Source organism: Microcaecilia unicolor, chromosome 12 (genome assembly GCF_901765095.1).
Source record: "Microcaecilia unicolor chromosome 12, aMicUni1.1, whole genome shotgun sequence".
NCBI classification, from domain to species: domain Eukaryota; kingdom Metazoa; phylum Chordata; class Amphibia; order Gymnophiona; family Siphonopidae; genus Microcaecilia; species Microcaecilia unicolor.
In genome coordinates, this window is record NC_044042.1 from 27,633,151 (window position 1) to 27,746,895 (window position 113,745).

Here is a 113,745-nt window from a genome sequence, read left to right on the forward strand (position 1 = left end):
CGTCAAACGTCATGACATTGGGGGCGGAGCAATGGCAGAACAACGAAGGGTTGGCCAGGGAGGGAGGGGGGGTGTTGGCGACGAAAACCTTACTAGCGCCCGTTTCATTTGCTCTGAAATGGGCTTCTTTTACTAGTATATATATATAATTCTCATTCTTATATTTAGCCATACACTTGCAAGGAAACTTCAAAAGAAAATGAGCCCCCAAGGCCAACACCCTAGGTCTAAAAACTAGGAATTGTTTGCGACGTCTCTGAGTAATTTTGGCCACATCTGGAAAGCACAAAACATAGTGTCTCTGTGTCAGAAATAAAGACTCAGTATCATAATCCAAAGCCAATCTCTGTCATAATCCAAAGCCATAGTAGCAAGTAGAGCGGCTGGAATTACACGTTCCTCTTTAGATGATTCAAGAAAATCAGTTAAATTCAAACTATCTTCTGAAATAGAAGACAAATGATCCATCTCTTCTTCTACTACTTTTTTCTTAAATGGGGGAAGATAGAATACCCTAGAGACAGAAGGCAATGACTCTTTAGGAACACAAACAGGTGAATTTTTGAAAGAGAAGGGCGCCCATCTTCCGACACAAATCAGGAGATGGGCGTCCTTCTTGCAAGGTCGCCCAAATCGGCATAATCGAAAGCCGATTTTGGGCGCCCTCAACTGCTTTCCGTCGTGGGGACGACCAAAGTTCACGGGGGCGTGTCGGCAGTGTAGCAAAGGCGGGACTGGGGCGTGCTTAGGAGATGGGCGTCCTTGGCCGATAATGGAAAAAAAAGGGCATCCCTGACGAACACTTGACTGACTTTACTTGGTCCATTTTTTTCACGACCAAGCATCAAAAAGGTGCCCGAACTGACCAGATGACCACCGGAGGGAATCAGGGATGACCTCCCCTTACTCCCCAAGTGGTCACTAACCCCCTCCCACCCTCAAAAAAATCTTTAAAAATACTGTTTTGCCAGCCTCTATGCCAGCCTCAAATGCCATACTCAGGTCCATCGCAGCAGTATGCAGGTACCTGGAGCAGTTGTAGTGGGTGCAGTGTACTTCAGGCAGACGTACCTAGGCCCATCCCCCAGACCTGTTACACCTGTGGTGGTAAATGTGAGCCCTCCAAAACCCACCAGAAACCCACTGTACCCACATGTAGGTGCCCCCCTTCATCCCTAAGGGCTATGGTAGTGGTGTACTGTTGTGGGGCGTGGGTTTTGGGGGAGGGGTTGGGGGGCTCAGCACCAAAGGTAAGGGAGCTATGCACCTGGGACCTTTTTCTGAAGTCCACTGCAGTGCCCCCTAGGGTGCCCGGTTGGTGTTCTGGCATGTCAGGGGGACCAGTGCACCATGAATGCTGGCTCCTCCCACGACCAAATGGATTGAATTTGGTTATTCTTAAGATGGGCTTCCTCGGTTTCCATTATCGCCGAAAACCAGGGATGACCATCTCAGAAACAACCTAAGGACAACCATCTCTAAGGTTGACCTAAATTTCATGATTTGGGCGTCCCCAACCGTATTATCGAAACGAAAGATGGACGCCCATCTTGTTTCAATAATACGGGTTGCCCTGCCCCTTTACGGGGCCGTCCTGTGAGGACGCCGTCATGAAAACTTGGGTGCCCCATTCGATTATGCCCCTCAAAGTATCTCAAGCAAATATTTCTTAAATATTTCCTGAGCAGAGACTCCAGGTATCCTGGGAAAATTTATTTAATCAAAGATTCCTCCTGCGTACTTGGTTCTCCAAATTTTCACATTTAAGTTCCAAACTTGACTGTCCTTTAATCAAAGTGGAAACTGCTGAATCAACTTGCTGAACAGAAGTAATTTGCTTTTCCACTAATTTTTTAACACCCTCACTTGAGACTCAATAACCTCCACTTTATGTCACTACTGTTTGCTCCATGTGCAGTTATTGTCTGACCAAGGGACACCACATTTCCAAATCTCCTCTAAGGTAAACGATGCAGATCTTACCGGCTCAAATCCAGTGGACTGGGGCACCTCAGGCCGCTTCTACAACTCAGAGAGGTCGGGCTTCTCCGTCTGAACTTCTTGAATGATGGTTCCATTGCTGCCATTCTCATCTGCTGGCACCAGCAGAGATGCATTTCGCAATTCAATCGCCATAACCTCCAGCGACTCTTGCCCCTGAGAAACCCCAGTATAGCTCCTGTTGGACGGAAGCTCAGCGCCCTCAAGGCTTTCCGCACGTTGCAGCGCTGGATTGAATGGTGGCACTCTCTCTTCGGGGGTGAGCGAATTGCTACTGCCCAAGGATGAGGAAGGTTGAGCCCTGCCCTGCAACAATCCAAACGAGCTTACCCCGGTAGCTGTCAAATGCCCAGCGAACTGAGCAATTTTGCATTGGGTGAGTATTGGAGTACTACTACTACTATTTAACATTTCTAAAGCGCTACTAGGGTTATGCAGCCCTGTACAATTTACATAGAAAGACAGTCCCTGCTCAAAGAGCTTACAATCTAAAGGACAAATGTACAGTTAGTCAAGTAGGGGTCATCAAATTGGGGCATTCTAGATTTCCTGAAAGGTATAAAGGTTAGATGCCGAAAGCAACATTGAAGAGGTGAGCTTTGAGTAAGGATTTGAAGATGGGTAGGGAGGGGGCTTGGCGTAAGGGCTCAGGAAGTTTATTCCAACTATAGGGTGAGGCGAGGCAGAATGGGCAGATGGGAGTACTAGTTCCCATCCCAGAACGTACAGGGCAATTTTCCTCTGTCTCTTGATAGGCATTTCAAAGTAGGACACAGAGAGTTTTGAGCAAGATGTCTGCTCTCTAGGACACCATCTTCCCCCCAGGCCTGCCTATCTTAATGCTAAACGTAGCCAGCTAAGTCACATGGCATATTCAGTTAGTGGCTAGCTGCTAATCTCTAATATTTAGCGGACAAAACCAGCTATGTCATGCAGTTAGCCAGCTAAGCACTATTTAACCGGCCATGGCTGGTTAAATAGTGCTGAATATCAGGCCCAAAGTGTTTTATTTTGAATTTATTAGGTGGAATGTGTTAGCTTTAGGAAATGTGCCGTTTGTAATTTGTTCAGTTGAAGAGCAAATGCATTTCTGTTTTTATTTTTCCTATGTTGTGGTGCATGCCTAGTTTGACTTTTTGGGGTTCCCAGTTCAATTTTTGTCTTTCTATTTCTATTTTGTGATCCCTTGTTCTGTATTTGATGAAGGTTTGTCTGTGTTTTGTGTGTCTGAGGTCTGGTATTCTGTTTGCATGTAGTTTATGTGTAGAACTCTGTAGCAATCCCATTTATTCTGTTTTACTTGTAGTAAGTGTACTGGTGTTCTAGAGCCCCATATAACATTTGTAGTGCTGCCTGTTCTTAGGTAAGGTTCATGTTGTTTCAATCATAGGAATTAGTGCTACTGTTGTATGGTAGATTTGCTACATGTATTTTGAGTTAGAAGTTTTGAACTTTACAGCGTGCCTGGAAGAGGAGAGATTTATGCTGCTATTATACTCCAATGACACGAGAATCATAATTTTATGTATTTGTTTATTTTTGTATGGTAACTTCATGGAGAAAATGTGCTAGTTAAGAATACACATGAAATTACACATGGAGAGTTTAAGGGGGGGGACGGGACACATTTTTAGTTTAAATCTTTTTATTGAATTTTAGCAGACAATGCAAACACCACAGCAGACACTAAACTTCAAATGTAAGAATCACATATACAACAAAGTCGTATAACTGCATATAATTAAAGGATCCCTGACAAATTAAGGCAATTCTGGAGCCCTTTTTTGTGCTGTTTTCACACAAGTTTATCCACAGAAATCCCTTTGTGCCCTCAAATAATACATACAAGAAAGATCCACAAACCTCTGCTCCAGCTTCCCTTTCCCCATGAACACCTGTTGTTAAATTACCGCCACGTCTCACAGGTCAACCGGTATCACAGAGCAGGAGTGTATAGCAGAGCTGCTACAGTTGACATAAGATGTTCAACAATCTTTGGAATGGGTCCTGCTTGATAAGATAACATTGCTATGTTTTTGAAAGCTACAATTACTACCTGCAATGTGCGATACCACGGTGGCTTTGGAGAGCTTTCGAAACTTTAATGCATATTTAAGATTCAATTTTTCTTAGCAAAACATGTTTCAATTGTGTGCTTATCTCCCTGGATATCCTTAAAGACCTTTCAATTATTTCTAGGGAAAAAGGGGCTAATGGAAAGAGGGTGATGACCCCATCACCTGAAGGATTCCAGCTATGCTGTTGCAGCTGGGATGCTGGATACGTTGGCATGACGGACTGGAACTGACGACTCTGCTGCTGATATTTGGTTACTGGTGTCCATCAGCTTCATTACAGCTACCTACGAAAAAGACTTTTCATTCTTACTACTACTACTACTTAACATTTCTAGAGCGCTACTAGGGTTACGCAGCGCAGATTAACAAAAAGGACAGTCCCTGCTCCAAGGAGCTTACAATCTAATGGGCAAAATGTCAAGTTGGGGCAGTCTAGGTTTCCTGAATAGAGTTATGGTGGTTAGGTGCCGAAGGTGTGCTTAGTCTAGAAATGCACAGGGTAGATAGTAAACCCTCCGGGTGTGGCTTAATTGTAACTCGCCTTGAGTTTAGGTTTGAAAAAAAATTAGCAATAAGGGCCTTATTCTTTAAAGGTTATGCTCCTACTTTATGAACATAATTTACACTCCTAAATTTATACTCCTAAATTACGAGCATAATCTATTTTGGAGCATAGACAGTGGTGTGCTGGAGCAGGCTCTAACAGGCTCGCAAGAGCCGGTTGTTAAGTTTTTAAGAATTTTGGGAGCCGGTTGTAAAAGTAGGGCCCTCCATGGCTACTTTAACAATTGGCTCCCAAAATGTGGGCTTGGGCCCCCTGCTGAATTCTCTTTTACTTTGCTGGTGGGGACGCTGAGCCCTGCCAGCCAAGTAAATAGACTACTGCTGCTCCCCGCTCCTTGTTTCCAGCTCTGGGCAGCAGGCTGGGACTTTTCCAGCATGAGAGAGAAGTTCTAGCATGCTGCTCAGAGCAAGACGTTGGGAGTGGTAGCAGTCCATTTATTGGCTGCCAGCAAAGGTATGCTTAGCGTGCCCGCACGAAGGGAGGAAGGAGAGAGAGGCAAGTGTTGCTCCCCCTCCCCACCCCTGGCCCTTCCAACTGCAGAGCTGGCTACGTCCAGAGAAAGAGCCTGTTGTTAAAAATTTACCAGCACACACCTGAGCATAGAGTATGCTCATTATTTAGGAGCATAAATTTAGAAGCATAAATTTTAGGAGCATAACCTTTATAGAATAAGGCCCTAAATCCAAAATACAATTTAATTCAAATCAACAAAAACTATGATCAAAGCACCTGATTTCACGCTAGAAGAAATAGGCAGGATGAGACCTGGGTTACTGTAGGATAAACTGCCTAGGAAGGTACAAGTCTCTGAATCTGAGTTAGATCTACCAAAATTCACTACTGCACACTAACACGCATTAATACACATTATTATTGCATTTGTACCCCACATTTTCCCACCTATTTGCAGGCTCAATGTGGCTTACATAGTACCGTCAAGGCGTTTGCCCAGTCGGTTAATAGCAGATGCAAGGTTGTATATTGATCGTATGAGTTATAAGTGGAGGGTCGCAAGGGATGAAGAATGCTTGTTGTCCATTATGATTATAGTCATGTTGTGTTGCTTGGGTGAAGAGGTTTACGTGGGGTCATTGTGGTAGGCCGTTTTGAACAGGTTGCTTTTTAGTGGTTTCCTGAAGTTCAGGTGGTCATGTATTGTTTTCACAGCTTTTGGGAGGCCATTCCATAGTTTTGCGCTTATGTAGGAGAAGCTGGAATGCGTAAGTTACTTTGTATTTCAGTCCTTTACAATTTGGGTAGTGTAGGTTTAGGTAGGATCTTAACGTTTTGACTATGTTTCTTATTGGCAGGTCTATAAGGTCTGTCATGTATCCTGGGACTATGCTGTTTATGATTTTGTGAATTAAGATGCAGATTTTGAAGGTGATCCGTTCTTTGATTGGGAGCCAGTGCAACTTTTCTCGAAGAGGTTTGGCACTTTCGAAGCGTGTTATGTTGAATATCAGCCTGGTTGCTGTATTATGGGCGGTCTGGAGTTTTTTAATGAGTTGTTCTTTGCAACCCGCATAGATTCCGTTGCAATAATCTGCATGGCTTAGGACCATTGATTGTATTAGATATCGAAAGGTTGCTCTTGGGAAGAAAGGTTTTAGTTGTTTGAGCTTCCACATTGAATAGAACATTTTCTTTGTTATTTATTTATTTCGCACATTTATACCCCACTTTATCCCACAGTTTTGCAGGCACAAAGTGGCTTACAATGTACTGATGAGGCTAACGTCAGACCAGTTGTTATACAATTACAATCAAATTAGATAGGATAGAAGGAACAGGGTAAACAAAGAAAAAGGGAAAGGTTAAAGAGTCTAAAATGGTCCACGGATATGTTATTAGGAAGGACTTTAGGTTATATGTTGAATCCTTAAAGAAGGCTTTCCGAGATAGGCTGGTCCTAGGTAGATTCCCAATGCTGGCTGCAAAGAACAAACTATCAAAAAACTCCAAACAGCCCAGAACACTGCCGCCAGACTCATATTTGGTAAATCTAAATATGAAAGTGCAAAACCCCTAAGAGAGAAACTTCACTGGCTCCCACTCAAGGAATGCATTACGTTCAAGATCTGCACTCTTGTTCACAAAATCATTCACGCAGACGCCCCAATCTACATGCTAAACCTCGTGGACTTGCCTCCCAGAAACGCCAGAAGATCATCCCGCAAAGCTGATGCACGCCACCACCTTCTCGTACATAAGCACCCAGTTGTGGAGTGCACTACCTACAACCTTGAAAACTATTGACGAAACAACTAATTTTCGCAAATCTTTGAAGACACACCTCTTCAACAAGGCATACAAAGAGAACACATAGCCGTACAAAACTACCTCACCAACCCACCCAGTTATTAAAGTCCACCTTCTATACTATCCTGCTTAACACCTTCCTTCTCTCTTCCCTCACTTAATCTTTTTACATTATTAATTGTATTTGACATCCTGGAATGACTATCCACCTTATAATTGAAAGAGAAAAACGCCTAGATTTCGACCCAAATCGGGAGATAGACGTTTATCTCACAAAAACGAATAAATCTGTATAATGGAAAGGCGATTTTGGACGTTTTCAACTGCACTCCATCATGGAAGCGTACAAAGTTGACGGGGCGTGTCGGAGGCGTGGTGAAGGCGGGACTGGGGCGCGGTTATCACCCGAACAAAGATGGGCGCCTTTCGCCGATAATGGAAAAAAAGTATGCGTTTGTAGCTAGAATTTAGGGCACTTTTCCTGGACCCTGTTTTTTCACGAATAAGGCCCCAAAAAGTGCCCTAAATGACCAGATTACCCCCAGAGGGAATCGGGGATGACCTCCCCTGACTCCCCCAGTGGTCACTAACCCCCTCCCACCACAAAAAATGATGTTTCACAACTTTTTATTTTCACCCTCAAATGTCATACCCACCTCCCTGGCAGCAGTATGCAGGTCCCTGGAGCAGTTGTTAGGGGGTGCAGTGGACTTCAGGCAGGTGGACCCAGGCCCATCCCCCCCTACCTGTTACAATTGTGCTGCTTAATGCTTAGTCGTCCAACCCCCCCAAACCCACTGTACCCACATGTAGGTGCCCCCCTTCACCCCTTAGGGCTATAGTAATGGTGTAGACTTGTGGGCAGTGGGTTTTGAGGGGGATTTGGGGGGGCTCAACACACAAGGGAAGGGTGCTATGCACCTGAGAGCTCTTTTACCTTTTTTTTTTTTTTTGTAAAAGTGCCCCCTAGGGTGCCCGGTTGGTGTCCTGGCATGTGAGGGGGACCAGTGCACTACGACTCCTGGCCCCTCCCATAAACAAATGCCTTGGATTTATTCGTTTTTGAGCTGGGCGCTTTCATTTTCCATTATCACTGAAAAACAAAAACGCCCAGCTCACAAATTGTCGAGTAAAACATGGACGTCTATTTTTTCGAAAATACGGTTCGGTCCGCCCCTTCACGGACTCGTTCTCGGAGATAAACGCTCATGGAGATAGACGTTTTCGTTCAGTTATGCCCCTCCATGTCATAACTACACTCTGTAAGCCACATTGAGCCTGCAAATAGGTGGGAAAATGTGGGATACAAATGCAATAAATAAATAAATAAATAATGTCAGTATGTGTGTGTTTGATACCAGTCACTAGCGCAGGACTGCCAGCAGGTTTCATGTCTTACAGGACTGGCTCAAACAGTCCTATTGCTGCCCTCAATTAGAGGCTGATTGAATTTCAGTTTTGGTTTTGGTTATGGTGCTGAAACTGGCCCAAAATCCTTTTTCTGTCCGGTTTTGACCAAAGGCTACGGCAGGGGCGTAGCCAGACACCCAACTTTGGGTGGGCCTGGGCCCAAGATGGGTGGGCAGATGAACCCCACCCCATCCCATAGGTGATTTGGTCTCTCCTCTCGCCTGCATGCCTTATGGTCTCTCAAATATCCCTCCTCTCCTGCACACCTTTTAAATTTCAGATTTTCAGTGAGGAGCAACCAATACACACTATTCATGTAGGCCCCACGTCCTTCCCACTGATGCAGCTTCCTGTTTCCGCATAGGCGGGAATACATCAGAGGGAAGGCTGTGGGGCCGGTGTAAGCAGTATGTATCAGTCGCTGCTTCCTGCAGGCGAAGATCTGCTATTTATAAGGTATGCAGGAGGGACAGTTGTTGGGAGTTTTCAGCTTGGGAATCTCTGCAGGCCACATCATAGGTGTGCTGCTACTGGTGGGCCTGGGCCCACCCAAGCCCATCCTTGGCTACGCCACTGGGCTACGGCCATGGTTTTGGTTTCAGCTGAAACTGACTGTGTGTTTTCAGTGGAAGCTGAAAATTTGTTCTTTGCCCTGTTTGTTTCCCTCCTCCCCCTCCCCTCTGAGCAGGAGTTGCCTTTCCCCCCTTGCTCACCTGTAGGTGCCCCCTTTGGGCCTATCTTACAATCCATGTAATCAGGGCAGGAGTGATCCCCAGGCACTCCTGCCCGTGATGGCTCTGCTCTTAAAATAGCAGCCATTACTTCTAGTGTCAATCTCGCAGGAGGTCACAGCAGCCATTTTGAGACTAGAGCTGACATGGGCAAGAGTGACTGGGGATCACTCCTGCCCTGACTACACCACTACACCACAAGGGATTGTAAAGTAATCTGGGGGGAGGGGAGGGGAGCTATTCTTTGCATTCTTTATTTTTTTTTATGTAATGCGATTGCAAGTAATGCAGTTATGATCTTGTATATTAGTTTATATGGTGAATAGAGTTCTCTAAATACATATTTTTGATACAAAGTTTAGCAGGAATTTAAGTCTATAAATTTGGGATGATAAGCTCCTTAGAAATTAGCCTCTCTGTGGAGATATGACATCAACTGTCACTCCAAATGTGGAACAAAGTCAGCCATTGTACTGTGGCTTTTAGTTTCAGTTTTCATTAGCTGAGGTCCATGTGTGCAGAGGCTGTTTTGCTTGGAGGTAAAATATGGTCTTTCATTATTTAAATGATTATATATATTCTGACTTGGATACTATTTGGGTGATTCTAAAGCATTTCCAGACCCTGTTGGGTATATGAAAATGCAGCATTTTAATTAAACTTGTGGGGTGTAGAAGCTCGATTCTATGAGAAAGGAACCAGCAGTGATCTTTGAGGGAGAGAGTAGTGGATGCTTGGAATGCCCTCCCGCGGGAGGTGGTGGAAACGAAAACAGTAACGGAATTCAAACATGCGTGGGATAAACATAAAGGAATCCTGTTCAGAAGGAATGGATCCTAAGGAGTTTAGCCGAGATTGGGTGGCAGAGCCGGTGGCGGGAAGCGGAGATGGTGCTGGGCAGACTTATACGGTCTGTGCCAGAGCTGGTGGTGGGAGGCGGGACTGGTGGTTGGGAGGCGGGGATAGTGCTGGGCAGACTAATACGGTCTGTGCCAGAACCGGTGGTGGGAGGTGGGGCTGGTGGTTGGGGGGCGGGGATAGTGCTGGGCAGACTTATACGGTCTGTGCCTGGAAAAGGACAGGTACAAATCAAGGTAGGGTATACACAAAAAGTAGCACATGTGAGTTTATCTTGTTGGGCAGACTGGATGGACCGTGCAGGTCTTTTTCTGCCATCATCTACTATGTTACTATGATTGCTTTCAACCACAAGTATTGGTCAGCTTACAGTGTTAGTAGGGAAATGATATTACAATGAAATGAAGTATATATATTAGAAAATAATTTGAGAAATGTATTGCTCTTGATTGTAATTTTTCAAACCATATAGTCCTTGCAGTCAGTAACATCAATAGGCTTTTCTGTTCTGGGTTCTGCATCAGGTTGGTAAAATGCAGTGGCGTTCCTAGGGGGGCTGATACCCGGGGCGGATCGCTGATGTGCCCCGCCCCCCGGGTGCAGTGCCCCCCCGGAACAGCGCGATGCCCCCCCGGCGAAAGAACCCCCGATCCCCCGGCAAAAGAACCCCCCCGGGTGCATGCCGCTGGGGGGGTGCCGCGCGCCTGCCGGCTCTTCGTTTTCATGCTCCCTCCCGGGGCAAAGGGAGCATGAAAACGAAGAGCCGACAGGCGCGCGGCACCCCCCCCCCAGCGGCGTGCACCCGGGGCACATCGCCCCCACCGCTCCCCCCCCCCTTGGTACGCCACTGGTAAAATGTCCACAGTATAGACCAGTGTCTGGACTCTTTTACCCTACTTTAGGAATTCAATTCAAATCAATTCTTCTATACTGCTAATATCCCCTTTCCAGGGTCCACTGCGGTTTACATTCTAGGTGAGACAAAAGCAAATAGCGTTAGTGTGAGGTCTGAGAAACATTAGAGACCATTGGTGTAATGCATGAGACTAAAAATATTGAGGAAAGGATAATGGATGATTCTAGGAGGTAGAAGTCATGATGGATTGTTATGAAGCAGTCTTTGGGAAGAGAAAGGTTTTTAGCCTCTTGCCGAAGTTGAGGTAGCAAAGGATAACGTTTACACAGGAGTTTTCCTACATCGCGGCTGTCTTATTTGACAACATCGTGTGAAGTTCTTTCTATCCCCATTTTTGGAGACATTGGAGACATACAAACTTCACACAACTTACACCCAAACCTTGACCCCTGAGGCAGGCGTTGTTTAACGCCAAAACACGGCCCGTGTAGTGTCATTTACCAATAAATTACTCCTGTTGTCTCAGTCTTGAAGGCCCAGTGTTGCTTTTTTTGTTTGTGTACTTTCTATGTACGCTGGTTACCCTCTCTGTTTGGCTTTTAAAAGCATCAGGCCAAGAAGTCCATAAATACACTGGAATAGAACTGAGACTGACTCTTATGCTGGCAACCCTATGGAAAGTGGAGCTACTTCTGACCATGCCGAGGGAGCTCTGGTGGGCCTCTAACATGTTTGGCTTTCAAACCATCTAGTGATATTCATGAGGTTACTTTGTACAATCTGTTTGCCCTGAATACCAAAATGGCATATGGGGTCAGACCAATGGGCCAGTACTTCACAGAATACCTGTTTGTGACTCTTGACCAGCCCAACTTCAAGTTGACATTGCCACAGCATGTGGAAAGCCTGAAAATGTCTTCCGACCTGAATGAGCTGATGATCTGCATTCTGTAGCTGAAGAAGAGCAGCCTCTACCCATATGTAGAAACAGTTGTGTGAGCTGTCTACCTGCTGATATCTCTTTCATGTCCCTTGTGCATCACATGGGATCTTTTTAAGAACAACACGGCCTAGAACAAAGGCAACATCAGCATTTGCTGGTTCACAAGCCTCACAGGAATTGCAAACATTTTGTTGTTTACAGAGTCAGATCCTAAGCTTGGAAAGTCAGTTTGCCAAGCAGACTCGATAGAGCTCCTGCGGTCTTTATTCTTCGGTGTGCTGGATGGGGTTCTTCATTGCTATTTGTTATTTTTACTAGGAGAAGGGATGGTCAAATGTTTGAATAATAACACTAGAAGCTGCATTTTGGGAGAAAAAAAAGTGGGTAAAACTAGTGCAGCTTATTTTGTACCAGAATGATAGATTTTATTTTATAATGTAATGTAAACTGCAAAGGAGGTCTGGGAGAGACAGTGTTTTCATACAGCCAACTATCCCACAGATTCACTGTAGGACCCCCTCACCTTCCTTGCTCCCCCCCCCCCCAATCTCTCTCAACTATCTCTGTCTGCCTCCAAGGATTCACTGAATCTTGTTGTGTCATTATTGGGTTGGACGAGAGGCATATCTTCCAATTTCTACTGACATATACAAGCAAAGAGTTCCTTATGCCTCAGAGCAGGTGTACTTTGTGTGGGACCTTTTGAGTAGGCCATTTTCTAAAGGTCATAGGTTCATATGTACCTTCCCTGTGCCCTGTTATAAAATTACCCTCCCTGTGGATCCTCCTCCACTACTATCTCACTACCAGCTCTGTCATGGGCCTTCTTCTCATCTTTCTCTCCATTCTTTTTCTTGGTGCGCTGATATCCTCCCATGGCTTTAAACTTAATCCCATCCCTCGTAACGATGGCTCCCAAATATACTTCTCTACACCAAAACCTTCATACAGATTCCAACTTCATGTCTTAGTCTCCTTGCTTAACATTGTTACTTAACAAACCTTCCTTAGGTGAAATTTCAGCTGAAAACTTAGGCGCCTAAGGGTGGTTAAAAACAGAGGACAATTTTAGGCACCTAATTAAGGAGCTTAGATTTTTTTTTTTTTAAGGAGGAGTAGCTTAATGGTTAGTTCAGAGCGCTGCAATCCTGGGGAACTGGGTTCAATTCCCACCGCAGCTCCTTGTGACCCTGGGCAAGTCACCCAACCCTCCATTGCCCCAAGTACAAAAAATACCTTAGATTGTGAGTCCATTAAGGACAGAGAAAGTACCTGCATATAATGTGTACAGCACTGCATACATCTAGTAGCGCTATACAAAATGATTAATACTAGCATTATTTTTCATATGATGACCAATATTTCAGAGACAGTATCATCTCCTTCCCCCCCCCCCCCCCCCCCCCCCCACTCTGTATTCTAGCATTCCTTCAACTCTTGCACTACCAGTTGTACTGCATAGGAAGCTTGAGATCTTCATCATGTAAGCTGCATTGAGCCTGCCATGAGTGGGAAAGCGCAGGGTACAAATGTAACAAAAAAAATAGTCAGTTTAGAATTAACACATTAAAGTAAAAAGATGGCAGTACCGTAAGAGCGAACTAAGATAGAAAGGTGTACCCAAATTCAAGTGCAGACAGAATGAAAAGGAGATGATAATTAGTGTTGTTGAAAGCAGCAGATAGATTACAGAAGATGAGGGTTGAGTAACGCCATATGCCTTGGCTTTGAAGAGGTCACTGGAGATTTCGATAAGGGCTAATTCCTTGGAATGTAGAGGGTGAAAGTCAAGAAAACAAACAGGCAAATCATGATCTGCACGATCCAAGATAGGCAGGAAAATAACAGACCGATGATGATATTAAACCAAAGACCAATTTTATTCACCACATCAGTGCATAAAACACATAAATATCTTTGTTGGCACCAGTTGCCTTCCTCAATTTGTTCACCCTCAGAATATGGCACCCCTGCAGATGCTTGGGGTCGCCTTTGACTTTTTTCACCCTACGATAGATATGTACTTTCTGTCCTCTATTAGATAAGAATTCCCTATGTTTTCTCCTTCACTCACTTGTCTTATTATGCTTTGATTATTGCAATTCTCTGACCCAACTTCATAAATTACAGCATGTTCAGAGCACCTCTGTTAGATTATTCCATGGAGCAAAAGAAACAAAATATGACAGGGTTTCCCCTCATTTATCTGTAGAGCATTGACGTCCTGTAGTGTATCATACTCCATTTAAGATTCTTATGTTTGCCTATAGGGCTTTTTACTCTGGTGTTCCTTCAGTTTTCTGTAATTTCCTTATACACTATACCCCTTCTCATTCCCTTCGATCTTCCCAATAGTATCTACTGGTTGTGCCCTCACATTTGCAGGTTTATCTTGATTTTGTTTGCCACTCCTGTTTTCAAGAAGCAGCCCCAACATTGTGGAATGGTCTCCCAATGTACATTCACATTAAGAGCTCTTATAACAGATTTAAATGAGTGCTGAAATCTTGCTACTTCACGCAGGCATCCCCCCCCCCCCCCCCCCCCCCCCCCCCCCCCCGATAAGCTGTTTGCTTGTTTTCCTTAATAGCCAGTGCTTGCGTTTGCGGGTGTTTTCTTGGCAGCTCCCAGGCCGCAACTCACTTCGCTAGTCTTGTGGAACTGCACTCCCTTTGACCTGTGTGCCTGCCACTTTATAATAGGTTTCATTTTATTGGTCTATTGGTTAACAATTTTTTTGATGTTATGATTGTAACCAAGGCTGCCTTGCTTACTTCCCTTTGTGTGTTTGTCTTCCTTTTTACCCCACTTTATTGTAAACTGCTTAGATGTTTTTATGATTTTGTGGTATATCAAATAAAGATGACGATGATTATGGCGACTGATAGATCGAGGATGTGGCAGATGGAAATAATAGTTTTGTAGGGGATACAGAACTGAGGATACAGAACTGAGAATGGGACAAGAGGGATAAGTGGTGAATTTGGAAATCAACTACGTAGTAGACTTGTGAACATTGTCATGGACGAAGTCAGCCATATTTTGAGCAGTGGGTGAAGGAGAAGGAATCAACTTGAGGAAGGGGGCAAATGTACTGAAAACTGTACAAAGAACTTGCCTTTAGTTTAGCCACCCATTTATTTATCCCAACTGACTCTGTACCACGCATCTTGTCCCCATCTATATATCTGCATTTGGCCCCTCAGCGATATGGTAAGCTGTATTACAGAAAAGTATTAGTATCGTAGCAATGTTATTTGAATGTGCTAAGGGGAGACATGATAGAGGTATATAAAAGTGGAACAGGTGGATGTGAAGTGTCTGTTCACACTTTCCAAAAATACTAGGACTAGGGGGCATGTGATTAAACTACAGTGTAGTAAATTTAAAACAAATCAGAGAAAATGTTTCTTCACCCAACGTGTAATTAAACTCTGGAATTCATTGCCGGAAAATGTGGTGAAGGCGGTTAGCTTAGCAGAGTTTAAAAAGGGGTTGGACGGTTTCCTAAAGGACAAGTCCATAAAGCACTACTAAACGGACTTGGAAAAATCCACAATTCCAGGAATAACATGTATAGAATGTTCATACGTTTGGGAAGCTTGCCAGGTGCCCTTGGCCTGGATTGGCCGCTGTCGTGGACAAGATGCTGGGCTCGATGGACTCTTGGTCTTTTCCCAGTATGGCATTACTTATGTACTTATGTAATTGTGTGCTTATTAGATATTCCATCACTATTATGCTTGCATCTTATTATGTCTCTGTTATTTGAATTCCAGTGCTGTTAAATGTGTCTATTTTTTATCCTGATTCTTGGTAGTCTTATTATTTTTTCTCAAGTTTTCCTCTTTCATTGTATTTATGTTTATACTTGTACATTTTACTATTGCTATGCTGTTAAGAAAATTGTAAGGTTGATGTTAAACCGTACCTGCTGTACACTGCCTCGGGTGAATCTCTTCATAAAGGCGGTTAATAAATCCCAATAAATAAATGTGTGAGTTGGAGGCAAAAGTATTTTTCAGATGGCCATAGTAGGCTTGTTGAGTGAAAGAAAAGACTGGAAGGAGGTGAGAATGACTTTGAAATCTAGGACATTTTAATGAGAGTGGAGGTTTAGCTGGGGATGCTTGGGAAAGCATATGCAGAAACACAGAAAACAAACTTTGGAGTTAAGCCAGGATTGAGACTTGGTGTACCTTACAGGACAGGAAAGGAGTAGGACCAGATTATCTAAAGGAAAAGGACAGTGTTGTAACAAGAAACTACCTCTTTAGTAGACTCTGACTAGGTACTAGAGGAGAGCAAAATGAGATACTGGCAGAGAGGATGCCAGGTGGTCAACAGTTGAAAAGGTCCTAAAGGTTAGTTGTTAGTAGGGGCGTAGCCAGACAACAGATTTTGGGTGGGCCTAGACAAGAAGTGGGTGGGCACCACGTGTTCTCCCCTTCACCAACCACCAAAAAAAAATAATCTCAGCTGGTGGGAAAACGCTTCTTTCCACCTTAGCAGTCTGCAGCTGAAAACTGAACATGCGCAGGTGCTGGTATCCTGGAGAATAGCGTTTTCATTACCATCAGGGGGAAGTCTTCTGCTGGCGGAGCTTGGGATCCCCACCTGCTACCGCTAATATGTGTGCTGCTGTTGGGTGGGCCTGAGCCCTAATTGGGTGGGCCCCGGCCCACCCAGGCCCACCTGTGGCTACGCCACTGGTGGTTAGTTACTGGACAAGACTGTACAGAAGGGGAAGATGGGTCAAGGCAAAAGGAAAGTCAGGAGTGAAAGTCGATGGATAAAGATGAAGGGGACCTATCAGGAGGATGATAGATGACAGCTAAATGAAGGCATAAAGAGGTGAACAGACAGATGAAAAGGAGCGGGTTGTGGAGGAGGAAGAGAGAGAGAAAATTCTAACTAGATGCATCCTTAAATAGACATGTCTTAAGTTCAGCCTCTGTTTCCAGTTCTCCCTCTTTTTGTTTTGACCTCCACCTCTACTAACCTATAAATGTACTCACTCTGCTGCTCCCCAGTATCTCTCCACACTCGTCCTTCCCTACACCCCTTCCCGTGCACTCCGCTCCATGGATAAATCCTTCTTATCTGTTCCCTTCTCCACTACTGCCAACTCCAGACTTCGCGCCTTCTGTCTCGCTGCACCCTACGCCTGGAATAAACTTCCTGAGCCCCTACGTCTTGCCCCATCCTTGGCCACCTTTAAATCTAGACTGAAAGCCCACCTCTTTAACATTGCTTTTGACTCGTAACCACTTGTAACCACTCGCCTCCACCTACCCTCCTCTCCTCCTTCCTGTACACATTAATTGATTTGCTTACTTTATTTTTTGTCTATTAGATTGTAAGCTCTTTGAGCAGGGACTGTCTTTCTTCTATGTTTGTGCAGCGCTGCGTACGCCTTGTAGCGCTATAGAAGTGATAAGTAGTAGTAGTAGTCTCTTGTAACCAGAGCTAATATTGTGATGTCATAATGCCTCAGTCCACCAATAAGAGCCAACCTCATCAGTGATGTCACAATGGCTTGATTGTCCTATACTTGGCTCACTTTTATTACATAGCTCTTTGAGCAGGGACTGTCTTTCTTCTATGTTTGTGCAGCGCTGCGTATGCCTTGTAGCGCTATAGAAATGCTAAATAGTAGTAGTAGTAGTCTCTTGTAACCAGAGCTAATATTGTGATGTCATAATGCCTCAGTCCACCAATAAGAGCCAACCTCATCAGTGATGTCACAATGGCTTGATTGTCCTATACTTGGCTTACTTTTATTACATAGCTCTTTGAGCAGGGACTGTCTTTCTTCTATGTTTGTGCAGCGCTGCGTACGCCTTGTAGCGCTATAGAAATGCTAAATAGTAGTAGTAAATAGTAAACCTGCAGGAGGGTACTGTGTAGCATTAATAATGTGGCCTATCAATAGAAACATACAGAAATAAAGACAAACTTCCATGACAGAGGACAACTACTGAAGCAGAATCCTCAGGGGAGATCCAGGTTTCAGTGAGAGCAAGAAGACGCTGGAGCTGAAGACAGAAGCAGTGCACACTGTACTGGATAACAACACTGCAGACAAAAGCAGTGTGCAGTGCACCAGATAACAAGGCTGCAGACAGAAGCAGTGCGCAGTGCACCAGATAACAAGGCCGCAGACAGAAGCAGTGTGTGCAGGGAAACAGCAAATGACTACTACTACTACTACTTAGCATTTCTATAGCGCTGCCAGGGTTACGCAGCGCTGTACAAGTTTAAACATGGGGAAGGACAGTCCCTGCTCAAGAGAGAATCAAATGCTTTTAGAGTTTAAAAAATCAGTTAGTGGCTTCCTTTGAGAAACATCACTCTGAAGTATGCAGGGCACATGAAATTTGCATATTCAGACTGTACAATAGCTTTGGGCGATGCAAGTTTCTCTTGTCTGTTTTTATGCTAGTAGTAAATGGAAATGAGATATGGAAGAAAGCGAGAGAAAGACAAAAAAGTGAGTCAGAAATGAGAAAGAGAGAGGGAATAGATTTGTTATTAATAGTCACATTTCTCCCTCTCCCTCTCTTAGGTTCCAGTTCAGAACAGTCTTCTGAACTGTTACTCCAAAAATACTAGGACTAGGGGGCATACGATGAAACTACAGTGTAGTAAATTTAAAACAAATCGGAGAAAATGTTTCTTCTCCCAACGCATAATTAAACTCTGGAATTCGTTGCCGGAGAACATGGTGAAGGCGGTTAGCTTGGCAGAGTTTAAAAAGGGGTTAAACGGTTTCCTGAAGGACAAGTCCATAAACCGCTACTAAATGGACTTGGGAAAAATCCACAGTTCCAGGAATAACATGTATAGAATGTTTGTACGTTTGGGAAGCTCGCCAGGTGCCCTTGGCCTGGATTGGCCGCTGTCGTGGACAGGATGCTGGGCTCGATGGACCCTTGGTAAGTGTGGCATTACTTATGTACTTATGTAGGTATCTTATCTGGGGGCTTTTTTACCAAACAGTGAAAAAGTGTGTCCTTACGTGGGTCTTTCCCGTTCACTAAGGCTGTTTTACCGCTGGGGTAAAATGGCCAATTTGACAATTTTTCCCATTAATGGCCATGTGCTAATTTTCCCATTAGCATCTGAGCCCTCCAACGCCACCAATTTTGCAGGTGGTAGGGACTTGCACGCTAAACCTGCGATAATCAGTTAGCATACGGCATTGCTCATGCGCTAACCGCTTAGAGCAGAACATGCCCACTCTCCGCCCCGCGCTAAAAAAATAAATGTTATTTTTTAGCAAGTGCGTAGCACGCGCACATCCCCAGATTACTGCGGGATGCCTCAGCGCACCCCGGGGTAGGCCGTTTTTTGCTACAGTAAGCACGCGTTAATGCTTATCGCAGCTTTGTAAAAAGGGCTCCTTTATTTTTAGTTGTTAGTCTTTATTTTGAAACATTCAAATGGACAAACATGACTTTATTCAGATACAGAAAACTTTACCAACAGAGCTATTTCTCCATGTGGTGCCAAAGTAATACATGAAGTTACTGTATAAAAAAGGAGAGGAAATGTTTATAGTAGTAATAACAATAAAATAAGGTTGTTGTTTTTTTCAGAAAGGACAATTAATGAGACAATTGTCAGGCTCTGGTGCTGGTTAGTCTTGTCTCTGGTCAGGTTATGTTTTTGGTCTGGGGGTAAGATGCTACATATTTTGTTGTCCTGCTCCTCCCGACATCATATTTATTTATTTATTTGTTACACTTGTATCCCACATTTCCCCACCTAATTGTAGGCTCAAGTTCATGTGGCACAGCCACATTAGGGAATCGCAGAACGGAAGAGTTGTAGAATTATCTGCTAAGATGTCACTTTTTGCTCATCACAGACCATGAACCCCTCAAATGAAGTTTTTACTGCTTATTCTTTTGAGGCAAATCTTTCTCTGTCACCTTCTGGGACATGAATTGGAGAGTCTGGCTTCCTGGAGGCTCCATGTCCATTTCTGTTTCAGATTTGTAGTCATATCCATAAAACTCATAGGGGCCCTTTTACTAAGCTGCCATAAAAGAGGGCCCTACACTAGCAATGGCGGCCATTTTTGCCACGTGCTGGGGCCCCTTTTGCCGCAGGTGGCTAAAAATAGCAAAAATGAAATGGCTACCCATTGAGGTGGTGGTAAGGGCTCCTGTGCTAGTCTGGTGGTAACCAGGCAGTGCGTGATGCTGCCTGAACACCGCTGGGTAACCCCCCGCGGAAATATTTGTTCAATATTCTACTAGCGCCGGAAATGGTGCACACTGGGGTGGAACTACCGCTGGAACCCATGTTGGGCCAGCGGTAGTTCCAGATTGCCGCGTGCCACACAGCAACCCTTTAGTAAAAGGGCCTCATGGTAAAAAGATTTCACCATGCTACGTGCTAAAATATTTACATTCACATTAAAATGGGACTTAAGATGCCATAAGAGGTAATTGTCTATAAAATAAAATAAAAAAAAGGTTGGGGCCAGTAGCAGTTCCCCCTTGCAAGTTCAAACAGGTTCCAGGTCAGGAACTTGGCAGAATATCATCCCGGGTGCTATGTAATATTTCACCGAAGATTCGCTACAACTTAATTTCAATAGTATGCCCTTCATGCTAAGTTATGCAGAAAAGTGGAATACCCATACAAGCTACTAGAAAATGCCCCATGCTAACCAATCCATTCATTTTGGTCCAGTTAGCACAAGGATTCCCCCCCCCCCCAAACAAACTCAAAACTTGGTGATGAGAACCTACCCCTTCTCCCCAACCCTTCTGAGTACCATCAGTCCCCAGCAGCTGTCATACCACCCTGATCACTTACTCTGTTTGGCGAGGGTCAAAGTTTTGGAAGCATCTTTAAAGATCAAATGTCAGAGGGAGCAGAGTTTCTATGTGTCTCTTACCTTCGCCTTCCCCCCTAACTAATATTCTCCTGTTACTTTCCCACCACCCCTCATCTCTGCTGCCACAAGTCTCTGGACAGCACAAAGCCAGGAATATCCCACAATCTACTATAATAAAACTCACCCTCAACGTTCTGAAGACAATGTTCTGAAGTCACTCAGTCACTCCCTGAAGGGTTCATGGATTCATGGTGGTGAAGCCACAACACTGACCATGTCTCTCTGCCCCGCCCTCGCATGACGGACCAATCAGAAAAAACACCCTCAACATTCTGAAACACAAAGGACCATCACAACACCGTTCTCAGGCAACACTAGGCAACGTAAGACGGACCAATCAGAGGAAACTACGTGACAATAAGGGAGGAGCATTCCCCAGCAGAATGGCTCATTATCTGAGCAGCACGGAGAGCACAGAACCACCGCTGGAGCGAGAGAAGAATATTCATGCTGTGGGTATGTGCAAAAATAGACTGGGGGGGGGGGGATTTTTAAATGCCTAATGCCAGTACTGAAGAGTGCCAGAGGGCCTATAGCACAGACTATATTTGGGATCACTTGACATGGAGTCAGAGGAGCCGGAAAACAACCTGCCCGTCACCATCTGGGACGTGGGCGAACAGGAAAAGCTGCGGCCCAGCCAGCAGCAAACAGCGACCAAGGACAGCACAGCACATCCCCCAACCCCCAAGCAAAAAACAAAACAAAACAAAAAAAGACACACATCAACAACCTGCACACACACCGCACCCTCACACACTCACAAAATAACTCTGTGACACATACACACACACACACAAAAAAAGCCACATGCTAGCGCCCGTTTCATTGGTTTCGGAAACCGGGCCTTTTTTACTAGTAATCAATATTCTCCTACTGCTCCTCTTCTGACTCTCAGCAGTGCCACAGGGAGTCTATGTATAGAACAAGTCCAGGACCACCCCAGAATTACAGAGGCTCCCCAATGCTTCTGTATTGTGGGAAATCATGGGGTCCCTTCACCAGTTGTGTAGAGGCTTTTGATGTTCCTAAATTTTACAGCTTTGGGGTTTTTGAAAGCTGAAAGATGTACGAATTTTGAGGTACTCGGGTGCTGTACAAGATGTGTCTGTAAAATGCTCCAGATGAGCACTTTCCATTGCACATGTGTGCTTGTATAGTGTGGCACCCAGATGTGCCTACAGGTTGTGTTTGTGTTAGTGCATCTCTTTGTGTTGTGTTTATGTGCTTGTGCATTTTGTGCATATATATGCACTTTGTGTGTGTGTGTGTGTGTGTGTGCATTATGGTGTGTTTATTTATTTGTTGCATTTGTATCCCCACATTTTCCCACCTATTTGCAGGCGCAATGTGGCTTACATTGTGCCGGAGTGGCGATTGCCGTTTCCGGGTTGAGAAATACAAAGTGATATTGCATAAGAGTTCATAAATGATAAGGTAAATTACAAAGTAGCTTTGCATTAAAGTTCATAAATTATAGAGTAGATTATAGAGTAAGTTAGACAATCAGATATAGAAAGTTCATATCCTGCATAAGAAGTAGAGTGGTAGTGAGTAGTACGTAACGTTTACATTTGCGTATCTATGTTAGCATGTTTCCATGCACATACATTAGAGCCTGTAATAGTGGGGAGCGTGGAATGAAAGCATTTTGATCTGCTGTGAGCATGAATACTGATGATTCTCCCTTGACATACTGACATTGTATTGGCTGACTGGATGGCCAATAGTAATGAAGATATTTAATGTATTGCAGGGAGGGTGGCTTTGGGCTTATAAGGTGTATGGTTTCATCCCTGAGGTATCTCCTTCATGCACTGACACTGGGAAGGATGTGGGATAGCAGAGCAGCAGGTGAGTCCATCTTCAGGGATCCAGGTACAGCAGGGAGGAGAGAGAAGGGCCAGCAGAAAAGCTCATGAATCAGTTCCAGGGGAGAACAGGAGGCAAGAGTGGGAACTGGGACAGCACCTCATGGTAGGACAAAACAGGTAAATTTCACTCAAGAAGTACAGGTGGGAATAGGGGCTTGAGCAGTGGGTTCTTTCTTCAGCTCTAGCTCTATCGATTGCTAAAGACAGGAATTTGTGTTTCCTGAAGCTCTTGAGTGCCAGGTGTGTGTGCAAACCGTGCATGTCTCCAGACTCCTAAGGAGAGGCCCCAAGGAATGGAAGCAGCTTCAGAGTGACAGAAGTGCAGAAATCTTACAGCATGAGAACTTTACTTAAAAGGATTCCTTTTGTGCCAAGTTCCTACCTGGACCATTGCACAGAAGGGGCAGTAATGACTTAGGTGAAAGGATACAGAGATTAATCAGATGAACGGAAAGCACAAGACACACCAGAAGCTCCATTTATCCAGAACTGGACATTGTAGGCTTGCACATTGCACATAACATGCCAGGGTGCTGTTAGCTCTTTCAAGGACCTCACTCTGGAAACACCTCAGTTAGAGCACCAGAGGGGACCGAAAGCAGAAGAAACAGCTAAAACAGCACAGGCAGCAAGAACCACGAGAGTCTGACCACTTACAAAGGTCTAACAGATTACACTTCCGGTGCACAGCCAAAATCAAAACCCCAGAGAAGAATTTTTCTTATAGATAGCAATCAAAAACAGAGCAGAGAATGAGGGGAGCATATAGAAGATGGAGAATGAGCCAGAAATAGAGATACTTCAAAAAGAATTGAAGTGATAAAGAAGGGAAAGTGATGGAACAGAGAGAAGGAGAGGAAGGACTGGGAAAGAGTAACAGAGGGATAGAGTGATTGGAGAGGAGAGTGAAAGAGGGGCAGAGAGTAATTGGAGGGCAGAGGAAAAATGATAGAACAGAGAGAGGGAGAGTCAGAGAAGGGAAAGAGGGAAAGAGAGTGACTGGAGAACTGAGGGAAAGTGATAGAACAGAGAGAGGGAGAGTCAGAGGAGGGAAAGAGGGAAAGAGAGTGACTGGAGGACTGAGGGAAAGTGATAGAACAGAGAGAGGGAGAGTCAGAGGAGGGAAAGAGGGAAAGAGAGTGACTGGAGGACTGAGGGAAAGTGATAGAACAGAGAGAGGGAGAGTCAGAGGAGGGAAAGAGGGAAAGAAAGTGACTGGAGGACTGAGGGAAAGTGATAGAACAGAGAGAGGGAGAGTCAGAGGAGGGAAAGAGGGAAAGAGAGTGACTGGAAGACTGAGGGAAAGTGATAGAACAGAGAGAGGGAGAGTCAGAGGAGGGAAAGAGGGAAAGAGAGTGACTGGAGGACTGAGGGAAAGTGCTAAAGAAGGGAGTGTGAGTCGAGGGGGTGGAGAGGAAGAGGGAGAGTCGAGAAGGCTAGATGGTGGGTGAGATAAACAGACAGCGGTGGAATCGATGTCAGAGGATTTCGCTATCACATGCTGAGAACGTTGTTTTTTTTACCCCAGTAGCTATTTGACGTGAGTAAACAGACTGTGGGCACAGCAATGGAGTGCCAAAGCTTTCGCAAGGAATACAGTCCTGGGGAAATTCCCTGCTTGAGCTCTAGTGAGAAAGAGGTCTGACTACCCCAAAATACATTATTCTATATAGTGAGAGATCACCGACGAGGTGATTGGCTTGAGATAGCTTTAACGCGTTTGTCAGGTATGTGTCAAGTTATTGGGAAAATATATATCATTTATCAGTACTTATAGTCCACATAAACAGGCACATAGCTCATCTTAACGGATTACAAATAAAACCTAAATGGCAATAAAATATAAAATAATATAACATATAACGTAAACACCTGCATGGTTAAGAAAAAGAGTTGGATTTGGAGAAATTATTCGAAAAACAGTGTCTCATCTGTCCAGTAGTCTGGAGATTTTCAATTAGCAAAACAGATTGTTTTAAAAAATATTAATGTGGCAGGTAAAACAACATTGTTCAGATTTCCCTGTTTTGTTACAGTATTCCATTCCTGGGGCATAAGTGCTTAAACATTTGGAAGCTCCTCCTCCTACTTAGCCACACCCACCATAGCATCTGGGTCCTGGAGACACAGGGAGGTAATGTGCCCTTCCCAGGGTCATTCAGAGAGACAGTGGTAGTGCCAGGAGTAGACTTTAGGCAACAGGGGCTTTTCCAAGGTGACAAAGGGGAAAGGGAATGGGACTTGATATACCGCCTTTCTGTGGTTACAATAGAGGAGTGTGGTAGCCGTGTTAGTCCACTCTTAAAGGTTATCAATAGAAATCAAACAAAATAAAACATGGAAAAGAAAATAAGATAATACCTTTTTTATTGGACATAACTTAATACATTTCTTGATTAGCTTTCGAAGGTTGCCCTTCTTCCTCAGATCGGAAATAAGCAAATGTCCTAGCTGACAGTGTATATAAGTGAAAACATTCAAGCATTACTATGACAGTAAAATAGATACCATTGGAGATTCTACATGGAATGTTGCTACTATTGGAGATTCTACATGGAATGTTGCTATTCCACTAGCAACATTCCATATAGAAGGCTGCGCAGGCTTCTGTTTCTGTGAGTCTGACGTCCTGCACGTACGTGCAGGACGTCAGACTCACAGAAGCAGAAGCCTGCGCGGCCACATTGGTGATCTGCAAGGGCCGACTTCTACATGGAATGTTGCTAGTGGAATAGCAACATTCCATGTAGAATCTATAGAAATCAAACAAAATAAAACATGGAAAAGAAAGTAAGATGATACCTTTTTTATTGGACATAACTTAATACATTTCTTGATTAGCTTTCGAAGGTTGCCCTTCTTCGTCAGATCGGAAATAAGCAAATGTCTTATTTCCGATGTGGTTACAATCAAAGCGGTTTACATATTATATACAGGTACTTATTTTGTGCCTGGGGCAATGGAGGGTTAAGTGACTTCCCATAGACAAAGATAATCAGCAATGGGGGGGGGGGGGGGGGGGAATTGAAATCAGAACCCCAGATGATTATGTTTCCTGATGTCCATGAGATATTTTCTTAATGTCATTTTGTAATTGCAATAGTCCCGCTGCTCATGAGAAATAGTCATTTCTTAAAAGCAAAAAAGGTAGCAGGTCGGGACCAGTGACAGCCTCCACCATCCACTTCAGCTGCAACAAGAAAAGGCTCCAGATTGACAATGAAAGGGTTTTTTTTTTTTCAAATGGTTTGGTATCTGCTCAACTTAGGGTGTCTAATATATGTTGCCATGAATAATCAGCTTATATTCACTGCTTCTTGCGCACCTCCTAGCTCTGTTTCTGGTGGAATTAGAAAAGGTACAGAGAAGGGCAACAAAAACGATAAAGGGGATGGGGCGACTTCCCTATGAAGAAAGGCTAAAGCAGCTAGGGCTCTTCAGCTTGGAGAAAAGACGGCTGAGGGGAGATATGATAGAGGTCCATAAAATAATGAGTGGAGTTGAACGGGTAGATGTGAGGCGTCTGTTTACGCTTTCCAAAAATACTAGGACTAGGGGGCATGCGATGAAGGTACAATGTAGTAAATTTAAAATGAATCGGAGAAAATGTTTCTTCACTCAACGTGTAATTCAACTCTGGAATTTGTTGCCAGAGAATGTAGTAAAAGTAGCTAGCTTAGCAGGGTTTAAAAAAGATCTGGATAACTTCCTAAAAGAAAAGTCCATAAGCCATTATTAAAATAGACTTGGGGAAAATCCACTGCTTGTTTCTTGGATAAGCAGCATAAAATGTATTGCACTCTTTTCGGATCTTGCCTGGTACTTGTGACCTGGATTGGCTGCTGTTGGAAACAGGATGCTAGGCTTGGTGGACTTTTGGTCTGTCCCAGTATGGCAATACTTATGTACTTATGCTACAATTAATCTCCTAGCTGTGCCTTTTTCTTTTTTTTTCCCTCTCATTTATCAGTCGACACAAGCAGATAATAATAAACCACCCTGAATATGTCATAGATCAATCAGAACATTTTCATCTCCTTAAGATATCAAAGAACTTCAAAACTTTGACCCACTACTGTATCCACATGATCTTTTGTTTATAAGCCCCACTCATACGTACAGCCATTCAATTCAGAATCTCACTCCTGCTTCATCATGCTCTCCAGCCCATTCATCCTACCAGTCACTTCGTTATTACCATTCCTGCCCCCCCCCCCCTTCCCAGGGTTTATTGACCCAGTAGATCTCTTCTACAAATTGGAACCATGGCTATGCATCCCCCCTCCCACCTATTTTTAGATCCCTCCTACCACCAGGTATCACAATAAACAGTGGTCTTCGTTCTCTTTCCCCTCCTCCCTCATCAGAGGTTGTGACATAGAGGCCAGACAATATTGAGCAAGTTCCTTCATTGTGTCCTGGGATAGGAGAATTGTATTGAGTTTGATATGCCCAATCATTTGGAAATGTTGATGCCTAAGGGTTGTAACTACTGCATCTGCTGCACCCCTAGCGTCAGTCAATCTGGGGAGTAGAAGGCTGTGCACTGTAAAATTTCTCACTGCACCTCATGTGGTGGTACAAGACTTGTTTGAGAGGATCTGCAAGAGGGAGATATTTAGGATCTTTTCTGCTCCTAGACAATTCATGAGGTCAACAAGGAGAATTTTCATTTTCATGTTCACCGTTCCATTTTGTTGAATTTCTCTAAGACTTCTGGAGCTGATACAAGATAAGTGTAAAGTACAATTTTCTGAGAACTATGGGTAAAAATGCTGAATATTCACAAGCTGACAGTGTCTTGATGTAGTAAATGCCAATGAAAAATCTGGCACAGGCAATTAGTCATACTTTCACCAGTGTGTGCACGAATGACTCAGCTCTGCCAAGCAACCCTATTTCTGGAAGGAAACTTTTGGGCCAGTCTTGGTTTCTGCACTGACATCTTCGGTGTATTGTGGGATTTTACAATCCCCCTGCCTCCATTTCTAATTAGTGTTACAGGCACCAAAAGGCATCATGATGGAGGGTTGGGAAACCGGGTGGCTGCGCAGGACTGAATGTGATTCTGGGATTGCTGGTGGAATGGTTTGATTGGGTTATAGGAAATACTACATGTTTTCAAGACACATACGTGAAGGGTGATTCTATAGGGTGCATCTGGGACCTAGAGTAACTGATTGGATTAAAAATTGGTTGAATGGTAGGAGACAGAGGGTAGTGGTAAATGGAGCTTGCTCTGAAGAAAAGGATGTCATTAGTGGAGTACCGCAGGGATCGGTCCTAGGGCCGGCTCTTTTTAACGTCTTTTGTGAGTGATACTGCGGAAGGGCTGTCTAGTAAGGTTTGCCTCTTTGCGGATGATACTAAAGCCTGCAACAGGGTGGACACCCTGGAGGGTATGAATGACATGAGGAAGGACCTAGCGAAGCTAGAGGAATGGACTGATATTTGGCAACTAAGGTTTAATCCCCAAAAATGCAGGGTCATGCACTTGGGTCGCAAAAATCCAAGGGAACGGTACAGTATAGGGGGTGAAGTGCTTCAGTGTGCGAAGGAAGAGCGGGACTTGGGGATGATTGTGTCTGATGACTTTAAAGCTTTCAAACAGTAAAACAGAAAACGGTAGCGGAATTCAAGCATGCGTGGGATAAACATAAAGGAATCCTGTGCAGAAGGAATGGATCCTCAGAAGCTTAGCCGAGATTGGGAGGCGGGGCTGGTGTTTGGGTGGTGGGGCTAGTTCTGGGCAAGACTTCTACGGTCTGTGTCATGAAAATGGCAGATACAAATCAAGGTAAGGTATTCACAAGAAGTAGCACATATGAGTTTATCTTGTTGGGCAGACTAGATGGACCGTGCAGGTCTTTTTCTGCCGTCATCTACTATGTAAACAGGTAGAAAAAGCGACGGCCAAAGCGGGAAAGATGCTTGGGTGCATAAAGAGAGACATGACCAGCAGGAAAAAGGAGGTGATAGTGCCATTGTATAAGTCTCTGGTGAGGCCTCATTTGGAGTACTGCGTGCAGTTCTGGAGACTGCACCTACGGAAAGATATAAACTGGATGGAGTTGGTCCAGAGGGCGGCTACGAAATTAGTAAGCGGTCTTGAATGCAAAAATTATAGGGCCAGGCTTATGAACCTCAACATGTAGACGATGGAAGAGAGGAGGGAGAGAGGAGACATGATAGAAACAGTTAAATATCTCAAGGGCATTTATGTACAGGAAGAGAGCCTTTTTCAAATGGAGAGCTCTGGAATGAGGGGGCATATGACAAGAGGGAATAGGCTTAGGAGTAACCTAAGGAAGTATTATTCCACAAAAAGGGTGGTGGAGGTGTGGAATGGCCTCCTGGTGGAGGTGGTGGAGTCGAGGACTGTTCCAGAATTTAAAAAGGCATGGGATAAGCTTGTGGGATCGCTTAGGAACAGGTAGAATTAGGGGTTACAGAGGATGGGCAGACTGGATGGGTCATATGGCCATTATCTGCTGTCATGTTTCTATGTTTCTATCTGAATTTAGGTGCCAATCTTGCACACATAGGTATAGAATAGCAACGCGTCTGCGCATGATTGGCACCAGTAATTGGCAGTTACACACATTAGCGTTAGTTGCTATTCTATAAAATGTGCACTTACAGTAGGTCCCCTAGTGCCACTGCCTGGGGGAGTTAATGTGGATGGAGAATGGCTGTGTCATGGGCGATTCGCCTAGTGAAGCTTATAGAATATATATAGGTTGCGGACGTGGCGTGGCGCCCACCTACACCTGCCGTTGAGTTGAAGTAAGTGGCCATGCCTAAGTTTTCATGTGCCAATGCCACCTTATGCCTGTATTCTATAATGGTTTAGGCGTGCAAAAGCACCATTGTAAAATTGGCATAAAGAATGACTTCTTTGTGGTATCTATTTATGGCATCAGTGTTCAGAATTGCCTCTATAGTGTAGGCTTGTCTGAGTGTGTGAGTGTGTGTGCATATCAGTTGGTTTATGTGTCATGATTTGCATCGGTGCTGAAAGAGTTAAATTTGGGCTGGGATACTTAAACACCTCCAACTGAGGTAAGCACACACTTTGGTGTTTGTTCAGGTAAATAGGGAAGGATCATATATAACCCAGGAAAGCCAATTCTGAGTACACTTTCACTGCTGGGAGCCTGAGAAACAGGGGTGTACGTGGCACTTATCCCAGAGCCGGCAGAGCTGTCACCAGTCCACCTGCAGCATCTTTCTGGGTGAAACCCTCTCTTTGTGATCGTGTGGGCACAGCAGGTGCCAGAACGAAAGAGCAGTGCAGCCTTTCTGCCTTGTGACAGAGAGTTCAGGCAGGTGCCCCTGCCACCCCTAGCGCTGGCATCGCTACGAGCCACAGCCGTGGGTGAGAGCTCCCACTCCCAGCAACTCTCCGGCTCCTGTGCCCCCACCACCGCCGATGCCCGGCTGAGAAGAGACGGGGCAGGCCATCTCTCAGTGCCCGCTGTCTCCCAAGCTGGATTGCCACATCGGCTGAAACCCCACCGTCCTAGTGCTCTCCGAGCAGGTAAGAGAGGCTTTGAAATATTTGCAGAGGAGTTTTCTGTGTTTTGTTGTCCAAAACTTACTAGGTTGTCTCATTCCAAGCTGAGTTGTCTCATTTGGAACTTACTCTGTCATATCCAGGTGTGCTGGCTCATTCTTTCCCAAGCTGTCTTATACCATGACATGCTGCCTTATATCATGATGTGTTATTTATTACTGTGATATACTATTTAATATCGTGACATGCTTCTCACACCATGGTGATCTCTTTCATTCCTTAAAACATCATCTCACTTCATATAATACTGTCTCATTCTGTAAAATGTTCCATCATGTGCTGTTTCAACCTGAGGACAGTTTTCAATATTTCACTCCCTCTATGACTTTAGCGACTTGATCTTTCTCCCTCCCCCCCCCCCCCCATCAGATCAGGAGGTCAAGAACGTCCGTGCAGATGGGGGCTATATTTCGTCCAGCACCTCCACAGATAGCTGAAACCAGCAACATTGGAAGGGGGGGGGGGGGCAGGGGGAACCTCTTGTGCTTCCCAGCAGACCAGTTCAAGCATTGTGGCAGTTGTACCATCAAGATCCTGTCTATTAAGAATCCCTCCTTAATGAGGACATTAGTGCTAGTAGTTGAAGAAACAATATCTATAATAAGTCCAGCCATATTCTGTACTCGGTATTTTGTGGCAAGAATCTGAGCAGTGGCAATAATAATAATTTTCTGGTATTTGGTGAGCCAGTTGGCTCTAATATTCACGGAGCTGACACGATTTTCTTTATGTGACCTGAGAAGAGCCAGGGAGCTGCCATTGTTTATAAAGACAGCATTTTAAAACCTAACAAACCAGAGTGGAGAAATGTTATTTTGTGATAGATACTGTGCATTTTTTCCCTTCTGTAAAAAAGAGACAAAATAACAAATTAAATCCAAACCCTTGAAAAACTATGAGGTGGAAGTGGACACCAGGAACCACAGCAGGACCATCAATGAATGAAGCCAATCTTCACCACTGCTCCCAGGGCTGGCTTTCACAGACTTGGTCTTTCATTGGAAAGGTGTCCAGATACTTCAAATCTTCCCATTTGGGCAAATCTAGAGCTTCCAGGAGAAAAAAAAAATCCAAGCTAGCTTCGGACCAGCTCAGAGATCATGCTGTTCATCAACCAATGTTGCTTAACAGGTAGAAAAGACGATGCCCAGAAGGCTGCTTAGGTGCATAGTGAGAGGAATGACCAGCAGGAAGAAGGAGGTGATAGTGCCTCTGTATATGTCTCTGGTGAGACCTCATTTAGAGCACTGTGTCCAGTTCTGGAGAGCTCACCTTCAAAAAGATATAAACAGGATGGAGTCGGTCCAGAGGGTGGCCACTAAAAATGGTCAGAGCTCTACATCATAAAGTGTATGGGGACAGACTTTCAATATGTATATGTTGGAAGAAAGACAGGAGAGGGGAGACATGGTAGAGACATTTAAATACCTCTATGTCATGCAAATTTCTCTCATGCATATTCATTAGATATATTCTGAAAACCCGACTGGCCTATGGACCCCCAGGTCAGGATTGAGTTCCCCTAATGCTCTCACACCAGCTGTAATGCCAGATCTTACCACCTTTGCTCCCTACCTCTCACTTGTTTTTCTCCCCATCTTCCTCCCCTTTTACAGAGTCACTGTGCCCTGTCCCGCCATAGACAGCTCTCTCACATGTGCTGGAATATTGTTAGGATTGGAAAAACAGTATTGGCATATACATTTTACATATGTGCTGAAATGCTGTCTCAAGCATATCTATATATATAAAACTCACCCTCAACGTTCTATTGTCTGCTGACGTCACTGAAGCCAGTTCGTATGTTCGAAGCTCTGAAGCCACGAAAATCACAGTCTGTGGGCCCCGCCCTCGCGTCAAACGTTATGACGTTGAGGGCGGAGCAGATTCTCACCTTCAATGATCTACTCAGGCCACAAACTCCTGATTTCCACACTGTAGCTCTGCTCCGCCCTCGCATCAAAACGCGATGACGTCGAGGGCGGGGCACGAAAACTGCCACCCACACAGAGCTACAATGGAAACAGCAGCGCTGCACGCCACGAACCAGGTAAAACCGCGACGAGCCATGCAGCCATGAAACCCTTGCTAGCGCCCATTTCATTGCGCTCAGAAACGGGCCTTTGTTTACTAGTACATCAATAATATTCTGTGCATTAAAATTATCATATTTTAATATCAGCTGTCCAAAATTTTATTGTTTGCTCCAGGACACCTCTGTCTCTGCAAATCATCCCTGGCTGCTTTTTTTGTTATTATTATCATCATTATTATTATTATTATTTTATTATTTATTATTCATCCTCTTCAACAAAGCCAGAAAAAAAAGTTGTGGGTCCTTCATACTCACAGTAAAGAGAAGAAGCAAGCATGAAATCTTCCCTAACACTGGCTGCAGAAGAACGAGTTAACGTTTTATGCCTCCTAAGACCTGGCCTTGAAGCCCTGGCATTAGAAACCCCTGTGCTCAGCCTTCAGGTCTTCTGTGCACATCTTTGCCAAAATAATACCTTCATTATCATGGGATTTAAATGAGCTGTGCACTGATATCTGTTGGAGTCTTTGTGTACTCTTAGCTCATGTGCAAAACTTGTTTGAACATAGAGCTCCCACTGTAGCCCAAAACCTTGGGTGTAGAAGCTGCACAAAGCCTTCTGCACTTTATTAAAAACAAAAGAATGTAAAAATAGCCGTACTGTGTCAGACCAATGGTCCATTTGGCCCAGTATCCTGTTTCCAACTGTGGATCACAAGTACCTGACAGAAACCCAAATAGCAGCCACATTCCATGCTACCAATCCCATGGCAAGTAGTGGCTTCCCCCTTGTCCATCTCAATAACAAACTATGGCCTTTTCCTCCAGGAACTTGCCCAAACCTTTTTTAAACCCAGATATGCTAACCACTGTTACTATACCCTCTGACAAAGAGTTCAGGAAAGAGTTGAGTGAAAAAAATATTTCCTCCTATTTGCTTTTAAAATGTTTCCATGTAACTTCATTGAGTGTCCCCTGGTCTTTGTACTATTTGAAAGAGTAAAAAAAATCAATTCACTTCTACTCATTCTACACCACTCAGGATTTTGTAGACCTCAATCATATCTTCCCTCAGCCATCTCATTTCCAAGCTGAAGAGCCCTAACCTCTAGCCTTTCCTCATATGAGAGGAGTTCCATCCCTTTTATCATTTTGGTCGCTCGCTTTTGAACCGTTTCTAATTCCGCTATATCTTTTTTGAGATACGGCGACCAGAACTGAGGCAGTGGCGTAGCAAGGGGGGGTGGGAGGGGCGGTCCGCCCCAGGTGTCAGCTCGGGGGGGGGGGGTGCTCCCTGCCAGCTCCCCCCCCCTGGGTGCAGCACCATGACACCCCCTGACCCAGTGCCTACCCTCCTCAGCTCCCTCCAACCAGCTGAGCACCCTACCTTTAAAGAAATTTCGGAAGCCGTGGAGAGGCGAGGTGCAGCGCCTCGCACCTGCAAGTAAAAGAAGCATGGATCATCATCGGGCCTTCCCTCACGCTGTCTGTCCCGCCCTCCGCTGATGCAACTTCCTATTTCCGCAAGGGTGGGACAGACAGCGTGAGGGAAGGCCCAATGACGATCCTCGCTTCTTTTACTTGCAGGCACGAGGCGCTGCGCCTCGCCTCTCCACAGCTTCTGAAATTTCTTTAAAGGTAGGGTGCTCAGCTGGTTGGAGGGAGCTGAGGAGGGTAGGCACTGGGTCGGGGAGTGTTGATGCGCTGAGGGGGGATGTCATCGTGCTGCACCCGGGGGGGGGGGTGCAACGGCAAACCACCCCGGGTGGCAGCCCTCCTTGCTACGCCACTGAGGTGAGGTCACATCATGGAGCGATACAGAGGCATTACAGTATTCTTGGTCTTATTTACCATCCCTTTCCTAATAATTCCCAGCATCCTATTTGATTTTGTGGCTGCTGTCACACACTGGGCAGAAGATTTCAGCGTATTGTCTACAAAAACACCTAGATCTTTTTCTTGGGTGATTCAGATTATTCTTCCCAATGTGCATCACTTTGCATTTGTTCACATTAAAGTTCATCTGCTATTTGGATGCCCAGTCTTCCAATCTCCTAAGGTCTTTCTGCAATTTTTCACAGTCCGCATGTGTTTTAACAACCTTGAATAGTTTTGTGTCATCTGCAAATGTAATCACCTCTTTCGTTGTTCCGATTTTCAGATCATTTATAAATATGTTAAGTAGCACCGGTCCCAGTACAGATCCCTGTGGCACTCCATTATTCACCCTCCTGCATTGAGAGAAATGACCATTTAACCCTACCCTCTGTTTTCTATCCAATAACCAATTCCTAATCCACAAAAGAACATTGCCTCCTATCCCATGGCTCTTTAATTTTCTCAGGAGTCTCTCATGAGGAACTTTATCAAAAGCTTTCTGAAAATCTGCATCAATCAGCTCACCTCTATCCACATGTTTATTCACGTCTTCAAAGAAACGAAGCAAACTGGTGAGACAGAACTTCCCTTGGTTGAAACCATGCTGACTCTGTTTATTTATGTGTTCTGTAATTTTATTCTTTATAATAGTTTCCACTCTTTTACCCGGTACTGACATCAAGCTTACTTGTCTGTAATTTCCCGGATCACCCCTGGAACCCTTTTTAAAAATCATCCATCCACCTATCTTCAGGTGCTACGGAGGACTTTAACGACAGGTTACAAATTACTAATGGCCTTCAAGAGTAGACAACTGAGGGCAACGAGACTTGGCATCTCTGAGACTGGGGATACCCTGATTATCTGGCCTTCCTTCCCACCTGCTTTATTACAGCTTCAGGGAAGGTTAATTACTCCCTGCTGTACAAACCAGAGGCTCCTATACCAGCTGTTTGCTGCTGTTTTATTTCCTTACTGACACCGAGCAGGCTGGGCACCAATAAAAAAATTAATACTCCGAACACAAGGCTGCAGGAAAAAGTGGTGGGGGTGATAATCATGTTTGGGATAGGGAAGCAACTTTTTTCTCCTCTTTAGAAATGGCTACAGATGCACAGATTTTTTTATGCCTTCCCTTGGACAACCACATAGAAAGAGTTGTTGAGCTGCCAGGAGGCTGGATCTCTGGTCATCTGTCATCCTAACCCATCTTCTGACTCAGTAACACAATGTATAACTGTACTGTATGGAAAGTCATTCATTTATATAGAATATAGTCTTCTGTCAACAGAACAATTCTGCATTCTGCAGTCCAGTACGCTCCTGCTATAAGTACTTTTGTAAGAACATTTGACTAGTAAGAATGTATTAACCAGGGTTGCTGGATGGCTGTAGGTTATCGGGGACAAGCTAAGCCCTGTTGCATCTATGGACTTGTAGTTCTAGTTTCTCTAAGAGAAGGGGGACTACAGGTCTGTAGATACAATGGGGAAAATCTAGGGCTGACTCAACCTGTCCCTGCTAACCCTGGGGCTGATGCAAAAAGCTACCGTGAGCCAAACTGCATGGCCACCGTGGGGTTTATATGCAGGTTACTGGTTGGAATTGACCCTACTGTGTGTGGGGGGTTTTTCAACAGTGCCTGTGCTCATGATAGGGTCCTATTGGAAGTCCCATAAGCAGAGACTTGAATCTCAGCACGTGCTATTACAGGAGTGGGCAACCACGGTCCTCAAGCTTCATAACCCAGTCAGGTTTTCAAGATACGCATGAGATAGATCTGGAGGCACTGTTTGCAAATCTCCTGAATGTTCATTGTGGATATCCTGAAAACCTGACTAACTGGGGAGCCTCCAGGACAGATTTGGCAACCGCTGGATTACCCTACCCTGTAGGAATGGAGCTGCTCACTGCTCTGCAGAGGAATCTGTGCTTGCTTCCTGGCTGGTACTGGGATGCTTTGGAGGCACCACTTACAGCCTCTGGGTGATGGGGACCTGCAGTAATACTTACTTGTTTTACATAGCTATGGGATGATCATGTGCTGTATAGTGGGCATAATTATTCAGATTCAATAGTCCAGTGTTTCCCAAGTCAGTTGCCAATCAGGTTTTTAGAATATCCATAATGAATATGCATGAAAGAGACTTGCATACATTTGGAAAACACTGCAATAGTCCCTTCTCTGAACAGTTTACAGTCTAAGTTAGGAGTGGGTAACCTTGGTCTTCAAGGGCCACAACACAGCCAGGTTTTCAGGATTTTCACAATGAATATGCATGCGATCTCTTTGCACACAATGGAGGCAATGCATGCAAATAGATTTCATGCATATTCATTGAGGAAATCCTGAAGACCCGACTGGGTTACGGCCCTCAAGAACTGAAGTTGCGCACTCCTGGTCTAAGTAGTTACTTGAGACCATGGAAGACTGAGTAATTTGCTTGAGGTCCCAGATAGCATCAATGGAAGAAGCAGAAATTGAATCCCAGCTTCCCTTGTTTTCAGCCCACTGCACTAGCCACTAGGTCACTTCCTTTCTCCCTACTAAGCCACTTCCTCTGTCATGACATCTAGTGGCCATATTGAGGGCTCATGATTACAAGGTTCCAGAATGTACCTTGATGCATGACCCTGATCAAGGTCTATCACTATCATGACTGCACTAAAGAAAGTTGAGAGAGAAAATAAGCAGCAAAATCGCCAGGCAGTTGAGAATAAAGGTTCATGGTGCCAAGAGCCCAGCCAATTGATTGTGCTGGAATCCCAAAGGAGCAGAAGGAAACCACTGGGACCATACAATGGATTGTGTTACAGTGCTTATAAAATTCAGTTAGCCCAAACCAGTCACATTATTGCTTTCTAATGGGTATATTGCTATTCTGTTGTCTCACTTGAAAAACCTCAGGTTAAAACTGCCTTCCCATTGGACAGTACCTTGGAAAGTGATGCATGGTCACATGATGTTCTCTGATGAATTGGAGTACTTGTTGTTTTAGACAGGATTGTGTTTGTCATACTCTGACAGCCTGTGTACGTTTTATAATAATAGATTCCAGGAGAATGCTGTGTGCAACATTGTAACTTGGTCTGTCGGGATCCTGAGAATGTCGCTCCAACGTATGAGTGTTTGCACATGGAACCAAGATGCAAGAGGCAGGGTCTCTTTCACCTCTATCTACTTTTACAAATAAAATGCCACAGCAGAGTGTAAAATTATTGATGTTGCTTCTTGCAGTCAAGTAACACATTCCAGACACCACAGTTTCCAGAGCTTCCAAGTTACCCAGTTCCAGGAGGGAGATCTTAGGCGCGTCCTAGATTTCTTCCAACCTCTTCCTGAGACATTATGAGACATGCAGCACTGATTTCATTGGGTAGAATCAAGGACTACAACTACCACACTGCATTGGGATGTAAGCTTAAAACCGGGACTGGCCTGGGTAACTTGGCAGCTGTGCATTTCTCCAACCAACCCCTCTGCATTTCGTACCTAAACACACTCACACACACATATACGCACAGAGCTGCACACCTCCCTATCTAGTAGTCTGTCATGCAAAGAGGGCACCCTGACCATAGGGCACATAGACCTGTGTGCAGAGGGGTGTGATCAGCCAGGATAAGGTGCTGCAAACCTCCTGAAGCTGGGCATATGCCCAAACAGGGATACCTGGCTTTGCAGAAATAGTGTTTAGGAGTTCCGAGTGTACGGGTGTGGAGAGACTGGTTTCTGTGCGAGGACAGATTAGATTGTATAGGGAAAAGTGCACAAGTGAGAAGAGAGACAGAAAGAGTCGATTGTACAGGAATGAAGAGAGATTGCTTTCTGTGTAGAGATGGGAGAAAATTGGTTTTGTAGGGTAAGTAGAATGTTTGGGATGTAAAGAAAAAAATTGGTTGTGTAGGGTAAGTAGAATGTTTGGGGTGTAAAGAAAAAATTGGTTGTGTAGGGTAAGTAGAATGTTTGGGGTGTAAAGAGATTGTTATCCACGCTGAGATAGTGGAAAAAGTTGATTGTACAGGATGTACAGGAACAGAAAGTTTTTGTACAGGAACAGAAAGTTTGTTGCCTGTGGTCAGGATAAGGCAGTGAAGACAAGGCCAGCATTCCATGGTGAAGATATGGTGATGAGAAGATGATGGGGACTAGGAGAAGTTTCTGCAGTTGGTACAGAGGGGACAGGCTTCCGAGGGCTAGACTCCACTGCTTGCACATGTAGGGGGAGCCCTGGTTGTGTGGAGACACAGTAGTGGGGGAAATAGAAGGTGCTGCAAAGAAACAGGGAATAATGAGTGTGCGGGGACAGGAAGTACTGAGTTTGAATGCACAGTGAGCATGAGCCATGGCAAGGCACAGATTCTTCTGGCTGAGCATAGACAGATTGTTGACTCCATGTGGGCTGTTTTTCTCCGAAGCTGTAATTATTAGTATAGCTAGCACGTTGGCCTCAGGCAGCAGAGGACAGACAGTGCTGCCAGTCTCTTAACTCCCATCCCAGTCTAAGGAAGGAAATATCTCTCCTTCCATTGGTATAGGGCTTGGGTAATTCTCTGCCCTAGAAGGAAAGAAAGAGGAAGAATGTATTTCAGTTTAGGCAACATGAGCTCTTCTTACAGAAGGGGGAAAGTATGAACAGCAAGAAGTAGGAGGGAGAATAGAGAAAACAAAGAACTACAAGATGGCAGGAAAACTGGGAGAGGAAAGACAGGACAAAGGTTATTTTGAAAATATTTTTGATTAACCAAGAACCAATGCAATATCCAACAAGAGAACATCCATTAATAATATAAACAGCCATAGCGAAACAGAAACATGAGCCAGCTATCTTGGCTGTCAAGTCCTGATCAACTTCTTTTAATTGTTTTCCCTTTTTTTACCCCCCCCCCCCCCCCAACTTCCCCATCCCCCAGACCTGACAGAACTCCAGTATTCAACTCTGGATTGGGTGGATTTCCTTAAACCCAGTTCCAATTGATCAGAATCATTCCACCTTCCCCTGAAAGCCAGTAGTGTCGTAATCTTTGAATGGTCAATAATTTAGTAGCCAGCTTCTTGCTCTATGTGACATGTCTGACCATATTGGTTCTCACACCGTCCAGTTGCTGTTGATGCTGTCCATCTCTACGGCGTTCTAACGCCATTCGTCCTACAGAGCAAGTAGCACCATTGGGTCACAGTAAGAGGTTCTGGTGTTCTCTGATTAATTAGAATAAATTTACATGCTAACATGAACACATAGTAAAGGAGTACTTTCTGAGCTTTAGTGGTTGTGAGCAAAGGTTATTTAAAGGAGTCTCTACTTTTAATGGACACACCCACCTTTCCGTTACAGTGGAAGGGAATAGGGTCATAAAAGTGCATAAATTATTATTATTATTTATTGCTCTTGTATCCCACATTTTCCCACCTCTTACAAAAAACCTGTCATGGCATCACCATTACAGGGTACAAAGATAGATTTGGAGATATAAAGGTATCGGTAATAACAAGGCTAACAGTCAATCTGTTCAATTAATTATAGAAAGAAAACGATCAAAGTAAGAGGATGTGTTGATGTGTTGTAGCTGTTATGGATTTTCGTGATAGGCTTTAGTGAAGAGATAGATTTTCAACGATTTAGTTAAGTTCGTTATCCTGCAGAACATGAAACAGTAAAAACATGCACATCTGCGTGGGGGACTTAGTGGGGAGAGACATAGAGGGGCATTTTTGATATGACGTCCAAGTCCGACTTTAGATGTTTTACGAAAATGTCTCAAATCCGAATAGGAAAGAATGTCATTTTGAAAGAGAAAAACGTCTATCTTTTGTTTTTGAAAATACGGTTGTGAACAATGTTTTGTGATTTGGATGGTTTGTTTTTTCATCCATTTTGGGGGGGAAAAAACCCGTCCAAGTGCAAAACACACAAAATTAAGCCATTGGGATGTAAGAGGGGAAAGTGCAATGAGAACACCTTGAAACACACACCTCCACTCCCATATATCCCCTAACCTCCAAACAATTTGATATTCCAGTGGTTCCCAAACCTAGTCCTGGAGGCACCCCAGCCACTCAGGTTTTCAGAATATCCACAATGAATATTCATGAGAGAAATTTGCAACAATGTAGAACTCTCCGTAGAGCACATTATATGCAGCTAGCTTTTTTCTTTGGTCCGTCGACTTTTGTCATCCCCATCCTTCTTCTAACCCCCCTCCCCCCAGCATTTCAGCCTCAGATTTTGCTGTTCACTAGAAAAATTGAATCTCTTCACTCAGCTGTGTCTCAACAACAAGCTTTACCGGTGGTCTTCCCATCTTCTCTCCTCTCACCTAGAAGGAATCTCTGGTTCCCCTTTTTTCTGATACTGGTCAGTCTTCTGTTTCTGCTGAGTCTCCCATGTCTTCCAATACTGGTCAGTCTTCTCTTTTTGCTGAATCTCCCACGTCTTCTCTGCACTCCTCTTGGTCTTTCTTTAATTTGCTGCCTTTGACCCTCCTGACACGGTACTTCAACTCTTTACTGCGACACCACATGTTCCCATGATCCCATTCCCTCTGCATGGCCCTCACTAGATCATCACACTCTCCTCCCTTTTGTACTAGCTATGATTAATAACAGCCTTTCCTCTGGAACAATCCCACAGCCGTGAAAGACTGATTTAATTAATCCCCTTCTGGAGGAGTAGCCTAGTGGTTAGTGAAGTGGATTTTGATCCTGGGGAACTGAATTTGATTCTCACTGCAGCTCCTTGTGACTCTGGGCAAGTCACTTAACCCTCCATTGCCCCTGGTACAAAATAAGTACCTGAATATATGTAAACTGCTTAGAATGTAGTTGCAAAAACCTCAGAAAGGCAGTATATCAAGTCCCATTTCCCTTTCTGTGTTGGCCAATGTAGGCCTATTTTGAATCTTCCCTTCCTTTCTAAACTTCTGGAGAAGGTGGGCTTTATCCAGCCAGATTCCTCTAGTCTGTTTCTTCCATTTCAGTCAGGATTCCACTCAGGCAACTCAACTGAAACAATTCTGACGTCACTTGTAAGCAACATACACGGTCTTTGAGCAAGGTAAAATCCTGTGTCACTTGACCTCACAGCAGCATTTGATTTGGTTGACCATTCCCTGCTACTCACTAGGCGTTCTTCACTTGATATTTCAGGAACTGTTCTTCAATGGTTTTCTTCCTTCATCGCTGACCGTACTTTCCAAGTCCAGCTCCCTGGCTCCACTTCCAAGCTTTCCTCTGGTGTCCTCCAGGGTTCTGTGCTGTCCCTGATGCTTTTCAACCTCTTCCTTAGCCCTCTCGTGACATTAATCCAGTCTTTCTCTATCCAGTTTTACACGTAAGCAGATGACATCCTGTTGGTTTCTAAACATAATCCTTTCACTGTTGATCGGTCCCATCTCCAGAACTAATGCCATTGACTTCTCTGGCTTTCCTCGAATAAGCTCATTTTGAATCCAGAAAAAACTGTAGCACTCTGGGTGACTGGGTCTAGGTCCCATCCAAATTTGTCCCCTCTCTGATTACCCTTGTTGAGTCACTGCGTTATGTTGGTGTTACATTAGATCCCCATCTTTCATTTGACACTCATATTTCCTCTGTTGTCCGCTCTTGTTTCTTTTCTTTCCACCTTATCAGGTCCCTGCACAGCTACACTGATGATTAAGCCTCTGCTTCCCTTCTCTATTCCCTTGTCTCCACCCACCTTGACTATTGAAATATGGTCCATTCAGGTTTGCCAGTCTACTCTTTTAAGCGTCTACAATCTGTTCAGAACACGGCCATTAGACTTCTTACCCATGCCTATCGTCGTGATCATGTCACTCCACTTCTCATGCATCATCATTGGCTTCCAGTTCCCTTCTGTATCTATCACAAAATCCTCACTTTGGCTCATAAGGTATCCATCTGCGGTCCCCCTCCTATCGATTTTCTCTCCTTGTTCCCTACATCCTTCATGTGCCCTTCATTCTGCCACTGCACACCGTTTGGCGTCCTTCCTTGCATTATTCCCATCTTGCTTCTACCCAGTGTTCTGCTTTCTTCTTTCAGGCCCCCGTACTCTGAAATTCGTTTTCTCTCAACCTCTGAACAGAGCTGTCCTATGTCAAATTCCGCTCTGCTTTGAAAACATTTCTTTTCTCTTTGGCCTTTCCCCAGAGCCCTCTGGGGTAGCGTGGTATGTTGTAGACCGCAGAGAACCTTTGTTTCTGCCCTGTGTGTGTGTGATGGAGTTCCTTTCTTTCTCATTTGATTCTGATATTGTGAACTGCTTTGGTTGTTTGGCCTGCTAAATGATACTGAGGCACATTTACCATGACTCTCCCCGCCCCCCCCCCCCCCCGACTCTCCAATATAGCTATGTCTGTGACACCCTGTAATTTAGACTAGGTCAGCTGTTCATATAGTTTGCTTTCAGTTTGTCTGGTCTATATATCTCAACTGCACTTGCCCCTCACCTAAGTGCTAAGATGTTCATTGTACAAACAGTATTAACATCATATCTATGTTATAAGTCAGAAGCTTAGCCGAAATTGGGTAGTGGAGCCGGTGGGGGGAGGAAGGGTTGGTGGTTGGGAGGCGGGGCTAGTGCTGGGCAGACTTATACGGTCTGTGCCCTGAAAATGACAGATACAAATCAAGGTAAGGTATACACAAAAAGCAGCACATATGAGTTTATCTTGTTGGGCAGACTGGATGGACCGTGCAGGTCTTTTTCTGCCGTCATCTACTATGTTACTGTGTATATGAATATTCTTCCATGCTGCCTTTAATGGTACTATTTGTATTCTGCTGACATTTATCATATTTCTCTTATATGATTGTTTTACGGTGCTGTTAAATGTTTACATTTCTGATACTGTTTCACGATAGTCCTATTACTAGGATTCAATAGGCCATCTCCAAGTTTATTCCATTGATTGCATTCATGCTTAAATTTGGTCATTTTACTTCCTCACACAGTACCATACAAGAGTTTGTCCTCTGCGTCCTCTCCTTTCTTCCTTGTAGCTTTTGACTCTCATTTACTACTACTACTACTTATCACTTCTATAGCGCTACAAGGCATACGCAGCGCTGTACACCATACATGAAAAGACAGTCCCTGCTCAAAGAGCTCACAATCTAAATAGGACAGACAGAACAACTAAGAGGTAAGGGAATTAAAGAGGTGGGGATAAAAGGGTACAGGGCAAGTGAGTAGTGGTTAGGAGTCAAAAGCAGCGTTAAAGTGGTGGGCTTTTAGCCTGGATTTGAAAACGGCCAAAGACGGGGCTAGACGTACAGGCTCGAGAAGTCTATTCCAGGTGCAGCGAGATAAAGGAATGGAGTCTGGAATTAGCAGTACATAAGTACATAAGTATTGCCATACTGGGAAAGACCAAAGGTCCATCGAGCCCAGCATCCTATTTCCAACAGTGGCCAATCCAGGTCACAAATACCTGGCAAGATCCCAAAAAAGTACAAAACATTTTATACTTCTTATCCCAGAAATAGTGGATTTTCCCCAAGTCCATTTAATAATGGTCTATGGACTTTTCCTTTAGGAAGCCGTCCAAACCTTTTTAAAACTCCGCTAAGCTAACCGCCTTTACCACATTCTCTGGCAATGAATTCCAGAGTTTAATTACATGTTGAGTGAAGAAAAATTTTCTCTGATTCGTTTTAAATTTACTACATTGTAGCTTCATCACATGCCCCCTAGTCCTAGTATTTTTGGAAAGCATGAACAGACGCTTCACATCAGAGGAGAAGGGGACAGACAAGAGAGATTTATCCACAGAACGGAGTACCAAAGGGGGGGGTGTAAGGAGAGACAAGAGTGGAGAGGCACTGGGGTGCGGTAGAGTGAATGCACTTATAGGTCAGTAAGACAAGTTTGAATTGAATGCGGAAATGGATAGGGAGCCAGTGAAGTGACTTGAGGAGAGGGCTAATGTGAGAATACCGACTCTGGCGGAAAATGAGTCGCGCAGCAGAGTTTTGGACTGATTGAAGAGGAGCGAGATGGCTAAGTGGGAGGCCGGTGAGAAGCAGGTTGCAATAATCTAGGCGAGAGGTGATAAGAGTGTAGATAAGAGTTCTGGTAGAGTGCTCAGAGAGGAAGGGACGGATTTTGCTGATGTTATAGAGAAAGAAACGACAGGTTTTGGCAATCTGCTGAATGTGAGCAGAGAAGGAGAGAGAGGAGTCGAAGATGACCCCAAGGTCATTTCTCATGTCCTCACACATGAGGGGCCCATGGCATTGTGTAACCCTCACTAAATGTTTCTAAGCTTTGGGGAGGTATCTAACCAAAGCCTTTGCTGGATTTTTCTTAACCAGTGTTTTTGTGCTATATTTCCAATCACCAGGATTTTGCTTTGGGGCAGTGCTGATTGTTTACATCAAAGTTAGCAGGAAAACTCGGGGTCCTCTTGACAATTTTTACCCTCCCCCCCCCCCCAACTGCCCTTGCACCCTGAGGGCTGATGCAGAAAGCAACTGCAGGATTACTGTGAGTTAAACACAGGTTGTACATGCTCAGCGATGCAAAGTGGAATTGTGCCTGGGTGTTAGCTCAAGCTGTGTTAAAATGTATGCTAACAAAATAATTAATGTATTCCATTCAGTGCTGAGAGTACGCTGCCCACTTTTGATGTGCGCACAATGGGAGAATTTTTTCCACCAGGTCAAGGGCTGCTCGGAAAGTTTTGAGGAGAGGATTTTTTTTGATCGTGCTGATTTTGTCTTGTTTAGCAAGTGGAAGGAAGCCCATGCAAGTTTTTAAACATGGATGGTAAGCAACGAACATGCACATATCCAAGACAAACTGAAAGTGAAGGCACACATCGATGCCTGCTCTTCTGAGCCTAAATATGAGCCTTTCAAAAATTTCAAATGCGAACAATTTTTGAAAGGCACAGAAGATCAGGTGCCGATGTGTTCTGGCACTTTCAGTTTTGGTTCAGACATGCGCAAAAGAAGCTGCAGTTGCTGCCAAACGTTGTGCACATGACATGAACAAGCAAGATTTGGACTCTCTCCGGGTTTTACTTCCATTGCTTTCAATGGAAGTAATTGAGCCAGCCGGGTTTTACTTCCATTGCAATCCGTCCTCCTTTTTCTGGAGCCATATGGTAACCCTATCTTTGGTTGATCTCTGACATTTCTGCACATGACATGAATCCTGTATACTCCCCCCCCCCCCCCCCCCCCCCCGTCCATTTACTGCAGGATTTCCTTGCGTAAAATTTGCCTGTAATTAACTTACTGTATTTCGCAGTATTAGGTTTGCGGTAGGAGCCACAAGTTCAGTCATCTTTGTGCGGCTCTACCATGAGCCTTCCTACGTCAGCCTCTGAATGTTTCAGTTCTAGCTGCTTAATTCACCTTCCCACTTCACCTAGATTTCCATCTCGAAGAAGAAAGCAGTGAATTCACATCTCCTGTGTGCATGAAACAATTTCTCTGCCTTGTCACACTGCATGTACTGACTCACTTTTCTGGCATTACCACCTTTCCTTGCACACATTTACAGGGACAAAAAATGGCTTAACATGAAGATCAGCTTGGTTGTAACTTCTCTGTGAATATTCTCAGGAGCTTGCAACCCCAAACACTGGAATCTATAATGAGGTTTTTATTCGCTGCAAAGCAGGAGCAGTTAAAACATATTAGCTGAAAAGTTTGATCTGTAGGATAGCCAAAAGGCTGAGCTAGGCCTGGTGTTACCCCGGGGCATGCATGGACTTGTAGTTCAAGTTGTTCTCAAGTTAGCCTATGAGGACCATACCCTGAAGTAGCCCTTTGGCGAAACATGGCCCACGTTGGTTGCGGGTCCCTTAATATCAAGATAAGCTTTTTAACTGTATTACAGGTTTACCCGAATGACTTGACATACCATAAGCAATACATCTATTTACCGGTTCAACTAACCATTAATAACAGTGACTCAGAAAACATTTCCTACCAACCTTCTTACCCTCCATGCTCGTCCCAACTTCTCCTTTATCGCCCCATCTCCTTACCTATCCCTATCCTTTCTCTCACACCTCTTCTATCCCATCTACTCCATGTTCATTTGTCCTATCATTTACCTCCTTTGTTGATTCTGATACTACAGATTGTATTCTCTTGTTACTATGTAAGCCGCATTGAGCCTGTGATGAGCGGGAAAGCGCGGGGTGCAAATGTAATAAATAAATAAATATTAAGTTATTGAAGATTTGATTGTAAGTACAAAATTCATAAGACCAGTCATTTTGGACTATGACGAGTAAGGAGAGCAAAGCGATTGAACATTCACGCTGTTACCTTGCACTTTCGGAATATTTGCCTTTATTTTTTGACACCTCCGTTCTTTATATTGTGCATTTGTTCACACATGCACGGACTTCCCTGCTTTTTCTGCCTAGCAGTATTTTTTGACATACTCAATGTCAGACTCCTGAGGCAGGCATGTTACATGCCGTAACATGATGCCGTGTCGAGTCTTGAGCATTGACATTACTTTTACTGTACATTGTTGAATTTTTAGTATATTTATTTCATTGTGTATTGTTCTATACACACTGTATTTTGAGCATTGTTCTTATGTTACTTTTGTAGCGTTTTTACACATACTTTTAGCAATAAACTTTTAACCGCATTGTTCCTGAGGTTTGTCTAGCCTTCCTCCGTTCCCACTTCCTTGTAGATGTGAAGCGTCTGTTTACACTTTCCAAAAATACTAGGACCAGGGGGCATGCGATTAAGCTACAATGTAGTAAATTTAAAACGAATCGGAGAAAATGTTTCTTCACTCAACGTGTAATTAAACTCTGGAATTCGTTGCCAGAGAATGTGGTAAAGGCGGTTAGCTTAGCGGAGTTTAAAAAAGGTTTGGATGGCTTCCTAAAGGAAAACTCCATAGACTTAAATGGACTTGGGGAAAATCCACTATTTCTGAGATAAGCAGTATAGAATGTTTTGTACTTTCTTGGGATCTTGCCGGGTATTTGTGACCTGGATTGGCCACTGTTGGAAACAGGATGCTGGGCTTGATGGACCTTTGGTCTTTCCCAGTATGGCAATACTTATGCACTTATGTATTACTGCTTGACCTGTGGGACTTTGTTCGGTTACCTTCTGGTTTTTAACCTCTTTAGTTGTACCACAAAAAGGTGGTATATCAGATCCATGGGTGAAGAATCAGAGGGTCACAGGGTCAATAAAGGCCACCACTCACCCTGGGCCTTGCAATAAAGAACACTGATATAATCACTGAATATACTGAAAAAACAAACTAAGTTATGGATTCAACACCTGCAGACAAATGCATAACTTGCAGGCCCAAAATCCCTTGTGCCAGTTTAGTATCTCAGCCCTGGTTCTCGTCTGCTGATTTTTGCTTTACATACTGTGGCAGCCATGTTACCCAGTTGTGTCAGTCTTGTGTCTGCCACCAGTGCCAGCTGGTAGGGTTACTAAATCATTCGTTACGAACACCAGATCTCCTGACGTGTATTGCGACCAGTACATGTGATCCTCAGATTTACATACAAGTGTGTGTGTCCCAAAACTGCAGCCCTGAAGTTTTCCTTTGTTCAAACAAATGATCAGGTAATTTATTTGTGAAATGCTTTCTTCTGTCCCTACACAAACTGAGTTTGACTCCTGACCCTCGGCTCCCATGTTCTTTGGCTCTGTTCCTTACTCGGTAGGCGGCCTTCTGTTTGATATTACTCAGTGTAACTGTCTCACTGCTGAGTAGCCGAGCGAAGCAAGTTGGGTCGAGCTAACCCCTGGCTCATATTCCCCAGGGAGCCAAAAGCTCTCTTTCTCTCCCCAGAGATTGGTTCTTGGCTATACAGCACTTCCATCCCTTCCTCTCATGCCTTACAATGAAAGAGATCACAATAGCAATGACTCCCTGTGACAGTAATGAGGGGCTGGTTCCTTACTGACCTGTATGACTCACTCCTTGGTGCCCCCCTGCTGTGTCACCTCAATGAGATCAACAGGAGCTTTGCAAGCCACAAATGTGCCCTATGCACCACTCCCCCACCCTGCCCACTTGTAGAGTGACCAAAATGATAAAGGGGATGGATCTCCTCTCCTATGAGGAAAGGCTAAAGAGGGTAGGGCTCTTCAGCTTGGAAAAGAGAGGGATGAAGGGAGATATGATTGGTGTAGAACGAGTAGAAGTAAATCAATTTTTTACACGTTCCAAAAGTACAAAGACTAGGGGACAATCGAGGAAGTTACATGGAAATACTTTTAAAACAAACAGGAAGAAATTGTTTCACTCAACGAATAGTTAACGCTGGAACTCTTTGCCGGAGGATGTGGTAACAGTGGTCAGCGTATCTGGGTTTAAAAAAGGTTTGGGCAAATTCCTGGAGGAAAAGTCCATAGTCTGCTATTAAGACAGACATGGGAAGCAACTGCTTGCCCTGGGATTTGTAATGTGGAATGTTGCTACTCTGAGATTCTGCATGGAATCTTGTCACTCTTTAGGATTCCAGAATCTTTGGGGTTCTACATGGAATGTTGCCACGATTTGAGTTTCTGCCAGGTACTTGTGACCTGGCTTGGCCACTGTTTGGAAAACAGGATACTGGGCTAGATGGACCATTGATCTGACCCAGTATGGCTGCTCTTATGTTCTTATGTCAGCAGTGGAAGCCAATGGACAAGGTTCAGTTTTGGTGTCCTGGCGTTTCTTGCATCCTGTATGGCTGCTCTGGCTGCACATAGCTTGCTATGGCCGTGGAGAAGAGACAGTAGGTTGGGAGCAATTTTTTGCATTTTGTGTAGCTGCAATGCTTGCGTAGCCCTTAGTATGGTGCTATGAAGTATCCCTTATCACCATGCTGTTATAATAGAGGGCTCTACAGGGTCTTCCTGTGATAGTGATGGAGTTTCTTTGTTACTATCATTCCCTCTCTGCAAGATCAGTGGAGATATCCCTGTCAATAATTGCTTAGTAGCACAGGTAACGTGGAGGGGCATAATTGAACGAAAACGTCTATCTCCATGGGCGTTTATCTCCGAGAACGGGTCCGTGAAGGGGCGGACCGAACCGTATTTTCGAAAAAAATAGACGTCCATGTTTTATTCGACAATTTGTGAGCTGGGCGTTTTTGTTTTTCAGCGATAATGGAAAATGAAAGCGCCCAGCTCAAAAACGAATAAATCCAAGGCATTTGTTCGTGGGAGGGGCCAGGATTCGTAGTGCACTGGTCCCCCTCACATGCCAGGACACCAACCGGGCACCCTAGGGGGCACTTTTACAAAAACAAAAAAAAAGGTAAAAGAGCTCCCAGGTGCATAGCACCCTTCCCTTGTGTGTTGAGCCCCCCAAAATCCCCCTCAAAACCCACTGCCCACAAGTCTACACCATTACTATAGCCCTAAGTGGTGAAGGGGGGCACCTACATGTGGGTACAGTGGGTTTGGGGGGGTTGGACAACTAAGCATTAAGCAGCACAATTGTAACAGGTAGGGGGGGGATGGGCCTGGGTCCACCTGCCTTAAGTCCACTGCACCCCCTAACAACTGCTCCAGGTACCTGCATACTGCTGCCAGGGAGGTAGGTATGACATTTGAGGGTGAAAATAAAAAGTTGTGAAACATCATTTTTTGTGGTGGGAGGGGGTTAGTGACCACTGGGGGAGTCAGGGGAGGTCATCCCAGATTCCCTCTGGGGGTAATCTGGTCATTTAGGGCACTTTTTGGGGCCTTATTCGTGAAAAAACAGGGTCCAGAAAAAGTGCCCTAAATTCTAGCTACAAACGCATACTTTTTTTTCCATTATCGGCGAAAAGCGCCCATCTCTCCTCGGCCGATAACCACGCCCCAGTTCCACCTTCACCACGCCTCTGACACGCCCCCGTCAACTTTGTACGCTTCCGCGATGGAGTGCAGTTGAAAACGTCCAAAATCGGCTTTCCATTATACCGATTTATTCGTTTTTGTGAGATAAACGTCTATCTCCCGATTTGGGTCGAAATATAGGCGTTTTTCTTTTTCAATTATAAGGTGGATAGTAACATAGTAGATGACGGCAGAAAAAAAACCTGCACGGTCCATCCAGTCTGCCCAACAATATAACTCATATGTGCTACTTTTTGTGTATACCTTACCTTGATTTGTATCTGTCATTTTCAGGGCACAGACCGTAGAAGTCTGCCCAGCAATATCCTCGCCTCCCAACCACCAGCCCCGCCTCCCACCACCGGCTAATAGAAATGGTGTCATCTCATTTGCTATTTCTGTAATGTTTCCCTTTGAACATTGACTTGGGATAGTATGCGCTGAAATTTGCATCTGCGTTTCATGCTGATATTTTTCCATGAAAACCTATGCCCATACTTTTGTAAATCCACAAGTATATGTGTAGCTGCACTCTCCATCCTAACCTGTTCTCCGGGAGCGCCTCCCCAATACCTGGGTAGTTAGGTGAGTATTGGCTATATGTGCATAATTGCACCTGTGTATGTGGTGGGCAATTTTCAAAAATATGTCTTTATGCACAGAAATGCCTTTGAAAATTGCCCTCCACAGAACCTAGCAACCCAATCCTCAAAGTCAACTTTTGCAAATATCTTATGTTCAAAAATCTAACTAAACATATAACTCTGTAAAGGGTAAAGAGTCATGGATTTGTTATACTTCCTTTCTGTGGTAAAACCAAATTGGTTTACATATATTATAAGCAGGTACTTTCTAGTGGGTTCACAATCTAAGTTTTTTTTGTACCTGGGGCAATGGAGGGTTAAATGATTTGCCCGGGATCCTGCAGTGAGAATTGAACCCAGTTCCCCCTGCTTCTCGGTCCACTGAACTTATGCTCCACAGCAGTGGCATAGCTAGGACTAAATGGGCCCTGGGCAGAAAAATTGAGGTGGGTCCCCTATAACATCATTGCTCCATAAGTGGTAGGGATGGGGGGTGGAGGAGGGAGGATGCACATTTCCCAAAGCTGGTATATTACAGTTAATAAGTTAAGAATAAAAAGCTTTTTTCCTACCTTTGTTTTCTGAGCAACATTTTGGTCCTACTGTCTCTCTTCTGCTTTTTTCTGTTTTTTTTCTTAATACTCACCAGTCTCTCTCTTTCCTGTGTGTCCCTATGCAGCCTTTCCAGCATCTCCCTCTATGTCCTTGTCCCTATCCTTTCCCCATGTTCAGCATCTCTCCAGTATTGTCCCTCTGAGTCCGTGTCCCTATGCTCCCTCCATGTCCAGCATCTCTTCTGTGTCCCTGCTTCTCTCCTCTCTCTTCCCTTCTTCCTGCACCTCCCACCCTCCATGGTGGGGCATCTTTCTGTACCTCGTTGGTCCAGCATCTCTACCCTGTCTCCCAAGGTCCAGTCTCTCTCTCTCTCTTTCCTATCACCCCCTCCCCACTCCCAGTCCAGCATCTGCCCCTTCTCCCTCCGCTTTGGTCCAGATCTCTCTCTCTCTCTCTCATCTATCTATTCTCCACACCCCCTCCAGCATTTGCTCCCTCTCTTCTTTGCCCCTTTAGTCCAGTTTTTGGAAGAGAGAGAGAGAGAAACCATCTGTTCTCTACCCCTACCCTCAGTCCAGCATCTGCCCCCTCTCTTCTCTGTCCCCTTTGGTCCAGGTCTCTCTCTTATTCTTCCATCTGAACCCCCCCCCCAAAAGGTCCAGCATTACTCCCCCTCTTTCCATTCCCCTAAGCTCTCTCTCTCTCTCTTCCTCCCTCTGCTCCCCCAGCATCTCTCCTACTCTCCATTCCCCCCCCCCCCCATCTCCCTGGTGCTGCGGTGGGTGGCCGGCAGCAGCAGCAGAGGCAGGCCTGAAAACCGTCTGTCTACAGCCGGCAGGGCCTTTCCTCTACTACGTCCCACCCACAGGAAGTTGCATCAAAATGACATGGCAGATGAAAGGCCTCACTGGCCATAGACCGTATCTTTCAGGGCTGCCTCTACCGCTGCCAGCCACCCACTGCAGCACTGAGGAGAAGCCAGAAAGATGGGGGGATGGATCGATGCTGGGCTGGTCACGAGGAGGGGATGGAGTGCTGCTAGGCCAGCCATAGGGAAGGGGGGAGGAGGAGGAATAGGAAGAGAGGGCGAAGGAGATAGGGATGCCAAACCTGCGAGCGGGAGCAGCTTCAGGTGGTTCCCCATCATTGGGTGGCCCTGGGTATTTTGCTGGGCTTACTCAATAGCAGCTGTACCCCTGTTCTACAGTGACTCCCATGACAGTACTGTATGCACATGGATTTTTATCTGTCTGATTGATATCTGTTCTATATAGTTAGCATATGTGTTGTGCATTGATGGAAGTGGAGGATGGGCAATTAACAAACTGGAATAAATAACAAGATCACACTGTCACAAAGCAAATGATCATTATTTGTAAAGCGAGGCTAGTGTACATGGAGGGGCATAATCGAACGAAAACGTCTATCTCCATGGGCGTTTATCTCCGAGCACGGGTCCATGAAGGGGCGGACCGAACCGTATTTTCGCAAAAAAAATAGACGTCCATGTTTTATTCGACAATGTGTGAGCTGGGCGTTTTTGTTTTTCAGCGATAATGGAAAATGAAGGCGCCCGGCTCAAAAACAAATAAATGCAAGGCATTTGTTCGTGGGAGGGGCCAGGAGTCGTAGTGCACTGGTCCCCCTCACATGCCAGGACACCAACCGGGCACCCTAGGGGGCACTTTTACAAAAACACAAAAAAAAGGTAAAAGAGCTCCCAGGTACATAGCACCCTTCCTTTGTGTGTTGAGCCCCCCAAATCCCCCTCAAAACCCACTGCCCACAAGTCTACACCATTACTATAGCCCTAAGGGGTGAAGGGGGGCACCTACATGTGGGTACAGTGGGTTTGGGGGGGTTGGACGACTAAGCATTAAGCAGCACAATTGTAACAGGTAGGGGGGGATGGGCCTGGGTCCACCTGCCTGACGTCCACTGCACCCCCTAATAACTGCTGCCAGGGAGGTGGGTATGACATTTGAGGGTGAAAATAAAAAGTTGTGAAATATCATTTTTTGTGGTGGGAGGGGGTTAGTGACCACTGGGGGAGTCAGGGGAGGTCATCCCCGATTCCTTCCGGTGGTCATCTGGTCATTTAGGGCACTTTTTGGGGCCTTATTCGTGAAAAAACAGGGTCCAGGAAAAGTGCCCTAAATTCTAGCTACAAACGCATACTTTTGTTCCATTATTGGCGAAAGGCGCCCATCTCTCTTCAGCCAACAACCACGCCCCAGGTCCGCCTTCGCCACACCTCTGACACGCCCCCATCAACTTTGTCCGCATCCGCGACGGAGTGCAGTTGAAAACGTCCAAAATCGGCTTTCCATTATACCGATTTATTCGTTTTTGTGAGATAAACGTCTATCTCCCGATTTGGGTCGCATAATAGGCGTTTTTCTCTTTCGATTATAAGCTGGATAGCATTGTACAGAAATGCAGGGGTTGGTATTCAAAGCGATTTAATTGCTTCTGCCTGCCTATCTGCTGACATTCAGTGGAACTCAGCTGGACACAGCTGCTGAATGACAGAACTAGCAGTCCCTCCACTATCTGGACCTTGCTTGGACAGCGTCATACTTAACCGGTTAGCAGTGATACCCCGTCCACTAACCAGCTACCTGGGTGAAATTGGGACAGCAAAAAGGCTATGCCAGATTTATGCACACCGGTCTAAATATTAGCCAGTGCCTGGTTAACTTTCGGCTGGTTGCTGTAACCTAATATTCAACGCTGGAGCCCAGACATGGCTCAACATTGACTATGTGGACTCAGTTCTGCGCATGGCAGTTAGTGGCTGTAGAAATGCTGACTGTGGAGGCCAGAAAAATGAATATTTATAAAGCACCTTTCATATAACGAGGGAAAGGAGGAGTGGCCTAATGGTTAGTGCAGGGGGTTTTGATCTTGGGTTCAAGTCCCACTGCAGCTCCATATCACCCTGGGCAAGTCACTTAACCCTCTGTTGTCTCAGCTACAAAAAGTGAGATTGTGAGCCCTCTATGGACAGAGACAGCACTGCTTATAATGTGAGATCATTCTCCACTTTGAACTTGATGGCTAAACAGATTATATAAATGCCAGAATTATTTAAATCATTTATTTATAATTTTTCATTTTACAAGGGTCACTTGCAAACGGTAATACAGAGATGATTGCACATTAATACAATATAAGAAGAAAACAATCCCAACTAGATGTATGGATTATATACAATCTTTCTCTTTCTTAGACCACAAAGTGAAGAAAAATAGGGAGAGTGAAATAAGACAAGGAGATCAATTAAACAGTAAACAGAAAAAAAGAAAACATGGTATTAACCTGATTATCCCCAGATATTACTCATCTAATACATTATTCCACATTGATCATCTGGTTGGCTTCTTCACGACCAAATACGGCGTATAGTCAATTAATTTCATTGAGAACATACTTATTGTCCAGATTTTAGTTAGAAATAATACATCTGATTACATTCTCTCTCTTTTAAAAACCAGAAATTATTTAACGATACATATACTCAAGTCTCTAATTCAAATCCCTCTGATTAAAGCAATCCCAGTTTTCACAGGCTTCACTCCTATAAATGCCAGAATTAAATTAAATAACATAGTCCCTTCTGGATCTCCAGAAAGAGAATTTGAAAATGGTGATCAAAAGAGCTAGTGGTAATTTTCTTAAACAAATAAAAGGAATTGGGGTCAAGTCCAGCAGCGATCTTCACCCCCCATTTCCTGCTACAGTAGGGAAAAGGAAAAGTTGAAAAAGATCCCAAAATGTCCTGGCAGGACATCAACACAAATAGGAGGAAATATTTTTTCACTCAATGAATAGTTAAGCTCTGGAACTCGTTGCCAGAGGATGTGGTTACAGCAGTTAGTGTATCTGGGTTTAAAAAAAAGTTTGGACAAGTTCCTGGAGGCAGGGGTTGCTGAGAGACTGAGCCGGGCCAGGGGCAGGGCTGCCCTGCCCCCCCCCCCCCCCCGCAACTTCCTCCAGCGCTGTTCTCCGCCACATTGCCTGCCCTGTGGCTGCTTTTCCTTTAACGTTGCAATGTGCGACAGGAAAAGCAGCCGCAGGGCAGGCAATGTGGCGGAGAACAGAGCTGGACGAAGACTTCTGCTGACAGCAGTGGCGTTCCCAGGCTGGCTGACACCCGGGACGGATCACCGATGCGCCCCCTCCCCCCCGGGTGCAGCGCAACCCCCCCGGCAAAATTACACCCCCCCGGGTGCAGCGCGACCCCCCCCCCCCGGTGAAATTACACCCCCCCCAGGTGCATTTCTACCTGCTGGGGGGGGGGGGGTGCCGCACGCCTATTGGCTCCAAGTCTGCTCGTTCCCTGGCTGCTGCTCCCTCTGCCCCAGAACAGGAAGTAACCTGTTCCGCGCAGAGGGAGCAGCAGCCAGGGAATGAGCGGACTCGGAGCCAACAGGCGCGTGGCACCCCCCCCCCCCCAGCGGCGTGCATCCGGGGTACGCCACTGGCTGACAGAGCTTGGGGACATCTGCCAGCCAAACCAGAGGCCCAGAAGCCCTGTGTCTGCTCCTCCTCAGCCTCTAAGGGGGGGGGGGGCCCAGTGTTGGAGTTTTCTCTCTCCTGCTCCTGTCGGGACGCAATCACCCAGGTCCCGTCAGGAGTAGGAGAGAGACAGACCCCAGCGCCGGGCCCTACTTGGAGGCTGGGTCCAGGGGAATCTTGCCCCCTCTGTCCCCCCTTTCGGTGGCCCTGCCTGGAGGAAAAGTCCATAGATTGACATGTGGGAAGCCACTGCTTGTCCCTGGGATCAGTAGCATGAATCTTGCTACTGTTTGGGATTCTGCCAGGTACTTGCGGCCACTGTTGGAAGCAGGATACTGGCTGACCCAGTGTGGCTATTCTTATGTTCGTAAGAATATTCTCTGCTGTAGCTCCGGAACGGCATACGTCACATTTCTAAAATGTGAAGTTGGGTAATAAAAGGGATGCAGTTAGGTTAGTGCTTTCTGCTCGTGTTTTATTTTCCTTGCAGTCTTGCGTTGGTATTTGATAGGCTTTGTAGCAGCTTCAGTCTGTGTCAGGAGCTACTTGGTCTTTCTGTCCCCGAAAGTAGTGCATGTGTACCTAGTTCTGCTCTACAGCCATGAATATATTACTCTGTGCATGGCAGACTCTCGCTCCTCTCTCAGTTCTGACCCTACTCCGTTTTCTCTCTGTATGTTTCTCACAGTTTCTTTCTTTGGCTCACACTAGTATTCCAAGTTTGTGCTCCACCCTTCTGTCTCTCTCTCTCTTGCTCCCTCCCCCCATCCCTCTGGTATAGTCTCCCCTCTCTCTGGTTTTGCTCTCTCCAAGGTGCTGGGCTTGCTGACAGGGAGGTAGTGACCACACCTTGCTCTTGATTAAATACAGGTAACAGCTGTTTATTTTGCTAGGGGCTGTAATGCACCCTCTGGCAGCAGCCCAACTTTGTGAACTACATCCAGCAGCTCCTACCTATGATTGCAGCAGATAAGGGACAAAAATGAGAGGCTGAGCTCCTAGGGGCAATTTTCAGCAGTCTGTTGTGGTGGTAATTTTAGAAATTGCTCACAGACTTTGTGGGATTTTCACAGTACAATAGAAGTATGTAGGTAACTCCCTTTGAAAATGATCCCAGGAATAGTACTCAAACATTTACACCTGCTAATTTGCACGGATTCCTTTTCTGATAAAATAAGCACATACTATTGGTAATTAAGAAATATCCATGTAATTCCAAAGCCCGTTTCTGGGGACGCTCCCACCTCCAGCAAGTTACAGTATGTGGTGAAAATGGCACCACTTTTTCTTCCATATAGGGTGGCAAATTTATAAAAGCCCCGATACAGCACTGTTCAAACGGAAATGGTTTTCAAATGACATAAGTACATAAGTAATGCCATACTGGGAAAAGACCAAGGGTCCATCGAGCCCAGCATCCTGTGCACGACAGCGGCCAATCCAGGCCAAGGGCACCTGGCAAGCTTCCCAAACGTACAAACATTCTATACATGTTATTCCTGGAATTTTGGATTTTTCCAAGTCCGTTTAGTAGCGGTTTATGGACTTGTCCTTCAGGAAACCGTCCAACCCCTCTCTGTGAACAAAGCATGAGGGGTTATTCTAGCCCAATCTGTTCCTTGGGACACAACAAGCCAGTCTGGCTTTCAAGAAATTCACAATGAATATGCATGAGATAAATTTGCATACAATGGAGGCAGTGCATGCAAATCTGTCTCATGCATATGCATTGTGGGTATCCTGAAAACCTGATAGGCTGAATGTGTTCCGAAGCCTGGGTTGAGAACTCCTGTTCTAGTCCCATGTACATTGTGCATGTTCTCAGGGGAAAGTGATGTGTGGTGTTTCCCTCTGAAAATGATCAAATGCAAGATGTGCGCATTAAAATCACCCACCTATTTCATGTCTGCTGTTTTTGTTGGTGGCACGGCAGGGACCATATTGCACATATATTTTTGAAAATCCCATGGACATCCACTGAATGCCCAGAGCCATAACTAAGCATTTTAACACTCTCCATGATCCTCAGTTCTCTCTTCCTCCACCCCTCCACTCTGATCTAGGGTCTTCTTTTCATATTTCTCTCAATCTAGATGGTAGGAATCTACAGAGCTTTTCATTTGCTGCCTGTCCGCATTTGAAATTCTACTACTACTACTACTTAGCATTTCTATAGCGCTACTAGGGTTACGCAGCGCTGTACAAGTTAAAACATGGGGAAGGACCGTCCCTGCTCAAGAGAGCTTACAATCTAAAGGTAACAAACTATGTAGTCAGTGTATCGTGAATGGGGAAGGTGGTTAGGCACCAAAAGCAAGGGAGAATAGATGGGTTTTGAGTAAGGACTTGAAGATGGGCAGGGAGGGCGCATGGTGTATGGGCTCGGGGAGTCTGTTCCAGGCATAAGGTGATGCGAGGCAGAAGGGACGGAGTCTGGAGTTAGCGGTGGTGGAGAAGGGTACAGATAGGAGTGATTTGTCCTGAGAGCGGAGGTTACGGGTGGGGACATAGGGGGAGAGGAGGGTAGAGAGGTAATGGGGGGCTGCAGATTGAGTGCACTTGAAGGTCATTAGGAGAAGCTTGAACTGAATACGGTAGCGAATCAGGAGCCAGTGAAGCGACTTGAGGAGAGGGGTGATATGAGAGTATCGGTTCACGCGGTAGATAAGACGTGCAGCAGAATTTTGGACAGATTGAAGGGGGGATAGGTGGCTAAGCGGGAGACCAGCAAGGAGAATGTTGCAATAGTCAAGACGAGAGGTAACGAGTGAGTGGACGAGGGTTCGGGTGGTCTGTTCAGAGAGGAATGGGCGGATTTTGCTAATATTATAGAGGAAGAAGCGACAGGTCTTAGCTGTCTGCTGGATATGGGCAGAGAAGGAGAGGGAGGAGTCGAAAATGACTCCGAGATTGCGGGCTGACAAGACGGGGAGGATGAGGGCGTTGTCAACAGAGACAGAGAGTGGGGGAAGAGGAGAGGAGGGTTTGGGTGGGAAGACAAGGAGCTCAGTCTTTGCCAACCCCAAGGGGCAGCCTTTTTTACCTCTAATTACAGCCCTGAGTCTGCCCTTTTTCTAAAAAAAAAGTTGCTAAAATTACAAGTATTATGGAACCGACATATACCCCGTCGGCCATATTGGAGAAGGGTAGTTTTACTGAAGTAATGGCTTCAAAAATTGCCTTTTAGAGACTGTGTGATCCGAGGAAGCACAGAGAGAACTGAAGAGAAGTGAGAGCAGGGCCGCCGAGAGGGGGGGGGGACAGGGGGGACAAAAGTCCCGGGGCCCGGGCCTCCAGGGGGGCCCGGGGCCGCCGCCGCCTGGCCCGCCCTCCGTCACTCCCAGAACTAACCTTAAGCCTCCTTTCACTTCACAGCAAGCAGCAGCAGGTCAGGCCACACCTTCCTTCCATGTCCCACCCTCGCCTGACGTAACGTCCGTGAGGGCGGGGCACGGAAGGAAAGAGGAGAGGTCTGCCCTGCCGCTGCTTGCTGCGAAGTGAAAGGAGGCTTAAGGTTAGTTCCGAGGGCCCGACCCGATAGCGGGTGGAGGGGGGCCCAGCAACCTCGGGTGGGTGGGCGGCGACCTCGAGTGGGGGGGAGGCCCGGGGGCGGCCTTGTCCCGGGCCTAGTTCCGGCTCTCGGCGGCCCTGAGTGAGAGAGGGGCTTGGGAATGTAGAGACAGAGAAAAAAGAGAGAGGGCAAACCTGTAAGAGACTGTACAGACAGAAGGAGCAGGTAGGCCGAGCTTTGAAGGATGGGGGAAAAGAAATAGGGAAGAAAAAACCCCCCATATATATCTGAGGAATGAGAGAAGTAATAAAAGGGGAAACAGAAAGCAGAATCCAGAGATCACAGAAAATGTCTTATTCCCTGTAGATTCTCTTTCTTGTGCTTCTTTGTTTGAAGATTTACTCTTTTGTGGGAGGGTGGCTTGTCTGAGTAAACACTCCCCACCTAACAATAAAGAGTTGGAATTTTGTGCCAGCAAAAGACAGAGCAAATCAAATAGTCCCACCCTCTGTGCAATGTCAGTAAAGGACTGGGCTTACGCTCCCTGTCTGTCAGTACTGAGCAGCATACATGCTCGTTACTTACAGGCTCGGGCCCTCAGGGACACAGTGACTGCTCTGAGCAGCACACACACACTCAGTACGTGCTCAGATACTCAGGCCCTGGGGACCCCATGCATTGCTCAGAGACTTGGGCCCTGCAGGGCGCCAGTGGCAGCTCTGGGTCCTCAGCGCACACACTCATTACTCGGAGACTCAGGCCCTCAAGACCCCAGTGACAGCTCTGAGCAGCACACGGACATTCTTTACTCACTCAGAGATTCAGGCAATTCTGGGATTTAGAGACAGCACTGAGCAGTGGCGTTCCTAGGGGGGCTGACACCCGGGGCAGATCGCCGATGCACCCCGCCCCCTGGGTGCAGCGCCCCCCGGATGCAGCATGACCCCCCGGCAAAAGGACACCCCCCCCCGGGTGCACGCCGCTGGGGGGGTGCCGCGCGCGCGCCTGTCCTTCATTCGTTCCATGCTCCCTCTGCCCCAGAACAGGAAGTAACCTGTTCCAGGGCAGAGGGAGCATGGAACGAACGAAGGACAGGCGCGCGCGGCACCCCCCCCCCCCCAGCGGCGTGCACCCGGGGCGGACCGCACCCACCGCCTCTCCCTAGGAACGCCACTGGCACTGAGCAGTATATACACTCAGGACATTACTGAGGTCAGGGGCTCCGAAACCTGTTCTGGGGGAACCCTAGCCAGTGAGGTTTTCAGGGTACCCACAATGAATATGCATGAGATGGATTTGCATACCATGGAGGCAGTGTATGCAAATATTCATTGTGGATATCCTGAAAACTTGACTGGCTAGGATTCCCCCCCAGGACAGGTTTGGGAATCATTGACTTAGCTACTGGTATACTGTGGGGTCCTCTAGATCACTGGTTCTCAATCCATTCCTCAGGGCACATCCATCCAATCAGGTTTTCAGGATGTCAGCAATGAATATACATGACACAGCTATGTATACCAAGGAAACAGTGCATGGAGATCTAACTTATGCATATTTATTGTGGATATTCCCAAAATCTGACTGGATAGGTGTACCCCGTGGACTGGGTTAAGGAACACTGAGACAGCTCAGAATAGCACATCAGCCATAACTTTATTCAGGGACTCAGGTCTTGTGGAATTTCACAAAACATAGCATCAAAACAAGGCACACACTCATTATTATGGGTCTGTAGGGAGTAATTGCTATTTAGTAATTTTCTGCCAGCCCAAGTACCTCAGCCTACAGAAAATAGGAGCTGGTCCTCCTGTTTACATAGGGACCTCGCCTACTGTTTTGCCTACAGGTCTTGGACCCTGAGGGTTCCTCTAATGACTGCACTGAGCAGCAAAGGTACTCATTACATTGCTCACAGACTGAGTCCTACAATGTTAAATAGCACACACACATACACATATTGCTGACAGACTGAGTCCTCTAGGAAGCTCTGCACAGCATTCTCACTCATTGCATTACTCACAGACTAACAGCCTTATTTTCGAAAGTGATGGGCGCCCAGATTTCGACCCAAATCGGGAGATAGGCGCCCATCTCGCAAAGGCGCCCAAATCGGTATAATCGAAAGCTGATTTTCGGCATCTTCAACTGCAATCTGTCGCGGAAACGGGCAAAGTTAACAGGGGCATGTCGGAGGCGTGGTGAAGGCGGGACTGGGGCGTGTTTATCGGCCGAGGAGAGATGGGCGCCTTTGGCTGATAATCGAAAAAAGAAAGGCGTTTTTAGCGCGAATGTGGGTCATTTTTTGAACCCTTTTTTTTTTTTCACGAACAAGTCCCAAAAAAGTGCCCTAAATGACCAGATGACCACTGGAGAGAATCGGGGATGACCACCTCTGACTCCCCCAGTGGTCACTAACCCCCTCCCACCATAAAAAAAAAACAACTTTAATAACTTTTTTTTCCATCCTGTATGCCAGCCTCAAATGCCATACCCAGCTCCATCACAGCAGTATGCAGGTCCCTGGAGCAGTTGTTAGTGGGTGCAGTGCACTTCAGGCAGGTGGACCCAGGCACATCCCCCCCTACCTGTTACACTTGTGCTGGTAAATGGGAGCCCTCCAAACTGCCCCCAAAACCCACTGTACCCACATGTAGGTGCCCCCCTTCAGCCATAAGGACTATGGTAATGGTGTAGAGTTGTGGGCAGTGGGTTTTGGGGGGGATTTGAGGGGCTCAGCACCCAAGGGATGGGAGCTATAGACTTGGGAGGTATTTAACTTTTTTTTTTTTAATTGTTACAAGTGCCCCCTAGGGTGTCCGGTTGGTGTCCTGGCATGTGAGGGGGACCAGTGCACTACGAATCCTGGCCCCTCCCACAACCCAATGCCTTGGATTTGTTCGTTTTTGAGCTGGGCGCCGTCGGTTTCCATTATCGCTGAAAAATGAAACTGCCCAGCCCAAATCCGCACAAATCCGATGCATTTGCCGGGCACAAACCGTATTATCGAAAAAAAAGATTGACGCCCATTTTTTTCGAAAATACGGTCTGTCCCGCCCCTTCACGTACCCGTTCTCGGACATAGAAGCCCATGGAGATGGGCGTTCACGTTCAATTATGCTCCTCTATGTCATCTAGAAACAGTAATGAGCAGCTTACATATTCATTACAGTCCTCATGGACTGTCCTTTAGAGACAGCAGTAAGCAGAATTTACTTATTACATTGCAAACACACACTGAAAAATAAATAGCCTGAGGTAGTGTAGACACGTGTTTTGGGCACGCTCAGAATCATTTTTCAGCGCACCTGTAAAAAAAATGCCTTTTTAAAAATTATTGCCGAAAATGGACATGCGGCAAAATGCATCCATTTTGGGTCTGAGACCTTACCACCAGCCATTGACCCAGCGGTAAAGTCTCACGCGGTAACTGGGTAGTAATGACCTAAGCGTGTTGAATGCCACTTAGCGCGCGCCCAAAAATAAAAATCATTTTTCGGATGTGTGTATCAGACACATGCCAAAAATGAAATTACTGCAAGACCCATGTGGTAGTTGGGCAGTAACTCCATTTTGGCGCACGTTGGGCGCATGTAGACTTTTACGCAGCTTAGTAAAAGGGCCCCATTATTTAGATTGTAAGCTCTTTTGAGCAGGGACTGTCTCTCTTTGTATCAGGTGTTCAGCGCTGCGTGCGTCTGGTAGCGCTATACAAATGCTAATAATAATAATAATAATACTGAGTTGTCTAGAGACAGTGCTTTAGGTTACTCAGCTGGCAGATTACGTTATTGCTGGTGCCAGCCTTAGCAGTTTTGCAGACTTCGGCAGAAATAGAATTAATATTCACTCTTTAAAAATCTTCAGGCTAATCATTTGAATATTTTTATTTTCCTGCAAACCTGTTCTGCCTGTTAATATATATTTATTTAGCAGTATTTATATGTAGACTTTCAAAAATCAGTCGTGGCAGCTTACAGAATTACACAGTACCCATAGTACAATGAATAACGTAAAAGAATGAAACCAGTAGCCTGGTCAAAACATAAAATAAAATATCAAAAAACAGAAAAATAAAAGTAACAACTTGCCATGTCTACTTCCAACTACCACCTTTTCCGTAATATAGCTCGATGGCATAGATTTGTAAGTGACTTGAGCGTGTAGAACCGAGTTTTACAGCCTCCTCTGCTCAGCATGCCGGGGCAGCCGAACAGCAAACTGAATCTTAGGAATTATTAGTAAAAAGAAATAAAGAATAAAACAACAAATACTGTAATGCCTCTGTAAGAACATGATTCTTTATGCAAGCATTTAACAACTGAAAGGCATGCTCTAATTTGAATTGTAGCGATGGATGAATGGTGCTGTGATAAAAGTCACTGTACTATCTTGTCTTTTTATATTTTATTAGGTATGTAACTTTGTATCTTGCCTAGAATTGTGAATAGTAAATATTTTTAATAAATAAATACTGAATAGGGACTCTCTATAATCGATGACCTAATACATGTTACAATCCAATTTATTCTCAGCAACCTTCATGCAATACCATAATTTATTTTTCTTTACCATGTATGTATGCACACGGTATATGTATATACCATGATCTGTTCCATATATGTCATGTTCCATGTATATTACCATGTATGTATGCACTACTACTACTATTTAGCATTTCTATAGCGCTACAAGGCGTACGCAGCGCTGCACAAACATAGAAGAAAGACAGTCCCTGCTCAAAGAGCTTACAATCTAATAGACAAAATGCAATACCATCTGTAATTCTGTTACCCGGAAATGGCAACTGCCATTACGGCAAATGTAAGCCACATTGAGCCTGCAAGTTGGTGGGAAAATGTGGGATACAAATGCTACAAATAAATAAATAAAACAGATATCACTTCATGGTGCAACCACACCTTGAGCGTAAGCAATTCTGGTTGCTGCATCTCAAAAAAGATAGCGTAAAATTAGTAAAGGTAAAGAGAAGGGCAACCAAAACGATTAAGGGTATGGAAGAACTCTCATATGAGGAAAGGCTAAAGAGGTTGGGGCTCTTTCGCTTGGAGAAGAGAGCTTGGGGGGGGAAGAATGATAGAGGAGTATAAAATCCCGAGTGGAGTGGAATGGGTAGACGTGAATCAACTGATTACTCTTTCTAAAAAATCAAGGAATAGGGGGCACACAATGAAGCTACTAAGTAGCAAACTTAAAACAAATCGAAGAAAATATTTTTTCACTTAACGAATAGTTAAACTCTGGAACTGATTAAAGCAGCTAATGTAGCTGGGTTTGAAAAAGGTTTTGACAAATTCCTGGAGGAAAAGTTTATAAACTGTAATTGAGGTAGACCTGGGGAAATCCACTGCTTATTCCTGGGGGTAGGTAACATGGAATGCTGCTACTTTGGGGGATTCCGCCAGGTACTTGTGACTGGATTGACTTCTGTTGGAAACAGGATGCTGGGCTAGATGGACTTTTGGTCTGACACTGTAGGGCAGTGTTTTCCAAGTCGGTCCTGGAGTACCCCCTTGCCAATCAGGTTTTCCAGATATCCACAATGAATATGCAGGACATTGATTTGTGTACACTGTATCCATTACATGCAAATTGATCTCACTCATATTGTGGATATCCTGAAAACCTGACTGGCGAAGGGTTACTCCAGGACCAACTTGAGAAACACTGCTGTAGGGCAGTTCTTAGGTTGTTATGTTCTCTTATAACATTGTCCAAGGCTTTATGCACACAAGAGTGAGCACTCAGAAACAACCCTTTTATGAGAAATACATGGTGCATTCCCAGAGGTCAGCGTATTTTCTAAAATACAAGCAAAGACACCTGTCCTGTTCTTACTGCCACATACAAGCGATTACTCCAGCCTTGGAGCAGGGGTAAGTATGGGTGTCTACTTTTAATGGGGTAATCTTAGAAAGACACATACCTGCTAGTGCAAGATACAGGATATGCCTATGTGCGTTTCCTGACTAGAAACCCTATTATACATTTCAAGTGCACATATCAAGGGGATAAGACCCCCCTCTCTCTCCTTAACTTGCTCTCATGGGATTTCAAATATTGTCATGTGTAGGAAGAAGAGAGACGACAGAGAGAGGAAAGGGACATGGAACTGGGTTCGATTCCCACTGCAGGCACGGGCAGCTCCTTGTGACTCTGGGCAAGTCACTTAACCCTCCATTGCCCCATGTAAGCCGCAATGAGCCTGCCATGAGTGGGAAAGCGCGGGGTACAAATGTAACAAAAATAAAATAGATACTATCGGAGATTCTACATGGAATGTTGCTATTCCACTAGCAACATTCCATGTAGAAGGCTGCGCAGGCTTCTGTTTCTGTGAGTCTGACGTCCTGCACGTACGTGCAGGACGTCAGACTCACAGAAGCAGAAGCCTGCGCGGCCACATTGGTGATCTGCAAGGGCCGACTTCTACATGGAATGTTGCTAGTGGAATAACCTGAAACCACTTAAAATCTCCTCAATACACAAAATCTTTGGTAACTCAACTACACACTTCACAAATCCAAAGATAAGAACTGTGTGAATGCCCACAGCCTACCTATAGGGATTTAATTTGCTTTGATTGTTGCAAAACCCAAACATCCATATACCATATTTCAATACATGTATAGATTTACTAGTTTGGGAACCCTCGGACGATACCACTTAAAGGCAATTTCATAAATTCCTGCCTAGTGGCTTAGCATCTCTTCATTGGGTCTTCCCTTAATTAACTATTTATGGTGCTGTTGCAAACTCACTCAAAAAGTGCTAAAAATATACATGCTTTAAGTGAAAAACTTGTAAAAAACTTATCTTAAGTTCTAATCCGTGTCTCTCGCTGTTGGAGTCCGCTTAGGCTTCCCCTAAATTGCGCCCTAAATTGTTTGCAACAGCACCATAAATAGCACCATAAATAGTTAATTAAGGGAAGACCCAATGAAGAGATGCTAAGCCACTAGGCAGGAATTTATGAAATTGCCTTTAAGTGGTATCGTCCATGGGCTAGTGGAATAACAACATTCCATGTAGAATCTCAAATAGTAGCAACAGTGAAGGAGTGGCCTAGTGGTTAGGGTGGTGGACTTTGGTCCTGAGGAACTGAGTTCAATTCCCACCTCAGGCACAGGCAGCTCCTTGTGACTCTGGGCAAGTCACTTAACCCTCCATTGCCCCATGTAAGCCGCATTGGGCCTGCCATGAGTGGGAAAGTGTGGGGTACAAATGTAACAAAAATAAATAAATAAAAGAACACTAAAGGATAGAGGGAGGGGAGAGGAATCAAAAGTAGACAGAGGGAGGGAAGACAACGGGAGGGGAAGGAGAGCTGGGGAAATGACAAGGACAGGCAGAAGAGTTAAGCAACACTACTTAATCTCTTTTCTGGGAAAGCAAAGGTTATGAAGAGATTTTTCTGCAGTGCTGGAGCCTTTTGCAAGCTGTTGCCAGTCTTCCTTTTGTGCCAGGAGCAGAGAAAGGAGTTGCATGTGTGCTCATCTCTTGAGATCTTAATCTAATCCTCAATTAAAGGGGGGAAAAAAGCAGCGCATCAGAGAGCAGCCGCAGCATCTCTCAGGGAGAGTAGAAGACCCTTGGCAGCTTTGGAAACCCCTGTGGCTAACTTGCTATTTTCCATCTCTGGAGGAAGCTGGCCCGAAGAGAGCGCCAACGTCACAAGCAGCTTGAGCTAAAGTAACCTTAGGAAATAAACAAACTCCAGTCATCTGGAAAAAGGCTAAAAGTACAGCAACCTGGACGTCTTCATCTGCTGAGCATCCAAGGAAAGGGAAAGTGATGTCATAGGTACCTCCGTGGCAGCCTGGGACATCCAAAGTATGGATACAGCATGAAGAGACCTCAGGGAAGGAAACACCAGCACCTGAAACATCCAAAATTTGAATACAGCATGGAGAACTGAAGAGAGACCTCAGGGGAGGAAACAGCAGCACCCAGAGACAGCCGATATAGGAATACACTATGGACAGATGAAGAGAGACCTCAGGGAAAGAAGATGGGACTTGATATACCACTTTTTGGTGGTTTTTACAACTGCATTCAAAGCAGTTTACATAGAGGGGCATAATCGACCAGAAACGCCTATCTCCATGGGCGTTAATCTCCGAGAACGGGTCCGTGAAGGGGCGGAGTGAACCGTATTTTTTAAAAAAATAGACGCCCATGTTTTATTCGCCAAGGTGTGAGCTGGGCGTTTTTGCTTTTCAGCGATAATGGAAAATGAAATCGCCCAGCTCAAAAACGAATAAATGCAAGGCATTTGTTCGTGGGAGGGGCCAGGATTCATAGTGCACTGGTCCCCCTCACATGCCAGGACACCAACCGGGCACCCTAGGGGGCACTTTTACAAAAACAAAAAAAAAGGTAAAAGAGCTCCCAGGTGCATAGCACCCTTCCCTTGGGTGTTGAGCCCCCCAAATCCCCCTCAAAACCCACTGCCCACAAGTCTACACCATTACTATAGCCCTAAGAGGTGAAGGGGGGCACCTACATGTGGGTACAGTGGGTTTGGGGGGGTTGGACGACTATGCATTAAGCAGCACAATTGTAACAGGTAGGGGGGGGGATGGGCCTGGGTCCACCTGCCTGAAGTCCACTGCACCCCCTAACAACTGCTCCAGGGACCTGCATACTGCTGCTTGGGAGGAGGATATGACATTTGAGGGTGAAAGTAAAAAGTTGTGAAACATCATTTGTTGTGGTGGGAGGGGGTTAGTGACCACTGGGGGAGTCAGGGGAGGTCATCCCCGATTCCCTCTGGGGGTCATCTGGTCATTTAGGGCACTTTTTGGGGCCTTATTCGTCAAAAAACAGGGTCCAGGAAAAGTGCCCTAAATTCTAGCTACAAACGCATCCATTATCGGCGAAGGGCGCCCATCTCTGTTCGGGTGATAACCACGCCCCAGTTCCGCCTTCACCACGCCTCCGACACTCCCCCATCAACTTTGTCCGCATCCGCGACGGAGTGCAGTTGAAAGCGTCCAAAGTTCGGCTTTCGATTATGCCGCTTTATTTGTTTTTGTGAGAAGAACGCCCATCTCCCGATTTAGGTCGGAACTTGGGCGTTATTCTCGTTCGATTATAAGCTGGATGGTAACATAGTAGATGACGGCAGAAAAAGACCTGCATGGTCCACCCTGTCTGCCCAACAAGATAAACTCACATGTGCCATTTTTTGTGTATACCTTACCTTGATTTGTACCTGTCTTTTTCAGGGCACAGACAGTATAAGTCTGCCCAGCACTAGCCCCACCTCCCAACCACCAGCCCCGCCACCGACCACGGCACAGACTGTATAAGTCTGCCCAGCACTAGCCCCACCTCCCAACCACCAGCCCCGCCTCCCACCCACGGCTCTGGCACAGACCGTATAAGTCTGCCCAGCACTATCCCCGCCTCCCACCACCGGCTCTGGCACAGACCGTATAAGTATGCCCAGCACTATCCCCACCTCCCAACCACCAGCCCTGCCTCCCACCACCGGCTAAGCTTCTAGTATATACAGGTACTTATTGGTACCTGGGGTAAAGGAGGATTAAGTGACTTGCCCAGAGTCACAAGGAGCTACAGTGGGAATCAAACCCAGTTCCCCAGGACCAAAGTCCACTAGGCTACTCCTGCACATTTTGAAAAATCCAAATTATGAATACATGGACAACTGAAGATATACTACAGGGGAGGAGGCAGCAGATCCCTGAGAAAGTCAAAATATAAATGCAGCATTGAATACAGCTGAAGAAAGATCCCAGGGAAGGAGATGTCCAAAAAGCAGAAGAATGGCACAAGAAAAAGTGTTGTCCTCTTTCTATCACGCAATGAAATATCTGTGGAACAGCTGTGCGGAAATAAGAGCAGCAGACGATGGCGAGCCCAGCATGTTGATGATGTGCAGTTTTAACTCCTTCAGAACATCGAGAGTTAATCACAACCCCACAGCTGCCCTTTAGTGAGAGTTAATTACAGACTGTGTACAGAGTGGCAGTGCCTTTCCTGACTGGAAGCAGGCAGGGGAACAGTGCCACCAGCTCATCTTGCTTCCTCCTTGGCTTGTTGGCCTGCCACTGGTACTGCCAATTCTGATCATCTAATTAAATAAACGCCCACAGCAACACTTTCTAGAAGTCTGGAAAGGGACTTCAGTCAGATGTTATGCACAAGCTTCAGCTGCACCCAGAGATGCCAAGGGTGGCCCACGCCCAAGAGTGGGATTTACTGCCACAATGAATTTTTATTTTATTTTTGTTACATTTGTACCCTGCGCTTTCCCACTCATGGCAGGCTCAATGCGGCTTACATGGGGCAATGGAGGGTTAAGTGACTTGCCCAGAGTCACGAGGAGCTGCCTGTGCCTGAAGTGGGAATCGAACGCAGTTCCCCAGGACAAGAGTCCACCACCCTAACCACTAGGCCACTCCTTCACTGTTGCTACTATTTGAGATTCTACATGGAATGTTGCTATTCCACTAGCAACATTCCATGTAGAATCTCCAATAGTAGCAACAGAATCTCAATAGTAGCAACATTCCATGTAGAATCTCCACTAGTATCTATTTTATTTTTGTTACATTTGTACCCGGCACTTTCCCACTCATGGCAGGCTCAATGCGGCTTACATGGGGCAATGGAGGGTTAAGTGACTTGCCCAGAGTCACAAGGAGCTGCCTATGCCTGAAGTGGGAATTGAACTCAGTTCCTCAGGACCAAAGTCCACCACCCTAACCACTAGGCCACTCCTCCACTCCAAATGAATGAGAATGAAGGCCAAAGAGTGAGATTTTTCCAGGAGTATAAATCTATGCATAAGCACCTGTCCCCCAAACAATCCCTTCTCTTTGGCTTCAATCAATTTCCATCCTACAGCATCCTCCCTTGGCTTCAATTGCCCCTGCTCACTTCCCTTGACCACTAATGCCCCTGCTACCCTCCTCTCTTCTGCATTCAATCACTAACCAAGAAATGCCACCCTCCTCCCATTTACAAATTTTCCCTTCTGACCACAATCATTTCCTCCTTCATAATCCCCTGCTGGGGTCCTACTGCCTGCTTTTCATGTCTTCAGGGCTCACCCTAACATTTTCTCACTTGCAGCTCCATTTTTTGGCCCTGCTTTTTTGCCCAATGAGGCCCTGCACAAGGTCCCACATCCTTCCACGTGCCTCAAGAGCCACCTCTGCATCTCTTGGTGGACTGGGCCTCGTGAAATCTATGACCTGCTCTCAGTGGTACAGTTCTGGGATTCCTTCTCCTATTCTGCCACCCTCCCATACCAAACCTTTGGCTGCAAGGCCTGGGGAACCCTGCGGCTGCTCAGTGCTGTTATTCTGCCACTGGCTTCCAGAATGTGCGAGAGGAGGGGGTCTTTGCATGTGTGCATCAGATCCCCTCCAATCGCATGTATCATATGCATAACGTGTGTGACTTGGTATCTCTACGCACCATCTCAAGTAAGGCATTATGGAATTGTGAGAGGTTGTATGAGGCCTGAGTTGACCGACTGATCATTTCTTCAGTAGTCTCAGTCTTGACTTGACAACACCAGCTGGCACCATCAATGCATCCCAGTCCTCCCTTGTAGCCGCCCTTGCTTTTCCATTCCTGAAACCCACACAGAGTATTAAGGCAAGCCCTACATGGATGCCAGGCCAAGATTAACTACATTAGTCCAGGGCCTCTACTAAAACAGCAGGAAGGAACGGGGAAAAAGGCTGTGGCCAAGAGAGGGCTAGCAGAACAATATGAGTTACGGCCTGAAGGAGGTCGCTCAACTTCCCATGCACCCTGCTAGCATCTTCTGTAAATGCTCACTGACCATAGTGTCTCTGTTCCCCTTTATCCTCAGTGGCAAGCAAGGGGTTAGGCTGTACTGCCTCTCTCTCCCTGAGGCTGCCCCTGTGCAGTGCTGTGCTGTGCCAGTGAGCTTAAGTCACAACCTGCAGCCAAGGCCCTGTGCAAGGAGCAGCAAGAACATTGCCAGAATCTTCTGCTGTTGCGGATTTACGTATAAGCAAAACAAGCTACAGCTTAGGGCCTCACACTTCACAGCATGGAAAACTATTCAGCCTACAATATACTTCCTACTTAATCGAGGGGAGAGGGGGCTTTAAATTTTACAGCTTAGGGGCCACAGTATGTATAAATGCAGCCCTGCCACTGCTGCCCTCCTCTATAATGATCCTTCCCCCTGCCCCCAATACCTTCCCTGATCTTTTTGTGGCAGAGATACTAATGGGCGGGGCATGGCCAGGTCCCACACTTACACGTATAACTATAAGTTACGTGTTAAAATACCTGATGCTAGGGTCCACCTTTGGGGTCAGCTCCCAAGAAAAAGATCTAGGTGATGTTGTAGATAATAAGCTGAAATCTTCTGCTCAATGTGCGGTGGTGGCCAAAAAAACAAACATGATGCTAGGAATTATTAGGAATAGGATGGTAAATAAGACCAAAAATAATATAATGCCTCTGTATCGCTCCATGGTGCGACCTCACCTTGAGTATTGCATTCAAAAAGTTCTGGTCGCCGTATCTCAAAAAAGATATAGCGGAATTAGAAAAGGTTCAAAAAAGAGTGACCAAAATGATAAAGGGGGTGGAACTCCTCTGGTATGAGGAAAGGCTAAAGAGGTTGGGGCTCTTCAGCTTGGAAAAGAGACGGATGAGGGGAGATATGATTGAGGTCTACAAAATCCTCAGTGGTGTAGAACGGGTAGAAGTGAATCGATTTTTTACTCGTTCCAAAAGTACAAAGACTAGGGGATACTCAGGGAAGTTACATGGAAAAACTTTTAAAACAAATAGGAGGAAATATTTCTTCACTCAACTCTTCGCCAGAGGATGTATCAACAGCGGCTAGAGTATCTGGGTTTGAAAAAAGGTTTGGACAAGTTCCTGCTATTGAGGCAGACATGGGGAAGCCACTACTTGCCCTGGGATTGGTGACATGGAATATTGCTACTAATTGGTTTTCTGCCAGGTACTTGTGACCTGTCTTGGCCACTGTTGGAAACAGGATACTAGACTAGATAGACCATCGATCTGGTCCAGTATGGCTACTCTTACGCTCTTATAAAACAATATTTAGACCTGCCTTTTACATGGAGCGTAAATGCTAACTGACACTCTGTTATATAAAGGAATCTGGGCATCTGGAATTTGTGCTCACTGCCCTGCATTTTAGCACCCAAATGTGGGCAATCTTTATAGATTTGCCCCTAAGGTCTCTCTCAAATAGTCCAGATCTGTTATGTCTTGCAACTACTGAAGACTGACCATGCAAATTCCTTCCTCTGGATACCCTGTGATGCAAGTGTTCAGGCTATGCAGACGGTGCATTGTTTTTGGAGAAAGCGTGATTCGTTGTGGGCAGTGATACCTGTATTAAATCAACCCAAAAATTGTCCAACATTGTACCGGAAAGCCTGGGACAAGCAAGAGAAAGAAACTTCTGATCAAGTGATCGTTGTAGCATTGTTCTAGGAAATAAATTACAGAGACTGCTATCAGAATCCTTTCTTCTATAATCAAGTAGGCCCCTTTCTTCTTATTATTGATGTCTGAATAAATCTTTGCCCTCACAATTTATCAAAATATTGCATACAAAATGACAACAGACATCCAGAAAAATTGCTTCAAGAGTTAGCCTGGTACATGTTGCAATGATAAGGCCTTGCTGTTCCCAGTGAGGAGGTTTTATTGATAGCCCTTAGGTTGCAGTTCTCACTCCTAGAGCAGCACAACTGAAGTACTCCTGAGGGCTTTGATGGTGCTGAAGGCTCAGTAGCATTGTGATATTATAAATCTGTCTGTGCTGTGGTTGCTCATTCAGGCATGATGAAAAGAGCCAGAGCCACATTGTTGGCCTAGTCATTAAAAAAAAAAAAAAAAAGAATCACCAAAACAGATCATTCCAATGTTTGGTGCAGTTGTGAAGCATGGCAAGCTTTTGCCCAAGCAAAAATCTTGTGCCCAAAGAAAAATAAAAGATTATGTGCATTGGAAGATGATTGTAAACTGCTGTGCAGAACTTCTGTCTCACTCCTTAAATCCTCTCCCTTTTTGCTCTACCATGTTAATACACTAGCAGTTTTTTTCTTTTAAAGAATCATTCCTTTTTTGTTTTCAAGGTGCTCTTTGGTAAATTTTATAAAATTTTTCATTTAGTTCACACATTGTTTTTGGTCGTTCAAGGTGAGTTATAATAGACATGGTTGTTTTTTCTCTGTCCCCTAAGGCCTTACAATTTAATATGGTTAAGTAATAAGGACATTTTTATTCCGCTACATATAAGAGCAGATTTTTCAAGGCTTCGTGTTTCTGTGACTAATATAAAGCACAACGCAGGTGACTGCATAAATGGACTTTTAAAGCCTACAAGTACCTGCACACTTCGATAACACGTATAATTTTAGCCACATAGGGTTCGATATTCAGCCGTCAGTGGTGAGTGTTTTTCTCACTGCTGACAGCATCATTCCCAGATATTCAAAGCCGGGACCTGTGTGGGCTTTGGCTTTGAATATCCGGTTATTTTTAAACCGGCTAACACATAGCTGCTTAAGTAAATATTCATCACTTAAGTGGCTATGGGTTACTGCATAAAAATAGGACAGACTTTTATGCAGTTATGCTGGCCACTTAAGGGCTGAATATCAGCACTTAAGTGACCAAGTGCTGACTCCACCCCTCGAGTGCCCCCAACATAGCCAGATTTGAATTTGGCACTAATCACAATATTTAGTGGCAATTAGCTGGTTGAGTGTCACTGAATATTGGTGGCTAGCCCAGAGCAATTGATTTAACCAGTCAGCGACTGGCTAAATCACTTTGAATATTGGGCCCAAAGAAAGCAGGTGCTCTGGAGGCATTTCCAGGATTCAACTGGAAACTACACACACTTCTCGTTGGTGCATGCTGAAAGTGTACAGTATATGAATGCATTGTCAATTAAGAACCCTGTTGCAAATTTATTCCATAAAAATCTTAAGGAGATGTGTAGACATTTCACGATGCCCTAACGTTCAGGTTTGACTCCAGGCATTAACCAATGGCAGGTCAGATTTCAAAATACTCAATGACATCACAATGTGTTCTGATTTGCCTGAGATTTTAATTGAACCTTTTCTCCCTAAAAGAAATGAAAGACACAGAGAGGTCAAGCTTCAGCTGGGCGGCCACTACTTAAAAATATTCAGAGAAGTTCTCTGCATATATCTTTATGTGAATTTGCAACTAGGCTATCTATTGAAGTCAGGCTGCTGAATATATGGTCCTAAATGCATGCAGTCCACCTAGGGATAAAGTTATCCGGATAGTGAACGAATATCAAATATCCTCCCTTGGAACTCCCATGTTTATTCCTGTATTTAAACAGATCCACCTTGGCCACATAGTGATGGATACACACAAAATGTATCTGTTCATTGGAAGGAAGTTTTAAAAATTGCACTTGGAGGGCTAGCACCTGAAGCTTGCTGACTGCATAATTGCTTTTGAGTATCAACCTAAGAAATTCTAAGTTCAGGGGAGCATTGAGAAAGTATTGTAGGGCTTTTTACTCTCTGTGGCCCAACATTCAGTTAAACTGGACAAACTTTTCAAAATTTTTAGGAAAGCGACCTTCTTGCAGGAGGTGACAGGCAGAACCCCAGCTGATAGGTTTGGAAAAGTGCACCACCCTTGGGAATCCACTGAAGATCCAAGGGCATTCTTTGCGGTCACTTCCAGCTCTTTTTCAAGCTGGTCTGAGGATCACTGTTTCCCTCACTTGCAAGGGCACTCTTTCCTGCTGTGTGTGAGTGGACACAGATGAAATGGCATGTAGGTCCTTCATTGTGCCAACACTTGAGTACAGATGGAAGCCCTTCCCTAAATGCTTTGCTTTGTATGCTATGCAAAAAGTGCATAAAATTTAGCCAGTCAGCTAATGTTATAAGAAAACAATACTGTTTTGATTAAGATGTGAGATAAATGAGTTCTGTCTATTACATGTAGCGTGTCTCATCCGATGTACTGTAAATAGCCCCCATTGGATCAGAATTCTGAGATCAGGCCTGGTGTTTGGTTTTGGTGTGTGACATTTGCCTTCATGCTACCATCGACCCACTTCATCATTCTGATGCATTCTTTAACCACTGGCTCCCTCCCTCTGATCTGATTAAGTGATCAGGCCCAGCTCCCGAAGGGCATCCCTCTGCCCAATGACCCAGAAGTGACCAAACGACAAGAGCCCACAGAAGAAGTATTTAACATGCTTTCTTGTGTGAGGTTCCTGGCTGTGAGTTGTCATTGCCAATTCTCCTGCGTCTGTTCCCTAGTAATAGGCTTAGATTGTCCTACACATTGTGTTGGTTCAGTCAGTGGAAGGAGAAGAATTACTGTTTATTAAAGGCCTCTTTGCATTGTCCATTTTTTTTTTTAGATCTTGAAACCGCGCTCATCAGAGGAATGGGCAGTGCCGGCCCTGGACTGACTACTCTGCAGCACGGACGGATTGCTTTTCAGGACTCTATGTTGACAACTCTGGAGAAACCCATCAAGGACCCTGAGAATAGGACTTGGAGCTCTCTGGACAGTCCTAGCCCTCCTGCCACCCCAGAGCAAGCCCTGCCTACATTCTACCTCTCCTACTTTGACATGCTCTATCCCACTGAGGACCCTGGCTGGGTATCCAAGGGACTGCTAGAGAGCCCACACAACAGTGCCCATGGGGGCAGAAGTGAGGGCCAGAAGGAGCCAGAGCAGTGCCCTGTGATTGATAGCCAGGGGCTGGGGATGAGCCATGAACTGGACTATCATACATCGTTACACCTGGAAGAGCACTCACTGGAGCAGATGCAAACCATGGTGGTAGGGGAGGTATTAAAAGACATTGAGACGGCCTGCAAACTCCTTAATATCTCTGCAGGTAGGTGTCTTTCTTCCCACCTTCTCATCTCATACCTCTTGCCATTAATTCCCATGTCTCCCTCATTGCTTTTATCCCACCCTCCTATTCTTTACCTCCCTGCCTTCCCATTTCTGCAATCCCCTTTTCCATCCCCTGCTCCTATGACCCTGCTTCCCTGCTCTTGTGTCCTTGTTTTCTCATTCACCGCCTTCCTCATCCCAACTTCCATCTCTCCATCCATGTTTATTCATTTCCTTTATTGATTGATTTACTTGACCAGCTTTAGTCATATTTCACTGAGGTGGTCTAAAAATTCAAAATGATCTATCCCTACTCATCCTTTCATGTCCTTCACCTCAGCTGACCCAGTCACCCACATTCTCTTCTTTCCCACCTTGCATTTTGCTCCCTCTTTATTCATTTGCATGATACAACATTCAGCACAGATGAGAAGTTCCAAGGCAGAGTGCTCTGAATGGTGAGTCATGAGCAAAAAGTGCCTGTTTGTCTGGATAATTCAACCTGTTTCTTCTTAATGCGCATATATAATAAGATAGCATGTCCTGTGGAAGATCCCTTGGGGGCAATGACTCCAAATGAATTAGTTTAGCACATACCATGACAGTAATGAACCTCACTCCTAAACCAGGGTAGGTGGAGCATGATCTCAGTCTCTCAAAATTTCTTGCTCTAAGGCAGGGGTTCTCTGCCCAGTCCTCGGGACACACCTAGCCAGTCAGGTTTTTTTTTGGATATCTACAATGAATATGCATGAGTTAAATTTGCATGTACTACCTCCACTCTATGCAAATATATGTCATGCATATTCATTATGGGTACCTTGAAAACCTGACTGGCTAGCTATGTCCTGAGGACTGGATTGAGAACCCCTGTTCTAAGGAGACATGCCAAGCTTTGCACCTCAATTACAAGCCTATCTCCTACTCCTTTCTGTGGTTGTACTGGAGGAAAGACTAGATGCCTCTTATGAGAACTGTTTTGAGGACACATGTGGTGTGGACCTCTATCATATCTCCCCTCAGCCGCCTTTTCTCCAAGCTGAAGAGCCCTAGCCGCTTTAGCCTTTCCTCATAGGGAAGTCGCCCCATCCCCTTTATCATTTTCGTCGCCCTTCTCTGCACCTTTTCTAGTTCCACTATATCTGGCTTATGCTAGGATTCTATAGCGCATTAAGGGGCCGTTTTACTAAGGTATGCCTAAAAGTGGCCTGTGCTGGTGTAGACACGTGTTTTGGAGGCGCACAGGTCCATTTGCTCAGCGCGCCTGGGAAAAAAAGGCATTTTTTTGTGCCAGAAAATGGACGTGCGGTAAAATTAAAACCAGTGCACGTCCATTTTCAGGGCTGAGACTTTACCACCACCCATTGACTTAGCAGTAAGGTCTCACGCGCTAACCGGGTGGTAAGCGGAAAATAGAAAATATTTTCTACCATGTGTTTCGGGCATGCGTCAAAATTGGAATTACCGCCTGGAACATGAGGTAGTCGGGTGGTAGTCCCAATTTGACGTGCGTTGGATGCGCAGAGGCACCTACGCGCCTTTGTAAAGGGGCTCCCTAAGCGCAGAAATTTTCCATGATAGAATACAAGCTTTGTGCCCGATATTCAGCTGGCAGCGATCAGCATTTGCCTGACCTGCTGCCAGCGCTAAATCTGGAAATTCAATGCCAGGCCATGTCTGGGCACAAGCATTGAATTTAAGGGTTGGCAGAGCTGGCCACTCATGCAGTTGAGTTCAATATTCAACATTTAACCAGCTATGGGTTACCACATAAAGATAGGGCTGACTTTTATGCAGGGGCGTAGCCAGACCTCGGCAGGAGGGGGGGGCAGAGCCTGAGGTGGGGGGCACTGCTTAGCCACCGACCCCCACCGCCGACCACCCCCTGCCACTTTGGACCCCCCATGCTGCTGTAACCACAACCCCTCCCCCCACCACCACAGCAACCGCCACTGCCCGCCCCTTGCCCCGCCGCCGCATCAGGTACCTTGTTTGCTGGTGGGGTCCCCAATCCCCGCCAGCCGAAGAGTCTTCTTCAGTGCCGGTCGAATCTGGTGCCTTCGTTGTGTGATCATCTGTTTCTGACGCCTTATGTCCTGCACGGGATTACATGCACGATGCAGGACGTAAGGCATCAGAAACAGATGATCACACAACGAAGGCGCTGAAGATGACTCTTTGGCTGGCGGGGTTTGGGGACCCCCGCCAGCAAACAAGGTACCTGATGCGGTGGCGGGGGTGGAGGGTCAAATGTAGTGAGGGCCAGGGCGTAATCTGTGGGGGCCCATGCCCCCGTGGCCCCACATAGCTGCACCCCTGCTTTTATGTGGGCCTATTTATACAGTTAATCTAGCCGTTTAAGTTCTGAGTATTAGCACTTAACTGGCCAAGTGCTGACTCTGCCTCCAGAACACCCCCCAAAATAACTGGCTTTGAGTCAGGCGCTAACTCGTTATTTTCAGCGATGCTAACCAGCTAAGTACCACTGAAAATGACCAGTTAGCCCTGAACAGCAGAGAGAGGCTTAGCTAGGTGGGTCGCCAGGGAAGCGGCCGCTCCCCCAAACGGACTTCCAACAGCGCCGGCGTCTATTTTTGATGCGATCTGTCATGTTTAAAATACGTGCTCACACCGTCAGCAGTCCATTCTCCACTCCCCCCGCGCCCTCATCCTGGCTACGCTTCTGCTGAACAGGCGATTTAACCAGCCAGGAGCCATTTCTGGCTGGTTAAATCGCGTTGAATGTCAATCCCTTAGTCCCTCAGATTTAGCAAGCTTTATTGACTTGACAATTTATACATGTGTCGCCAACCTAGTAAATAAAAGGGAACTGTTGGGATAAAGCACCCATCCTGTCTGCAAAGGAAAGCGAGGCAGTGCAGGGATGGCATGGAGCAGGTCCAGAGCCAGTATTGCGAGGTACTCTCAAGGAATTTCTTTTTACCTCAGCATTCATACTTCCTGTTGGGAATACTGGACCCTGTGCTCATGCCAGGGAGAGATTTTTTTAAAGAGAAACTCCACAGGGCATGGAACAGAACAAAACAGGCACAGAACAGAAAGAGAGGGGTTCTGAAGCCTTCCCACCTGAACCAAGGTGTGTCTGTACATGCAGAAAGGAGATAAGTCCTAAAAGGAACAGCGAGTGACAAGTGTTTTAACCGGCTGTGTTTGCTCTTTGGATGTAGTGTTCCATGTCTCTACTCATGGGTCACCTATATATTCCAGAGCCCTCCTCCTCACTTTATTAATCACATGTGCAATCACTGGGTCACAGATGTATTTCATGTTGCATGGCTGTCTCTATGAACTACATGTATGCTCAGTACTCTGTATGCCAGTTTCCTTTAGGGGAAATAGTCAAACTTCAGGGAAAGCAGATCTTCCATCTCCAGTATTCAAATATCACTCCCTCCCCCAGGCTATAACAGGGGCTTGGGAAGCTGACTGTTAAGAAAAAAAAAAAACCTGCTCCCTCCTCCACATTATTCAAATCAGTTAAAAACTGACTGGGCTTGACAGGTGTTGAAAGAGAATCTCCTGAATAGGACCGGACTGGGGCGGGAGGGATCCAGGGGATCATCAGAGGGGATTGGGAGAGATACAGGGAAAGAGGGAGGGAGAGAGACAAAGCAAAACTGGACAACCAGAGAGGGAAAGGAGGAGGAGGAGGGTGGGAGAATGAGCTAAAAAAAATGAATGAGAGTAGCAGAATTTAAAGTGAACAGGAAGTCACAGGAGCTCAGTACCTGGCTGCAAGCATCTCACAGCTGGGCCTCAGTCCCTGTGAGCATCACCCAGCTGGGCCTCAGTGCTTGTGAATGGTTTCACAGCTGGAGCTCAATGCCTGTGAGCATCTGGCAGCTGGAGCTCAGTGCCTGTGAGTATTTTCACAGCTGGAGCTTTGTGCCTATGAGTGGTTTCACAACTGGATCTCAATGTCTGAGCATTTTTGCAGCTGGAGCTTAATGCCTGTGAATGGTTTTATAGCTGAGGCTCAGTGCCTGTGAGTGTGTCACAGCTGGAGCTCAGTACCTGTGAGCATTTTCACAGCTGAAGCTCAGGATGGTTTCACAGCTGGATCTCAGTGCCTATGATCATGTCACAGCTGGAACTCAGGACCTGTGAGCATTTTCACAGCTGGAGCTCAGGACCTATGAGTGGTTTCACAGCTGGATCTCAGTACCTGTGAGCGTGTCACAGCTGGAGCCCAGGACCTATGAGTGGTTTCACAGCTGGATCTCAGTGCCTGTGATCGTGTCACAGCTGGAGCTCAGGACCTGTGAGCATTTTCACAGCTGGAGCTCAGGACCTATGAGTGGTTTCACAGCTGGATCTCAGTGCCTATGAGTGTGTCACAGCTGGAGTGCAATATCTGTGCTTCTTTAGGCAAGGAATAAGTACATGTGAAAGCGCCCACTTTGCTTAGGGGCTCAATGCCGAACATAAAGCCTTTTAGGACACCAGAAAATGCCTGTGATGTTTACCACATAGCAAGAGCAGTTATTTTTACAAAACAGTATGGAGAAAAAAAAAAGACTGGCATCTCTCAGAAACCTCAATGTATAAGTGCCAACGCTCATATGTATATTTGGCCTATTTTAACCCCCCCCCCCCCCCAAATACATCTCTCTATATAAAAGGCAACCCCAATGTTCTGAAGCCTCCACGGAAGTTGAGGCGCCCGAGATATCCGGTGTGCCCTGGAGTGTCTGCACCGCCCTCGCGTCAAAACGTCATGATGTCGAGGGCGGAGCTATGACACTCGAGGGCCGAAACGGAAACGCCACAGCGAACAAGGCAAGTAGCTCGGAGGGACGGAGGGAGGGGGCCCCTTGCTAGCGCCCGTTTCATTCCGCTCAGAAACAGGCATTTTTTCCTAGTCTATAAATAATATACATTTCAGAAGTATTTCAATGTATAGAAACTGGTTTTTAGTTGATGTTTTCTTATCTTTACTAATTAACTGATTGATATGTACATTTGGTTCACTCTTGTTTAATATGTAACCCGCTTTGAACTATTCATGGTATTAGCAGGATATAAGTCTAGTATAATGTAATGTAATATCAATTATTAAGAGAAGCCACACCAGATTTTCTTTTAAATTTAAAGACAAAAAAATAGTACATGGGGGATTAAGGTCATTAATCCTTCAATCCCTCACATTAAGCCCTGGCTGGAACAAGCATTTTTAACAAAGTTGATCTTGCCTCAGAGCAGGAACAAAAGTCAGTGGGGAAACCAATTTGAATATACATGTATTCCCGCTGTATAGTGGAAAATGTACCGGTACATTTTCAGGCTGCCCGTTGCACGTCCCCATAGATTCTCTGCCAATCCACACACGATAAATGCCATTATTTACATGTGGAGATGTCTTTAAAATAACCTAAATGACATAAAACAGTCATTTAAGTTTCAGGACTGAGGGATACACATACAAGGAAGAGTTGGGAATCTTGCACATTTACACTTGTGGGTCAATATTCATAAGATTTGCCCAGCTAAAGCTAAGTTTTAGCCAGGTAAATCTACCTGGCTAAATGCTTAGACCAGTGAGCTGAGAGCCAATCCCACTGACACATCTCATGAGCGAGTCACTTAATCGTCCATTGCATCGGGCACAGTGGGCAGCGCGTTTGCTGTCCGTCACTGGCATTAAACCCAGTTATTCAATGCTGGGACGTATCCAGTGACTGGCATTGAATATCCAGGCTTATTTATGCTGATATTCAGAGCTAACCTGTTAACATTTTAGTGGTCAATGATAGACATGCTATTTAAGTGGCCTATTTTGACCGCTCAACAGAGCTGGTTAGGCACTGAAAATCCATGCCTAACTGGTTAGCCACTAACCAAGATATTCAGCAGGAGATAACTGGTTCCCTCCAGCTGAATATCCACAGTCAGGTGCTTAAACCCAATTTAACCGGCCAGGAGCCTTTCCTGGCCAGTTAAATAGTTTTGAATATTGGAAGGTGAGCCCTTAGGCACAGAGAAATACCTTCTATAGCTGAATGCAAGTTGCTTTAAACTGCTACTGAAAAGGTCTTAGTAAATCCCTTGAATCTGTTGGTTAAAATGGCAAGCTCACAGATGTAGCTGGGTAAAAAAAGAGGCTGGGTTGGAGATGTCTCTGCTCCGGGCTTTCAAACTTAGCTGCTTATTGCAATATGTTGTGCTAACCAAGTTGGCCTGGCAGCTAGGGATGGGCTGTCCAGTGGCGTACCACGGGGGGGGGGAAGGGGGGGGGAGGGGGGGGGAGGGGGGGGGGAGGGGGGGGCGGTGGGGGTGGTCCGCCCCGGGTGCACGCCGCTGGGGGGTGCCGCGGCGGTGTGCACCCGGGGGGGGCCCATCGGCGATCCACCCCGGGTGTCGTCGAGTCTAGGAACGCCACTGGGGCTGTCATTTGTTAACAAATAAAAACGAGCAGAAAAAACCCCATGACATTTTGTGGTTTTGCCTTCACTAATAATAGTGCACATCTTTGCACACTATTTTCAAAAAAGGGCACACTTTGTTTAGAAAGTGTGCACACTTTCCCAATGGTGCATGCATGTGTGAATCATCGTACCTGCATGGCGCTATCGGAAAAGAGTGCACACACCCTCTCTGTAAAGAAGAGACACTATTTCTGACATTGTCCCCGGATATGAAAACAAAAACTAACCAAAACAACAACCAAACAATGCTGCGAACGACATGGGAAGCAAAATGAAACAAAAATCTTTAGGCTGCCCATCTCTACTGGTAGCTCCAGTCCTGAAATATGAGTCTTAAATCTAGATGCTTACATTTTGAGTACTGATATTCAGTTGCGCAATTAGCCAAGTAAGTGTGACTGAATTATCCACTCAAAGATAACTGGATATCTTACTTACTCTGAAGGTTTTTCCAAAATTGACCTCTGAATCATTTCTTTTCGTTTTCTGAATTCTGAAGTCTGGCACAACCTCATAATAATTTCAATTCATAGGGATATGATAGAGGTCTATAAGATAATGAGTGGAATGGAACAGGTCGATGTGGAGCGTCTGTTTACGCTTTCCAAAAATACTAGGACAAGGGGGCATGCGATGAAGCTGCAGTGTGGTAAATTTAAAACAACTCAGAGGAAATTTTTCTTCACTCAAAACATAGTTAAACTCTGGAATTCGCTGCCGGAAAAGGTGGTTAAGGCGGTTAACTTAGCGGACTTCAAAAAAGGGTTGGACGGCTTCTTGGAGGAAAAAGCCATAGAATGTTATTGAATGGACGAGGGAATAATACAGTATTTCTAGGATGGGCGGGACAAATTGCTTGTTCTTTTGGCCACTGTCGGTGACAGGGTGCTTGGTCTGTCCCAGCATGGCGATGCTTATGTACTTATGTTCATAGACCACATTCCCTGGAACCAACAGTAATGAAAAACGCTTGATGAATCTCTTAAAAATGGTGATACTTGTACCTCAGGTTCCATCCTGCCAATAGAACAGTGCTGTGGTACAGCAAGGGAGACTCCCTGTGACAGCAATCCTGTTACACTAACAGCCTCCCTGTGCCTATGATGTTAGAACATCTTAGTGGCTCAGCAGCGGAAAGGAAGAAGGGACTCATCCACCCTTCCCCCTGTTATTCCCTATTATGGATCCTTCCAGAGCATAGTTGCTCACCTCTCACCATCTGTATATATCTGTCCTCAGGCCTGGGAGGCATTTCAGGGAGCCTATGCTTATCTTGTCTTTTTTTCTAAGCTTTGAGTTGTGAACCTTTTATTGGATCAATATAAGAATAATCCAGAGACGTAAATGAGCTTTCCAGACCCTTTTTGACATCTGAAGAATTATTTCTCTTTACAGCAGATGACTTTTATAGATTTTTGGCTGGTTACTGTAATGCGCCCCACGTTATAGTTCTTCATTGAGGGTTTGCTTTTTTTTTTTCTTGACCTTTCTCCATTTAACATTTATTTAAAATCTATTTTATTGACAATAATAACAATACAAACCAATATGAATATATATATATATATATATACAGTGTCATCATACTAGAACAACAATCTTCTAACATTCCCATAAATGTCAATAATGTTTTAAGTTCCCCCCCCCCTCCCCGTTATATTTATCAATTTTCCTTTCTCACTTTTATTGAAAGCAGCACCCATGTAATGTTAGCATGTATACATCAACACTTCGATGTGAGGCTAACCTCACCAACACAAATTTAACAGCCTAACATAAATCGTTCCAACTTTAATCATTCTTCCCCCCTCCCCACCTTCCCCCCTACCATGTTCATATGATCGTCCCCCGCAAAATGTTCTTATTCCTCTTCCCCCCCTTCCCCTGCCCCCAGGCTGCAGCGTGAGAGAATTCACCAATAAGCTACGAGCTCTGCCAGACAGGGCCTGCACATATGGTTCCCAAACCTCCCAGAATCGTCGTTTACTTCTCGGGCTACGACTCGCTCTATATGCCTCCATCATCACCAGTGAGTGAAGCATATTCCTCCATAGCCAGTAGGATGGCCCTGTTTCCTGAGTCCAATATTGCAATATACATTGTTTCCCAATGATTAAAGCCTTATATATTAATAATCGCTCCACTTGCCGTATAGCTAGCCCACTCCCATCCAGTCCCAGCACCATACTCTTGGGTGACAAATATATCTTCTTCTTTAGCAATGTTTCACAATATTTAGTTTTTACCCCAAAACTTCCTAATTACTGGGCATTCCCAGAACATGTGAAATAATGACGCTCTCTGAAAGTTGCATTTACTACATTTTGGCTCCTGAATACTTCCAGCGTAATAGGCCTGTATCGGGGAAAAATATGCTCTCAATATGATTCTAAATTGTATCTCCCGATGTCGAGCACTGGTTACGTTATGTGCTATCTCCTTCAGGTACTTAACTATGTCCCCACTCCTTATCTCCACTCTCATATCAGTAGACCATTTCTGAGCCACTACCTCATAACTTCGGCGTGGAGCAATCATTCTTAACTGTTTATAATGAGGGTTTGCTTTTATGTTATTCCATTTAGTAGCATGTTAACAAAATAACACAGTAAATGAAGGCAGATAAAGACCTGCATGGCCCATGCAGTCTGCCCAGAAGACCTGGCCAGGGTTGTACCTGTGACTGTTTGTGGGTTAGTCCCCCCCCCCCCCCTCTAGGGTTATAACTGACACCTGGTGCAGTCCACCCCCTCCATGACTTTTATTTTCTTTAAAGTGTGGAATGTATGTAAGTTTTATTGTGAGTGGAAATATTTTATGCTTTTATTCCATCTTCATGCCATACAGGGAACCTCTGTGCATTATAACTACTTAATTTTGAATATTGCTTGTTAATTAAATTGTGGTCTACCTAGGGCATTGGATTTCTAAAGGCGATTAATCAAGTTTAAGCAATAAATTAATAAAAGCTTACATTTAAGAGCTTTGGGTAATTTTTATGTTGGTAGCAGAACCTACAGAGAATTCACTTTTCTCCCTGATTGATCCAGTTACTAGAATTCTGCCGTTTCTAAATTAAATGGTGTTTGGGATTTTCTTCACATTCTCGTCTCCTGCCCTACCCCATCATACCCTGATGATCTGATCTGCATGGGCTATGGGGCACCAGGCCTCTTGAAATGTCGGCTAAGAAAAACTTTCTATCTTCCCCACCCTGATCTGGACCTTTCTCCCTTCTCACTTGGTAGATCCCATGGAGTGGAGCCCCAGCAATGTCCAGAAGTGGATCTTATGGACTGAACACCAGTATCGATTGCCACAGATTGGGAAATCCTTCCAGGACCTGTCTGGGAAAGATGTGTGCGCTATGCCTGAGGAAGAGTTCCGGCAGCGCTCTCCCATCTGCGGAGATGTTCTCTATGCCCACCTGGACATCTGGAAATCAGGTATCAAAGACGCCAGTAAGGAGCACCTGCTTGTAGAGGCAGAGACTTCAAAATGCAGCACTGGTGCAGTCTCTGAGGGGATCTGCAGAGACAGCAAAGTGCCTGCCCTAAAAGAAGGGGGGGGGGCTTAGGGGGAATCAAAGGATGGATACTGGGAGCATAGGAGCTGGCTTTCTGGGTGCTGTGGGAGCTTGAGCACCCCCAATATTGAGAAAATTCCTTGTATGTGTCCAGGCAAGTGTTGGCTTAGCACCCCCAATAATTTTGAAATGTTGGCTCCCCTGACTGGGAGCTGGAGTTCAACCACACACCATGGCTCTCTGATGAATGCTGGGTGAGGATGAGGAAGGAAAGTGGCTGTTCTTAATTGGGTTTTGAGGAAAGCTGAAGGGAACGGCTTAAAAAGGGAGACTAATTTAATGAAAACTGGAAGGGAAGAATCAGAGAGTATCCGTGTTTGATGGCTCTCTGACGAGAGCCAGCTAAGAAGCAGTAAGAGAATGTAAATGGGGAATAGAAAGCTGCTGGATTTACTCACATGTTTTTAGTTGTGATTTAAATTAGTTTAATTTAATGTAAAGTGATATTTGTAGTCCACTTCACCTAATAATGTTTCGAAGTGGATCACAATAAAATACAGAAAAATATAAAGTGATTGCAAAAACAAAAAAAAATGCAATCATAAAAACAATTGCATTAAAATTAGAATAACACATTCAAAACTAACTAATGAAAGTAAAAAAAAAATATCAGACAATTATGCTTAAACTGATCATTAGTGATTACTGATTCACTCCTGATAATGCCATGAGAAAAGTCCCAGAATACAGATGTTTCCCATTGTGAGTTTGGCATCTACCATTGGTTGACAGTCACTCTGTCCCTCCCCTCTTCCTGTAATTATCAGCATGATATTCACATAAAACAAGTCACCCTTCCCCTCCTAACATGTGAGCATGATACCCTTATAGGATGACAGCCAACCTTTCCTACCTATCATTGTATGACACCTCTATAGAACTATGATTACCCTCTTCCACCTCTTCCCTCAACCCTGAGTATGACACTCTCATTAGAATCGCCTTCCTCTCACCTCATCACTGTGAGTGTGAAACACCCTTAGGACAGTCACCCTCCCCTCCCTCATTACTGTGAGCATGACTACCCCCCCATTGGAGACACACCTTCCCCTCTCCCTATTATTGTGAGCATGACACTCCATTAGACAATTACCCTACCTTCACCCCTTCTCTGTGAGCATGACCGTCCTGTAGTACCTATTTCTGAAGCTACAGAGTTACTCACCGCATATAACCTTATGCTGAGACCATTTTCCTATGAGGCCTGCAGTGAACCACAGCAGATAAGTAAGGCCTATCTGAGCTGCCCCTTCTTGCTGCTTTCTTAGCCTAGATCAGTGCTCTTCTCTCTCTTCACTAGTGTCCTGTTTTGTTTTGTTTTTTCCAGCTGCCTGGATGAAGGAGAAGACGCCTTCTGCAGATGTACGTTTCTTTGGTAAGATCCTTTGCTTTCCCAGTTCTTTCTCTCCTGTATCCTCATTAACACCTGCCTGCTCTTCTTCTCTAATTCCTTCCTTCTCATCACTTCTTCAGCTCCTCCCCTTCACCTTCTTTCTTGGTCTTCTTCTCTCTCATTGCTCCCTGCCCACTTCCTTTTTCTTTTTTCATTCTTTCCAGTGTCCCCTCTCCCCTCCTGCTAGAAATGTAAAGATACTCCTGCAATGCTAGGTGAATAATATCCAAAGTGTGCTAGTCCTGCAACCTCTCTGCATCATACCTCTGTAACACTACAGTAATACTCCTCCTGCAGTGCCAGGTCTAGAGTCTTCAGACAGTGTTAGACTAATTACTCTCCTGCAACCTATGCGCATCATATCTCTGTAACGCTACAGTAATACTCTAGAGTATTCATGCAAAGCAAGCATACAGATATATCTTCTAGTTTTCCAATATCCCCCAGAATCTATATGGTGCTCAAAACCATGCGCCCAGTGTCGGGTGCAATTCCGAGATGCATGTGCAGATAAACTGGATAATGAGCTGTGAACCATCAACAACTGGGTGTTAACAACCCATTATTGATATTAATTTGCTCTCATTAAAACTTGTGCACATATCTGGATGCGTGCAATTCTATAAGGCACAGCGCCTAACTCCCGTGGAGTGTTTCTCAAAAGGGATGTTGCAATAGGTGTGTCAGGAACATTCCGAAAAGATGCGTCTGGAATTACAATGTGCTGCCTAAACGTGCCTAACTTGACCGCCAGCACTAACACTAGGTTTTAGCAGGCACCCAAAATTTACGTAAGGGATCCGCGTTAAACACTATTCTACGTAAGGTGTGCACCCTTTATAGAATAGTGCTTAGCGGTGAATTTCTTTGGTGCCTATGTTTGAATTCCCTCCTACTGTATAATATTTTTACCCCCCCCCCCCCCCCCCCCCCCATATTCAGCCGACAACGGTCAGTGCTTTTTTAAACACTGATCCTTGCCAATTAAATAATCCTGCGATACTCAGTCCCAGGCCATATCTGGGCACCGGCACTGAATGTCAGGGATAATTTTGGGTGGCCTGGCCACCTGGAGCTTATGCAGGTCCAGACAATATTCAGCTGGGACTGCATAAGAGTTATGTGGCCCCAGTTGAATATCGAGCCAGGACCCGCAAAACACTGTTTTAAAAAAAAAAATAATAATTTTTTTTACATTCCTCCAAGCCCCCCCTGCCTCCCACCCCCCAGTGACAATGGCCTCTCCTCCCCACCCCCTCTCCTAGCCCACAGAAAAAAAGCCCCCCCCCCCAAACCTCCCAACCCCTCAACCATCCAGGTAGGCCCCCCCGGGTCCACCTGTACAACTGGTGATCCAGCAGTGGCCGTTGGGGGCAGGAGGGCAGCCCCCTCACTTCTGTCTCTTGCGGTGCTGGTCTAAAATGGCTGCCATGACCTCTCACAATACTACACAAAGTACCGCAAGCTACTGTGTGATGTCTTGGTGGCCATTTCAGGCCAGCGCCACAAGGGGCAGGAGCGAGAGGGCTGCGCTTCTGCCCTCAGCAACCACCACTGGACCACCAGGTAGGTCCAGGGGGAGCCTACCTGAATGATTGGGGGGTTCTGGGGGAGCCTTTTTCTTTTGGCCTGGGGAGGGGAGGAGGGAAAGGAGGACAGGGCATTGTCATGGGGGGTGGGAAGAAGCTTGGGGGCTCTTTTTTTTTAACAAAACAAAATAGTTATGCAGGTCCCGGCCCAATATTCAGCGCCTGCACCCACACAGCTAAGCCGCTTTATTTAGGACAGCTTTTGAGCTGTCTTAAATAAGGCCACATAACCACGGGCTCCTCCCCAGTGCCGCCCTCAGCGCCGCCCCTGACCTTTAGGCGGTGTGAGTGGATATTCAGCGGCACTCTCTGGTTAAGCGAGAGGCTCCTGTCCGCTTAAATCGCTTTGAATATTGGCCCCTTACAGTCCTGCGCAATCAGTAAGTTACAACTTCCCAAATCTATCCTGGGAATAGCCAGTCAGGTTTTCAGGATGTCCACAATGAATATGCATGAGATAATTCCGGTTAGATTTATCTCATGCATATTCAGAGTGGATATCCTGAAAATCTGAATGGATGTGATATCCCCAGGACAGATTTTGGAAGCCCTGTGATAAGTTATTACGTCTTCATAATACTCTCCATTATTGCTAGTGCTATAATCCTGCTGCTCTCCTGGAGTAATAATTCTCACAGAACTCCTAGACATACACTGCGCCCTGATCCGCTAGATTAGTAACGCTCCTACAGCAGCACTTTTAAAAACAGCTGTCAGCAAAAGAGCGACACTTTGATCTTCTGCTGCTGTTGAAAAGGTTATCATAACTCTGGCACACTCCAGGACTGTGCAGTACATTATAAAAATTAAATCATTTATCCGCCCACTCAAGATATCATCCCTTGTAGCAGCCAGCTTGTGCCTATAAAACAAGTCTGCTCTTTGTTCAGTGCTGTCAGCTGTATTCTTGTGTAGATAAAAATGACATCAGTGGCAGGTTGCACTGAGACATTACAAAGGCTTTACTCCACAAAAAAAAAGAGAGACTTCTTTAATCATATTATGCCCACAGCCATCCAAATCTCCATAGAACACCCAGCCCCACTATGCAGATTCTACTGATGATGGTATGGTGACAGACTATACCTGAGTGGAGGAGTGGCCTAGTGGTTCGGGTGGTGGACTTTGGTCCTGAGGAACTGAGTTCAATTCCCACTTCAGGCACAGGCAGCTCCTTGTGACTCTGGGCAAGTCACTTAACCCTCCATTGCCCCATGTAAGCCGCACTGAGCCTGCCATGAGTGGGAAAGTGCAGGGTACAAATGTAACAAAAATAAAATAGATACTATTGGAGATTCTACATGGAATGTTGCTACTCTTTGAGATTCTACATGGAATGTTGCTACTATTGGATATTCTACATGGAATGTTGCTATTCCACTAGCAATATTCCATGTAGAAGGCTGCGCAGGCTTCTGTTTCTGTGAGTCTGACGTCCTGTATGTATGTGCAGGACGTCAGACTCACAGAAGCAGAAGCCTGTGCGGCCACATTGGTGATCTGCAAGGGCCGACTTCTAGTGGAATAGCAACATTCCATGTAGAATCTCAAATAGTAGCCACAGTGGAGGAGTGGCCTAGTGGTTAGGGTGGTGGACTTTGGTCCTGGGGAACTGAGTTTGATTCCCACTTCAGGCACAGGCAGCTCCTTGTGACTCTGGGCAAGTCACTTAATCCTCCATTGCCCCAAGTAAGCTGCATTGAGCCTGCCATGAGTGGGAAAGCGCGGGGTACAAATGTAACAAAAATAAAAAATTATCAGCATGGTAATGACCAACAGTCCTTTTTTCCCTCCTACTCATGTGCTCTTTCTGGTCTACTGGAATTTGTGTATACTGTGCTATGACACCAGGGCTGCCGAGGGAAGGGGGGTAAAATTCCCCAGGCCTGCAAGGGGGTCCTGTCCTGGCGCCCCGGGGTCTCTCTCTCTCATTCTCTCTCCTCCTCCTAAAGGGACTCAGGTGATCACATCCCCAACAGGAGCAGGAGAGAGAAAACTCCGGTGCCAAGCCCCCACTTGGAGGCTTGGGAGGAGCAGACACAGCAGGGCTTTGGGCCAAGGCATCTGGTTTGGCTGGCAGGGGTCCCCCGGGCCCCGCCAGCAGAAGAGGTCTTCCTCCAGTGCTGCTCTTCACTCTGCCGCATTGCCTACCAAGCAGCTGCTTTTCCCCTCAGTTTTGAAACCGAGCATGCGTGACTTGAGAGAAAAAGCAGGGGCAGAGTGAAGAGCAGGGCTGGAGGAAGACTTCTTCTGCTGGCGGGGCCTCGGGATCCCTGTCAGCCAAGGTATTTAGAATTGCGGTGGAGGGTGGCAGCGGCGGCGATCCTGAGGGGGGTGGCAACGGTGGCAATTCTGAGTGGTGGCAGCAGCAACGATCCTGGGGAGGACGGCAGCCTTGCTCTGGGCCCGGCTCAGTCTCTCGGCGGCCCAGTATGACACCAGGAGCCTTCATTCATAACTACCCATATTCCCCAACTCCCCTCCCACCCCACCCCACACACACACTGAGTCCAGTCATCACAGAAACTGTTTTAACAAGGGTTTCCAGAAATTCTGGAGGACTCTGAGCTGCTGGAATCAATTTCTAACCAGGTTGGGAAGCAGGAAATGGGCCCAGGAATCGATCCTAGCACTGCCACTGAGCTGACCCAGAAAGATTCCTTTTGATATAAGCTTTAATTTGTCCTGAATTACTGGCTTTTTCATTTCCATTCTTGGGCCAGTCCCAGAGCTGTATGCTCTCAACTGTTTGTATCCTGTTAACAGTGCTAATGGCTAACATGTCACTAAAATGACAGTAGCACACAGTTATACTACCAATAACTGTCCTAATAACTGTCTTCACTCTGTCTAGAGAGTTTCAATAAATTGCCTCAGATTTCAAGACCCTTCTCTGCACCTCTCTTGGGGTGCAGGTACCGCAAATTAAGAAAACCCCTGCATTACTGCGCTCTGATAGCTCCATGTCAAAAAGAACCATCTGATCTCCTCCATTCCTGCCATGGAAATGTGACTCTGCTTTCTCAAAGAAAGCAGAACTGGGATCTCCAGACCGTGCAATGGGACAACACCGTGTAACTCCATGTCATAAAGGACAGGGCCGATCCAGTTCTGGTTTTGCCCCAGAAACATACATGCCACCTTTGGATAGATTGGTTTGCAGGACATTTATGGCACCTGAACTGCACCAAAAGCTTCTATAAGGATTATGATGATAACAGCTCCATTTCTGCTAACTCTGTGTTTGTTTTTGGCTTTTGTTGAGGGTCAATGAAAGTAAACTAGAGAGATCAGAGAAACTGCAATAGGATAGTGCGATGGGCAAATGAGCTGGGCTTGGAGGTTGTTATCTCATGTCATGGTCTATATTTCTGTGCTGTTCACTTTCACTGTGCCTTGTTTACCCTTCTGCAACGGGATAAGTAGTAATTATCATCGTGAGTCTCATCATAATAACATAGTAGATGACGGCAGATAAAGATCATCGTAAGAACTGTCATACTGGGTCAACTCAAAAGTCCATCTAGCCCAGCATCCTGTTTCCAACAGTGGCCAATCCAGGCCACAAGTACCTGGCAGGATTCCAAAAAGTGGCAAGATTCCCTGCAGCTTACCTCCAGGGCTAAGCAGTGGCTTTTCCTTTTGAAGTTCTTAAATGCAGTTCCAGAGGTGGCTGCATGTATGTTTTTGACATGCTGGAGACCATTTTCGAAAAACACTCTGAAATCATACAGCTGAACGCACACATGTATACATGTACAGTAGACATTCCTGGAGGGGAGGAGTTAGGGTAGAGCAGTGATATGTATGACTATTTTATGTATGAATATTTGATATGTATAAATATGAAAATACAAATAAGGCAAATTTATATAGTCAATGTCAATATGAAGCCATAACTAACTCACCACAGTGACTTAAATATTGTACTGCCAATCTCAGCAATGAAACTTGTGGATATTATTATTTCACCCACAAGAATTTATAGCACCCACCTCTTTACTGATCAGGCAATATTTTTAAATTTATTTTCAGCTTTTCTATACGTTCATTAATGTGACTTTACTGCATCCCAAACTTTATCACATAACAGACTTCATTCAAGTAATTTAAATCGTACTCATCTTTGAGTGGTTTTTGATGCTGTCGGATGGGGGCAACTATCTGACATGCATGTTTCACCCCAGCTGTCTCAAGGATCTCCCCCTACCAGAAGAAGAGCTGTTAAAATTTATAACACCCCTCCTACCTTATACTTAAATTATAATAACAAACTTTTTACCTCAAAACTTGTAAGCGTCAGCTTACTGGTATCACATCACACTCTTCCCAGTCAAGATGGCGCTCACAAACTTCCAATCTAAATTTAAATCTCCCTCACAATGCCGTCACTTCCTGTACTCCACCCCCCCCCCCCCTCCAAAGCCAGACTATACTAATGTCATCCATTTGACATCTAAATTAAGCTCTATGGGTGCAACAGATCCCAATTGAAAAATCCACCACTGCTCCTTGAAGTTTAACAGTTTTTCCACTGAACCACCCTCCTACCCTTCTTGAACCTGATCTACCACTGTCCACCGCGTGTCGGAAACAGCATGACCCTCTGATATCCAATGCTGGACCAATGGTGCTTGTAAGTTTTGTGTCAGTATTCTAGATTTATGTTCAGTTAAAATAGGCCGACTACTACTCCGACACATATACGCTAAATCACAGGGGCAGGTAATAACATAAATAACATTACGACTCACATAGGATGTGTTAGTTTTTGACACTATTTGATATTGAGTGTGAGGATCTATCCATTACTCCCCTCCCCCCTCCCTCCCCCCCCCAGAATCGTGTGTTGGCACCATCGACAGTGACCACAACTAGTAGACTAACAAATTCAGGACACTTAAATTTTAAGTTAAATTAAATATTTCCCCCACAGTCTTTCCCGGTTGATAAGCTATGGTGGGGAACTTTGCAAAAATTGGGTAGAGTTGCATCACATGCCAGTGGGTATGCATACTCTATATCAATAACTGACCAGTTCTAGAGTATGGCAACACGCAAGTCAAAAGTTCATCAGAGGATTTTTCTTTATCCAGTAGTACACCAGTCCTGGAAGTTTATATCAAAGGAGGTGGGCTTGGTGCAGAAAGCACTAGCAGCGCTGTAGAGAGCCAGGCCCTGTGCGTCTCCCATGGTAGTTTATTAGCGCAAGCCCAGCAGAGGTGCAACGGGAGGGAGCAAGACTGTGCTGCAGGGCCATGGTGGACGGGAGGGAAGAGGGAGCAGGCCCTGCACGCAGTGAAGGTGCGGTTCAGGCTGGGAGGCAGCTGAGCCTGACAACAACAAATTAATAGCCAATCAACAGTAGTTCTGGGAAGGTGTAGAGGGCGGGGACTAGAGTTTCCAGGCGATGTCAGACCCTGGCTTGCATCTGATTGGGTCTGGACTTCTGGTCCCAGCTCAGTTGTTTTTGGGACTGGAAGTTTGGGCCCAATCAGCTGCAAGCCATGTCTGACACCATTTGGAAAGCCTGTAGAGGAGGAGAAGCAGAGGGATGGAAAATACTTTTATTTTAAAATTACTTTCCAAATTTGTACTTTGTTACTAAGTACGAAAGTACAGCTTAAATGTAACTCGTTACGAGTAAAACGTATTGCAAAAAGAAAAGTAACTCGTTACAAGTAAAAGTACTGCCAATTGTCCTTAAGTACTGTAACAAAGTACTTTGTTATTACCCATCTCTGCTAACAATATATGTAGTAACAGAATAGATCCTTCCAATCTACTCCGTTATCATCTTCTCTAGTTCCTTAACGTTTTGTTAAAGAACAAAGTTGAGCTTCACCCTCTTGCCATAAATACCCAGGCTCTCAAATGTATTCCTACCACTGCCCTCTTTATCTGTCCCAAGCATATTTAAATTCCACACCAGTATTGATCTCCACCACCTCTGGGTGTAATTTCCAGACCTTGTGCTCGTCTTCTTTGTCTCTTGACAAGTCCCATATACCAAGTTTTGTAAGAATTCGCACAGCTACCAAAATTAGTGAGGCTGTTGTCTGAACAAAAATTGGCTCATTGATGTTTGAGATGTAAGTATAACTTGATGTATTCCTTAGATAGATTCCCAGCAAGTTCATTTTGAGTTCCAAATCTAAAGTGCTTCTCTATAGGGTTTTGCTTGTAGGCCTTGCATTATTTTAGTAGTTTTTTATCTGAAGTGCGAACGTGGAACTTATTGAGGAAGTCAGAAAGAAGATTCTGCTGAAATCTTCCATAGTCCTTTCCTGACTGACTGTTTGGTTTCCTTCTCTTTCAGGAAATGATGAGAACTGGACGGACAGTGAAGCCGATTCGTCCTGCTCTGGGCAGCCAATTCATCTGTGGCAGTTCCTAAAGGAACTTTTACTAAAGCCTCATAGCTATGGACGCTTCATTCGCTGGCTTAATAAAGAGAAAGGTAAAAGGATGTTTTTAGGGCCTGTGCTACTGTCACTAAGAATCTTTTTCTAAGAATTTAATTGTTTTTGAACTTGGTCGCAAAGGAGGTCTTTTACAAAGGCTCGCTAGTGTTTTTAGCACGTGATAAAAATTAGTGTGCGCTCAACACTAAGACACCCATAGGAATATAATGGACATCTCAGCGTTCAGCGTAGGCTAATTTTTAGGGTGTCTTAGCGTTTAGCGTATGCTAAAAATGATAGCATGCCTTTTTAAAAGAGCCCCTTAGCATTTAGCATACATTAAGTTTTAGCACTAGTGCACCTTTGTAAAAGACACCTTAACTGCTCTAAACCCCCTCTTATAAAGATGCGCTAGCGGCTGCCGGTGCGGTAATACTGACATTCAAAGTGAAAGGGGGGAGGAAGTCAGTTACCCTAGAAAAGGGCATAAAACCTACTAGAATCAGATCGTCTCGTAATTATATGAATCTTCATTATCCCAGTTGCACTGGTCTTAAATACAAAACCGCCTACGCGTCTAATTTCTCCTACTTGGGAACGCAGATGTGGAATGCATTACCGAACTGTGTGAAAACGCTGCATGATCATCAAGACTTTCGGCGATCTTTAAAGACCTTTCTGTTTTGTAAGGCCTACCCTACTGGTGCTAGACAATAGACCCTACGTTATATTGCCTCAAAGGACAATTTCAAGCCTTCTTATTTTGTACCTTATTTTACACATGTATCCCTTCCTTACCTGACCCTATTTCTTATTGTCTTGTAAGCCACATTGAGCCTGCTTGTGTGTGGGAAAATGTGGGATACAAATGTTGCAAATAAATAAATAAAAGTCACAGTCCGTTCATATCTGGACCAATAAGGGACCTTACAAACTGACAGAAGTCCTTGGGGCTTCCATTAGGAAATGTACATACTGGTAGGTCTGGGGGAGGGGGAGTGATGGGATAAGACTTTGATTGTCAGCCATGGTGAAATATACCTGTTGTTGATAAGAGTTTTGGTAGGATGGGGGAAGGGGTGGGAAGAGAAGAGAAGGAGGAAACAATCTATATATATAAAAGGCACTTTGAAGCCTCAAGCCGGAAACTTGAGGTGCCCGAGATATCCGGTTTGGCCTGCAGGCTCCAGTCACTGTAGCTCCGCCCTCGCGTCAAAACGCGATGATGTTGAGGGCGGGGCAGCCCTCGCAACCACGTCACTGAGGGACGAAGGGACAAAGAGGAGAGGTGTGCAACTCGGAACGGAGGCACGGAGGGGGTGTCTGCAACTCGGGAGGGAGGGAGGACGGGGGGGGGGGGGATTACCCTGCTAGCGCCCGTTTCATTTTTGCCAGAAACGGGCATTTCTTACTAGTGTGCTATATTACAAAATGAGGATGAGGGGAGAAATTGAAAAATAGAAAAGAATGTTTGCAGAATAATTTGATAAAGGTCTAATATGTACTCTCACAGGGAAAATATATAGTTTTGTTGATACTGAGATAATTCGGTTACTGTAAAAATGGAGTAGGCATTGAATGTTGTGTACTGTTGTTTAAAAATAAAACGGGCTCCTTTTACAAAGTCACGCTAGCAATTCTGCTGTAGCAAATGCGATGCAGCCCATTGGGTTGAATGGGCTTTGTAAAAGGAACCCATTGGTAGAAAAAGAGGGTTTGCAGGGGGATTTGATTGTCTCCGGAGCAGTACTTCTGAAGCCGATCCTGAAGTTCCCCAGCCAGTCTGGTTTTCAGGCTATCCACTACGATCGATATGCATGGGATAGATTTGTAATTATTTTTTTGTCCATTGCATGTAGGCCTATCTGAGGCATATGTGTTGTGGATAGGCCAAAAACCAGACTGGCTAGAATATACTCCAGGAATGGCTTGAGGGGATACGGTGGAATGGAGGCTAAGGAACAAGTATTATTGTTACTTAATAGCTAGAGAGCAGATCTGGACAGTGAAGCTAAACTCTCAATAGAGAAAGAATCTGACACAACCAAAGGTGTTGCCACAGTCTCTACCATCTTCCTATGTACATTTCTTTTTTTTTTGCTGATGATTTTCCAAAGAACGTTATTGATAATTATCAAGAATACAGCTAATATAGGTTACAGGTCTGCCGCTATCAAAGACAAATCCCCCCTCGCCCCCCCCCCCCCTTCCTCCTATGTACATTTCTAGGTATCTGGGCTTTATTCAGATTAGTTAAGTGCACATTTCCAGGCATCCTTTCAACCAGGGGCGTAGCCAGACTTCGGCGGGAGGGGGGTCCAGAGCCCGAGGGAAGGGGGCACATTTTAGCCCCCCCTGGCATCACTGACCCCCCCCTGCCATTGCCGACCCCCCCTCCCGCCGCCTACCTTTGCTGGCGGGGGACCCCAACCCCCGCCAGCCGAGGTCCTCTTCTTCCGGCGCAAGGCTTCGTTCTGTTTCTGACCCCCCAGGCCCCGCCAGCAAAAGAGGTCTTCCTTCAGCACTGCTCTTCACTATGCCGCATTGCCTGCCAAGCGGCTACTTTTGCCCTCAGGCTGCGCATGCTCTGTTTTGAAACCGAGCATGCGCGACATGAGAGAAGCACTCCACAGACAATGCGGCGGAGTGAACAGCAGTGCTGGAGGAAGACTTGCTTTGCTGGCAGGGCCTCGGGATCCCCGCCAGCCAAGGTATTTGGAGTTGCGGCGGGGGGGGGGGGGGGGTGGCAGCGATCCTGGGAGGGGCAGCAGCGGCAGTGATCCTGGGGGGAGCGGCAGCAGCAATGATCTTGGATGGGCGGTAGTTCAGTCTCTCTGCAGCCCTACCCAGAGATACTGATACCCCAGGCTCATAACTCAAGATTTCTTATGTAGAGAGACTGTCCCACTCTGAGATCCTCCAGAGCTGTCTGCCCCAGACCAGGAAAGATGTCCGTCTTCCATCTGGCGCTTCACTCTGTCCCACGCAAACCTCCTTCCCCCCCCATCCCCACCAAGGTTCCTTTTGTCCTTCACTGGGAGGAGGCCTTCTTTATTCTGACTCCAGTGCTTCTTCCACCATAATAGAGAGACTCTTCCATTGCATCAAGGGCCCCTTTTACTAAGCCGCGTAGGTGCCTAGGAGCGTTGAACGTGCGCCAGATTGGAGTTACTGCCCGGTTACCGTGCGGCCCTTGCAGTAATTTCAACGTAGGTCATTACCGCCCAAATTCTTTACCGCTAGGTCTATAGCTGGTGGTAAGGTCTCAGACCCAAAATGTACGAGCAGCAATTTTGATTTTGCAGCATGTCCATTTTCAGCAAAAAAAAGAGGCATTTTTTGCAGGCGCGCTGAAAAACCCGCACCTACCCTACCGCAAGCCATTTTTCAGAGCGCCTTTGTAAAAGGACCTCCTAATCTCCAGAGTCCTCCTGCCATAGGCCTCTATGCTCTCTCTGTAATTCTCTTTTCCTTTGAAGGCACCTCAGTCTGGGGAATGCCTCATTGTGGTAAGAATGGAAATGTTTGTTACATTTATTTGAAAATGCAAACAGAGGAGCAGCTCATCAGGAAGCAGTTAAGCCTCTGCCCGGGGGCTTGGACTTGGATAGAGGATTCATTCTTGCCAGGCTGGATTCCAAAGCACTGAAGGCACAAGTGTAAAGACAGGAGCGGACAGTGCCACAACAGCCTTTCCAAAAAATATCAGTTACAGTTCCCAGCTCATGTCACAAATACCTCATAAAGCAAATTAATTAACTGCTTCCAGTTACTGTGGTGCAAGAAGTAAACATTCAACTCAGAGTAATTTTAGAAATGAAACACTCAAGAAATGGAACCCCAGGAAACAATGTCATGCCAGTAGCAGATGTTAAATGGGTCTTTTAATAACATAGAAAATAAGTGGATTATTAGCATTGCAGGGGCAGTGCCTGCTGGCATTTTGGGTATCATTGATGGGTGCCAAGAGGTGAGGTAGAGCAGTCTGTAATGTGCATCTGGTTGCTGGCTTCCTGGTTTTTTGCACACGACCCCTGAGTCCTGGTCTCATGTTTGCACACGACCCCTGAGTCTTGGTCTCATGTCTTATGACATCACGAGACTTGCTGTCTGGATTTTGCTGACAAATGGTCTTTTGATGTACAGGGCTTCCTGCTTGATTCTCTGTGATAGATAAGATTTGTCTGGGGCAGCCAGCAGGTGTCCTTTTGTCTTTAAGTTGGATTTCACACCTTTCCCTGCCTGTCTCCTTGCCTCCTCTGGTTACGTCCAATCTTTGTTGTGTTGATCAGAGGAATAGAGTCAATTTAAAACTTTAAAGCAGTCTTAAGTCTTTTGTTTAAGGAATGAGAAAAGGCAAGGTGAGGTCCCTGCAACTGCAGCAGTACCTTTTGTCTTTTAAATGTCTTTTAAATGTTCCCCAAAGGGAGAGGGAAGAGGGCTTTTGGAATGAAAGCCAGTTCTGCTGCAGTGTCAAATATATATATTTTTTAAAAGCTGCACAAATATATTGGTGTATATATATGTATCTGATCCAACACAACATCATGCTACACATTTAATTCTGATGATTGGCTTATACCATAACACATGGACTGATCAATGGGTATTGGAGAAGATCAAACCTAAGCTTTCCTTGGAAGCTCAAATGACAACATTTCAACTTTCATACTTTGGACACATCTGGGGGAATTCTATATTTGGCGCCTAATGTTAGGCTCTACTTCATGGAAATGCATTCTAATGGAGGCAAGGTACCAAACGGGGCAGAAATGGCAGATCTGCACAAAAATACACTTACGCACCCATTTATAGAATAGGGCCTGTTTCCATGTGAATCTGCAAATGGGGCATGATGATGGGAGGGACAAGTGGGTCAGGGGCATTCCCTTAAGATGCACTCAGTGTTAGATAGTGTGGATCTGCGCCAAACTTGTGCACTGGGATTTACACCTGGTTTGAATTGGTGTAAATCCTCGCTCCCAAAGTTGATCATGGGATCCCAGCACTATGTACCATTCTATGAAGTGTGCCCATCCCAGAATGCCCTTTATAGAATACCGTTCAGTGCCAATTTGGTTTTTTTTTTGGCACTGAATTTTGAGCACCATTTACCCTAACTAGCCCATCATGTGAAGAGAAAGATCATTAGAGAACGATAACATGCTTGACAAGGTTGAAGGTCAACAGAAAAGAGGAAGACCAGCAATGCAATGGATTGATACAATAACAACAGCTATGGATACTACTCTATCAACGATTAGCCACCTGACTGAAGACAGAACACAGCTCAATGCAACTATCCGCACGGTCATGAATCAACACTAACTCAATGGCACTTAACAAGAAGCTTCATCAGGGAGAATACTAAAACAAATTCAAGACGATAACAGATGAATCCATCAATGAATGTATTTTATTCAAAACATCTTATATTACTTCCACTTAAAACCATAATTCAATAGTTCAAGTTTTAATCTGAGAAGTAGTTTTCCCTGATTAGATTGCTTGTTATCCTCATTAATATTTTTAGTATTCTCCCCAGTGAAGCCCCTGACAGGGGTAAAATTAATGGCCAGGTCGGAGTATAGCATATACTAGTAAATGAGGAGACAGTGAGTTTTACTCCTGTGTGAAATTCAGGTCAAGGAGGAGTTTCAAAAGGTTTGGAATTTTAAGTCTTTACTAGAAGGAATTTCATCAGAAGAAAACACCTAAGATAAATCAAATAAAGTTTTATGGCTGGACTGTATTTACACAAGTTCAAAGTTTTATAGCTTCATATATGGGTCGAGGGATGACAACAATGAAAAGAATTCTGTGCACCACTACTAGTGATGAATAGCAGAAATTAGTGGTGTTGAGTGGTTGAGCTCGACTTTTCTCTTCCTATAAAGGGTTTTTCTCAAAGTTTAAGAACATAAAGAGTCTTTTGATCAATGGCAAGATACAGAGAATCAGTCAATAAAATAGAAATAAAATGCAGGATATAATAAACCACATAAATGTACAATAAATGATGAAAATTAAGTAGTAGAAAACAGAATATAGTGTAAATAATAAATGAAATCGAAACTTTATTTTATTTGAGGAGACGCCTCAGCAAAAAGCTTGAGGTGAGTAACAGCAAGATAAAAGTACACAACATCCGTAAGTACAAAAACTAACACAACATAAATATATAAAAACGTACAATAATTTTTGTTACATTTGTACCCTGTGCTTTCCCACTCATGGCAGGCTCAATGTGGCTTACATGGGGCAATGGAGGGTTAAGTGACTTGCCCAGAGTCACAAGGAGCTGCCTGTGCCTGAAGTGGGAATCGAACTCAGTTCTTCAGTTCTCCAGGACCAAAGTCCACCACCCTAACCACTAGGCCACTCCTCCACTGTTGCTACTATCTGAGATTCTGCATGGAATGTTGCTATTCCACTAGCAACATTCCATGTAGAAGTCGGCCCTTGCAGGTCACCAATGTGGCTGCGCAAGCTTCTGCTTCTGTGAGTCTGACGTCCTGCACATACGTGCAGGATGTCAGACTCACAGAAACAGAAGCCTGCGCAGCCTTCTACATGGAATGTTGCTAGTGGAATAGCAACATTCCATGTAGAATCTCCAATAGTAGCAACATTCCATGTAGAATCTCCAATAGTATCTATTTTATTTTTGTTACATTTGTACCCTGCGCTTTCCCACTCATGGCAGGCTCAATGCGGCTTACATGGGGCAATGGAGGGTTAAGTGACTTGCCCAGAGTCACAAGGAGCTGCCTGTGCCTGAAGTGGGAATCAAACTCAGTTCCTCAGGACCAAAGTCCACCACCCTAACCACTAAGCCACTCCTCCATGGATGAACATGTGCCTATTCTTACAATATCTTTTATAAAAGATTATCATTAGTATTATGCTAATATTGTATTATATCTCTGGTATTCAAATTCCAGTGCTGTTAAATGTGTATATTTTTTATACTGTTTCATGGTACTTCTATTATTAGGTTTCAATGTATTGTTTTCAAATTTACCTCATTTATTTATGTTTATTCTTGGTTATTTTACTATTGTTATGCTGTTAACAAAATTATAAGTTTTATGTTAATCTGTACTTGCCGAATACTGCCTTGGGTGAATCTCTTCATAAAGGCAGTTAATAAATCTCAATAAATAAATAAAACTAAAATAAGTAAAAGAACATACAATTCATCAGTTAAAACAACTCTGAAAAATCCAAGCTTTTAAATATTTTTTTTTAAAGAATGATAGCAGAGCAGCAGTCTATAAAATTCATGGGAATCTCATTCCATAATTTAGGACCCCGTATATCCCAAAACACAATTCAAGGTACACAGTAGTCTAATTTTACTTGGCAATTGAAAAAGATGTTGTGGCAAGCATAATGATCTAGGAGACTCATCGGACACCAACAACTCTTTTGAGTAAGACGAGTTCCATATATATATATAGCAAAATACCAAAAGGGAGAAAAACTACAAATGAAAAAGAAGTAGGGGAGGACTGATAAAGAATAAATAAAATAAATAAATGAAAAGGAACCTAGGAGTCAAGGAATGACAAGCAAAATCTTTATTATGATGAAAAGTAAATTGGTAAGTCTGTATAAAATCAATTCCCCAAAACAGTGAAAGTTCAAAAGAAGGACTCAACATGGTGCCATGTTTCGGCGCACCAACCTGCATCAAGAGTCACAACAATCTGAATTGTTCTAGCCACAGATATCTATTGATGGAATTAAACAATCCTCAAAAAGTAAAATATATGTGTGAATGTTTCTCTACGGTGCTCATAAGATTGAATAAATATTTTTTTGGAAATCCTCTTGAAAATAGCCATCTGGAATTGTAAACCTCACTTCCTAGAACAAAGGGGTCAGCTCCATTTCCTGTTCAACAGCATTGGAAGAAGTGAATTATCTTGAGAGGGGAAAGAATATGCAAGTTTTAGTCAGAAGGAAGCAGCTTCTCAACCACCTATACCTGGCAACTGTTTATACAAACATCAGAGAGCCTTCAGAACTCAGTACAGACTATTGGACAAGTTGTACCCATGGCACTGACAATTCCTTTCCAGTAATTAAATTAAATACTGTAATGTTTAAATTAACCCCAGTTTTTGTTCTGATCTTGCATTTGCTCTTGAAGAAGTTTTGAAAGTTCTTTCTGCTTTACCCTCTCCTGTTATTCAGTAAATCAGGCAAGTGCTGTGCTCAGAGTTCCACTGATACTTCTAAAGTACTTACACAACAGGGACTACTCACAAGGGATTTTGTGGAAGGATTTCCACTGACGAAGACAAAGGAGAAGCAAACCTCACGTAACTGTGAGTGATGAAATAAAAAAAGTGAAGTAACATAGTAGATGACGGCAGAAAAAGACCTGCACGGTCCATCCAGTCTGCCCAACAAGACAACATATGTGTAAACCTTACCTTGATTTGTACCTGCCTTATTCAGGGCACAGACCGTACAAGTCTGCGCAGCAGTACTTCCCGCCTCCCAACCACCAGTCCCACCTCCCATCACCGGCTTTGGCACAGACCGTATAAGTCTGCTCTCCACTATCCTCGCCTCCCAACCACCAACCCCTCTTCCCCCCACCTGCTCCGCCACCCAATTTTGGCTAGGCTCCTGAGGATCCATTCCTTCTGCACCTTACCTTGATTTGTATCTGTCATTTTCAGGGCACAGACCGTATAAGTTTGCCCAGCACTATCCCTGCCTCCCAACCACCGGCTCTGGCACAGACCATATAAGTCTGCCTGGCACAATCCCCGCCTCCCAACCACCAGTCCTGCCTCCCACCACCGGCTCTGCCACCCAATCTCAGCTAAGCTTCTGAAGATCCATTCCCTCGGAACAGGATTCCTTTATGTTTATCCCACGCATGTTTGAATTCCGTTACCGTTTTCCTCTCCACCACCTCCCGTGGGAGGGCATTCCAAGCATCCACCACTCTCTCCGTGAAAAAATACTTCCTGATATTTTTCTTGAATCCAGGGAGGATATCAAGGAGTCTTTATTGTAAATCAAGCTGAAAAATGACCCAACATGGCCGTGTTTTGGCACAAAAGCCTGCTTCAGGGGTCTGGTAAATCTCTAATGTTGTGGCTAAACATCTAACAAAAGAGAAATGTCAGTATCCAGTCCGTTGAATCCTTAATAATGCAAAAACGCTGAACTACAATAGCCATCCAACCGGCTAGGGTTCATGGTGCAAGAGATGCCACTGATACATCTAAAGCATGCACACAACCAGATAGATGACAAGGGAACTTGTGGAAGTAGAATTTAAGAAACAGTCAATATGGTTGTAATAAAATCTGAAAAAAAAGTTTTTCCTTTTTCTTTCCCTCAGAATTAATACTATTAGCATGAAAGAAAATTATTTAAAAAAAATAAAGGAGACTTAAGAATAAGACCCAGACAGGATATGATAAAGCTCCAGAAGCCATGAAGTTGATATTATGTAGAATTTCATACGCAGAAATGTTGTAATAGGCGCTGCCACAGTGTTATGGCAGGTATTCTTCCTGAGTGTAGTATAAGTGAAGACTATTTTGATTTGTGACCTCGACAGGTGATAACATTTTCTTCTCTTGTTGACATCTCACTGGCAAGTTGTACTATAATCTTTTTTTGCCCAAGACCTCCCCTGATCTCTCTCTCCACAACTTCTCTCCCAGGTATCTTCAAGATTGAGGATTCTGCTCAGGTGGCTCGTCTGTGGGGCATCCGGAAGAACCGCCCAGCCATGAACTACGACAAGCTGAGCCGCTCCATTCGGCAGTACTACAAGAAGGGGATCATCCGGAAACCGGACATCTCCCAGCGCCTGGTCTATCAGTTTGTGCATCCCGTCTGAGGCACTGACAGCTGGGGGGGGGGGGGGGCAGCAGCAAAGGACTGACCTAAGGGGAGGCCATGGAACCCCAGCCACAATCCAACAAGAACACAAAAACGAGAATCAGAGCTTAAGGCAGATAGTCTTGGATTGTGTAACATGAAAATCCCAAGATGGACCTCAGCAACGCCTTAATGTGAAAGAAAGAGACTATGAATAGCAAGAAAACAGCTGCCAAACTATAATGAATAGACTGCCTTTTAAATCTAGTAACTTAAGTTAATCCTGAAACCAAAGCATTTGCCTTAATTGTGCTCTTCCTTTCTGTCCAGCAGCCTAGAGAGTAGGCAGCAAGAGCTGGAGATAGAGGAGGAGACAGAGGAATACTGGGCAGTGGTGGAAAAAAATGAATTCATATGGGCAATGCCCAGAGAAATCTATGGAATATCTTAGGCTGCTAGAGAGTCTCAGCTTTCAGTGAACCTAAGGGAAGCTCCATAGAAAGAATGGAACTTCCCATGGTGCTCCTGCAGAAATCAGGAACTCTCTAGCAGTCTGCAAGGCCTTAAATCATCTTACTGACGTTTTCCAGTGTATTGTCACTGTCCCACTGAGCAGGCAGGTCTGATTGGACTCACAGTTTCTGGTGCTGCTACACAGCATGACTGGGTGCTCAAGGTTTTCATACTCAAATTGTAGCCATTGTTCAAAAGATAAAGGATTAGGGAGGCAGCTGAGGACCTTGTCACCATGAAGGACCCCCATGAAGGGATTCATTTATGGAGTAATCTGTACCTGCTTCATGTTCTAGTGATCTTGCCCTGACCCAAGAAAAAATAAGTGTATACAAGGCAAGACCTCAGACTGGCTGCGTCTTCTGACAAGGTTCATATCAGTAATGGTCACAGGAGGCTGCAGTCGAATAATCCATAGAAGGATGGTCCTCCTTCCCATAATTCAAGAAACGTTATCCTTAATTTTACCAGGCTGTGAGTCCAAACCTTTATTTAGAAAAAAAAAAAAAAAAGTAAAAACAAACATTAGAAAATTAGGAAAGGACACAGAACTGGGACATACCAGCAGGTGGCGACAACCCACTCCTGAGTCTCCAGAAGAGAAGCGAGAGTGAAAGCTGTCTCACATTTCAGCAGCTCCACCATGTCTCACTTCATTTTTCCACATTGTTGCTGGCATTTCTCAGTTACTTCCTCAAGCTCTGGGGTGGGAGGGTGGGTAGGTGGGGGGCGGGGTGATGTTTTACAACATCTGCATAGAGGGATAGGGAGAACGAAAGGAGCACACATGGATTAAGGTTATACTTTGTTTAGTAAAAGTATTATTGTTTTGGGGAGGGAGAGTGTAAAATACATTTAGTACTCATTTTCTATCTGGACACAACCCTGAGGAGAAGTTTAGAGGTTACCCCTTGAAACTAAGTCAGCTCTGTTCTGTTTGTACGTTGACGCTCTGTGACCCTGGCTGCCTCCAGTATAATTTCTGCTAAAATCAGTGACTTCCCTTATATCTCTCAGACAGTGACTGCTTTTATACTGCCATACTGATTCTCAGTGACTGTCTCTGTTCCTGTACTGCCAAAGTTTCTCTGAGTGACTGCCCTTATACTACTGTAGTATCTTTCATTGACTGCTTTTTGTACAGGCAAAGTTTCAGTCAGTGAATGCCCTCTTTGTACCACTGTAACACCTCTCATTCACAGCCCTTGTACCGCTACTGTGTCTCTTAGTGACTGCCTTTGTTATACTGCCAAAGCTTCTCTCAGTGACTGCTTTGATACTGCCATAGTGACTTTTAGTGACTGTCATTCTCTGTTCCTATACTGCCAAAGTTTCTCTGAGTGACTGCCCTTATATGATTTTAATGTCTCTCACTGACTGCCCTTTGTACTGCCAGAATTTCTCTCAGTGACCGCCCTTGTCCCAGTGCAATGTCTCTCATTGGAAGCCCTTGTACTGCTGCTGTGTTTCTTAGTGACTGTCTTTGCACTGCCAGAGTTTCTCTCATGACTGCTCTTGTACCACTGTATGTCCTGCTGCTGTGTCTCTCGGTGACTGTATTTATTCTGCCAAAGTTTTTCTCATGCGTTCCCTTGTATGGCTGCCATGTCTCTCCGTGCCTTTGAAGTGCCAAAGTTTCTCTCATTGACTACCCTTGTATCACTGTAATGTCTCTCATTCACATCTCTTGTACTGCTGTTGTGTCTCTTGTACTGCCAGGGGTTCTGTCAGTGACTGTCATTGCACAGCTGGTAGTGTTTCTTGGTGACTGTCGCAGTTGGATCTCAGGCTGGTATTTTCCTATTTCTAACCTTTTGCTGTAAGGTTTGTAGAGGTCAGACCATGGCAGGATTTTTTTTCAGCTGCCTTTCTGTGCACTTCATTTAGTGATTCTTTGGTGAAATTACCTGAAAATAAACCAATAAAGAACCTTTATGGGGATAATGAATTTGTCTAGATGGAAGCTCTCAGGGCTACTGAGGGTCCCCTCATCAGTTGTCAAGCCCTCTCAGTCCTCCAGAAAAGGGAAAATCTCTGGGGATCTGATGTATTTCAGTCCAAACAGGTGGGAATGAGCAATGCCAGGGCTTGTTGGAACTGTCTAGCAATCTGATTGATTGGGTCATAGAAGGAAGAGGAAGGGCCAGTGACTTGTAAACTGTGTAGGGCTCACCTGGGCTGTCCTGACAAAGGACAATGGGACTCCTGGGGCTCGGTGCCCCAGTCCAGTGCATCCTGACACCAGTGGGGCTGGAGCAGGGCCTGTAGAATTCTGGGAAGCATGGGGCCTTGGGAAGAAAGACTAGAGTAAGTACAAGGTGTGTATGAAAACTAATGCCATGCAGGGTGGCTGGAGAATCCTGGATTCTCAGTGGGGGGCAATTTCTCCAAATGGGTAAGTTTTGCAAATAACATGACAGGAGTATTTCACTTGACCAGTGTAAGAATTATCCACACAGTAGAAGAGCTCCCAGTCAGGTGCACAGTGGACCTGACATTTCCTGGTCATTTAACTGCTTGTAAGTGATGAAAATGGCTCAGGAAGGTCCGGTCCATCACTCTACACTCCCCCTCTAATCAGTGGCATACCAAGGGGGGGGGGGTGGTCCGCCCCGGGTGCAGGTTACTTCCTGTTCCAGGGCAGAGGGAGCTGTAGCGAACGAGCAAAGTTAGTAAACTTGCAGCAGGCGCGCGCTGCGGCACCCCCCCCCCCCCAGTGGCATGCACCTGGTGGAGGGCTCTTTCGCGGGGGGGGGGGGGGGGGGGGTCCGCGCTGCCTCGGGGGGCGGGGCGCTGCACCCGGGGGTGGGGCGCCACCCCGGGTGTCTGCCTCCCTAGGAACGCCACTGCCTCTAATCTCTCTATTGTTGGTAGCCTCTGCCAATGGGACTTACAATGTTTTTTTTTTGGTGTGTGTGGGGGGGGGGGGGGGGGGGGACAATTGTGACAGACTCCCCTGTGTTTGAGGAGCTGGATAGACAACGTAATTATATTTGTTTTGTATTCTGTTTTAGTTTCTTTTGTCCGTTGAACTTGCCCACTTTTAATTCTCAAATGTTATCTTGAAGGAATAGGAAAACTGTATTATAAAGAAAAAATAGAGGGGGGGGGGGAAGGATCCTGATGTTGAAAAGGGGCACAGTTTGGGCTAGGAGGCCCACATAAAGCATTGCCTTTGGTTAAGTTTTATAGTGGAGCTGATGTAAAGTAGCAGAACCCTGATAAAGTATTTTATTAATATTTCCAAGACCAAAGATTCTGGCTCCACAATTATGTGGCAAATACTGGAACAAATGTATGTACTGGAAAAGAAGAAATAAAGTTTAAATTTGTGAGGGAATTACTGTCCAAGTCCCAGAAGTTATTGGCCAGCTTGTTGTAAAAGACCGAATCAGGTGGTTACAATCTAAAAGAAAGATAAGAAAGAGGGGAGGGATGGATTCACATATAAAGTTGGGGTGAGGAAAGCTCAGAAGGTACATGAAGTGGGTTTTTTTTGTTTGTTTGTTTTTCTTACTTGAGAAGCAATGTCATAATTTCAAACCCTGAGACCCTCTCCTAGCCAGGGAAAGGTGTGGAAGCAAGGGGACAGGGTCCCCACCGAAGATACAGGTTTGGGAAGTGTAGGCAGTGGAATGAAGTGAGCCACTGGGGCCATGGCCTCACCAATATTTTGTCCAACACAGCATCAGCAACTAGACATCTTAATGGTGAGGCCAGAAGTGCAATGATAAAAAAAATGGTGACTGTATTTGTGAACTTCTCTTGAGTCACATTGGGTTTTGAGCACATTCACTGTACAAATTTTATAGTATATATATATATATTTCTCTGGAATTCAAGCTATAAAACTAAACAGGTAGACAACACTACTAACATAAAAACAAGTTTATTGAACATAGAAAGATAATATGGTATATGAAAGGTGGGTGAGATTCGACACAGCTGTGTTTCGGCCTATCTGGCCTGCATCAGGAGTCTTTACATTGTAATATCTGTAATCCCGGTAGCAAACCTTCAGGGGTGGTAGGTTCCCTTCAGCAGTCCACAAACAAAGTCCTTCCAGACAACACAGCTTTTAGTTCCAAACAGTTTATTTCCCCTCCTCCACAAAATCTCAGTTCAAGGGGTTAAAGTCCCATTCAGTTTCCAAAAATAAAGCAACAAGAAAAAACTTCCCTTTAAATCCAAGTTCTCCCCCAGTTCAACAGCCTGGGTTTCAGTTTTAAAAGTCTTTCTGCTTGGGTGGTTGCAGAATGGCAGTACACCGCCCACAACACAGCTAATTGACTCCTGGGACCACCCACTGCCTTCAGTCCCTGCAACTCTGCCCCAAAGTACAATTACAGTCCATGTCAACTGGCTCCTCCAAACCTGGTGTGTTGGTCTCTCCAGCCTCTCCTTCCTCCAAACACTCTATTAACTCTGCTTCTCTGCTAGGCTGTTGGTTGGAGACCTCCTCCCCCTCCCAGGTGGAAGGAATCTTGTACTGATTTCTAACCCAAGGGTATTGAGCTTTGTCATCCCTGCTCCCCCTTCTGGCCCTTGCCTGCCATAGCAGCTGCTCTTTCCAATCCTTTTCCCCCTCCCTACCACGTGGGGGCCATACCGGGTTTTGGGACCTACCACCCCGATCCCTTCTCTCAGGGCCTTGTGGGGAATGTAGTCTGGCCCCATACTTCCTCCTGAGCTGCTTAGACCCTCTAACCTCCTTACACACACCCCCGTCAAATAATTGTGACTCCCTGCTTCCTCCAGGCTACTTGCTGGGGAGTTGGCAATTCGGGACAGGGCGTCCGCGTTCCCGTGAAGCTTCCCCGCCTTATGCTGTATTTCAAAGGAAAAAGCTTGTAACGCTAAATACCAGCGGGTGAGCCTGGCATTCTGCCCCTGCATTTGTTGGAGCCATTTCAGAGGTGCGTGGTCAGTAATCAAAACAAAAGGATTGCCCTGCAGATAGTATTTCAGAGTTTCTATAGCCCACTTTATAGCCAAACACTCCTTCTCTATAACCGCGTAATGCTGCTCTGCCGGGTGCAGTTTCTTACTCAGAAAAAGGACAGGGTGCTCCTCCCCTTCAAACTCTTGGGATAACACAGCCCCCAAGTCCGTCTCTGAGGCATCTGTTTGTAACAGGAAGGGCTTCTCATAATCTATTCCTTTTAAGACCGGTTCCTGACACAGGAGGTCTTTCAACATTTGGAACTCCCCACGACCTGCCTCTGTCCACTTTAGGACATTAGGGCAAATGGGACTCCCAATCTGAGCTAAAAATGACAATATCATCCATATACGCGGTAGCGTACTCCGAATGCCACCTCAGCAACCGATCAGCCAATCGTTGGCAGCACGCTGCCGCCCCATTTAACCCAAATGGCATTCGTCTAAATTGGAATAACCCTATAGGGGTGCCAAAGGCTGTTTTGGGCTTAGCCTCCTCTGTCAGCGGCACTTGCCAATACCCTTTCGTAAGATCTAAGGTAGTTAAATACTGAGCACGCCCCAGTTTGTCCAGTAAGTCATCTATCCAGGGCATGGGATAAGCATCAAACCGGGATATGGCATTCACCCTTCGGAAATCTATACAAAACCTCTGAGACCCATCACTCTTTGGTACCAACACCACAGGACTGGACCAGGGACTAACTGATTCCTCTACGATACCTAAGTCCATCATTTCCTGTACCTGCCTTATAATTTCCTTCATCTTAAATTCGGGTGTTCTATGGGCCTCTGCCATACAATCCTACCAGGCTCAGTGATGATATCATGGGCCACCAAATGGGTTTCCCCAGGTAGGGGATTGATATCATCCTGAAACTCCTCTATCATTCCCCTTACCCGTTGCCTCTGCCCATGGGATAGAGACTCACCAATAACAGGTTTCACTTAGTTGAGGACCCAACTCCTCTTCAGGGACCGCCACAAACCCTTCTCTCTCTATCCACGGTTTCAATATATTTACATGGTAGGTCTGAATCCTACCTTTCGCATGCCTTACCTGATATGTCCATGGGCCTACTCTGGCTGTTACCACGCAGGGTCCCTTCCACTGAGAAGTAAACTTATGGGGGTCTGAGGCCACCATGACGAGCACTTTATCTCCCACCTGAAATTTCCTTACTTTTGTGCCACGGTCATAATACCCTTTCTGGCTCTCTTGGCTCTGCCCCAGGGTGTCCTGCGCAAATGCCATGACCCTCTGAATACTTGCTCTTAACTCTCTCAGGTATGTACTAACCTCCCTGGGCTCTTCCTCTCTCTCTACCCAGGCCTCCTGAATTATGTCCAGAATGCCCGCGGCAATTGGTCAAAGACCAATTCAAAGGGGGATACCCCTAGGGATGCTTGAATATTCTCCCTACATGCATATAAAGCATAGGGTAACAACTGGTCCCAATCCTCATATTTCCCTTTCAAGCCTTTCCTCAACATCTGCTTAAGGGTTTTATTAAATCGCTCTACCATCCCGTTTGTCTGGGGATGGTAGGCAGCTGTGGTAATGTGGCGTATGTTAAAAGCTTCCCACAGTTCTCTTAACTGTCTAGATTTGAAATTGGACCCCTGATCCGTAAGCATTTCTCGTGGGAATCCCACTTCACAGAAAAGCTTGACCAATTCGGTTGCTATACCCGTAGCTCGTATATTTCTCATTGGGAAGGCCCAGGAAAACCTAGTGGCCCTATCCATGACTACTAAAATGTATGCAAAACCCCTAGGTGTTCTGATGAGGGGTCCCACAATATCCATAGCCATACTTCTCTTAGGTTCCCCAATAATAGGCAATGGTACCATAGGTGCCCTGGGAGGGTATCGGTCCACCAACCGCTGACAGGAGGGGCAACTTTGGCAATAATTCTGGACTTCCCTATGTATGCCAGGCCAATAAAAACGCTCCAGCACCTGTTTCAACGTGCTCTGGGAGCCCTTATGCCCTGCCAAAGGATGATCATGGGCCCCTCTTAGAATAAGGCTCCTAAAGACCCTGGGAATTACCAGCTGGCCTCGCACCAGTCCCCCCACCGGATCCTGTATTTCCCGGTACAACAATCCCTCCACCACCCGAAACCGGGGAAACCCGCCTGAAGGCCCCCCTTCCACTTGTTCCCAGGCCCTTTTTAATACCGGGTCATCTCTCTGCTCCTGGCCAAAAGCGGGAAATCTCTCCACCACCTCTTGTGGGCTCCATGGCAAAGCCTCTCCTTCCCCCAACCTCCTTAGGGCCCTAGCCCGGCTATGCCTCTCCACCTGCCGTGTTTCTCTAGCCTTCCTCCCTTTACCCGGTTCTCCCATTATCTCCTCATGGAAAGGGAAGAGCTGCCCTACCGAATCCTCCCCCCTATCCTGCGACCCACCCCGAGCCTTCTGAGCCCAAGTAGTCACCCACCCTGTGATCCCTTTCAACCCCCGTACAAACAGCTCCCACTCCCTCCCCAAAATGAGGTCAAAAGGCAGTTTTGGCAGGATCGCCACATTACGCCACCCTCTCCCCAGAGGGCTCCCTAGTTGGATCCTGAACACAGGGTAGGCGGTTGAAGACCCATGTATGCACCTAATCTGAATCATTCCTACATACTGTCCGCCCTCTTCCCCCATGGCGGTGCTCTGGATCTTATTCCACAAGACCCGGGACATCATCGACTGATTGGCCCCTGAGTCTAACAGGGCCTTAACTGTCACCCCTCCCACCTGAACCTCCAGGAAGAAGAAATCCTCGGGGTCTGTTCCCATATGTCCCGCAAACCCTAGTCTTTCCCTACACTCCTTCAGCATGTGGCCGGGCTTCCCACATCTAAAACACCTTCTACCCCCTGGACTGGGACCCGGGTCCCTACGACCCTCCTCCCTCTTCCCACCAGTCCCCATATTGGCATGAGTACTTCCCCCTTGACCCATACCCTCTTGGCTACTAGGGAGGAAGGGGTTAGTAGGATGTCTTCCTGCCTCAAAATACAGTTCAGCTCCATGAATCACCCCTTCCAATGAGCGCACCCCTTGCTTAATGAGCCACTCGCACACTGGGGTGGGTAT

At 45.3% G+C, this 113,745-nt stretch overlaps 1 protein-coding gene across 1 annotated transcript; it reads left to right on the forward strand.

Moving 5' to 3' along the window:
- Nucleotides 1-29,647: 29,647 nt before the first annotated feature.
- SPDEF (SAM pointed domain containing ETS transcription factor) lies at nucleotides 29,648-106,410 on the forward strand. Its single transcript, XM_030220914.1, has 6 exons — nucleotides 29,648-30,032; nucleotides 75,438-75,923; nucleotides 85,620-85,817; nucleotides 87,285-87,332; nucleotides 95,259-95,399; nucleotides 105,042-106,410. Exons 2-6 carry the CDS (start codon nucleotides 75,464-75,466, stop codon nucleotides 105,218-105,220), a joined length of 1,026 nt encoding a protein of 341 aa, XP_030076774.1. The 5' UTR covers nucleotides 29,648-30,032; nucleotides 75,438-75,463; the 3' UTR covers nucleotides 105,221-106,410.
- The last annotated feature ends 7,335 nt before the right edge of the window (nucleotides 106,411-113,745 follow it).

Coding starts and splice junctions, on each gene's coding strand:
- SPDEF (XM_030220914.1), top strand. CDS start 75,464: ATGGGCAGTGCCGGCCCTGGACTGACTACTCTGCAGCACGGACGGATT. Junction 75,924..85,619: donor ACTCCTTAATATCTCTGCAG/GTAGGTGTCTTT, acceptor CTCACTTGGTAG/ATCCCATGGAGTGGAGCCCC. Junction 87,333..95,258: donor TGCAGATGTACGTTTCTTTG/GTAAGATCCTTT, acceptor CTTCTCTTTCAG/GAAATGATGAGAACTGGACG.